Below are 129,702 nucleotides of genomic sequence, written 5' to 3'. Positions count from 1 at the left end.
AGAGTATCTACGGTATATGTATGTATTTGTGTCTTTACCTTCTTCCCCATAGGGACAAAAGAAGCTTACATCATAATTCCTTGTTCCTCTATTTTATCTTCTCAACAACTCTGTAAGGTATGTAAGGCTGAGAGTTTGTAATTGACTCAAGTGCAGCCACTGAGGTTCCATAATAGAGTAGGGATTTGAACCTGGGTCTCCCAGAAACCAGCCACTATATCACCGTGGACTGTGGAAGATCCTACTCAGCAAAGACCATTTGAGCACAGAACTCTTTTGACCTTCATAAGAAGTTTTAAGAAGGCTTTTGGGAGCTGAAGGGTCCTAAAGGGTCCCTTGATTTGTACTGAAGGGCTCTAAAGCAGGGGTCCCCAAACTACGGCCCGGGGGCCAAATGTGGCCCCCTGAAGGCATTTATCCGGCCCGCCAGGCATGGCAGCGATGGCTCCATTCATGTGCAGTGGGGGCTCGAGGGAGAGGAGGAACCGGCCCCAACGGCTGCTGATTGCAATTACATGATGGCATCCCCAAATCTCCATGAATTTTCTGACCCAGAGTTGGAAACCTTACATGTGGCAATGCCTACTCCACCTTCCTCTCAGCTACTCCATGTGTTGCTCTCAGGCTTTCTGTTCCGCCTCACTCCCATTGGCATCAGCCAGGCTGGCGAATCGCTCGCTGGCTGCTAGGGAGGAAAGAACCCAGGAAGATTCCTGATCCTGGGTTAGATGGAATGTTTCATTGGGAAAGTTCTGCTTTTTTTTTTTTACAGGGGAAGGTATTCCACAGCCTCCCCAACAATATTTGGAGCCCACCCTGTACTTGACATACTTTGGTCACTGTTCTAAAAATAGACCATGACAGAAAGGCTGAAAGGTGAAATCAAACATTTTACAATCATTTGTGCATAGGAATTTGTTCATAGTTTTTTTTTAGTCCGGCCCTCCAACAGTCTGAGGGACAGTGAACTGGCCCCGTTTAAAAAGTTTGGGGACCCCTGCTCTAAAGGGTCCTAGCAATACAATATGATTGATTCTATGTTGTCTTATAATGTGTGAAAGCTGGGCTGCTTTTTAGTGCTTTGTTTTATGTGTTGCTTTGGTCATTGCTTGTTGCTCTGTGCAAAGGACAGCAAGAATGGACAGTTGGAACAACTGTATACATATAACAACCTCTATCACACTAGCAATAGCAGTATCTTTGGAGCAATACCCAAAACACACACACACACACACACAAAACCCTCACTTCTCTAAAGCACCTTTTCTCTCTCGCAGTTTTATGCTCCCATTACTGCACAAAGCAGCTGTGTCAATGAGCCCTAGGCCAAATTTTTAATGAGCCATGGAGTATACCTATTATGCAATCATTTTTTTAAAAAATGTTGGTGACTCCCCAGGAGTTTATTCCAGCTCTTCTGCAATCAATGGGAATTTTGCCCTTGCTTTCACTGCATGCTGCATCCCTTAGGTGTCAGCTGCAAGAATGTTACATGCTAATGAAGAACAAAATGAAAGGGGAGCTTGGGTTTCAAAATCTCCCTAGTACAACACCCTGCACTGAGAAAGGAATCACCACACCCAGCCAATCCCCAGCATATTATTAATCCATAGCATAGCTAAATACACTTGGGATAAACTCCTATTACCACCAGCATGGATGACCAAGGCCCCAGTGCCTTGAGGGATGGGAGCACCTTCTGTGAAAGAAGGATACCCCCCCCCCCCAAAAAAAAAAACCCTCAGGGAAGCAGCTGATCTTCTACCCAGGAAGGGAAAGAAACACAGAAACTAGAATCAGTTTCCAATATTTCTTCATTATAATTTGAAAAGCAAGTCCTGGGGAAAAAATGGAATTGCCATTCATGTGTCCCTTTCTTCTCCACACTGCAAAAGGTGTATTACAGAAAGCTAATTTCACTGCATACAAAATTGCTGTCATTGGTGGGAATAGTTATTATGATGTATCTCTGTCAGCACACATGAAGCTGCCTGATAGTGAGTCAGATGACTCAGATCATCCATTTTCCTGATCAGCATTGTATGCTCTGACTAGCAGTTGGTCTCCAGGATATTGCCTAAAGTCCTCCAGTCACATCACCTACTATCAATCTTTTTTGGCTGGAGAGCCAGGATTGAACTTGAGACTTTTGGCATGCAAAGCTGATGCCCTACCAATCTGTAGTCCTCTTATTTAAACTACCTTAGGCCGAGCCAGACTATTGGTCTATCAAGGTCAGAACTGTCTGCTTGGATTAGAATGAGCTTTCTTGGGTCTCAGATGGATTTCTTTCACATTACATATTGGCTGATACTTTCTAAAACTGGAGATGCCAGAGACTGAACTTGAGTTCTTCTTCTGCATGCAAATCAGATGCTCCACCACTAATTCATGAGGAAAAAAGGGATTTACAGCAAAAAGAAAAACAAGAGGAAAGGCATACTCTTGGGCTGATTACACATATTTGATCGCCTTCATGTTCACTGTATGTTCCTTTGGGGTTGGATTCTTGGTTATGCACATGTTTTTTCCTCTTCAGAACTCACCACACACTCAGGTCAGACTCTCCCTGTAGTTTCTGAGATTAGTTAAAGTGTGATGTTTTAGGGAAAAGCAAAGGGAAAGCAAGGGGAATTAACATGCATTTGCCTCCTTTGAATTTCCTTGTTCGTCCCAGCTTTCCTTTTGGCCCATGCAAAAAAATAGCAGTGTCTTCCCTAAACTCTAGACAAACAACAAGCTTGGCTGTGGGATTAACTTTGCAGCAGAAGCAATGCCCATTCTGTAAACGAAAACCATATAGAAAAAAAATCCACTACGAAACACACATTTGCAAGGTAATCCCTGCATGCATAAAAGCTCTTGGCTATTGTAAGAGTAAAATAAAAAGCAACAGTGTTTTTGTCCAGGTGAAGGCAGGTGATTGGTTTAGTACAAGTAAGGATAAGAATTCTACAAGCAGTTCAGACTGAGAAGCCAATCTGAGGCCGCTTCCGCACGGAGGCGGAAGCGGCCGGGTCGGTGTACTCGATGCCGACCTGACGCCGCTGGGACCGTCCGCATGGAGGGTCCCAGAAAGAACCGGGAAGAGCAGCACCGTTGCCCGGTAGACTTACCTGGTCTCCGGCCCTCCGGCGCATCGCCGGGGCCTGGGGACACACCTCCCCTGCCCTGCGCGCCTGCTTCAGTGTCGCAGAGCAGGGGGCATGTCCCCAGGCCCCGGCAACGCGCCGGAGGGCCGGAAACCAGGTAAGTGACGGGAGGGAGTTGGGGGGGGGGGAAGCGCCTGGAAGCCGCTGCTGTTCGCACAGCAGCGGCTCCCAGCCAGTGTTTCCAGGAAAGTGCGCTTCCAAGCTGGCTCTGGAAACGCCGGCTTGGCGCCGGTCGGGCGGTGCGAGGGCGGCGCGGCTGCACAGCAGCTGCGCCCCCTGTGCGAATGGCTCCCTGGGGATGGCGTTTTTGCCGTCCCCAGGGCGCCATACAACGCCCGTGCGGAAAGGGCCTGAATATACTTTAAAACTCTCAACCAAAGGTTTGTGAGACAGTTCATTTAAAACGTACAATTTCACATCAAATAAAAGATATAACAATGCAGGAATTAACCCCCTCCCCCCAAAAAACCACCTCGCAACTGCAGCAGTGAAATAAGCATCACTAGAGAGAATAAAGTATAAAAAATGTTAGGGTGGAGACTCAAGCCAGACATGGCTGTAAATTATTCATGAGATTTAAAAACCAGCATAATAAATCCCTGTTTATGCTTCAGAGTACCAAAATATCTCAACCTAATGTCTTAATTATCAGAGCTTAGGTGGTCAGCAAATCACAACAAGGAGGAAGTTCTGCAGGTGAGGTGCATCTACAGAACAGATGCTCTCTCTAGTGCTCACCTGCCTCACTAGAGATGGTGGACACACACAGATTAGAGCCTCTGGGATAAAGTTTAATGTTTTGACAAGTGGAGACAGGAGAAGGTGGTCAGTCAGATTACCTGCCCCAGGCCATTTAGATCTTTAAAGTTAAGTACCAGAACTTTGAAATGTTCTTTGAATTGGATTGGGAGCCAATGAAATTGATGTAATATACACCCCTTTGGCATAACAATTAATAACCTTGCAACTGGATGTTCTACCAACTGGAGATTCTCTATAGCCTTCAAAGGTACTCCCTCTGAGTGCATTGCAATGATCTAACTGGGATGCAATCTGAGCCTGAATAACTGGGACCACATGGAACCTGTGTGACTGACTCTTTCTGTCACCTGATACCTCTTGTGCTTTGGCTGCAGTACTATCCTCTGCCACTGTATAGTGGTGGCACTGAAGAGCCAAAGAGTTCCTTCAGTGTAAATTGCCCTATTGATGCAAAGAATAATGTGCCTGATGCTGGCTGGCACCTGAATTCCATACGCACCCCATCTGCAGTATTTCCCAGGACTGGCAATGCTTACTTGTGGAGGCCAGGAGGGGAGTATTGCCGCTGCCACAACCCCAGGCCCATTGCTGGCAGCTGTCAGGAGTCCCAGGCTGCTAGGCAGGGCCCCAGGACCAAGATATGGCCAGGTGTTCTTACAACATTCCTTGTAGATGGTATAAATTTGAAACAATATTAATACTTGTGTGGTCCAAATCTAGAAATGAAATGTTAAACATTCCTCCATAGATGAACCACATGCTTTTCAAATGAAATGCTGTGATGACAGAAATAAACCTTTATATTTACAAAGAGTCCATCTTTCTCACTAAGACTTAAGGTGGATTACATAATGTAAGTCAGTGCAAAAGTCAGCTGAATCTCATCAAAAGTGGGGAGTACAATGTGCTTCAAGACCTCAGGCTTCCTATTACCTCCATCTTGTCAAGGTTGTGTTGCAATTTGTTTACTGTCAGCAGTCAAGCAGTGGTTCGATAACTCTACCACATCCCCAGGAAACTTGTACAGAGGGATATAAAGTACATCCACATACTGATGACAGTGGATTCAAAACTATGAATGGTTTCTCATAAGGGCTTTACATAGAATTTGAAAAGCATGGGGGATAAGACTGCACCTTGTGAAACCCCACAGGACAACACCCATACCGATAACAATTTGTCTCCAACAGCAACTTTTTGAGTCCAGGCCATAATGTACTATTTAAAGTATCTCTCCTGATATACTTTGAGTCTGATCCATAAGATATTATTTAAAGTGTATCTCCTGATATCTACCTCTCTCTCTAAAGGTTTCAACAAAACAATGTGGTCCACTGTGTCAAAGACTACAGGTAAATCTACTAGGGGCAGGAAAAAGTCAAGGCCTTTGTCTATATTCAGATGGAGTTGATCAATGGAGTTGATCAATTAAAGTAGCCAGTGCTGTATCTTTCCCTAGCCTAGTGTAAACTCTGAAAAGAGTTCAAGTGTTTCTGTTAGCTTAGTAATGTCTTGACATTTTGAATCAAATAATCATTCAAGTTTTGATACTGGAACAGAACTTACTGATCTTTTGAACAAATTAAACAACAACCAGTTTGATTCTTTGAAATAAAACTTCATTTAGGAAGCTAGAAGCAAAAAAAAAAATGCAGAAACATACAAGGCAGTTAAATAATTCTTGTGGTTTCAGTTAGGAACTGTGGATGTTTCAACTGGTTCCAACAGTTGGTCATCTCTATGGAGTAGGTGAGAGAAGTTAATGTTTCCCATGGGACATATGTTGAAAATTGTGTGAGAGAGTCCATTACAAAGTAGAGAGTAATGGCTCAGAGTAATCATAAGCTTATTATTGTACAAGGCAAATGAAGACATATTGTGAAATCTTGTGGGATTGCATGCCTCACCCTTTCTCCCATTAAAAGTTAATGAGTTATCAAAAAATCTCGCACATTAAGGCTTGTGATAGCATTAAATGGGCAATTATAGCATGAGTATGTAAGAAAAGCAAACATCCTCATGTGGTCTTGTGTGAAAGTTCTGTTTTTCAGTGCTACACAATTCATCAAGGGTTTTAAATGATCTTATAGATGCAATCACATTATTTAATTAATGACCCATGTAAATTTCATTACACCATCTTCAATATGAAAATCTGGAGTGAGGAAAACCTAGTATACATAATATTACAGGCATACTGAAATGTGGCCTGACATCTGGAGATTGTATAAACGTTAGAGTTAGTATGGTTCAAAGGATATCAGATAGCCTGAGTTTGCAATGGATGAGATCTAATTAACCTACCTTATAGTGTCAGAAATCTGTTTTCTTCAGACGTGTCCATGCAAATATACTTCTACTCCGTGTAAGAGCCCCTACTCACAAAATAGCTTCAGAAAACCAATGTAGGAAAACTGTCTCTCTTATACATCCCCTTATTTTTTACCCTTAACTGTACAGCTGCTGTTCCAGATTATAACACTTATTCAAGCTGGAACAAAATCTCCTATTACTGTGAAAGGCTTCTAAAGATACAGTAGCTCTATAAATGCCAGTTCAGAACTATGACCCACAGGGTCATGGGGATCTTTTACTGCATATCAAAGCATTACCACAGGGCCTGAATGCATGGAGCAACAAACAGAGAGACCCAGTGAACTCAAAATTGGAAACCATATACTATACATGGATGAAGGAAAATTATACTAGTATAAAGGTATAAAAATAATCAAATGTAGACATCCACAAAGAATGTGAGCAAGTTATTCCACTCAGAGAGAAGGCGAGTTAAAGAAAAAAGACAAGAGAGGAGGCTATAGAGAAAGCTTCCTGTAGCAGACTTACTAAATCACCATAAAATGTGAAGAAAGAGAGAACATAAAAAGGCCCTGGTGGATTGAGCCAGTGGTTCATCTAATTGAGAATCCTCTTTCACACAGTGGACCAACCAGATACCTTTGAGGGCTAACAAAATATTTGCCTCCCACCCCCCTCCCCCATGTTGCTTCCTGGAATTGGTGTTCAGATTTTACTGCCTCTGGACATACTTCACTTGACATTAGCCCAAAGGCCAAGATGTTTCTCTTCAGACTGTATAAATCTTTTTCCTCTAGACATAGAGGTTCATCTTGGAGAATAGCCACTAATGGACATATCCTAAGGCACTATGTCTAATCCCCTTTTAAAGCCATCGATATTAATAGTCACCACTACATCCCAATGGCAATTCAGTTACTTCTTGAGAGCAGTACAGTCTTTTGTCTGTTCTGAATTTACCCTCAATGAGAATACAACCTAGGGTACCTGAGATCCAGTATAAGAGGTTAGGGCCACAAAAAAATAGATCCAGGTGGCATGGTAGAATGTTACGTGCCAAATGTGTGTAGGTCTTGGACTACCCTCAAGGGACAGGTAGCCCGGGGGGGGGGGGGGGGGAGAGAGAGAGAGAGAGAGAGAGAGAGAGAGAGAGAGAGAGAGAGAGAGAGAGAGAATGAACACTAGCGCAATCACACATACAATTTGAGAAAAAAGTCTTCTGTTAGTTAAAGAAACAGCGGATGCAAAAAGAAAAAAGACTCTATTGAAGGCTTGTAGACCCACATTTTTAGGTCCAGCTGTGACTTGACATAATTAAGAGTTGTATATGGCTATGATACAGGGCATGGTCACAGTGGTGAGGAAGAGTCTCGCTAAAGGTAAAGTTGTTATTACTGGAGACATATGGCTGCTAGTTTCTTGGCAGGCCTTGCTGCATGCTTTCTCTCCTTTGGCTCTTTTCAGAAACACCCTAGATCACAGTGGCTGGGTCAGGGTGCGGTCTTTCTTCCCCTCCAGCCTTTGTCCCCTGCAGGGTGAGGGGATGTCTGGCATCACCTTGATCAGATGCATTGCACATTAGAGAGAAGGCCTTAGTACTAGCATTGGGATGTGGGATAAAAGAGATCCGGTCATTAAATTAATAATGATAAAGCCATAGTAGAAATAGTAGAAACCCAGGTTTCCGCACTCAGCCATGGAAAAGTGCTTGGTGACATCGGGCCTCTAACACACTCCCAGCCTAGCTTGCCTCACAGAGGCCCCTTCTACACATGCAGAATAATGCACATTCAATCCACTTTCACAATTGTTTGAAAGTGAATTTTGCTATTCCGCACAGTGAAATCCAGCTTCAAAGTGCATTGAAAGTGGATTGAAAATGCATTATTCTGCATGTGCGGAAGGGGCCAGAGTCATCGTAAGGATAAAACTAGAGGAGATGAGAATGATGTAAGCCACTTTGGGCCCCATTGAGGAGAAAGGTGGATATAAACAAACAAACAAATAAATAAAAACATGTATGAAAGATGTAGGGAATCTACTAATGGATTAGAGAATCTACTATGGATTAGACGTCTCTCTGAACAAATTAAAAATTATGGTTTTCTTTCATTTCTGTGGCTGCAATCAACAAACCACAGACTGTGATACAGGGCCCTCAAAACTAGGACAAAGAGGCTTAGAGACAGCTTCTACTCCAGAGCTGTGGCTATGCTAAACTCTGCGGCTTCGTATTGATGTGTTTGGGGCTGTGTAGGGATGGGTGGAGGAAGGGAAAGTGAGGATGATGTGTGAGTCTGAAATTGTGTGCATCGAGGAATGCTGCTGTAAATTTCGTTGTGCGTGCACAATGACAGTAAAAATGCTTATAAAAATGCTTATGCTTATGACTGTGAAAATCTCTCTTTGAAATCTGTAGAATCATCCCTAGAGGAACTGATTGTGAGGTACTACCCAAAAGCACCAAATTAAAGTATACCTTTCCTGTAATCAAATACTTTGGAGAGGACATACTCCCTGTTTCTGGATATTTCTGCTCTTCCCAGTAACAGAAATTGCATGGAAACAGAATCCAGCTAAATGACAAATTGACCTTTGGGAGAGGAAAAAGAACAGAAATTTAATCAGCCCAAAACTTTTGTATTTCCCTGAAACAAGTAATTTTTGATACTGACCTACATGTTGCTATACTTGGAGGAATGAGCTAGAATTTCATTTGAGAGGAGAAAAAGTGATCAACCTAATTACCATGAGCCATGTGAACAAGTCCTGGGGATATTTTAGCATTGCTATGAAGATTGATCATAACTTGAAGTTGCCCACTAACGTGGAGACCTTTCAGCGGTCCATGACACGAATGTCTGCTAATTTGGGCCAAGTATATATTTTTGATTGTGTGCAGCATTCTAAACAATGTCATGAAGAATTCCAGAGGCATGATTAATATTCAGAATGCATAATCTCCCAAGGATGGTGCATTCACAGTTTCACTACACAAAGGTATATGTGTTCCCTAGCTAGCTCAGCATTGCAAAACAGATAAAATCAAATTAATCTGCAGGAGGTAATACAGGAAAGCGCTTTCCGAAGGGGCTAGCAGTTTAGTTCTCTCAATCTTCTGATCACTTTTCAGACTTGCAGCTCTACGTAAAAATGAGACAAACTCAATTCTTCACTGAGAAAGACCTAAAAATATACTTTGATTGTTTTTGTTAAAACAATAAAAATATATCAACTTTCTGGTTATATTGGACATTCTGGAAGGCAGAAGTAGTCCACATTTAATATACAGGCCATACATGAAAAGATTGCTTGAATACTGAACTAGAATACAAATTCCATTTTAGAAACTTCAGCAATAACAAAAGTAATTTTTTGTACTGGGAGGTGGGGAGAAAGAGACAAGGCAATAACTTAGAGGGACAATGATTGCACGGGAGCCATTCACTTTTGTGTGACTAACACCACAATCCTAAGTAGAGATGTATCCATGGAGCTCAGTTCAATGGACTTTGAAAGGGATAACTCTTCTTTGGACTAAACTAGAAACTTTCTTGGTATTTGACCCCATAGCAGGCTGAGGTATGCAACCTATATGTTTCAATGCCTGGCCTTGTTTTTTGCATATAAAACAAATGCCTTAGGTATGGAACTATGGAAACTGTTGCTACAAGTTAACAGCTACTGATACAGTTCCATTAATTTGATATAACTACCTGCTTCAGTTCTTCACTAGGAACACGTTTATTGCTATGGCTCAGTATAAGCCAGCTGGCTAAAGAACTGAATAGTTTTTATTGCAGTAATGAAGTATCTGACATTTTCCCCTAGTGCTGTAACATTATAAGGATTCAGTACAGCTCACAGCAATGTCCCATATTGCTCTTCATTTATCCGTTAGGTTCTGTCCTCCTGTTAAAAAATACTGCCATCAACTAAAAATGTTACGAATACATGGACTACAGGTGATGTAAGAGTCATGGGCTTTGTCAATGAAACCTGCACATCGCTGGAAAGTAATAATCCTGTCTAGCAGAGAAAGGGGGCTCCTTTGTCAGCAATGGAGCAAAACAAGAACAACCTGAAAAGAGCAGAAGGCCAGTTATTCATTTGCATAAACCCGGTGTTTGTTCCCTCTCCTACTAGATCGCTGCTGTGTTGTTCCATCCAATTTTATGTTAATATTATGTAGAAAGAAAAAGGAGTGAAGTAGAGGCCAAAATGTCTAGTGTTGTGGAAAATGCTTTCCATAGCCTATTATAAAATGTTTAGTAATGATGATTTTCTCTCCTTTGCTTCTAAAACAGTATTGGCTAAAATGATATTGATATAACAGTTCTTGGGTTAGGAGCTGACCATAGCTTAAAAAGGCTAATTAACTTCTAGGTAAAAGGTAAGGCCATTCCAAAGGTGAGGTACCACCACCCAAAGAGTCATTTTTGGTCAGTATCCATTTTTGATGCAGATCCAGTGTGTTGTACTTGGAATGACATAGTTTATAATGGTTTTCTTACCCATGCAGAGTCATCCTGTGCTTGGAAAACATTTGGATGGAATCCAGAGATATAATCTTAATCCACTACAATTAATCTTCAGTGGGCATGATTAGGCTTCAGAACAAAAGTTTCTTCTGGCAAACTAACAGCTTGCAACATCAGGCAATCTCTCGCCACTGAAGAAGAGAGTAGGGAGAAATAAACAGATGCAAAGAATTCCGTAGAGCTCTAAAGGACACAGCTATTAATGAAGATTAATCTATTTTGTGCACCAGCCAAGAACAGATAATGCTATCTAAGGTCATGTACATCATTTCACGTAAAAGCAGCAAATGCCAAAATGGGGGGAGGGGAGCAATAATTGTTTTAAAATTGTATTTCTGGAATTTTAAAATGCAAACATTCAAACTGCCCCTCCGATTGCCTAGCAGCATAATGTTATTGTATTATCTAGACACATAAATCCAGGATTAAAGAGTTTTCTAGGCTGAACATCCTAGACAAAAGCTGTGTTCAGAGGTCATGTGAAACCATGAACCATGTTCATGGTGGGCTAAATAGTTCGTTCATTTCTGATTCTGTACCTTATAGAATTTCTGGAACCAAGGAGGGAAATGAATGAAGTGTAGGTATTTCACGTAGTGGCTTGGATCCATTAGCTGATTTCCGTGGATGGAAGGGGAGAAATCTTGCTGATTCTTCTAGCAGACCTCCAACTTCCCTTATTAGGATTGCAAACTCTGGGTTGGGAAATTCCTGGAGATTTTTTTGGGGAGGGTGGAGCCTGCAGAAGGCACAGTTTGAGGGAGGGGAGGGATTTCAGCAGGGTATATTACCATGGACTCCACCCTTCAAAGCAGTCATTTTCTTCAGGAGGTCTCCAGGCCCTACCTGGAAATACTACCTTTTTTTAATTTACCTTGTTCCCCAGCAACAATATTTCAGGGAGACTTCTGGGCTGCAGCTGGAGGGCAGAGGTGAGGAAGCTGTGCTTAGCTAATGGAAATCCTTTCTACCTGCAGCAGTTACTTGTGGATGCATGCCACTGTGTACCTCCTAACCCTGGCTGGTTCTGAAATTATAGTGACATGTAATCAAGTGTTCATGCTCTGTTTGTCATTGAGAATGGCATCAGTTGTCATCTATTTCAAGAAAATGAGACTACAAAAATATTTGAAAGGAACAAATGGTCAAAAGATGAAATCATTACAACTGAATGGATTTCCTGCATCTTTCAAAATGCCCCAGAAGAGTTTTAGTTAACTCTTGGAGATAATATACAAGGCATGAAAGATGTAGACCATGTACATTAAGCATTGCAAAAAGGGGATATGCCTGAGATAAATAATTAACCATATAGAAAAACTGAGCAATAAAAAATAGTACAAAGACATGGGATAAAAATGGAGGACAAACAGATTTCATTACTGGATTTCCTCAGTTTATCAGTCAATTCAGTGGACATGGGGAACTGGTTAGTCATAACCTTTACCTTTACTAAACATAATCTTTACTAGACATCTCTGATGGGTAAGATGTTTGTTTTTGGCATTTGGCAGGATGAAACAGAATGGTTTATCTGGTGGCTACATGTACATCATGCTAATTGACAATGGAGAAACAGGCAGCAGTGGCGTAGTGGTTAAGAGCAGGTGTACTTTAATCTGGAGGAACTAGGATTGATTCTCCACTCTGCTGCCTGAGCTGTGGAGGCTTATCTGGGGAATTCAGATTAGCCTATACACTCCAACACATACCAGCTGGGTGACTTGGGCTAGTCACAGTTCTTCTGAGCTCTCTCAGCCCCACCTACCTCACAGGGTGTTTGTTGTGAGGGGAGAAGGGAAAGGAATTTGAAAACCCCTTTGAGTCTCCTATAGGAGAGAAAGGGGGAACTTAAATCCAACTCTTCTTCTTCTTATCGGCATGACATACTTATTTCAGGATTCTGATGCTTTGATTCTACAGATTATGTATTTGTTAACGTTTCTGAATAGTCAGATTTCATTGATGACCCATGTGCAGCAGGCTATATATCAACACCATGGCATCCATTGATGTGGCTCCTGGTGGGCACTTGCTTCTTCCCCAAAACAGAGCACCAGTTCTGGCTTTTTGTCACCTCAGTGCAAGAGGTATTTTAGATGACCCTTGGAGAATCACCTTTGCATCCATTTCAAAATAGTTGCCTCTATGTCAGAAAGACACTTTGAGACCTTCCAGTCTTTTGTAACTATTCTTCAACAGCACACTTTTTTTGTGATTGAAGCAACAATCCATTTTGCAAATGGCTCAAATGGCAGCCATTTTGTGGTGGTGCCCATTATGCTCTTTCAGAAGGTTAGAGACCCCTGCAACAGGCAATTAAGTCTGCATAGCTGCCTTCACATGTTATGTGGGCCCCACCTGGAAACTGGCAAGCCTAGTACTGAATGTTTTCTGGTGTGTTTCTAACTTACTCTAGATTTTCTCATGGCAATCAAAAAGGAGATTTTTCTCCTTTTAATTTTTTCCTTTGATGTTAAAATCCTGACACTTGGTACTCTGACCCTACTTTCATGCCTCTCACTGGTTTCTTTCTTTCAGCAATTCAACAAAATAAAATCCATGAACCTAAAAAACAGGCACAGTTTCAGCCCAGCCCAGCCTACATATTACGTATTATTTCCTTTTCTTCCTACTGTTTGTCCTCATCTTACCCAGTTCAAATCTTTTGCTGTTCTACACTCTTGTTTCAATACCTTGTCCTTGAGTACCAGTTACACATGGATTCTTTTGAATTACCCAGTGTCTGTCTTTAGTCAAAACATTTACTTCAGCACAGCTTTCTTTGTTAACAACAATGCAGTAAAGAAAAGTAACTTTTGTGAAGCATCATCTGGCAAGAGCAAAACTCCAAACGGTTTCAAATATGCCTCTTGTCTGAAGAATGATTGTGTCTTCTGTGACTGAATCATTTTTAAATGATTCTAAGTCTTTTGAGCATTAAATTTTGAAGGGAATTGAAATGTCTTGGAGCACTTAGGTCTGCCTTTTGCCATCCTTGCTTCACACTGCCTTAATTTTCATGTTTGGTCCCTGGGGCTTACATACAGCCAACACCATCACCTGCTGTGATATTTAATGGGCAAGGTACCTGCAGAAACCTTGAACGAATGTGTTTAATAATCCTCATTTCTTTCACATTCCTCACCTGGCACCCAAGAGATCAACAGAAAGGGTGGATTAGGAGATATGAAAATGACATGAACAATACACATTGGCTGAAGGTCAGCATTTTGATTGGCAGAGATAACACTGTAGGTGCCTTCATGAAAACCTAGAGATTGCCCTTTACTCTTCAGTAATGAAGTAGGGGGCCCTTTTCCAATCCACAATGTACAAACATGCTGGCTGGAAAAGGATAGTGGGTACTTTGTTTTTCAGCACTGGGTAATTGGATCCTACTTGCTGAAACATACCTAGTAGAAAAGATATTTGATGAGGGCTACTATGATAGTTCACATTTGTTTATTTGTTTGATAATAAGAATTATAGCTTGATTTTCAGCCAGATTGACTCCCAAAGCATTTTAATTAAAATCCATCAATTGATACAACCTACAGAGCTCTGTGGAGACATAGTTTTACATCTGGAGAGAATAGACTCCTTGTTGACCCTAGAGGCGGCCTTATTTTGTGGCTGGTGAAGAAGACCGAAAGATAGTTCTTGAAGCATGTCACTTCTAGTCCTGTCTCTAAAAATCATATTGATGAGGCTGTTGCAGATATTTCTACTATTCCTTGTTATCTTTTCCAGATGGTGACAGGGGAAGGAATGGGACGTCCGTTGATGAAGATGACATTCTTGACATTCTGTACTGAGCACAAAACTGTGTCTTGGTCATACTAAGCAGTGTAAAACAGTCTAGCGTGTGGCATGTGGGAACAGTGCCTGAAATATCCTTTCTGCACAAATATTATCAAACTAGACCAATTAGATTGTGAAAACTGCCTTCTGTAGGGAGTTTATTGAACTTCTTAGCTTAAAAGAACATCATAAGAAGAGCTATGCATATTTGCCGGGTCCTCTGAAGGAAGAGGGCAGTATCCATTATTGCAGCACTGCCTTTTCCAAAGTGTTATTTTGTTCTGATTGGCTCTTCTGTATTCATTGTCTGCACAAAATGGAAGCAAGGCACTAATTTGCTTGATTCAAAAGAAAAATGTGGTTGTTATCCAAAAGGCAGAGTTGACAAGAATGGGAGAAAAGCACGTGTGACAGTAGAGGACAGAAATGAAAAGAAAGAACTGAATAGAGACAGAAAAACAGCAAAGAAACAGGGTGAATTCTTTGTATCCCTCTTCCCTGCAAAAGATATTGGAGGGATACTTTTACTCAAAATACTTTTTTTTCTGGAACTGCTTTCAAAGAACTAAGGCTGTTTCCGCACGAAGGCGGAAGCGGCCGGGTCGGCGTTTCCGACGCCAACCCGACGATGCTGGGACCGTCCGCACGGACGGTCCTGGAAAGAGCCGGGCAGCCGGCGCCGTGGAGCGCCAGCGCCCGGCTGACCCGGCATGTCCCCAGGCCTCCGGCGCGTCGCCGAGGCCTGGGGACACGCCCCCTGGCCCTGCCCAGGGGGGCGTGTCCCCAGGCCTCGGCAACGCGCCGGAGGCCCGGGGACAAGGTAAGTGCCGGGTGGGGGAGGCGTCTCGAAGCCGCTGCCGTTCGCTCTGCAGCGGCTTCGAGGCGGCGTTTCCCCAACAAGAGCGCTTCCAAGCGCTCTGGGGAAACGCCGGCTTCGCGGCGGCCGGCCGGCGCGAGGGCGGCTCGGCTGCGATGCAGCTGCGCCCCCTGTGCGAATGGCGGCCTGGAGATGGCGTTTTTGCCGTCTCCAGGCCACCATTAAATGCCCGTGCAGAAACGGCCTAAGTTAATTAAGAGACCAGCAATGAAGTTTAGAATTAACTGAAAGCTGAGGACATCTGGGGAAATGGCACTTCATTCCAGCTGAGCCTTTGAGTGCTCCTGACCATTCTTGCTGAAAGGAGCAATTTTTCTGGCAGTAGAGTGAGTTTTTTCTCAGCTCTTATATCTTCAGATACTGGAGACTTAAAATTTGATAAGCTGGAAAGAGTTAGAGAAACTCTGAGAAAACCTAGGATCAGCAAGCATAAGCCATGAACTTCCAGAAGCAGCCTTCTCCTCCCCATTCCTTCTTTTTTCCTTTCTGTTTTTCCAGATTTTTTACTTTGTACTCTGGAATGATTCTGCACAGCACAAACATAATGGGCTGAGGAAGGAAAATACTCAGTTTGGGGGAAGAACTTTGCACAGGTCTCTTTCCCAAAATGTTATATTTATTTCAACCCGAGTTTTACAAAAAATAGCTAAACTAGCAATCTTTTTGAAAAATTCCAGGTTTCAAATGCTTCCTGAGTGCATGTGCAAACTATGGCAGCAGAAAGCATTCAATCCCCCACATCTTCTGTCCACTATTTGAGTGGATTCTCTAGAGAGTCTGCTCAAATGGCAGCTACCATGTACAGATGGGGGGAGATTCTTGGTTGCAGGGTGGGAGATTGTTGGTTGTGGGGGGATCTCTTGCTGCCCACCATTCAAAGGTCCAAGCATGGGGGAGGGAAAATATTTTTCCCCTTTTTTCTTTTCTTGTTGGGGTACTGATTCCTCTATAGGCCTCTATAGCTACACATGCATCCTGTGAAGGAAAAAAAAGCAACTTTATGCGAAGAAGCTGCAGCACTTGCTGCTGCTTTCTGAATGGGTAAGCTTCTCAAGTGCAAGGGGGGAGAGGGGGAAATAGTTTCATTCTTAACAAGTTACACATGTTATGAATGAGCTGTGTGAAATGCACCTATATTTATATTACCCCCCCTTTCCTTCTTTTCTGTAAATGTTGGTGGCGAAATAAAAATTGTTTCATAAAAAAGAATCAACTGAAAGTAAATGCAAATATTTACTCAAGAGCTCATACCTAAAAGTGAAGATACTAACAAATTGTTTATTTTATCTTAAAACTAGGCTTTCAAACTAGTGGATAAGGGGTGAATATTATTCAGTTTAAAAAATTAAAGCATCAGTAGTGCATATTGGACTTGTCTAATTAATTTATGCCCCCCGGTTAATCACACAAAAGTGTTACATCTAATCACATGATTGTTAAACCTCTAGGTAAACAAGCACCATCTAGGAAGAATCAGTGCATTTACAGCAGACATTTTCAGTCTTTCCTGATCTAGATTTTCCCACTTGAAAACCAAGGAACTAAGTAATCATGTAGCCCCATGGTATCCACTGTGCATATGACAGGAAGTCGTGACAAACTTGAGAACCCCGAGTCTGAGCCTTCAGTGCTGATTGACCTCATCTCACCATCTCTTTTTGAAGTCACATGAAAGTCAGGAAATACTGCGCCTATGTGATTACATACAGGACAAGAATGCAACAGTAGGTGCTTGACCCTTACATGTTAGGCATTATTTGTAAATGACAGTAGCTGTCCACTGTGTTGAGAAGTGGCCTGAAATTCAAAATGCCTTTCTATAAAACATTGCAGGAGAAGGGCTGTATCTTTCTTTCCATTTTGTATGGTCTCAAGGGCATCAAAGGCTCAATGCAATAAAAAAGAACAATAAATAATAATCTTCCAGGACTGAGATGTGACAGCAACCACACTTTGAATTACTGTATGCCTTAACATGGTTTGACATGTTAATTAGTTCTGAGTGAACTAATTTTCTTGCAAGGGAAGCAACTTACAATGAAATTGAATATGTCATAGAACTTTCATCACATTCATGTTTCCTAACTAAAGGTCAGTTTCTTTACAGAAAAATCTTCTTAAATGAGATGTATGCTTCCAACAGAACTGAATACAAAGGGGAATTTTACAAAGGGAATATAATGTGAATGTATCCAATCCACGTGGCCATTTGTAATTTGCTCATGTATATTTCTGTATCTTATATTTTTATCTTGCCCTTTCTCCAAGGAGCATGGAACAATATATGTGGCCAGAAGCCCCTCCCTATTTTATTATCAGAAAAACCCTGTGAAGAAAGTGTTTAACTTGGCTTAAGAGCAGCCATTTTTTAAAGGGTTTTGGTTCTCAAAATAAAATGCTGTTCTCTGGCTTCTTCTAGCCTTCTCAAGCTGTAACTGATTAAGCTTGTTAGCTGAAGGTCAGTGAGGCCCAGCTGCAACTACCGTGTTTCCCCGAATATAAGACAGTGTCTTATATTAATTTTTGCTCCCAAAGATGTGCTATGTCTTATTTTCAGGGGATGTCTTATTTTTCCTGTGTTCTGTTCGTCGGGCATGCTTCCAAACAAAAACTTTGCTACGTCTTACTTTCGGGGGATGCCTTATATTTCGCACTTCAGCAAAACCTCTACTATGTCTTATTTTTCGGGGATGTCTTATATTAGGGGAAACAGGGTATTGATCTAATGGCCACATTCCAATGGCCCTTTGAAACCATCTTCACCTGATAATTATAATGAGATAATAGTAACTGTTGCTGCTAATGGGCAAAGTGTGATTAGTTTGTACATGTCACCTGACTCCAAGATCCTTCCTATAATGGTTGTCCAATATTCATACTAACAACCTTTTTCTCCCCCTGCTTGATGATTCTGATGATGCTGTCACACTAGCATGCTTGTATGTTAGGTAACTTTATTTTTGCTTGCTCCTTTTGAAACGGAGACTACACTACTACCATGGACTATCTTAATGTTGTTATTTTATTGTCAGTTTTCATTTTGGATGTTATTGACTTTATTTCAGCTGACCCTATGTTCTTATTGGCTATGCCATTTTGTTTGTTGAGGAGTGATTGCCTCACAATAAACTAAAATATTTTTTTATGAAAAGTATTGGCTCTGAGTGCTTTGTGTTAACCAAATCAGGATCCACACGGTGGCAAGGAGTACCTCCTGCACTACAAACCCTGTACAGCAAATTGAGCTCACCCAAGTAAGCTTTGCAGCAGAGTAGGATTAGAACTCAAGTGTCTCTGGTCTTGCTAAACATGTTGATCTCTACACCACTCTATTTTTTTGGTAGACTTTTTTTTATTAATTTCAATTTATAACGGTGATACATAGACAACACAAAACTATTCCATTACTGACACTTAGACAACACAAAACCATTCCATTACCAACATACAAAACTATTCCATTACCAACATACAATTACTAAAAGAAGAATCAAGAAATACCAGGAGGAAAAGACAGGGAAAGAGAAAAGAAAGAAAAAGAAAGCAAGAAAAGAAACATAAAGGAGAGAGAAATAGGCAGGAAAAGGGAAAAGAAAGAAAGAAAGAAAGAAAAATAAGTGACTTCCCCGACCTAACAATTTTTATTCCCCGATTGCTAAGGTAAGAATTAACCATCAAAATCCTGATTTTTCCGATGTAGCTATTAATTCATAGCTTATCTCAAAGTATCATTGATTCATTCAGTAATTTCTCAGTTAATTGTTCATTATTATTATTTTCCAGGTAAACTATAAAGTCTTTCCAAGTCTTCTGAAATTTCCAAAAGGGTAAGGCTTTAATTCTAGTAGACAGCTTATTGATGTAGAAGTAGTCCGAGATCCGAAGAAACCAGTCTTTTAGTTCTGAAGTTTTATCTGTTCTCCAGACTTTTGCAATCGATATTCTAGCTGCAGTTGAGATATACAAAAATAACTCAATATTAAAATTTGGGATTTTCTTGATTCCTAAGCCTAAAAACAACAATTCTGGTGAGTTCTCAAAATTAATATTTAAAATTTCCAATGATATTTTATGTACTTTCATCCAGAATTTCTTGATTTTGGGGCATCCCCACCACATATGAAAAAGTGAACCTGTGCTGTTATGACATTTCCAACATGAAGAGTTATTATCCGTGTAAATTTTGGCTAATAGCTGTAGTGTGAAGTACCATCTATTTTTAGGAAATTTTCTCTTAATTCCAGACTGGCTGAGAATTTACTCTGGATTTTAAAAGTGTCTTCCCACTCTTGCAGTAATACGATTTTGTTTAAATCTTGAGCCCATTTAATCATGACCACTCTGCTATTTGATTGTGCTTCCCTCAATTATACGATCCCCAGGCGTATGCTCCACCCAGTTCTTTGGCATTCTTTCATCTTTAAGCATCCCAGCTTACATTAGAAACCTAACAGTCCCTCGGTATAGTAGAGCATTTATGCTTGCATGTCTGAACACTGCACCACTGGCAGTCTTATTTGGGACATATCATAATTGGCTTTATTCAGATAGGCTTTCTCAATGTGATTTGAAAAAGGTTAATTCTGTATCACTCATGAATTTGGAATGCCCTCGTTATAATTCTTATTGTGATTTATGGATTGCCTTTATTTTAACAAATTGCTTTTCACCATAACAAAAGATAATATAGTCTTCTACTTGCTAGTGAATAGAGAACCAAGGATCATGCTGGCAGTAGCCAAATTCTCTTCACCATATTTTCCTGAAAGTAATAAAAGCTCAAGAGCTTCAGATCAAAACAGCTTGAAATAAAAGACTGCTTTTTGACTGTGCTTTGTTATTTTCTCAAATGTCTTTATCTAGGTGGCTTATTTACCACATTCAGGTTCAAGACATGTTTTGAAGATGTTTCAAATGGCAAACAAAATAAAACAAAATAGTAGTACCTCCTTCATGGGCAAATGCAACTCTTCCTCTTGTTTATAATTCTATTTTAATTCTATTGTTTTCTACAGGAAGTGTTAATTCTATTTTTCTACAGAAAGTAAAGCTTTGATGTGCTGTAATAATATGTTAATTAAAACATTAGAACACATTAGGCAAGGAGTCGATTTGAACAATGGGGCTCCGGAAAGCACAGGAACTTGTACTGCAGAGACAGATAACATGATGTCAGTGTAACTGAGCTCTAAGTAGAGTCAAAGTTTTCTGACAGAAAGATTATAATCTTCATAAAACTACTGTTCCCAGGATTCACTGAAACTGAGATAGAACAGTATTACCCTGTTTCCCCGAATATAAGACATCCCCTGAAAATAAGACATAGCGCATCTTTGGGAGCAAAAATTAATATAAGACACTGTCTTATTTTCGGGGAAACACGGGCCCCTTCTGAACATGCAGAATAATGCACTTTCAATCCACTTCCACAATTGTTTGCAAGTGGATTTTGCTATTCCGCACAGTAAAATCCAGCTGCAGAGTGCATTGAAAGTGGATTGAAAGTGCGTTATTCTGCATGTGTGGAAGGGGCCACGGTAAGCCAATGTATAACTTAGATATGCCCCCTGGATCATTAGAAAAGGGGCTTTTATAGCAATGTGACAACTACGAATAAAACCATTATTCCTCCTCTGTCTTCTCTGTGCTATTGTTGTGTCAGGCCAGAAAAATAAAATTTGGCCAAGATCACTCTAATTATTAGCTAATATACTTGTAGAGTGACCATTAGTAGAATTCTGTTCATAGTAGCCTGACAGTAGTACTAGCAGAAAGGGTCGCTCTTTACAAAGCCTTAGCTCTATATTATTAAATATATATTGAACCAAAGATCTTTTCTTCTTTCACAAGGAAACAAATTTTAATCGCATCCCAGCAAGCCACCTGGTTCCTTGCTGAATTTTGTAAACAGAGATAACAAACAAGATTTATCACAGTCCCATTGTAAAATGCAAACAGAATGTGGGAAAATAGTTCTTTAGGAATAAGATAAAGATATTTAAGTTAAAAGGCCAGCATATCAAAGACATGGGTTTCCCCTTTCTCTTCTCTCAAAGGACCCTTTCCAGGGGCAATAAATTAGTTCTTTTTGAAACCCAAGTGATTGTATCTCAGAACCATTTTTGTTGTATCTTTACATATCATCTGTTGGTAAAATACAAATCCCAGGGATGTGTTTGATGCTATAAAGACATTCACAAAACTATGTACTAGAAATGCTGTGTGTTAGCAAAGAAATATGATTATTCTTAAATGAATAAGTATTGCCAGTATAATTCTGTCCTGGTTAGGTAAGTATTGTGTTAAATACTAGAGAATAAGAAAATATATATGTTACTTGTCAGCTAACCTTGCGACTTTAGGGTGACAAACATTTGACAAGGAAAGAATCCCCCTTCCAGGAACAATGCCTCTCCCACATCAAGGCCCAAAGATCCTAGGAATCCTAAGATGTGGTGATCGATTATTTTGAATTTCTGGTTTATTGTGTATTTCTGAAGAACACAGATGTATTTTACAACAAGATTGTCCTCTTTTGATGTATTCTGTTTCCCATGAAATTTCCTGTAAAAATAGAAAGTGTGCACCATCTCAGCGCTTCACACAGGAGGAGCCAAACAAGGAAGTAACACAGCTCTCCAATTAAAGCTTACTTGTTTTTTGACCTCTTGCCTCTCTGTTTCATTATTGGCCTGGAACACTGAGATACAGAACTGATATCAAACTGGGACATATCACTATCACACTACACAAAGGCTTACAAAAATAATTAGCCATAGAACCTGTGTGCGGTTTTTCTTGTACTAGGATCTCTGCCCTAAAGAGATGACAAACCAGCTTGTGCTGAGCTGACAGAAAAATTAATACTGGGTGTAGCAATAAAGAGAATACCTAATAGACCAGAAAACCAAAAAAGCGGGGTGGAAAAGCAATTGAGAAATGTTTGAGCATACTCATTGGGGTTGCCACATTGTGTTAACATCTTGGGTGTTCTCTCTTTCCCTCTGGGAAGGGAAGAGACCTGGTATGGAAACACCCTTGTGGGAGTGGCAATGGCTCACAACTATTTGGAAGGCAAGGAGAGAGAAGGGATGACATTTACAGAGAATAATATTGTTGCTGTTTCTGAAGTGGCATCTTGGTCAAATAGGTGCAGGCTTGATGCAAACAGGTAGAAGTGTATTTAGGAAATATCCTGAATTTGGTGGGAAATCTTGGGATTCAATTGTGAATAACTACGCATGCTGTTCAAAGAACTACTCAGCAAATTTAATGCTGGCTGTTTCCCAAATCAGGCCCTTGATCTTTGAACAGTGACATACCGCTAATGGGGACATGGGTGCATGTCCAGTGGTGAGATCCAAAAATTTTAATAACAGGTTCCGATGGTGGTGGGATTCAAACAATGGCGCCGCCGCACACACGCACCTCCAGTCCCTATTGGGCAGGGAGGTTGCTTTAGTAACCCCTTCTCGGCACTCAGAAAAAATTAGAACTGGTTGGATCCCACCTCTGTGCATGCCATTCTGTCACATGGGGGTGCCAGGGGCCCCCGCACCCAGCCTTTCTTGGCAAGGCAACCTGGCAGGCACCCAGCGGCGCTACTCAATGACTGAGTTGGTTGCTGCAGCTGCAGGCTGCCTCCCTCCCCCCCAGGCAGGCTGGGGAGGGCAGAAGCCAGCCTACAGGCCAAGCCACCCACCCACTGAGCACCACCCTCCCTTGCCCTCCCTGCTGGCTCCAGTAAGTGGGGGGCAGGGAGCCATGCTGGGGATGCCACTGGAAACCAGGTGCAGGGAGTAGGGGTGCAGGGAGGCAGTCATACCCCTGAGCACAATTTAGCCCTGGTACACCACTATCTTTGAGGTAAGTTTCTCCTCTTCTTCATTTAAACTTCCCCTACAGAAACACACACACATACTGAAGTGAATCTTCAGCTGTCTCACAAAGTTCATAACATCTCCCTTATGATGATATTTAACAATTTCTAAACACAAGAAATCTGTTAATGGGTCTTTAAACATTAATGAGAAATCATGTCAGCTGCAGAGAGGAAGCTGCCTGTCACATGGTAAATTAATTTTCCTGAAAAATATATGCAAATATCTGTCTTTGCTTTAGCTGCTGTTCCATTCCTATATGTGATGACATTTTGAGATGGAATCACTGTATTGGTATGAAAGCATCTGTCAAAACAGCTTTATTTATGAATTTTAACTAATGGGTAAAGCGTTGAATCTTGTTGAAGCTCACCTTGGGGACCCACATTCATTGTCTGAGCCAAATGTTCATCTTATCCTCAGGCTCAGACAATTTCATGTGATCTGCTTTAGTATAGAATAATGTATGAAGCTGATCATTTAGATAAGCATAGAAAAATATGAACTAAAGACTCTTGGCTTGATATACTTTAGAATTATTTTTTCAAATTGAATAGGCAGATTAAGATCATTACAACATCTCAAAAATCTGAACATTGGCCTTGAAATTTGATGAGTTAAAAGGGCACAAAAATAAAACAAAACTACCGTATATACTCATGTATAAGTCGAATTTTTCAGCACATTTTTAATGCTGAAAAAGCTCCCCTCGACTTATATGCGGGTCATTAAATTTTTTTGTGTTTTTACTTTGCTGGCCAGCAGGGGGCGCAGTTTTTATGCTAGAGGCACCAAAATTTCAGGGTACCCTCAGAAGACTCTCCTGATGATACCAGCCAAGTTTGGTAAAGTTTGGTTCAGGGGGTCCAAAGTTATGGACCCCCAAAGGAGGTGCCCCCCATTCCCCATTGTTTTTTTTTCAATGGGAGCTATTAGGTTAGATGGGGCTACCCTTTTGAGGATCCCATAACTTTGGACCCTTTCTGAACCAAACTTCACCAAACCTGGCTGGTCTCATCAGGAAGAGTCTCCCTTTTATAATACCAGCCAGGTTTGGTGAAGTTTGGGTCAGGGATCCAAAGTTATTGACCCCCAAAGGGAGATGCTCCCATCCCCCATTGTGTACAATGGAAGCTAATAGTAGATTTTTAATTTCTGATAATATCCCTCTTAAAATCTAAGTTGGGTTACATTTGGACATACAGATGATGATGAGGAATCCAGTTTTGAAGGATTTTAACTCTTGTGTTTTAGCTTGGTTGCTGGTTGAGCTAAGGTTTTTGTACTTTTAAAGTTATTGTTGATACCATATTGTTCTTGTTGACCCTCTTTTCCACTTACAGAGCCAGTTTACTGTTTTTCTTTGAAATAAATATTCAAAAACATTTAACCTACTGATGCCTCAATTGATGCTGCAATTCCCACCCTCGACTTATACGCAAGTCAATAAGTTTTCCCAGTTTTTTGTGGTAAAATTAGGTGCCTCGACTTATATGCGGGTCGACTTATACACGAGTATATACGGTAATTATATTTATCCTTGAATAAAAGTCCTATATGTCTTTCTTAACTCTCTTGCTGCATCATAAAGATATAGGATGCCTAATGTAAGATTTCATGCTTAAAATAATTCTTTCAGAGGGCACAGTAAATTTTGTACAAGCCCAAGCATCTAGATGGTTGAGACAAAACCATTCCCAATAAGTTGGGGGTGGCAAAATATGAAAAAAGTCATACTTTAAAAAATTGATTTCTAGAATTTCAGTTTATTGCTTTAATGAATTTTGTGCCTTGTTTTTTTCTTTTTTCAGATAGAGAGTTATATTGCCAAATCATTATCCAGACTTTTCAAAGTATTAAATTCTATTGTTTGAAATTCCTCTTTGAAACGTAACTTGCTTGGTTGAACACAGAACACTCCAATTGACAGTTATGAATTGTATTCATGTTTCTGGTTGAACAGACCCTACAAAAATATATTATGGTTCAACCATGATTCAGCTGTTGTGGTTATGCCTTCAGTTTACACACTGCCTTTGCCTGGTTCCCTTTCCTATCATGTGAATTTCCTGGTTTCTGGAAACCATAGTTTGCTAGATAAATCCTTGACATGCTTTGCTGGGGATGGAACCAGTTGAATGATAGTGGTTTCTGGGAACCATAGTTCAGCACATTTAGACATCATAGCAAACTGTCTTTTCCAGAAACGACAGATCACTTCCGAACCATAATTAGAAAATGTGTTTTGAAATGGGTTTTCTGTTTCATTTAAGAGGCAAACAATGAAATATGAAAACCACACTTCAGCTGTTTCCTATGTCAGAATACGTTATTGTTCCCACAGAAGCAGGAAGCTCAGGAACAAATTGGAGTGCCTAAGGGGTGAAAGGAGTTTGCAGTTCCAATGGACAGCTATGGTCAGATCATGATGCCTGAACCAGTTACCTGTCTGGTTTCATTCTTGGATAAGGCTGTGAGTAAACAATTATTTTTAATATAAAGATTTATTATCAGTTAAGAAAGTGGATGACAGATTAGAAAAGTGAGAGCTACAGCATCTTTGAGTCTCTTTTTCTGCCATTTGTCTGAAAACTTGATGACTGACAATATTTGTGATATAATCTGTATGGGTGGTAAGATTGTTGGAGGTTTTTTAACATTTGCCTTTACATTTGCTGTGGGAAGCAAGAAGTGCTCTAGATTTCCAGTGAAATCATAGGTCTGGGATTGGGACTAGGACACAGTTCAGCGACTGTACCACTTCAAAAGGCAGGTGGAAAGTTACATGACTGAATACTCCTTTACACACACACATTCACAGAAAACTAAAGTATCATAGAAAAGGGTAAAAATTTTATTTTCTCTCATTACATATTGCCATGTTGCAAGTCATAGTTACAAGAACAGAGTAGGCAATACTGACCTTGACAGTTTAGTGTTTCGACTCAATATGAGGCAGTTTCATCTGCTCTCTAATCCTTTAAGAAAAATTTGCAGGGCTTGAACATGGAACCTTCTGTATGCTACACAGGTACTCTACTACTAAGCTATGGCATCTCCCTTTGAGATGATATCTAGACTCTCACTATATTTGCTTACACCATGAACACATCTCTCTAGTTTTCATGATTTTCTTCTTATTTGAGAAGACTAGCTGCCCCATGAGCCTGCCTGAGATAGACTTTTGTAACAGTGGGCATTTTACTATGATAGACCTTGTAGCCTAGATACATCCTTGCCATGCTTTTGTCTACTTACATAAAGCTAAAGGCTCAAGTCCAGTCTGAAGCATACTTGCAGCCAACTATGGATGAAACAGATCTATGGAGAATTCATAATTCCAGAAAGACTGGGAACAGACTGAAGATACCTCAATTAAGCTATAGTTCAGTAAGGTTAGGACAGCCAGACATACATGGAACAGAGTCATATAATTCATAAGTCATTGATGAGAGAAAAAATTAGACAATATGTACATGTAAACCATCAAATCAAAGTGAAAGGTGGAATTAATGGGGCAAAGTTTCTTGAAATTAGTATTTGAATAATGGGATACTATTCCAAAGCAAAAATGCAAACCTTTCACAGCAAGCTTATCATTACAGGAATTCAGTAAATAAATGCATGCATATAAGTTCATAAACACTCCAATACAAAGTTGAAATAACTTTCCTGGTTGTTTAGCAGCCAAAGACTGTTTCTGCACAGAGGTTTCTCTTTCCCTCTTGTCTTTTTGGGGGGGCGGGGGGAAGGGGGAAGCTTCTGCAGAATACCATGCTTTAATCATCTTCGCTTTTAGCATTCTATTTCAATCTGATCTACTAGAGTTGTCAGACACAGCATTAGGATTTCCCCATATGTCTGTCTGTTGAAAATCCAAGAGATGTTCAGCATCATCATTCAGCTATAGCAAACATTCACCTCCAGGATTTTCTAGTGCAGAGAAAAGAAAATTCATGAACTGAGTGATTACGAAAACAGCATGTCCAATAATATGTGAATCCAATCCAATCTATAGAAAATCATATTTAAATAGCAAATATCAAATGCTATCAATGTAATTTGATCGTTAGTATTTGGCAGCTAACTAGATTTATGAGGTTCTATATTTGCCAAAATCAAAACCTTCAATCATTAATCAAGACCTGTCCAATATACTAAATTTCTATTTTCCTGATTGGAACTTAAGTCTATTATAGCTCTTTGAAAGGGTGTGTTACATTCAGAGCACTTATCCAAAGATAACACGTGTCAGTCAAGCCCTTTAATCTTCTTCAGGCTTCAGCAATGGTGATCTTATTAAAGCTGTATTTATCTTGCTAGAATCCAGATTGGCTAAATCTAAATATCCCAAGCCTGTTGCCTTTAAGATTTCTGATGGAGGTAGTCATTAATAGATTCCAATCTAGTTCTGTCCTGTTTTTGTATAGAATGAAACATTTTTTTTAAAAAAATGGATGAACTGAGGCAATTATGAATGTAAGTACATACAGAAATCCAAAATAAAATATTAAATACGAATCTAAAATGTATGTATGTATGTATGTATGTATGTATGTATGTATGTATGTATGTATGTATTCCATTTATACCCCTCCTTACACCGCCCAGGGCAGCTTACATAATGGTGTTGAAAGCCCCGTTAAAACATAAAACTTTAAAAACCACCATAAAAACATCCTTCAAAACAGTCAGTAAAACATCCATTAAACCCCCCCCCTCCCACCCCCAAGTGGTGAATTAGATATCAGTTGTGGGTTTACAAACTACTGCTGTTTGTAACAAGACTGCTGGAATCTGGTTTGGGGGTTCTGCTTTTTTATTAGGAAGGCCACAGAGAGTATTGATGACTTCCCTTCATTTTCACCTCTTCTCAGCTACTCACTCCAGGTTTGTCTACACTGTGTTACTTGACTCTCTAGACTGTTTGACTCTGTTTCCTGGACTTTCCCCTGGCTGACTGTGTTGTGTTTAGACCTGACAGTGAACTGACTGACCTTGTGTCAGGGTGACTCCCCACCTCAGAAGCCTTCTCAGTGCTGGTGCTGCCATAGAAGCACACCCGCCCCACCCCGCCCCACCCCGCCAGAAGACACCATTTCCCAAAATCACAGAAGACACCATTTCCCAAAATCACAGCTCAAGCTTAACAGTAAGTATTCCCAATATTTATGTGGGCTTCATGTTCACTTAGAAAGTGGTGGAACAAAAATAACTGCATGACTTATCTCTTGATTTCCAACTGCTCTGAAAATTCATTGGGAGCTGCTGGGACAATACATTAATCTTGCAGCTGCTATTGGAGATCTGAGTGAAGAAGGCTTGCTTCAGAGCAGTTTCGGTTCTCTGAAGGTTTCTGTCTTTCAGGTGTACTTCAAGAGTTATGTGAAATGCTGCTGATTGACAACAAGGATGATAGTCAGGTGTGTATTTTAGTAATTGTCTGACACCTGCAAACACCACGAATACTGTAGTATATAGACTGTACAATGCCCTCCTTTGGAACAAATGCAAAGACTGACAGAAATAACATGGGTGTTTTGGCAGACAAACCGCATTCCCCCTTTACAGCAGTTTTGCAATTATGATTGTCATTTAAGACATATAGGGAGTTGCCACCAAAAGCTGGGAAAGAACTTGGGTTGCCAGTTTCCAGGTGGTGGATGGAGATCTGCTGGAATGGCAACTGATCTCCAGGGGAAAGATATCTGGAGAGAATGGCCACTTTGGAAGGTAGACTCTTTGACAATATACCCCACTGAAGTCCCTTCCTCCAAACCCCACCCTTCTCCAGGCATTTCCCAACCCAGAGCTGGCAATCCTAGAAAGAACCAATGTCTTCAAAAGTAAAACCCCAAATGCTGGTTTTATTCATTAATCAGCCAAAGTCTGTAGAGTGGCTCCATACAATGAAATGCAAGAGTAGCCAGTGAGTATTTGCCCATATTCAACAACTTACCTCATCCCAAATCTCCATGAAACTCTGAGTAATTTTTGGACCAGTCACTCTCCCTCAGTTTAACACGTTCTTGTGTGTAAGGTTGTCTGTCAATACACGTTAACCAGACTCCAATATTGACAATGCTAGTCTTTATTGAAGGTCTATGCAATGCAATACATCATACTTTTCCATAGCCAGACCTGAGAAATGTGAGAAAGAGATATAACTTGAGCACCTGCCAGCCCCTCTTTGCAGTTGGTGGGAAAAGCAAGGATGGTTAGAATGTTTATGACTATCTAGGTCAGGGGTAGGGAACCTGCGGCTCTCCAGATGTTCAGGAACTACAATTCCCATCAGCCCCTACCAGCATGGCCAATTGGCCATGCTGACAGAGGCTGATGGGAATTGCAGTTCCTGAACATCTGGAGAGCCGCAGGTTCCCTACCTCTGATCTAGGTGATTTACATTATCTGGTTGCTTGGCACTACGGGATTGTGGAATGCGAGGGCTGGATGAGCCTGGGAGAGTCTGAGAAGCGAGGCCAGCTACAGAGAGTCAAAGGGCTACAAACTGAATGATGTCATTTCTGACATGATTTGTCTTTGGTGCCAAACTCCCGACAGGAGGCAGCAATAAACTGTAACCAAATTAGGCATTTAGTGGCTGCAATTGTGAAAGGGATTAGATGGTTAATAGCAGAAGCTGTAAAAGCACTTGGGTGAGAAGTAATTGACCAGGACTCTGTGATGATAAAGTAGAGGAGGGGAGAATAATGTATGCCACCTTGAATTGGTTTGGAGAAAGCAAAAATACAAGAATAAATTAAATAAATAAAGGGGTTTCATAGGTACAGTGTATGACCGTGGTGGCAAACCTTTGGCACTCCAGATGTTATGGACTACAATCCCCATCAGCCCCTATCAGCATGGCCAATTGGCCATGCTGGTAGGGGCTGATGGGAATTGTAGTCCATAACATCTGGAGTGCCAAAGGTTCACCATCACTGGTATATGATAATAAAGCTCAAGATAATTAAGATACGACCCTTGAGATGCCTTCAATACTGCTATGGGAGTATTGGTATGAGCAATATAACCCTCAAAGGGACTGTGTACGCAGATTTAAAGGAGAATCAATATGGAGATTGTCACATTTGAACAGTTCGTTTAACTCTCCAGAGAAAGAATCCCAAGTAGGTTTACAAAGAAGTAAATGTCATTTTATTAGCAGGAAACTGCTATTAGGACTGCAGTCTAGGTAATCCTGAGCAGTTTTAGTGAATGAACAGTCAAGAGTTTGGATCCAGCATTCCCCTATTGCTCAGGAGCAGCATTTCAGACAGGTCAGTGAGTTGCCAAAGAAGAGGGGAAGGCAAGCAAGTTCTGTTCCAAAGCAAGTGCCTTCCCTTAGCAGAAAGCAATGTCTACATCAACCCAATATGGCACATTCTAAAATGTCATTTGAATGTGTGATCTCATTGAATTTCATTCTCATATTGAATTTCCATAGCTTTGAAGACACCTCATTGAACACTAACAAAAAAGGAAAAACAATATGTGCACATAATTGGCAGACAAAACTAACTTTATTCAAGTACTTTAAATACTGAAATAGCAGGCAACAGTGATGCCAGATGAGAAAACGTCCATGGGAAACACTCAGCAAATGGTGGGTAGCACACAGGATCCCTGAAGTGGCAGAAAATGGTGGGTTCAGGCTGTGGAGAAAATGAGCAGCTTCTATACAGAGTCTCGCTTTGGCCCACCCATCCTACCAGAGGAAGGGGAGGAAGATGGAGGGGTGGCATGCAAGGGAAGGAGAGTAAGGGAGGGGAGTGAGTGAGGGGTGGCATGCAAGGGAGGGGGAGGGAGAGGGGCCCCAGCATCTGGACATGGCCCACCCAACCTAGTGGAGGGAGGGGGAAGGGAAGGAGAGGGAGGTGTGCCATGCAAGGGAAGGGGAGTGACTGAGGGGAAGGGAGGATGTGAGGGGTGGCATGCAAGGAAGAGGAGGGAGAGGGAAGGGGAGGGATGGGATGGGGTGGGGTGGCATGCAAGGGAGGGGAGGGAGGAGTGGCATGCAAGTGAAGGGGAGGGAGGGGAGGCATGCAAGTGAAGGGGAGGGAGGGGAGGCATGTGAGGGAGGGGAGTGAGTGAGGGGTGGCATGCAAGTAAAGGGGAGGGAGGGAGAAGGAAGGTGGCATGCAAGGGAGGGGAGGAAGGGAGCTTAAAAATCAGCCACCTTAAAAATCAACTGGGAAAGATAAATAATTTCCTGCTTTTTCCAGAGCAAGAAGGAAATCATTAGTTTAACCCGTTTTGAGCACAAGTGAAACATTTTCAAAATGTTTTGAAGGAGAACTGTGCGGAGTTCCTCCCCAAAATGCCTTTTTCTTATCCTCAAGATGTTTTATTTGTGCTGTGCATAATCAGCTAATCAGTGTGACAAAGATTTAAAAAACTTATATAAAGAGATGCATAACTGAAGCGTAGCATTTGTAGAGGACCTCAAAAGCGGAACCAAATCTGCTTTCCTACCAATGGGACAACAATATCAGGGTCTTATTTATCCAGAATGGAAGTGTTATTTTTTTACCTACCTCTTATATGCAGCATTAACATCTCTCTTTTCTTCAAATATATGAAGCCTAAATAATGATGAGACAGCTGACTGAGCACAGGCTGTGCCTCTCTTATATGACCCATTTCTGCAACAGTGTGAGCTGCAGCAGAGAACACATTGCCTTGTTCAGGTATGCTAAAATACATCTGGTTTTAATTCACACACCTCTACAACTGCAAACAGCTGGGTAAAATGGCCATCTGAATCTAGCAAGGCTGCTGTGGGTGTAGTGCAAATGATGGTTGAGAAGTAGACAAATATACTCTATTAATTTCCTTTTTACCCCACATATTTACCCAACTTACAGCAGCCTCTCATGGGGTTTTCAGAGAAAGAGACAAACAGAGTGGTTTGCCAATGCCCACCGCTATGTAGCAACCCTGGCCTTCCTTGGTGGTCTCTCACCCAAATATTAACCTTGCTAACATCATGTTGTGATATGGTCCCTGCTCAAGGCTCCCATCAGGAGCCTTGCGGTCGCATGCTGGACAAGCTTCAACTTCTGGACTAGTTTCAAGGGCAGGCCAGGGTAAAGCGAGTTACAATAGTCCAATCTGGAGGTGACCATTGCATGAATCACTGTGGCCAGGTCAAAACGGGAGAGGTAAGGGGCCCACTGTCATGCCTGGGGCAGATGGTAAAATGCAGTCTGGGCCATTTTGGTGATCTGGGCCTCCAGGGAAACCCCGGAGTCCAGAATCACCCCCAGGCTGGTAACTGACAAGGTCAAACACAATGCAAGAATTCAAGCAATAGGTGTTGCAGCAAGCTTTGGACAAATTGAATTAAATGCAGGTATGTTTCTACTCCTGCATTATCCATGATCTAGTTTAGGGGTCACTATACTTTTAAAAAAATCAAAGCCACGTTTGAGCAATGAAAACTATCCTGAGCTACTCCCCTACTATTGTTAACAAGTTGTTTTGTCCATAAACTAGGAAGAGCATGAAAAATGAAAAAAGTCAGGTAAAAAACACAAAGAAAAATGCTATGAAATAAAAGCTTTTAAAAAGGCTAAGGCAGGTTTTTTTGTGATCTTTTCCTGGGTCTTGTAGGGGATGCACAAGCTACTTTGTATTGGGAGCTCATGAGCTATCTATTGCAGAATGCTGATCTAGTTGGAGAATGCAACAGGTCACTTAAACTGGTGGTATTATTACTTGAAATGTTGTCTTGAATTGTGTGAAATGCACAAGGCCCAATGAGAAGAGCATTTAGGCCAGGAAAACATCCTGTTGAATGGGACTGTCATCCCTCATCGTATCAATATGCACAGAACAAAACAAACAGATAAAAAACCTATTTTCTTTTCCATCAAGATTTATATATGCCAGAAACTTTAATCAAGATAGTGTTGAAACATTCAGCCAAAGTAGATTTTGTTTCTTCAGTTAACACCTGCATGTACAATGGAACACATTGTTTTAACATAGGCTATGAAACATAGAAGACACAGTTCCCTCCCACCCCTTTAGCCCTTAATGGGATGAGTGTTTAAGAAACAGTAGCAGCTTCCAGGTGTAACACAAGTTGGAGAAGCTGCCTTTCAAATACTGAAAACAATTTTCAGATTAAATACCAGTAAGCCATTAAGAGCTGCTTTTCCTGTTACTCTTTTTGACACTGTTCTTAAGATGCTGTTATGGAAGTAATCACTGCATAAACGATTAAATCATAATTTGATCCTGCATCTGTGCAGGTAAAGATTGGAGCCTACGGGTTGCTATCGTGCCTTCGCATGGAAACGTGTCTTAATTTTTTTAATTACTTCCCACACATGCATAGCTACGCAGGCATGCACAACTCCCACAGCCATGCTGGTCCTACTATACAACCATCTGCACCTGCATAGCAATGCAGATGCAAGTCACAATTTTTTTTTAAAAAAAAAGGAAAATGGAGGCAAATAAAGTGCCTCCTGCCCAGCTGTTCACTCGCAATTGGCTGCAACCTGGGATTTTTGAAAAGACTCACTTGTTTAGCGATTTTTTAAAAAAACTGGTTTGGGGAAAATAACACAGGGCAAACATGTTTTAAGGGTGGGATCTGTGCGAAGCCCCTCCCCAAAATTGGTTTTTTAGCATCCTACACCTGTGTTTATTGGCCAGTGCAGAACAGGTCTCTGTGAGGAGAAAAGCAGGTTGAAAATACCCTAATAGTACAAGCCAACACTGAACTGATAGCGTGGATAGTTTCAATAGTGCCAACAGCCTTTTTGGGTTGGGCATTAGCACTGATTTGATTTGCTTACTTCTGCTGCCCTCAACAAGGAATCAATCCTATTAAAGTTGGCTATGGAGCTGAATTAGGGCAACCCTATCAAAGTTGACTATGAAGCTGTGGAGTGCATGCCATGAGCTGAAAGGAGAAGACGACACAGAAGTATCTGACCCACTGAAGCAGGACTGAACAACAACAGCAGCAGCAAAGGTAAAAATCTTTATTGCATATTGTTTAGTGCAGAATGCTCTAACTGTACTGTCCTAAACAGAGTCACACATTTTTTCACTCATTGAACTGAAGGGACTTAAAAGGGTGTGACTCTATGCAGGATAGCACTGTAAATTACTTTCACAGCTGGTATCTGTAAATCTTTTTTATAGTTTGCTTTCTGTGATTGTGCAGGATTGGCAAGATAGCAACATTTGCCTCTGTGATAAGCTTGTTGGATCTTGCTTTATTGAAGCAGCAATATATGAATATTTACCAGTTTTCGAAAGCACTCTTTTCATGACACATCTATACATTGACACAAGAGCAAGCAATACGTAATCCTTGACATTAGCAACTGTCTCTCATGTGTTTTCCTTGAAGAATGACTAATAAAGGGAAAGTGTAGAATATGATCAAGCTTACATAGAGGAACTTTTCAAATTAAAAGAATAATGTTACAGAAGGAGAAGGTATGAGAAAGAGCCTACTAACTTGCCCACATATTACTTTGACATTATTTCAAACGTATGCATGGTTGCTAAGCAGATATGTTTGTAATAGTATGATCAGTACTATGGACGAGAGAGGCTTCTAATCCTTACTAACCTTCTTAATCAAGGCTGGGCTTGGATGTGGGAAATAGATTTCAATGAAGCTGCTTGAGTGGGCAATCTTGGGCAATCATATCCCAGGATGAAGACAGATGTAATAGAAAGAGGAAGCTCACAGCATGTTCATGGTGCCACAAGTTGGGTTGGCAGCTCCAAGTTGGGAAATTCCTGGAGAGTTTGGAGTAAAGTGTGGGGAAGGCACTGGCACTCAGCAAGGCATAAGGCCATAGATTCTGCCCTCCAATCAGCTATTTTATCCAGGGGAACTGATCTATGTCATGAGGTGGTCAACAGCCTCAAGCATGCCATCGCAAGTCAGCCTGCCAGTGATTTGGATGATGATTCACTTACTCTTTCTTCATCCCTCAGTCCCTTTCTTATTCACTATTAACATAGACAGCTTTGAATCACCCACCAGCTGCGGTTGCCTCTGGGGGTGGGATGGGTGGAGCCAAGGCGACTGCTTCTGCTTAACTGAGGGCGGAAGCGAAGCCCGGGCCATGTTGGGCAAGGGCTGATGTCACCAGGAGGGGAGGGTGGATTGACCCTTTAAAGGGGAAAGCCCTCCTTTGTTCTGGCCATGTGCTTCGGCCAGCCGGCGATTTGCCCACCCACCTCTCCCTGTGTTTATTCTGTTGTTGCATGTTTCTGTCATAGCTGTTCGACGGTGGCACATGGGTAATGATCTGGAAGTGCCGATGGCGGCAAGAGGCAATTGCCCTGCCAAACTGGCAAATGGGGATCACCTCTTGCCAGGAGCGTCCGCCCGGCAGAGCCCTTCAGCGGAGCGAAGTCCAATACAGGGCATCCGCCCATTGGAGCTTCGCTATGAAGCAGACAGGCCAGATCTAGACCCATGCTACGCCTCACGCTTCTGTTTTTGGTTGGCTAATAAAATGGCTATGGCCAAAATGTTTATCCCAGCAAAGAGTCCAGTGTGGTTATTGGAGAGGATTCACCCTCAGAAGGCAACTCCTTTTCTGCTGGAGACTTTCATAGAACTGGATGCTCAAGATAAGATTGTTCTGCTTCCTCCTCAGGAACCCCCAGTTTTAAGATGCATTAATCTTCTCCAGTTGGAGGCAGAAGCAACAGTAAACCAGCAGAAAAGGAGGGGTAAGACTGGAATTTGAACCAACACTGATTAGTTGATACTTTCATCTGACAGTTCAGCTGCATCATAGGGGACAGACTGATTCCACCTGATGGCAGCTGTCTCTACTAGCAATGATCTCCCAGCAGTCTGCATTTAGCATTTGATGAAAGTCATCATGGAGAAATGGGTCAAATTATCACATGACAAGGAGCTGATAATTTCATTTTACCATTGCCTTGTGCATTCCGGAAATTGGGTAGCTGAGAGATTCTGATCATTTCAGATAACCAGCAAACCACATAAAAATAGCTGCTTGATCCTCACTAAAAAACATTTTTTTTAAAGGGAGCATTATAGCTATGTGCAAATTAAACACCTCAAAAGGGGAAAAAAGACCCAAGGTGGCATTTCAGGTTATTACTACTTATTAATTTTTTAAAACACACAACTTTGCACAGCAGCAATAGAAGGACAGAGGGGGGAAAACCACTCCAAGTGGCTTACCTGCAGAGATTCCAGTATGAGTCACATTTAAAGGATAGAAACAATCAGCAGAGTCCCAATAATTGGATCATGTAAGAACTGCATGCAAGCATGCCTTTCATGGCTGATTAATATATTTCAAATGTCAGAACGGATCAGGTCTCAGGAGGATATGGAGGTTTATTCAGTTTCAAGTTCCATTAGTAGAAAGACCTGTTTGGCAGAACCCAAGTGCAGAGAATAGCTGCCATTCCTCATAGGTAAATGCCAGAGCATTCATAGTACATAACACTTTGCTGTAGGACAGTCTGGCATGCTCTCAAGGAAATGGTCTTTTTAAAATTGTGGTCATGATTGCTCAATCACTCTTTCCTTCAAACTGAAGACTACACTCACACACATTGGAAAGGTCACTTGTAGTGAAAGGCACAACAATATAGGACTGTTTGGAATGGGAAGCTGTGTTAGGCTGCAGTAGTAGAACAAAATTAGAGTCCAGTAGTACCTTAAAAACCAATACATTTACTAGGGTATAAGAAGAGAGGATGAGGGGAGAGTGCTGAAGTTAGTTAACAAAGTAGAGTATACTTAACCCCCTAACCACTATTGCCCTGTTCCAATCACCTCTTCAAGAGCATTTCCCTCTGACAGTTTCATGGAGTGGCGTAGTGGTTAAGAGCAGGTGCACTGAAATCTGGAGAACCAGGTTTGATTCCCCACTCTGTCACTTGAGCTGTGGAGGCTTATCTGGCAAACTAGATTAGTCTGTGCACTCCAGCATACACCAGCTGGGTGACCTTGGGCTAGTCACAGCTCTTCGGAGCTCTCTAAGCCCCATGCACCTCACAGGGTGTTTGTTGTGGGGGGGGGGGGGAGAGGGAATTGCAAGCTCCTTTGAGTCTCCTATAGGAGAGAAAGGGGGAATATAAATCCAAACTCCTCTTCCTCCTCTTCTTCAACTGGATGGGTTTTTCAAATCTGTGAATGGGAAAAGTAATTGCTTTATGTGTTCTTGTGAGATTTGGAGCGGCAGTAGGCATAGAAAGGATTAAGTACCCACTACATTTGTTTCTTAACAACTGCTATATCCCTAAGTATGAAACACAATTGAGATACAACTGGCAGCACAATCTAATAGTTACTCCAAAAAAATCCATATGAAAAATCCATATGATTTGAAACACATAGGGTTCCATATGATTTGAAACACATAGGGTTAAGATAAGAAACCTTTTACTTGCATCACTATAAGTGTTACTGATGACAGGTGAACAAAAGGGTTTTCAGCCACAAATTACTTATTGTACTCTGCCACTCTGAAGGCAGAGTTACCAGTAGAGGGAGCTTCTCAACTTCATTTTATAGAATTGAAGGTGACTGAATATGTGACAGAAAGTCTCTCTAAGCTTTGTACAGGACTATGTTTGGCCATAAAAATACTCATGACCCAAACCTACTTCACTTTTCGAGATCCATGCTTCCAGCTTTCTCTTTTCCTGCTGAATTTCAGTTTGTTTAAATTTAAACATGAAACAGTGCCCATAATTGTCCAGTTTCTTTGCTGACACATAACATTTATTTTACATAAATCTTTGAACAGATGATCAGCTTTTATGGGAATGATTTCTCCATGGTAGGACAGGTCCTCTGGAATGACTACCAGGCTGGGTAAGGAAGATGTCTTCATGTTCTGTATTTAGAAAAGCATGTAAAACAGCTTTATTTCAAGCTATAGGTGGGAGTACAGCTGCCTGGTAACTGGAGGGAGTGTCATAGAATCCCCCCCCCCCCAGCCCCAACATACACGCACAAGTGATGAAGGACTCTAGGATTCTTAGCTCCAGTGATTCCTAGAGCTATTCTTTGTCATTCCAGTAGGTACACAAGGATACATTTTTTTAAAATTGGCAGCTCTACTGAAAAATGAATTATTTTGACAAATTTGGTTACATTTTAATGATTATTTTAAATTTGTGCACCATTTTTATTTTGCTAATTAGTTTTTATGTTGTTTTTGTGTGCTTACAATCTGTTGCTGTACTGTTCGAAGTCTGAGTCCAAGGGGATAAGGTGGAATATAAATACCACCTTCCACAGTTACTATTCATAAATCTCTATGAATGGCATTGTGTTATCTTGTCTGAAAGAAGAATTTGGCATATACCATTCTGAGAAGAACATGGAACATAGAGAGCTGCCAGTTCTCCCGCCATGGCAGCCTGGATTGTCCTCTGCCACTCAATAGAAATTCTGAAATTCCTAGCACATTGTATCATGCCTGTTTCACGACTGCAAGTAACATGATAGCACTCTAGGAATTCCCAATTTCTAAAGTTTTTACCACAGAGATTGGAAAATTCCTAGAGTGTCCTGATGTCACCACCAATTTTGAAATTGCAGCACTCTCCAACCCCTCCTGTGCTTTGAGATGGCCAGCCAAGAGCTGGTGATCTTAGCTGTATCTTTCTGCAGCTTCTTTACACAGCCACATGTATTTATAGAGTTTAGATAGTAATAACCAAAATATAGTAATTAACTAGTGCTTAAAATTAAAAGCCTTTTGTGCACCACTGCTTTTATACTCTCCTTATCTTCACAGTTTAGGAGAAATAAACTACCCAATTGTATCCAAAATATTGGTGCAGTACCTATATTAAAAGATGATATTGGATTGGATTCTACCAGCTTTTGTGCAGACTCAAGAGGGAGAAGGAGCTCCTTTTGACTTCCAAAAACTCAATGCTGGGATTGTGGAATACAAAGGAACAAAAAGCTGTATGAGAAATGAGGAGGGGAATCAGGTAGGATCATCCCTCCTTCCTCTTAATCTACAACCCAATAGATATGGTTGGGCAAAATAAAGATTCATTATGTCATTGCTTTGTAATGCTTAATGCTGTAACACAGCAAATTCAAATTGTTCCCCAACTATTGCTGAAACAAATTTGCTCCCAAATATTCTGCTTAGATTCTTGCACGTGACAGTAATATTATCGGCTTGCTTGAATATCTTCCAGATAGCTGACAGTCATATTTGACCCAACATTGAGCTGAAACATAACCCATTATTTTGTTGCCTGTTGTCTGCTTATGACTGCAAAATTACCCTTCCTTTCATCAAATCTTCAATATAAGATTCTACAGAGATGCGCAAAGGTTGCCCATTGGGTCTGAGACATGGGAAGAGACCACATGCTTGTGTTGTCTAGCAATTTAAGGATACTTCCCTGTCTTTCCATGGCTGATTTCACACAGCATATGTATAACGGGTTGCAGTTGGGATAAAGGAACTTGTTTTCCTGTTTACCAATTGACAAGCTTCCCATCCAGGCAGCAATTGGAGCCCATGAAAACAATCCGGGTTGTTGTTGCACCTTCACACAGAGATACTTCTCTTTACAAAAAAAAATTCTGGCAAAACATACATAGCTATACAGGCATACAAAGATGAACTGCCACAGTCATGCCGATCGTCCCAAAATATGACTGGCTGCACCTGCATATCTATGCAGATACAACTGGCAAAATTTAAAAAAAGGAAAAGGCACAGTGAAAGGGAGGCAAATAAAGCACCTCCTACCTGACCATTTGCTCAGGAATGACTTTAACCTGGGATTTTTCAAAAGAATTGCTAGTTTAACAATTTTTAAAAAACCCAGGTTGAGGAAAATAAAATGGGGCAGACTTGTTTCAGAGGTGGGAAGTCCCCCCAAAAAACGAGTTTTATAGCATCCTACACCCATGTTTGTTGGCCTGTGCCAAATGAGCCTATGTTGTGCTGACTTCACAGCAGAATCCTAGAAAAGAAGACACTGGGCAAAGGATGACCTTCGTGGAATGCAGAGCCAGTGATGAGAAAAAAACTTTTCCTTCTGAATTTCTGCTTGTTGAAAAAAATGTCTTGCTGCTAGAAAGCAAATGCAGAAAGCCCTTTCTTAAACTAGAAAGAATAAATCACCATAATTGCAATTATTAGCACATGAAGCTACCTTATAGCAAGGATCTGGTGACCCTAAAAGTGAGACTGATGGTTTCTGGACTTCAGAACATCTTGAATTCCTAGGCTGGAGGGCTGAGGGCATGGTGCAACAGCTTCTGCTTGCAACCACTTCTGCCTGTTACTGCTCCTCTGTATCAGTCCAGGGTTGGGACTGAATTTCTCCCCCTCCTTATTTGAGGAGGTGTCAACAGACAGACCCATAACATACTGTAGTAACCAGAAGCAGAATTAACTAGTGAATAGGACTTGGGAGTCAAGGGCCAAATGAGGACTCCTGTTTCTGACTCCTTCCTGACTATTGGGTCTCTCTTCTTATAGATATCCAAGAATGAAAAGATCAGATGAGAAAAAAGTGGCCGTGAATCACCAAGGCCACAGTTGCTGCCTGGGAAGCATAGGAGGAAACCCTGAGCATCTGCCCTGGTAAAGGCAGATGGGGTGGCCTCCAGCCATTCCCCTAGAGGGCAAGCGCAATGTCACCTGGCCGGAGCCTACAAAAGGCCGGGATGGCCTTTGTGCCAATCATGTGCAACTTGCCCGCCCACCTCTCCCTTATGTTTTTGGATATGTTAATGCATGCTTCCTTGTCATAACCATATAGTGGTTTGGCACATGGGAATTGAACTGAGGGGCTGGAGAAGGGAAGCTAAGGAGCTACCTCTCCCCCTGTTTGTGGTATGGAATACTGTGGCAAGAGGCTGACCGCCCAGCTGAACATCACAGCGAAGCTCCAGTAAGAGGCCCACTGGAGCTCCGTGGCAGCGGCAAGAGCATCTGTTCAGCCACCAGGGGATGGGGAGAAGAACAGCTTGCTCAAGAGGTGCCCTGAGGAGGGACTGCCCAGTGTTCCAAAAGCAGATCAAATCCCATGCTGCACCTCACGCTTCCTATTGCTCAATAAACGTTTGGCTATGGCCAAGTAATTTTACCCCAGCCAGAAGTGTGGTGTGGTTAGTTGAGTCAAGGGGCACCGAGATGGGATGGTCTCGTCCTGATTCCCAAATGGGGAAGTGCACAGTACAGATTCTCAGGTTCGGCAGTTTCCTCTCATTCTAAAACATGAGGTGGTTGGTTGAGGCTAATAGCTCTTTTGAGCCACTCAACAGATGGTAGGTTGAGTGGAAGGCCAACTAGCAAACATCCCTAAGTTTCTACCGTGTAATTTAGATGCTGAAATCCTACCCAAACCAGGTAATCTGTCATGATGGTTCAAATTAAGAAATTCTTTATGGTGCCAGAAATTGATGATTTTACAAATGTGGCATCTTGGCAGACAGCTTGCCTTACTAAAATGCCACATAAAAGCTTTAACACTCTTTAGTACTTCCTTGTGTCTTTTCCTTAATTTCTTCATTTTGCACACTTTCCTCCTCCTTTGGCTTGCTTTCTTCCTTTCATGATCTGCCATCCCTCTACCCTAGCTTCTAATTTCTCCACCCTTTTGCCTTCTTAGTCAACTCTTTCTCCTCCATCCTGGTCAGCAACCTATATAGCAGCAAACCCTTGTTAATATTAGTAAAATTATATCTATCCTACCCTCAACTTTACATGCATGATGACAGAAAGTTAATCTGCTTCAGAGGTAATAAATGAGAAACAGAATTTAGATTAGCTTCCATTGCAGATGGCGTGCGCTGGATATAACCTGGGCCAGGATATTCTGATTTCTTTCATTTTCGGCCTGGAACTCCCACAATTGTCTCCATTCAAAACTCCAGGCTAGCCTAAAATGGCCTAAACCATTCAATTGCTACTTTTTATCTTATTTCACTAGATGGCACTCTAAGTACCATCAATAAAAAAGCAGCATTTTATGTGAACAGAATTAAACTGAACATCTCAGGCGCCTCTATCAATATTTCATTAAGATTTAGAAGGCATCTTTGCCAAAAGTTTATACTCTAATTTACCATATTAAGTCACATGCATGTTCCTGATTAATACAATCTCTGATTTACTCAAAGATCAGGCAGATGAAACTAGAGGTAGTATGCACAGGAAACAAAAGTCAGTATCCTTTGTATCTCTTGAGATACTTCATGAATAGCCACTGCTAGCTCATGTGCTGTGGTTCAAGTACAAACATGCCAGCACACAGTATTAAACTTTGCTCTTCTGACATACATTGTTTGCTTCAAATGTTGGAGAGCCAGCATGATGTAGTGGCTAAAGAATAGCAAACACTAGTCTGGAGAACTGGGTTTGATTCCCCACTCCTCCATAGAAAGCCTGGTGGATGACCTTGGCCTAGTCACAGTGCTCTCAAAAATCTCTTAGCCCTACCTATTTCTCAAAGTGCCTGTTGTAGGGGTGGTGGCAAGCAGTGACATGGGTATATATATTTTTATGGGGTGGGTTCAGGGTGTATGGCCACACCCCCAAGCCCCGCCCCCAGCCTCAGTGCTTGTAAAAGCAGCTCTTCGAGGCCGGGGACGGCAGACTCCCCTGCCTCCCCCCACCAGCTGGGCTCCCAGCCGGCAGTCGGCAGTCCCTTCTGCCCTCCCCTCCAGGCAGAGGCGTAGCTAGGAAAAATGGAGCCTGGTGCAAAATCTGAGTTTTGCGGGGGGGCCCCCATGAGTGGCCACTGTAATGCTGGAATCCACCCTTGAATAGCATAACTTTCAATGGTGTTTAAACTGTGGACCCCAGATTTTCCTTTTAAATCCACCTTAAAGGGAGAATCTGGGCTCCCCAGTCAAACATCGTTGAAAGTGATGCTGTTTTGGGGTGGATTATCCCCCATCCTTAAACAGCATCACTTTCAGTTTTTAAACTGGGGACCTCAGATTCTCCCTTTAAATCCATGCCGAAAGGGGTGGATGTAAAAAGAGAATCTGGGGAAATTTGGGGGGTGCCTGCTGTCAGGGGTGCAATTGTTAAGCTAGCAGCACCAAACTTTCAGGTATCTTTAGGAGATGATACCTGGATTATACCACCCAAGTTTTGTGAAGTTTGATTCAGGGGGTCCAAAGTTATGGACCCTCAAAGGTGTAGCCCCCATCTTCTATTAGCTCCCATTGGAAACAATGAGGAACAGGGGCACCCCCTTTGGGAGTTCATAACTTTGGACCCCCTGAATCAAACCTCACCAAACCTGGGTCTCCCCAAAAAATCCCTGAAATTTTGGTGCTGCTAGCCTAAAATCTACGTCCCCTACTGTAAGGAATTCCATAGAAGCAGAAATAAAAGGCTTTTTGGTGTAAAAGACCGTTTATTCAGACATCCTAGAAAGCTCACGTACACGACGTGGCAGGAATAAAGTCTCCCGCCAGAAGCACAGGTTATAACTCTGTCCATCCCATTCCCCCCCGATTCCTGAATCGGAGCTCATCTCTCTCAAGAGATAAGGTCTCCGGCCAGAGTCTCCACGAGATGCTGGCCCATCACCTCGGTTGGCGGAATGCAGTCATAATGGCGTTGTCCCTAACATCAACAACACCATTGAATCCTTTACACTCTGGCCTCCCCTTTAAGAAAGACTCTCCCCAGGTTTGCAGAAAGCGAAAGGTGCGATGGAAAGCAGAAATGAGGGCGGGCGCTAATATTTTCGGAATGTTCCACATTGATTATACCCAGAGGAATATCCCACCCAAGAGATCAAATACGTGCTGCCATGATATTAAACGAGAGTCCAGGGATGGCGCCAATTCTCAGAATGCTTGTGGCCATCAATTATACGTCATGGGGTCTCTCCGCTGGTCGTACAGGCATCGAAACGGGAGCCTCCTTGAGCAAAACCGGAATGGAAGACAGGATGGATAGATATTTAGAGAATTAGGCAAGTCCAATCGGCAGTGACATCATTAATCACTTTAGTAATCTTAAAAGGTCCCAATTTAATCTTTGCCCAGTTTTGTGTAAATTTATGCACGCCTCTGAGATTTTTGGTAGACAAATACACCCAGGCTTCACATCGTGAAAAGCGGAAATCCGAGCCGTGCTTATCCGCTTGAAGTTTTGGGAGTCTTTAGCCTGCTGTGGGCATGGTTCGACCGCTTTTCCGGTACCCCTCGCCAGAGATGAAATCCACTTCGTTGGAACTCCTTGAGGATCTCAACGCTTCCGCAGGTAGCGGCAAATTTGATATGTAACGAGGGAAGGACTGACCAGACATTACCAATTTCAAGGGGTTTTGGTACTGCTGCGATGCGGAACTCGCGATTATTATAGGCGATTCTGCAAACGGAATTAACCTCGCGACCAATTGTCTTGGTGATAGTTGGTGTAAATAAACGTAAATACTGCTCCAGGGTTCTGTTCGCTCTCCGACTCACCGCCACTTTGAACGTGGGTAGGGCGTATTCGTCGGGCTGCCCCCAACAAGTTTCCAGGAAAGCTTTCCAGAACTTTGAAATGAATTCTGGGGCCCGCTGTCGGAGACCACCTTAACGTGGGCGGAGGTAGACGATAACATGCTGGAATGAACAGACGCTGCCAATGCCTAGGAGCCGGAGGGATGGAAGCACATGGGATGAAATGGGCTTGTTTAGGAAAAATAAGTCCACTCACCACCCACAAGACCGTGTTGCCTTGACTTTCTGGCAATCCAGATTAAAATCCATGGAGGATGACTTCCCAGGGCTGAGGCCACCGGGAGAGGCCTCCAACAGACCATGGGGCTTTTCCCCGAACGGATTTGCTTCCGCAGTCAAACAGAGCAACCTTTGATATATGTCTCAATGTCCTCGGATGATCGCTACCACCAAAATTGACGGGCGTAGCCAAATGCAGGAGTTCTTAAGGAAGCCAAATGTCCAGCCGAAGGGCATCATCATGACAGGCCTCGGGAGACCTCCAAGCTACGGAGGGGAGGCATCGCACTAACAACGTCCTCTGTCACCTAAACACCATTCTCCAGGTGGCTAATTGGGAGTCACCTTCCTCCGCATTGGTGGCTCACAAGCAGCCCCGCACTCGAAGCCTCAGTTCTCAGAGGAAAGGAGAGACCAGGCTGGGAAATGGGTGGAGAAGGAGGAGTGATCGCCTGAGATCGAAAGTGACAGCCAGCCCCAATTGGGAGGGGGGATGAGAATAGTGCTGGATATCCCGGGTAAGGCAGCTCCCACTCTCCTCGGGCATGCGAGCGATCAGCCAGTTTCATTGGTTTTTTTCCGGGAAAAAAATGGACAGTGGAAAGAGAAACGAAAAGAAATCGGGCCCAACGGAGTTGTTTTATGGACATCTTGAGGGGGGTGGAAAGGGCGCTATTCTTGGTGATCCGACCAAATCCTGGTTAAAAGCGTGTTTAGCCTTCCAGCCAGTGGTTTAAGTGGAAAGTGCTACTTTGATGGCCGCGAGTCTCTTTATCCCCCTACAGTCCAGTTGAGCCTCAGCACCGGAGAATCTCTTTTGATAATAAGCACACGAACCAGCCTATCATCTTTTATTTCTGCAACAGGGCTGCAATTCAAGCGCTTTGTCCGAGGCATCCACGCGGAACTACAAAAGGAAGATTCGGGTCAGGCGTTTTTAGGAGGTTCGGGTAGTAAAAAAGCTGATTTGGTAGTTGAAAGGCCGTCTGACATTCTTTTAGACCAGGAAGGGGCCCCGGCTTGGTAGCTCTGCGGGTCTTTACCCTTAGCGCTTAAGAGGGTCTACAGAGTGGGAGAGTCAGTTCAGCCAATTCGTATAAAGTCACGATAGAAATTCAGCAAACCCTAGGAAAGATTGGACTTCATTGGTAGGGCAGAGCCATTGGAGGACCGTTTCCTAATCTTAGCAGGATCCATTTAGCCCCTCGAAGAGATCCTCGTAACCCAAATAGTCGACAAGTAGAGGTTTGGTGGAAACAACATTTAGAAAGTTTGGCAAAGAGGGAGTTGAGTTGGAGCAAGCTGCTTTAATCACTTCCCAACTGGGCGCTTCATGCTCTTCCTATGGTTTCGTAGAATTAAATTTAAAACGATCATTCTAAGTATACCTCACTACTCCCCTTCGGTGTATAATAAATCATGTAGAACTTCTCAAGGATAAGGGCCATAAAGCTCCGGGGCCCCACTTCTAACCTTCAATGGCATTATTAAGCATTCATACTCGTCCAAACTTCGTGTTAAATGCAGCCGGGCGTTCATAGCCTTCCCGCATCCTGACCCTGTAGTAAGCTTCTTAAGTCCAACTTAGTAAAAAACGCTGGCCCCTTTGCTCCATTGCTAATGCAAATTCTAAAAGGTCCTCCCGTGATTAATGCGCAAAGGGTATTTATTTGACAGGGAAACCGATGGATTATCGCCGGTAATCCTCGCGGCAGAGCCTTTAAAGACCCGGCCCTTTTTTTTTAACAAATAAATGGCTACAGGAGCAGCATGTGTGTGTTTCAGAAGCTCACAGCCGTATTTGAACCCACGAAAGCAAGGTTCTTGTCTAAGAAGGCACGGTTCCTCCTCATTGGGACTCCGCGATAGATTCTAATTCCTTGGGCAGTTTGAGCCCTGGCTGTACTAATTTCCATTTTGCAGTCAGTGTCTCCCGGTATGGGGTGGCAATTTGATCGTGATTCTTGTTCTGGAAATACCCTCTGCTAAATCTGGTAAGCCGGGTGAAATGCCGGTAGATTCTGGGAGCAATTGGAGCTGCGTAATCGGCTGACGGCCAGGGGTATGTCATTAGGGAGGTGGGTTTTCCCCAATTCATGTGTGTTCTCCACAGGAGGGCTGTGTGAATTCTAAGATCCGCTCTTTCCAAATGAACTTTGGTTCATGGTAACAACAACCATGGCATGCCCAGGACTATGGAGTGTTTGACACCGCCCAGAATAAAATCAACTAATTTTCTCCCAATGGTCAGCGCATGAGGAGGACCGCCTATGCTTTGAACTGGCCGGGTCCTTCAGCCCCGAAAGAGGGCTGCCATTCATTTTAAATGAACGGTATATTTAGCTTAGGGGACTCGGTCTCAGTCCGTTCCTCCGCCACCTGGGGCCGCGAGAGATAAACAACAATGGGAGCACCTAGAATTACAAGGGCTGAGGCTATAATACGAAGTGTGTTTAGCGGGCTATTGCCAGAATCGCTTTGGACCAGTAATGAGCGCTTTCGCCTTCACTCACCGTGATTCGTTGAGCTCTAACCTATATCCATGGGGCTGAAGAGAGGCAAACAGCTGCTTCTCTTCTGGGCTGCAACCGGCTTCTTGTGACGAAATTCGCTGGGGCGGCCCGGATTTATGGCGTATGGCTTGGCAGATGGGGTGCGCTACGTCGGAGCGCTATTTCTGTTTTTTTTCGGCAGTTGGCAGCTGTAGGATGACCCGGTCCTCCGCAGAGTAAAGACACAATCCCAGATCGCGCTAATGGCGCCCGGAGGTGGTTTCGTAGAGGTTGCTGGGCTTGGCTTATGAAGTCGCGAGCGGTGGTCAGAGCGGGCGGTTTTGGGCGCATGCCCCGCACGAAGCGTAATCCAAACGAGACGCCACTTGAGATCCTAATTCGACATCCAATCAGCACAGTGCTGGGGATCCGAATAAGGAACACCGGGTTAATGCAGTTTGCCACGGCCGCATCGCATCCGGAAGTATTCACATTTCATGCGCCAGGCCACTCATGGAGGGAGTCGAGCAGCCGCCAGCATCGCAAATTCCACGGCAAATTCCCGCAAAGCGAGCGTTGCCTTGCTGAATAGATTTGGATGGTGCTGGATGGCTTCTATTTTCAGCACCTCGATCTTGGAAGCGAGCCTCTTAAGGCTTCTGTTTGAGGAACGCAGGGCACCGCGCCAGTATCCTCCCCTTGCAGATCAAAGAAAGTCACACAAACCAGTCGGGCTGCCGCTTCCATCCAAGACGCGGAACCGGCGTCCCGCATTTTTTTCAAGGCTTCAGACCGGGTACATAACCGCCATTATGCGTCCTCCCATGTGGGCATCGAAGTTGTGGTGTGGATGAAGTAGGGGAGTTTGGAAGCCGTCCCATCAAAACGTGGCAGGTATTGAGGTCTGTAATATCCTCTCTCCATCGCTCCTTTACCGCCGGGCTACGGGCGGCTGCGCAGGGTTGAGGCAGCGCGCAGGGAGGGCCGAATCGGTGGATAGGTGGGGCAATTCAACGCCGCTTCAGGCCTGGTGTTCTGGTGGGAGCAGGTCTTTGGAAGGTGGTGATAATAATGGCTGAGTAGCAGGTCTCCAGCGCAGCTGCCGCCTCTGGCTGCTATTGCACCCAGTGACAGCGTAGGACTCCAACTTTAAAGGCATCGGTCCTGCTGCTTCTTCAGCCTCTTCCAAGGCGCAAGCTAAGTCTCTTCTCTCGCTATGAAGTCAAGGCATCCCAGCGCACGATGCAAAGCTGCTTTCTCTCGCTCCAGGACCTTATCATGGACTGGATAGGATTCTGCATATACGTCGCCAAGCAGCTGGCTTTGGCACGGTCCAATTCGAAGTTGGATTTCTTTTGCTGCTGCTGTTCCCCGGTCTTTGCGGTTTTCACGCTTCTTGCTGCAGCTGCTCCCTGCTCCTTCCCATAGCTGGCGCTCACGGGCCCATATTTCCTGGCATTCAAGAGTCGGGCCCACTTCCCTCATCCCAGCTCTCTTTTGACGGGAGGGGAATAGATCCGGATGGGAAGGCAGGCTTTCTTCGATTCCTCTTCATCAGAATGCAGCATTCTGCGGTCCACCGGGCGCTCCATCGGGCTTCTATGCAGCTGCTGGATCCGGGATCTGGGGGGGTCCGGATCGAAGTTGGCGGTACGGATACCCTCCCAATCCCCGAGTAGTCCCGCTTCAACGGGTGGTCTTAGGATCGGGCCCCAGTGCTATGCCACGGTGGATTCTTGGGAGCATCAACAAAAATACGCAGTCCAGGAATCGCTCACTGACTCCTGTAAGTTGCCAGCATGAAAGGTGGTCAGCCCGCTCTCCTCGCGGACAGGTTGCATCTGAGGCTTGTAATCCACACGGGAACGGCAGATATCCGATCCACAGGCGCCGATCCATAGATAGCCTCCCCAAATCCACTCATGTAAGTCCACATGATCGCTCTTTCCTCGGCCCCTCGCTGGCCCTTAACGAGTAAGGGGAAGACTCGTTGATACGAGGACGGAAGAGCTACTAGCGACCTTCGCTTCTCCGCCGTTCCTCCAATCCATATAAGGGAAAGCTCGAGCTCTCTCTTTGGGGCTACCGACTTCCACAGATTCAGGAATATTCAACCTCTCCATGCCGAGACACCAGAGGTCCGCTGCACTGGGAAGATAGATGAACTAGGATTCCTGCCACAATGTAAGGAATTCCATAGAAGCAGAAATAAAAGGCTTTTTGGTGTAAAAGACCGTTTATTCAGACATCCTGTAGGAAAGCTCACGTGACAACGACGCAGCAGGAATAAAGTCTCCGGCCAGAAGCACAGGTTATACCCCACCATCCCATTCCCTCCCGATTCCCATGGGAACGTGAGTCTCCCTAATCTCTCTCGGTAGGAGATAAGGTCTCCGCCAGAGTCTCCGCCGCAGATGCTGGCCCATCGCCCGGGTTATGGAATGCAGTCAAGGCCAGGCGGCTGTCCCGAACATCAACACCATTGAATCCTTTACACCTACAGGCCAGAAATTGAAAAACACTAAAAATACAAAAAACCCCACAAATGGGGGGCAGAGATTTGGACATGTAATGGGGGGTTTAAACCCGGGAAACCCCCCTCCCTTACCTACGTCCTTGGTGGCAAGTGTAAGCCACTTTGAGACTATGGTTGCCAATCTCCAGATGGGAGCTGGAGATCACCTGGAATTACATCTGATTGCCAGATTAGAGAGATGAGTTCCCTTGGAGCAAATGGCTGCTTTGAAGGGTGGACTCTGTGGCATTACACCTGGCTGAGGTCTCTTTCCTACCCAAACCTCCACCTGCAAGTCTCTAGAAATTTCCCAACCTGGACTTGGCAACCCTAAGGGGAACTGATCTCTGTAGCTGAGACAGCCATTGTGATTCCAGGAAATCTCCATGTCCCACTTTGAGATTGGCAATTTGACAACCCTAGAAGGAGAGAAGGAAGCACAGGGAAAGGGGAAGTTATGGTAGAATGTGCTTTCCTGAGATAAAATTAGGGAGTTCATACTTATCAGTTTTCGCCAGCATGGGCCATTGGCCATGCTGATAGGGGCTGATGGGAATTGTAGTTCCTGAACATCTGGAGAGCCGCAGGTTCCCTACCCCTGGGCTATGGGGATATCAGGAAAGAGAAAGGAAACAGTGGGGGAGGAGGAAATGACTCCTGTTAAGCCCCTGCGGGTTCCCACTTGTATATTCTAATAGCCAAGTTGGTCAAATATGAAGATACTTCAGTTGTGGAACAGCAGTGGCGTAGTGGTTAAGAGCAGGTGCATTCTAATCTGGAGGAACCGGGTTTGATTCCCCGCTCTGCCACTTGAGCTGTAGAGGCTTATCTGGGGAATTCAGATTAGCCTGTACACTCCCACACATGCCAGCTGGGTGACCTTGGGCTGGTCACAGCTTCTCAGAGCTCTCTCAGCCCCACCTACCTCACAGGGTGTTTGTTGTGAGGGGGGGAGGGCAAGGAGATTGTAAGCCCCTTTGAGTTTCCTACAGGACAGAAAGGGGGGATATGCTTGGTGCAGGGTAATCAGCTTCTCAACATCAGGCTGCAAGTCACTAAGAAGAAAAAGAAGCTGGGTGACAGAACTGAAGCCATACTTTCAAGGGCAAAAAATGGCATTTGGGGCAAGCTCTCAGATTGTGCCGCCCCCACCCTGTTGTAAAACGGATGTTATGCCGCTGCTGATACACCCTAGATAGTATTAGTTTGCCATTGCCTGCCATTGCCTGCGTGGGCTGAGTTCTGAGAGAACTGTGACTGGCCCAGCAGGTTTCTTGTGTAGGCATGCTTAGGCAATCACCTGGAGTTCCAGTCTGCCCCAGAGCTGAAGAGATGCCAAGCCTGCCTTTCTGCAGCACTGTGGAATTGGCCACAGTGGGCAGCAAATAGTAAGGCATCCTATTGGCAAATGGGCATACCCCTATAGATGACTCCTGGTTGGGATCAGGATGTAGGTCACCATGGCAAGCACCAATTCCAGTGAAGGTGGTCTAAGTGGGGGCAACTTCCCTGCAGTATTGGGGTAGGGTCAAAGTAACAACCGCCACCCCCCCCCCTTTGGATGGCCCTGATAGCACCCATGTTCACCCTGCTAGCCTGGGCCTTATTAGCCAAAGCCAGTAGTCAGCCAAAGTCAGTAAGGAGGAATTGAAGCTGCTGCCCTCTTTGCAGTTGTCACCTTGGCAACTGCCTGGGATGTGTATGGCTGAAGGCGAGACAGAGATGCACTGTTGCCATGGCTGAAGCCCTTCCAAGAGAGAAATGGGGTGGAAGAACTTTGCCTATGGCAGACAGGCACTCTTCTCTGTCCCATAGCCAGGCATGTTTTCTGGCAGTTGCCAGGATAATGACCATCAAGAGGGTATTCTATTAGAAGAGGAGTCAGAGATAGTATGGCTGATTTTTCAGTCAAAATTCCCCGTGGTAGATCCGGGAGCTTCCTTGCCATGGTGCTTTTTGCCCTGTTTCTGACTCTTCACTGCTCCCTGGTTCTTCCCAGGATTTAAGGGAGGACTAGCACATTATGCCCCAGCTGTTTCTTCACAAGCCCGGTGCTTTTCCATTTGCACCGTGAGCTCTTCCACAATGTCTTCCATGCATGTGCCGACAACCTCTGTTCCCCACATTCTGATTGACTGAATCTCTCCCCGTTCCCCCTGCTCACTTTCACTATTTTAGTTTTCAATGACTCTGAACACAAAACAGGCACCGAGAATCGGTGCCCCAGTGGCAAAGCCACCAGGGGGCCGGGGGGGGCGACACACTGGGTACACCATTTCTAGTCATGTGGGGGCGGAAAAAACCTCCCTCCCCCCGTGGCGCCCCCCCCTGTGGAAGAAGGTCAGTCCTGTGGGAGTATATAAGAAATAAGTTTGTTAGATATTAATTGTGATATGTTATTATACATTATAAGTGATTTGTAGTAAATGAGAATATAAAGGAGCCTAAGCGGCAATTGGATTGCAACGCGATTTGTTTTTCTGGTTATTAGCAATGTTGTATCCCTCTGTTGATTGGTGGGGCAGGCCAGAGCAACGAGATGGGGAAATGGCCCCTGTTCTGCTGCCGTGGAGTTTTTCACAGCAGCGGAAGCCACCGGAGCAACAAAAGGGCACTTCAAGAGAACCTCAAATTTGGCAGTTTTTTAAATTTGTGGAGCAAAGCCAATGCTGTGGGGTGGCGCTTCAGCAACAACATGGTAGACATGCCATAACACCAGGAGCCATGAAGAACTCTCAGCTACACCAAAGTATTCTCCATGCTAACAATGAGGCATTATGACCGTGAAAAATCAGCCTATGAGCTGGAAATGAAAGCGGTACATATCCTCTAACATTCTATCTAACAGCCTGAGGTAGTCTCTCTACATGTCTCAAAGGAGAAGATGGAAACAGCCTTTCGTACTCTTAATTTCTGGGCTACCCATATGCAGTCAACCACGTAGGGGAGGGGTTGCGGCCTTGATATTAAGCAATATCTGGTTTCATTATTCAATAGTAATTAGAAGTAATTGGCTATCATACTGTGGTCACATCATGAGAAGAAAAGACTTGCTAGAAAAGACAATAATGCTAGAAGATTTGAAGGCAATAGGAAAAGACAAAAAACCAACATGAGATGGATTAACTCAATAAAGAAGGCAAAATTATAAACTATAATGTTTACATTTTCTTGAAATTTCATGTCAGATTCAATATCTGAAAATCTGATATCAGATCTCAATCATGTCAAAATAAAGCAGATAGAAAGATGCCCCAGGCTCTTAAACCTCAGTGGAACACAATTTACTGTTTATGAACAGCTGGATGCTGATCTAATCCTTCACTGTATTTTTACCTCTGGCATGGTAATCCCTTACTGCCTATTCCCTTCCCTTATCAGCAGCTCTACTGAGCATCAGTGATGCTCATAGGAAGGCTTTTATATGTGTAATTCCTAGAGCAGCCCCATTCAATCTATCTTGTCCTCTGCTATTTCCATACAGTTGCAGTACAGAATAATATCCTCCACCAAAGTTTTAAGGAAAAAGTATTCCTATTCGGAACTGAAATCAACAGGCTTAGACTGGGGTAACTCTACATAAGATTGCTAACTCCATTAACTGCCTAAAGCATAGAGTGTTTGACCAAATCCCAGAGATGGGCAATCAAAAGGGTCCTTTTGTAACCAGTCTTTGCCTAGAGTGTCAAAAGTGATCTTATTTGGCGTCAGCTGAGAGGTACCGTGTTTTCCCAAAAATAAGCCCATCCCGAAAATAAGCCCTATCATGATTTTTCAGGCTTTTTGGAGGATGCTTAAAATATAAGCCCTCCTCAAAAAATAAGCACTACTGGTAGTTACAGATCACAGTTCCAGACAAATGCCCTGTGCTCCTTGCCAATGAGGATGCAGCTTGTGTCACTCATGACCGGAGAAGCAACAAGTTGCCGAACCCACCTTAATGACTTGTGAAGGCACCGTATTTCCCAGAATATAAGCCCTACCTTGAAAATAAGCCCTAATGCATCTTTTGGTTCAAAAATTAATATAAGACCCTGTCTTATTTTCGGGGAAACACGGTAGATCCATCACTGTCTGTCAAGGAAAGGAGTGCTTCATTGTGCACTATAAAAGGAGAACTGACATGCTGGCAATAATTTTCAACTAAGAAAATGACAGAGAGGGAGGAAGGAGGCAAAGAAGGAATGAACCTGAGGCAGAGGCGTAGAGTGAGAAAATGGCTCCGGGGGCAAAATTGTACCTAGGCGACCCCCCACTCCTCCCCCCTCAGCCCCTCCCCCTTACCTTTTTCTGCCGGCAAAGCAGCTGGCTGAAAAAAAGCTTTTTCAGTCTGCTGCTTTGCCACCTGAAGAAGCAGTCTGGCTGGGGCAGGGGGAGGGGTTGGACCTTGTGTTGCTCTAAGGCCCAGCTAATTCTGGGAAGGAGGAGGGGCATGGCTGGGCCTTAGCGTGACATGCACACATCATGCCGAGGCCCAGCCAAGCCCCTCCCCCTTCCTGGAAGTCTGGGGGTGATTTTTGCGCCCCATGTGACTCCCATGGGGGTGCCCAGGGTGTTTGTCCCTGGATATCCCTGTGGCAGCTACGCCATTGGCCTGAGGCTGTGCTTGCTCCAATAGATACTTACAGATTTTTTAAAAGTAGCACAACTTTAGACTGCAAATTAATGTACTGTGCCAATGCAATACAGCAAGTACCTCTATCATTTGAGTGAGTTGTCAAGGCTAAAGGGGGGGGAGAAAGGGAGGAGGGAAGAGACAGAATGGAGGGAAGGGAGAGAACAAGAGGGGAAACTCTGTGCCCAAAAGCCCACCGCCCCCACTTCTCCCCCTTGCTCCAGCTTCTGCTACCTGCCTGTTTGTCTCTCCTACTAGCTTGGGGGCGCCTGGCCAGACGCAGCAGTGAGCTGGGCTGCTACTGCAGATGGACCTTAGCACATGCTCGAGGAACCAGGCACAGGCTGTAGGCTGGATTCACGTCCCTGATTTGGAGGGTGTGTGTGTGTTGACTACCTAGTTTAATCAGTGATGGGTCCCGGCCAAGAAGGCCTGTAGTTGCCAAAAGCCGTTAGTTACTCATTCACCCTCCCACCCCCTGGCAAAGGAGTGCTGCTTCTGTTCCAAATACAGCAACGACCTTCTTGGTTTGTTCAGCTCCCTCGATGCCTGTCCACTTCCCGAGCAGGTTGTATGTATGTCCTGCTACACCAAGGAGCTGGCTTCTGCCCCTCCGCTCCCAATGTCACTGATCTCCACCACCCCACTGCCAAGGAGCTTTTTAGTTACTGAACAGGGGCAATCTTAGCGATAGGGCATGAACCTACATCTCTTCTTTCCTCCCTTCTGTTAGGGGAGTAGGGTATGGAACGTGCTTTTCTTCTTTATCTCTTTCATTTGGGGGGATGGGAGTGAGAGCCTGTTGTTCTCCTCTGCCTCCCTCTCTCTGTTGGCCAATGGGGGCATGGGTGGTTGGGCCCTCCCTACTATGTAGCCCAGGGCCCCTGAGGGCAGGTCACTTATATAAAGCTGTTTCATGTGTAGTTTGGGCCACTTTAACAGCACATTGAGTGCTACTCTAGTGATTCCCTCCACATTTACTATGATGAGATTATCATTCACAAACATTTTGGAAACAGGAAGGAGAAGTTGCACAATCTCAGTTTCCAGTCCCAATAATATTTTGGTGCTCCAAAATGAGCCCCTCAAAAGTCTGCCTTAAGGGGACTACCACCAAGCAGGGGAACATAAGCAAACTGTGCACAACATACAGCAGGACCTCCTACTACCACACAGTTATAGAGGCACTGGAAAAGTCATTGACAAAATTTCCCCATCCTTAAAGATTTCTTTGCACCAACAATCACAAACTATCCACTCCTCCTCTGCCACAGGCCAAATGTTGTATATGGGAAAAGAGACCTGTCTGTGCAACCCAGAACATCCAAAGTGGGGATGAGGAGAAGCAGGGATAGAAAGTGCTGAGGTTTTTGGCTCTCTTGCCTGTCAAATTTGATGGACTCTTAACTAGTACTTACTCCAAAAATAGGTGGATTATAAAATGTGCCTGTTTAATTAGGATACACCACCCAGTGTTCTACCATTAAGAGAAATATGCTGACACATTTCTATATAGAATATGACACGCACATTATTTTCTACCTCAAGAGGAGTTTGCACATAATTCAGCTTCAGATCCAAACTGGAACACTTTTCACTTTTTCTGATGCTGCTGTGGTGATGATTTTAGGGTTTTAAATGTTTAATATTTTGTATTTCTTGTTTTAATTTATATTTATTGTATATCATTGTATAGTTTTATTGATGTACCCTTCGGGGATTGGGCGGTCTATGAAATATTAACAACAACAACAACAACAACAACAACAATAATAATAATAATAATATCTCCTAACTCTGCTGTAAAATATTGAAAATGCTGTACCAGCTCAGTGCTGCCTGGCTGAATGACACACCTCTGCTTCTGATGGAATGGTGTTTAACAGGTTCACTTAGAAATAGTTCCCATTTTCAATTATCTTTACTCCTAGGAAAGTGTTCTTTGGCATGCACTGGTATAGCACCATCCTAAGCAGTTAGACCCTTCTATGTCCATTGATTTTGATTAACTTAGAAAGGTGTAGCTTTCCTTAGGATATCACTATTTACCGCTGTGCTATAGAGAGTGTCCTAACCTACTGCATCTGTGTATGGTTCTCCAGTTGCACAGTGGCGAATAGGAAGGCGCTCCAAAGGGTGATCACTACTGCACAAAGGATTATCGGCTGCCCTCTTCCCTCCTTGGAAGAAATCTATAATTCCCGAAGCCTAAATAAAGCCCAAAATATTCTGAGGGACCCGTCTCATCCAGCACACTCTCTTTTTGAACTGTTACCATCTGGCAGACGATACAGGGCCCTCAGAACTAGGACAAAGAGGCTTAGAGACAGCTTCTACTCTAGAGCTGTGGCTATGCTAAACTCCACTGCTTCATATTGATGTATTTGGGGCTGTGTAGGGATGGGTGGAGGAAGGGGAAAGTGAGGATGATGTATGAGTCTGAATTTGTGTGCATCGAGAAATGCTGCTGTAAATTTCGTTGTTCGTGCACAATGACAATAAAATGCTTATGCTTATGCTTATGCTTACTATCAGTATGTCTACTGTCTTCAAATTATACAAGGTTAGGTTGTACTGCAAGTTCCATGCACTTGGGGGATATAGCAAAATGTGATACACTAACTTAACTGATTACACAAATTATGTTGTGGGAATAATTTAAAGACCAAATTGTTCAGAGCACACAGGTGTCACAGAGAGGCAATGGGGCCTTGTACTTATGTCACTATTTGGTAACTATTTCAGGGATGCTACTTACTGTGTACCTTGATGGAATTCTTGGAACTTATGGTACACATGTGAGAAAGCCATTCACTTGAGCAGCTAAGTGTATAAGAGGTCTGGTGAAGGCAACATACCAACGGGCTCTAGAACCTCCATGATTAGGTGATATTACATGACTTATACATTGATCAAACAGTCCTGTCTGTTTTGTATCTAGATGCTCATAACTTGGTCTAACAAGAAAGCTTTTCTCAGCTTCCTGAAGAAAAAAAATCTTTTCTCTTTAATAGAAGCTTAATGGGCTGTTATTTACCAGGAGATTTATTTACTGCCTGCCATGAATCAGCTGCCCTTTTCCACATATTAAGATTCTATTAAAGGGACAGGACATCTTTCTCCAGGGCTGCTGGTTACATAATGCCAGAGTAGGGGTTTGAACCCAGGTTTTCCAGATCCTAGTCTGGTATTGCACAGCACTGTTTTACTGAAGCAAGATGGGTTGTGGGGAGCGGGGGGAGGGGAGGATTCCTCTGCTGTTCTGACCTTTGGTTTACTAGTGCAATATACTTCCCAGTGCTTGGTCTGTGTTTCTTGTCTACAAGGTTCGTTTGGTCAATTGCCCATGGCCCTTATCTTGACATCTATGCATTGGAAGGGTGAAGACTGAGAAAGTTCCAGAATGACATTGTTTTCTGGGTTTTCAGCAGGATTGTAGAGCTGCAGTTAGAGTGCCTTAAGACTTAAATTGCCTTGTGCTGGACAGACCAGGTTAGCCCAATCCCATCAGATCTCAGAAGATAAAACAAGCTGGTCCTAGTTTGTAGTTGAATGGAAGACCACCAAAGTTTTTTGCCTGGAAAACACTATGGGATGAGATGGTGTTGTCAAGTTCACGCTGGGAATGTACCACCAAACTGTAGAGTGAGTGTGACCAATGAAATAGCTGGGTTCTTTTTATTGTTTGTACAATGTAAGTGACTTGCCAGAGTATTCAAACTTCCTGCCAAGTCAATATGTAACTGCAGCTTATCTTTGGCTTTTACCGCCTACAAATACTTTTGTAATTCATCCAAAGTAATGTTGGCCACCTTAGGAAGAAAACTCTCGTCCATTTATCTATTCAGAGGTGTGCCCAAAGTGACTCACAAAATAAAAACAAGTTATTAAAAAACCATATACACACATGCCATCCCATCAATTGCTACTATTGGTAGGGGGCTACATCAGAACCTTGGGCTCTATTCATGTTGGTTCGGCACTGTGTGAAAGAAACTGATGCTGGCCTGGATGGAACAGCAATCTGACACAGCAAGACATCTGGCATGTCCTTCTGTATGCATTATAAATCTTTTCCTATAACCAGAGGTGGGATTCAGTCGGTTCGGACTGGTTCAGCAGAATCCTTTCCTAATTATTCCTAATTTAGTTTGCTGAACCGGTTGTTAACTGGTGAATCCCACCACTGCCCGTCCAGGGGGGAGCACTCACTGGGACATGTGACCCTACAATTTTGGCGGGGGCCATTTCCTCCTTTCCCCAGGTGGCCTGGCTGCATGTCTCTGCCAACACTACCCAGCCCCAGAGGCGTAGAGGGGCCAAATGGCACTCAGAGGCAAAAATCCCTCCGGGCGCTCCCCAAGCAGAGCCCTGCTTAATCATGTGTAAGCCCCGCTTACGCGCAAATCAGGCTCCAGCCCCTCTTCCCTGCCCAGCAGCCAGGGTGTGAGTTTCTCTCGCAGCCCTGCTGCTGGGTGGAAGAGGAGCGGAGGGCAACCCCTCTTGACTGCCCAGGAGCTGGGGTCCAAGTTTCTTTTGCAGGCCAGCTGCTGGGTGGGAAGAGGAGCCGAGGGCAGCCCCTCTTCCCAAAGGAGTGCTTGTCCAGTGCAAACTGCCAAAGAGGAGGGAGCCTTCTGCAGCCAGCGGGCGTGCATCTTGCTGCGACTGCTTCTGCCTCCCTCCTCAACCTCCATCAGGCCCTCAATCTCCATCAGCGGTGGCCAGGGCCACAGCTGGTGAAGGTTAAGGGGGATGGAAGCAGTCGCAGCAAGATGCGCACCCTCTGGCTGTGGAGGGCTCCAACTTTCTTGGCAGTTTGCAGCTGGGCAAGCCCTCCTTTGACTTGGAGGAGGAGGGAACGCCAGAGCAGCTTTGCCTTGCCTGCAGTAGGGGATCGGTTGACTGGCGCTGGGCCAGCCAGCAGAAGCTGAGGAAGCAGTGGCGTAACTAGGCAAACTGGAGCCCTAGGCAAAACCTGAGTTTGATGCCCCCCCCCCATGGGCAGCCACCCTCCCCCACCGTGACCAAACAATGATTTTTTCCACCAGGTCGTTTCAAAGTCACCATCACATTATAGAACATGCCCCAACTCACAAATCTGAACACAGCAATGGGCCATGCCACACAGCAGAATTTTTTTTGAAAACATTTTCAAAATGCTTTCAAAATGTTTTATTACTGCTATGAAAACATTTTATGGTGTTATATCCAGTCCCCCCAATTGGGGGAAACAGCATCACTTTCAATGTTATTTAAACTGCGGATCCCCGATTCTCCCTTTAAGGTGGATTTAAAAGGAGAATCTGAGCTCCCTAGTTTAAACAAGTGATGCTGGAATCCACCCCCAAACAGCATCATTTTCAATGGTGTTTAAACTAGGGAGCCCAGATTCTCCTTTTAATCCACCTTAAAGGGAGAATCTGGGGTCCCCAGTTTAAACAACATTGAAAGTGATGCTATTTTGGGGTGGATTCTCCTCCACCCTGAAACAGCATCACTTTCAATGTTTAAACTGGGAACCTCAGATCCTCCCTTTAAATCCATGCCGAAGGGGGTGTATTTAACCACCACCACCACCACCACCACCACCACCACCACCACCTCCACCACCTCCACCACCTCCACCACCTCCTCCTCCTCCTCCTCCTCCTCCTCTTTTATTAGGCATTGAGAGAATAAAAGAAAGAAAACAAGCATTGGCAGGAAGGGGAATCTGGGGAAATTTAGAGGGTGCCTGCTGTCAGGGGTGCAATGATTAAGATAGCAGCACCAAAATTTCAGAGTATCTTCGTGAGACCCTACTGATGATACCACCCAGGTCTGGCGAAGTTTGCTTCAGGGGGTCCAAAGTTATGGACCCTCAAAGATGTAGCCCCATCTCCTATTAGCTCCCATTGGAAACAATAGGGGATGGGGGCACTCCCTTTGGGAGTCCATAACTTTGGACTCCCTAAATCAAACCTCACCAAATCTGGGTGATATCATCGGAGAGTCTCCCGAAACATCCCTGAAATTTTGGTGCTGCTAGCCTAAAAAACGCGTCCCCTGAAGGCCAAAAACAGAAAAACACTGAAAATACAAAAAAAATCCCACAAACGAACCTGCATTTTTGACGCCCGCCACAAGGGGGCACCCTGGGCAACTGCCCACTTTGCCCAATGGGAGGAATGCCACTGCAAGGGAGGCAGCAGCCCAGCGCAGGGAGGAAGGACAGAGGGAGGGTGAAATCAGTGCACCCCTTTTATATGCATATAACAGAAAGAGCTGTGGAAAATATTGTCAAAGGCTTTTACATCTGGTATCAACGGGTTGTGTGGTTTCTGGGCTGTGTGGCTGTGGTTTGGTGCATTAAGCTTCTAACATTTTGTCCCATTTGTGGCTGGCATCTTCACAGACATGTCATGACAATGTCATCTTATCGTGACATGTCTCTAAAGATGCAGGTGAAACATTAGGAGCTAAAACCACCAGATTCAGCCACATAGCCCAGAAACCCTTCAACAGACAGCTGTGGAATGGCTATCAGTTATGGTTGCCAACCTCCAGGTGGAGACTGAAATTTCCCCAGAATTAGAATTAATCTTCAGACTATAGAGATCAGTTCCTCTGCACAAAATGGCAACTCTGAAGATGGGGGGCTATGGCATCACAACCCTGTTTTGCTTCCATCCCTTCCCAAACTATCTTCCCAGGCTCCACCTCCAAATTTCTAGAAATTTTCCAACTTGAAGTTGGCAGGCCTATAAGTCCAGGGATCATGATGAGGTGTCTGCCCAAAAGGGATTCCAAAATGTTTAGTGAAACCCCTGTGCCTTTTTCTCCTTAGTAAAGGCACTGCAGCCTGCACATTGACAATTCATCAGTTCTTTGTAATAGCTTCACAGCCTCCCAAATTTGGGGTCAAACATTCTTAAAAGAGACTCAACCATCCTTCACTGCCCGGCCCACTGCATGCGGGGCTCTCCCGCACGCCGGTCCTCCAGCGCTAGGGGGCGGGCGCGCTCTCCCCGGCAGGCCTGACGGCGGCAGCTGGCTTGCAGCAGCGAGGGTCAAGCAGGTCCTTGGTCGTTTCCTGCTCGGCCGTCGCTCTCTTTTCAAGGGGAGCCGTCAGGGCGCAGGCGCTGTTGGGGAGAGCTGTGGCGGAAACACAGAGCTGGGGCACTCTGAGCCAGCCAAGCCTGCAGGTAAGGTGGCTGGGAGGGGGGCCGGGATTCGCCCTTGCCCCCCGCTCCTCCCGAAAAGCGGCTCTCTGGCCCTGCATCTCCATCCTTTCGTGTGGTGGATTACCTTTTCCTTCGCTTAATTCCTTCTGCAGTACTGTCTCCGCCCCCTTTCTCTCCTTACCGTGACCCCCACCCCTTTTTTGTTACTTGTTTCCGCCTCTGTGTGAGCTTCTTGCTACTTTTTTTTTCTTTAGTTCTATTTCAGGCATCCTGTCTTAGCAAGTCTGCCCATGCTTACTGCCACTAAGTAAGTGCCACAGAGTTCCGTGGGACTTGCTTCTTAAGCAACTGTGGCTGTGGGTTTGCTGCTTTTTTCTTTTTCTTCTGGATGCTACGGAGCTGCGGTTTTCCATAAGAAGCATTACCCTGCCTAGGAAACATCCTATGTGGCAACTGCACGTGTTTTTATCGTTTTCTAGAAATTTCCTAAGTGTAGTTCCCTTTTGCTGTGCTTTGAGGTGACCAGAACTGTATCTAGTATTGCAGCGTTGGGTGCAAAAACCAGTCTTCTTTAGTGGTTAGAGTTTCAGACTAAGGTCTGGGGGACCTGGTTCAAATGCCCACTGTGCCTTAAACACTTGCTGGGTGACCTTGGGCCAGTCACACATTCTCAGCCTAACCTAGCTCACAGGTTCACCTACCTACCTACCTCACTGTGAGGATAAAATGAAGGAAAGGAGAATGGTGTGAACTGCTTTAGGTTTCCACTGGGGAGAAAGGTGGGGTATAAATGAAGTAAATAAGTAAAATAGCATTGAATTTTTTAACCAGTTAATTTTCACTCACTTTCCTAATAACCCATACCTTTGTTTATTGTCATCACAATGTATTTATTCTTACTGAGATATCTACTACAATTCTAAAACCTCTTTCCTTGTTAGTCAGCATTAGTTCAGACCCCATCAATGCATAAAGTTAAAGGGAGGATTAAGCCAAACTGCATCAGTGTACCTTTACTTACAGAGAATCTTATTTGCCCCTTTTCTGTCAATTCATTTAGTTTGTTGAAATTCCTTCTTGGAGTTCTTTGAAACCAGGTGATTCCTTCAAACAGTTCTGAAATTGCTGTAACACATAATCTGACCAGTTCTGCACTTCTTCAAGTGTTGCCCAGCCTCCCTATACAATGTCTTGCCAGTAGTTCAAGTTTTAGGAATGTTTCACCACGAAGAGTACTTTAGATTTCTACATGCACTTATCAGAAGGTACGCTTTTCTAAAAAATCTAGTAATTGGCAAGTATGTGGATTTTAAAGGCAAAATTCTCACACAACAGTTATGTGGAGAAGACTTGTCCAATTAGACCTTTCAGTGAGCCCTGCTGAGAACACAATTTTTTTTCCAACATAATATGTAAAATGGTCCCCAGAGAGTTGAAGAAAAGGAAGTGTGTGGGGTGGGGGTGGTAGATAATAATTGAGTAGCTGACTCAGCAATAGAAGAGACAAGAAAGAAGCATGGTCTAGGAACAGAAGGGCGGGGGACACACAATATTGAGGAAGTGATAAATACAGTAATGGTCACATGTAAAATATCAGACTGTGGCCTTATAGTAATCTAGAATATCAACCTGTGGTTCCATGCTCCCAGATAACAGTGGTTAGAATTCCCAGTACTGTGAACAGACAAAGGGGGAGAGATTCACACTTGTCACTACTTTGATTGTATAACATGTTGGAAAGAGGGAATGACAACATGCTGAGTGGTTTTAGGTATATAGCCAGACAGGGAAAAGCAAAAGGGGTTACAGTCTTTACCCACTATTGTATTCTTCTACTGTACATCAATCTGAAACAGGCACCAATGTCCAGTTCTGTGTTCACAGACACATACGTGTGAACACTATTATCGTATCTTGAAGACTAACTGATTTATTACAGCATAAGCTTTTGCCAGCCAAAGCTGATGAAATGGGCACAAGCTCATGGAATTTGTTAAGACTTTCAGGTGTAAGCAGATGACAGAATAGAAGGAGGAGGGAAATCTACATTGTTGCTGCTCATCAACCTTAATGATTAGGAAATAAAATTTGAGTAAAATGCACTAAGCAGAATTTAATTTTAAAGAGGTTCCAACACATGATCCCACCATTGATTTCTGAAGTGTGAGAAATTTTGATATCAGGTCTGCATTGGTGTTTGAACTCTGTAGATACTCAAGAGATAGACCCTTCTGAGTGCATCACACTGCCCAGAGTAGCGTACCAATATATAATTCCAAATGTCCATTCTAAGGGGTGCCCCTGTTGTCTAAACTGTGCACATAAATCATATTTACACACACACCCATAAGTATTGATTCATGCATTACTGAGCTTCAGTACAAATTGTTCATAACCAACAATGCACCTGAATTACACAAGCGTATAGTTTTCTCCCCTGACTGTTGTTCACAAAATGGAAAGAAGAGAGAACTTGATTACAGAGAACCTTCAGTTGCATATTTGGTTATTGGATTTGTGTGCCCATATTTGACAAACTAGTTTTAAAGATTGTCATACTTCCTCATATTAAATTATGGTTGCAAACAAATAGGTACTAGAAAAGGCCACTATTTGAACAGATCTATTTAGAGTTGGTTCAATCCTTGGAACTGTGAAGGGTCTGTGCATGCATGCATTTTTTGATTGAACACCTAGTTCAGTGGCTTTACAATCATTTTTGTTTTGAAATCAGACTTTTAGCCCTTCAAGCTGATGAAGGACTTAAAAACCTGTGGCCTACATCTTGGTGCAAACTCAGAAACTAGATGAGAGATGGGCAGGCTTTTTGGAAGGGGAGGCCTTATCACCTTTGTGCCTAGTTGAAGAAAAAAATCTTCAACTCTGTTATGCAAAATAAGGAAATTCAGATTTGCTTAACTTGTTCAATTTGCAAATTTTACACATCCTAGAATTTTGTCTGTCTTGGCATAAACCTTTGTCCCCATGATAGAAAAGTGTATAGAAATATTGTGGGTTTCCGTCTTTGCAGAGAATTGTTTTAAATCCAGCTGATACGTTGTTGTTACTGTACAATTTATAGGGGCTATGGGGCCTTGGGTACTTCCTCTTCTGACCTTGGCACCCAGGCTCTTGCAGCCCAAGGCCCTCAGTGCTCTGTAGAATGTATGGCAGCATGGCTAGGGACAAGGATGCACGCTGCGGGAGACAGGCTGGGAGAGAGGGAGGCCTGCTCCACCAACTAGCCTTCTTAGCTGCAAGCTGGCACATTATGTGGCAAAGAGTTGCATGTGACTCATGAGCCACAGTTAAGCCATCCATGCGTTAGAGTCTATATTATAAAAATAAAATACCAAACATCGTAGGCTACATTCATATACCATTGTTACAAGTGACTACTGGGTATTTTTCAATTTTTTAAAAAATATTTTCCCTCTTATTCAAGAAACCAAAATGTTCTTTTGTACTTGGGTTACTTAGAACCAGCTTTGTGTATATCTATGTACTAGAAAAGTGCAGTATTCAAAGTTGAAGACATAAAACAGTATATAAATGTTGAGGCCCGTTGCATTTTCATGCAACTTCATCCTTTTCAGATCTTGAGTGGAATGATCATGCTTTGCAAACTTGCACGGCAGCCATGTATGCGTTTTGCTTATTACTAAATTAAAAATTATTAAGACAGGCTGGTATTGTTATCAGTAGTACACTGCTGTGTGTAATTGTAGCTTGCTGTGTGTAAAAGGTTTTTGTAAAGATTTTTAATGAATAATTTTTCATCACATGCTTAGTAGGTTCTTAGGGGTTTGTTTTGAGCAGACTCAGTTGTACCCCCCCCCCCCGGGCAATTACACTATAAGAGGTATATTTTAATTTCTCACTTTGGTGACTTGGGTAGAAGACCTACATCGGACTATTAAAAAAATGCAGCACGTCTTCAATTAGTAAAGTGATTCATTAAAATACTGCAACACAGTTCTTAGGTGAATAAGTCACATTGAACTGAAGGGGACCGTTTGAATAAATGTGGCTAGGATCAGTTAGGAAAATACATTTATTAGGGCTTGTCAGGCTGCGTATCGGTGAGAGAAATCCTTATCTTGATAGCCTGCATAGCCTGCGCAAGTACTCTTTCTACCTCCGTTTATAGAAACTGAAGTGAATACTCTTTGCTTTCTTCCTCAGGTTTCTATTGCTGGCAGTTTGGGAGGGAGAGGAATCACTGTTCTGTCCAATAGTTTTCTCCACAGTGAAAGGTATCAGCCTAAACAATAAGGGTTCCAATTGCTCTGGCAAGTATTATGAAAAGAGATATTTCATTTTAGTACTTTGATCCAGTGGTCTTCAACCCATGGATGAGGATCTTCAAGTGGCTAAGGAAACATTGCCTGCTAGGTCAGCATCTCCTATAGAGCTATAATTTTTAAAACGTGAAAGATCTGCTGCTAATGCACATGGTGAAGAGCAAGAGCACTAGATCTTCTCTTTATATATAGTGAGAGAATTGGTGTGATCATGGGACAAGGGCAGACAGAAGTCAGACAAGAGATTCCTATTTAGCATAAGCAGATTCAGAGAGACACCCCCCCCCCCAGGAAAAACTCTCCCTTTCTGTCTTTCCCTCACCCATCCCCCTGGTCTGACTACTCCCTTCCACCTCTTTCAAAGGGGACTTCAATGTTCAATACTTGCTCTCTCCCTGTTGGAGGTTATAGTTCTAGCGCCTTCTCTTCCTGTCATGTACTTATGGCTCCATCCTGTTTTTCTGCCTTGGATTAAATCTGGTTTCCGGGGTCTGGTGTGGTTAAAGATCACTGTTCTAATCCATTCAGAGTGAAAGAATATGATGTACATTTTGAAGTCCCACCCTTTCTCCAGGAGCGAAAAGCAGCATACAAAGTTCCTCCCTTAACCATTGTATCCTGACAACACAGCTATGAGGTAGAATTGACCAGGATGTGCATCTCTTGCACACATAACAAGCAGAAAATACATAGGTGGGGGGTGGGGTGGGGTTGTGCTCCAGTAATCAAAATTGTGAGCAATGTACAAACAATGGCTAGCAGTCAGTAGGACTGAATAGCTTAATACTTTATTCGGTCACTAATGTGAACAGAGTCTACAAATGGGGCTGTGAGATAATTAATGCCCCATAAATATATGTCAGCTTCTTGAGTCTTTTCGAAGCTTCTAGTGAACTTAGTGGTACTTTTTCGACAATGTTCACCTTCATCCATACTTGGGTGACATCAGGTGCCCAACATATTCCCAGGCAGTGATCAACTCCCAGAAGGTTCTTACCTATCTCCAGGATCACAGATTCTTCATGAATCTCTTAAAGAATTTCCTTATACCCACGCAAAGGCTCGAACATCTGGGGGTAATCATTGAACTTCAGTCAAAAATGCCCCCAAATAAAGTAACCAAAATTAGGGAACTGGTGCTGAAAACTGGTGCTGGGACTCTAAACTTCAATAGCTGGCAGTTCTACCACCAAAGGAACTTCTGACCTCTTGAAATCTGCTGCAGCAAGATCCAATTTATCATTCAGACCCAGAAAAATGGAGACAAACCGCCTAGCAGTTGAAAGGAACTCACTTCTAGCCGACAGTCTCTTGGTCAGAGTCACACAAACCATTCTGTCCTCCAGGAGAAGCTCCACCAACTGCATATATGATGTCATCTGGAAAGCCTTCATTTCCTAGGTCAGAAGGAAGAAAATGGATCCTATTAATCCAGGGGTGGCATCTCTCCTGAGCTTTCTGCAAGGTGGGCTGGACTCTGGGCTCTGCTCCTCTATCCTGAGGCAACAGGTTGCTGCGTTGCTCACGGTAATTCTTCAGTTGGAAAATTGTCATACCAACAGACATCCATATGTTGTTTGGTTCTGTGAGGGTGCAGGTGGCAGGAAAACCCCCAAATGCATCATTTCCCTACCTGGAGTTTTAAACACTTACAAAAACTCCTTTTGAACCAGTCAGCCAGATTCCCCTCAAATACCTCAGACTGAATACCACGACTCTGGTGGCTGTCACATCCACTTGATGTGTCTCAGAGCTTGCAGCCTTATCTGTTCACCTGCAACCTTCTCTGTTCACCTGGACTTGTGCATCTTCCCTCAAGGACAAAGTTGTCCTGAGACCAAATTGGACCTTTATACATACCCAAGGTGGATACCAAGTTTCACAGAGCACAAGAACTCTGCTTACCCACATTTACACCTAGTCAGAAACATCCCAGGGAAGTTCTTTGGTACATCTTGGATGTCAGAAGGGTCTTAAAAGCCTACATGATCAGGGCTCAGCCATTTTGCAGGTTGGAGTCCATGTTCATCTGCATCCCTCTTCCCAAGCTAGGTAAAGCAGTTTGCAGCAGCACCATTAACCGATGCTTAAAATTGTGTATCATTGAGGCATATTGGGCTCAGAAGTTGGAACCACCTCCAGGCATAACTGCCCACTCATTAAGAGGTGCGGCTGCAAACACTGCATTTTCTAAGAGTGCATCTTGTGCAAGATGTGTTGGAGGCTCATTTAGATGAGGTGGTGCCCGGGTGTGCCTGGTTTCAGCTTGCACCTGGGCCTTTTGGGAAGAAGTATAAAATACGTCAGTCTCCATTTGAGAATATGAAAGTTGGTCTGTCAGTGGCTGTTAGCTCTGTTGACGCTTCCGTGTTAGAGGCAGGTCTTCACTGAATACCAGTATGACAGAATACTCGCTTTCTTGCCCTGCTTATGGGCTTCGGGGGGACATCTGTGGAAAACTCAAATCATATGACCATGTGAATTTCTGGACAGATTATATCTGGAATATTTTTGATCCATAATCCAGGCTCCCCTCCTTTTTTTAGGGGATTCAGATGATATCAGGTCACTTGGTAGAAAACTTACCTCAGAGATTGTACATCACAGGGTACAATGTGAGATACTCTTATTTAAAACTTGGTTAATTTCAGTTCTGTTATCTTTACACTTTCTTGGATTTCTCAAATGTGCATACATACATTTGGTTACTGTACACCTGGTGAATGTGTGAACTAACTCCATAGTGACATAGAAATATAAATGCTCTTCTAATTGTTCTTTGTCCTTTTGACCTAAGTCATTATTTGATGTGCTGTTATCATGTGATGAATATATCTGTGAACCAGTTATAAGTGGTTACAGTGGGTCAGAAGCTGCTTTCCTGAGTAATGGCTACTGCATGGATTCTAGTTATCTAAATTTTCATCTCAATCTCTCTATATTATAGTTAGCATATGCAATAAAATGGTGAGAACAGTTATTCTGAGATTTGTTAAATAAGGACCTGTTTTAATTTGCCTAATTGACTTGGCTACCACTTCCCCATAGCTGACTCCAATTTATTTAAACCATTTATTAGTCACCTTTGCAGTTCTCAAGGCAACTTACAACATAAATAAAAGAACAGTTATAAAACACATAAAAGATGATTAAAAATCTTAATTTGGCCTTCCAAAATAAATATTAAATTACTCTAATTCAGTCCTAAATTGTCTTCAGATTCTTCCTGAAGACTGAAAGTGAGCGGGCCAGGGCCACCACACTTGGACAGTTGTTCCATAATTGTGGAGCTGCCACCAAAAGTCCCTTTCTTGTGTGCCCCCCAAACTACCCTCTTTGATTGATGGGACAGTCAGGAGAACCTCTCCCAATTATCTTAATTCCTGGGTAGGGAAGCACTGGAGAAGGCAATCCTTCTGCTACCTGCTCCCAAGCCATGTTATGTCTTCTACCATGTATTAATTGGTTTTCTATCTGATTATCTACTTCATTTATATTCCTCCTTTCTCTCCAGTTGGAACTCAAAGCCGCTTACATTGTTCTCTCCTCCATTTTATCCTCACAACAGACATGTGGTGTAGGTTAGGCTGAGAATGTATGACTTCCCCAAAGTAACCTAGCAAACTTCCTTGGCAGTGTGGGGATTTGAACCTAGGCATTGAAGTTCCTAGTCTATCACTCTAAACACAAAACCATGCTGACTAAATTTGTCTTGACAATTTTGCAGTACCCTCTCATTTCATATTTTGGTTTTACCACTGTTGTCTGTATCCTGTCTAATTCTTACACAGTTTGTGTTGACTGGACTATCTTCTGAATCCTAGGATTATCTCTCACACATCTAATTATAACCCAGCATTTTCCCTGTTACTTCTCCACGCTATCTCATTCTGCTTCAGTTTTTTCCTTTTAACTTAATGTCTTGCATTACTGTCCAATATCATTCTCTGTCAAACACAGAGACTAGTATACTATTTGACTTAATTCTTATGAACTGTATAATTTAATCAACTCTGAACTGCTTGTAGTGCAGAAAGGAGAGTAATTAGGTAATTAATGGCAGCGGGTAGGAGAAGGGAAGGGGTCCCAGCTTGTTGAATGCTAGAAGGTTGGAATGTATTGTATATCAGCACTAGCTTGCTTAGAGCAGGGATTAGCTGGCATCATTATTTTTAAGTATCCTGACCCTTCTCTTGTCATGATAATGAAGAGACGGGACTGATAAAGGTAGGTGTGGACAGAATTGGTCACATTAAGCGGTTATTAAGTTATTCTGGATGTCTATGATTTAGGAATGTTGAGAGAGAACTTTCCCCAACAGTTCTGGATTGGCTAATGAAAAGGGTATGTTCTGATTTCTCCACCAATGGCTTGGGGCTCTAGAACTCTGGAATTGTTACTACTGGCAGAAATTTTTAAATCGGCAGATGGGAGGTATATGTCTCACAAGTAGCCTTTTTATACAAGGGCGTTGGAGAAAAGGATATAACAACCGCAAATGTTCTAGAGTGAACAGCCTAAAGAAGAGAATATTGGGTATTAGGGTAGGATACCAAGGACAGCTCTTCTCTAGTCAGGCATGGGAGTAAAAGAATTACATGTTGGCAAATAGCATTTTACAGGTTCGTTCTTGTATTGTTACTTCCCACTAGGTTCAGGCAAAGTTGGTTACTAATTCTGATTTGTTTAATTAAAGGATTCATTCTTCTTTAGATCTGTATAGGTTTTCTGTGTACTTCCTTCCAACTGCACCTGCAGTTAAACTTCCCTATCCTCCTATGGGAGAGGCTAAGATTCATGATGTAACTGCTGTGACTTGATTGCTAAATCAATATTTATTATCATGTATTGTATTCATTAATCTTCATATGCCTCTTTCATGCAGCTATAAATAAATATAAAGCTTTGTGGTTATCTGTCTTATTTTGGGTATGCCTTTTTCCAGTCATTCATCAAACACAATTTGTAAATTGTTATTTTATTCCATTTGTTCCTTGATTTTTCTGCAGTTTGTTCCCACCTCATTCTGAGGGTTTAACTTGTGTGTCAAATGGAAAGACTCATCCAGCAAATAATGTGTAGGCTTAACATTTTGACAAGTGAGGCTTCTAGTGTACTATATGGCCCTGAACATGGGTAAGGTTTTTGAAAGTGTAATTTAAAATGTAAAGGCAACAAACAGATGCTTAATTATATCATATACAGGTAAACCTTTTGACTGAAGCTTCCGGTGGAGTCTGTTCTCAGTAACAAACTGAAGTATTGCACTGTAATGTGTGGCAAAGCCTGAGACTGAGGGTGCACAGTGAACCATCATGGAGCTAGAAGGGTGCAGAAGTAAGCCTGGGAGTTGTATGTACTCCTCCCTTTTTCACATAAAATATTCTGAGAAATAGGGGATGCATTCTGTCAGTGCAAATCGTGTGCCTCCTGTTTGCAACAGATAAGGTTGATGGGACATGTGTAAATTCCTGTAAGTTGACCAAAATGGAATGTGTTATAGTGGTAAGCTGAAGGTTCAGTGAGACCAACCCAAGACTTGCTGCCATAACATGCAGTGTTTTTTACACTGGTTTGATGTGTGAATGGGCCTATGAGTGTGTTATGTGTATCTGAGACCCAGTTCACACACAGGCAGCAGGTAAATTTGTCCAATTTTAGTCTGCAAGTGGAAAATTATTCCCTTTATAGAAAGAGTGCCTAACATATAGGAAGCTAGATGCTGGAATTCCAATTTAGCTTAGTATGTGTAGTGATTTTTAAATGTGGCAAAGTGTTCATCTGTGTTATTTTCTACCTGCACTCTGTAGTAGTAGAATCAAGGAACAGTTTTAGGCTCCTATCTGCTATTGATTAAAAGGTGAGCTGAGGACATAAGCATGAGAATGCTGTAGCATCATTATATCCTAGAAGAGGAATAGCGTAAGTGCTTACAACCCAGTGAGCACAAAATATCTAGCCATGACCTCCGCCTTTTGCAGTATTTACCTGATTCTCACTGAGTGACAATCAAAACAACATTTAATGTCCCCTACATAGCTCAGTCTGGATTTATACTCTTACCTCCTTTTTAATAGAGGGATTTGTCAATTTACTGAAAATGTTTTATCAGAATTTGAGATTTCACTGATAACAAGAGAATTAACTCAATTTCCTGATATTTTCATGAGCAAGCCTCTCATGTTCTTCTGACTCACTGAAAACCGTTTAATTGATTAACACAACGTTTGGTTTTTGTTTTTGCTTTGGCTTCTAATCTCTAGCATTATGCATAGGATTAGTATTGCTATTCTACTGAATCGGCATAATTCCATGTTTGTCAAGCTGTACTGTGTTGAATCTAATAGTTTTTTTGTTATTATCACATATTTTGTGGGACTTAAATCAATAATTGTAATCTTATAAAATATGGTTTTCTGTTAATTATAGCTCTGGATTCCCCATCTGGTGGGAGCTTTATCTTACAGTCCAGTATGATGCAACTCTGGTGATATCTATACAAATGCACTAAACAGGTTTTGAAAGTGATGCATGATTTCCGCATTCTAGCTTCGCATACTGGTATGAGAGGAATCCATGTCATCCAAAAGATCCATGTGTTTTCATCTTACAGTTGTTACCAGGATGTTATGAGATGAGAGCCCAGAGAGTCAGTTGTCACGTTATTCTAGCGACTTAAGAATTGGATCACTGTGTTCTGGAAACAAACAGGCCTTGGTATGCATTTTTCATATCTATAACAGCGCTGATGGTTGGTGTTCAGGAGCATATTGGAATTGTACTTGAAGCGTGCTAAGAAATTTTCCATTTAGTGCTGAGTACTGTGATTTGGTCCTAGATTCTGGCGATGTTGGAAGAACACTATAATAGTATTTTCACATCTTCATTGGTTTCCAGAAGGTTGCTGATTAAAAAACAAGTCCGTTCTACACACTAGGTTTAAAGTGGGGAGGGTTTCTGGTCTGGTCAGCTGCACCTTCTTCATACTGTTATCTTCCTTCAACACAAGCTGTAGCAGGAGATTTCCATGTGATAAAATAAAGTGCAGTGTGTAAAAGCAGAAAATAGTTCCTTGCTGACACATCTTGCATTGAGGTGAGGATGGGAGGAGGCATTTTGTGTTTGAGATGAGGAACAGCCATTGGGGCTTTGCATGTGGAAGGTCTCAGCTTCAGTTCCTGGCATGTCCAGGTGATATGGAACAATTGAACAGTACTGACTTTGACAGGCTGATTCAGTGTAAGGCAGCCTCATATGTACTTCATGTATGTTCCTCTAACATGAGGGAACAGTACTGGTGCTGGAATAGAAAGAAAGAGGTCCTTTGCTGGGCTTGCAGCCATCAGCCCATCTTTCTTAGGTGCTTGCAACTTGGATGCCTGCTTGAGCTGTGAACTGATGCTTGTCCCAGACAAACAAGCTAAGTATAATGATGTGGTTGATTTTAAAGTGGTGAGTTGAACTTAGAGCTCATCAGATAGCCCTATGTATTGTGCAGCCTGTCATCTTAGTGTTGTCTCTTCCTTTGTGTTCAGATGGGAGTGGCCTCTTTGTAGTGTGCTCCCGTTCCAGTCCTGAGTTCTGAATGTTGAGATGCATTTCCCAAGGTTGCTTTGTAACCCTTCCTCCCAAAGTTCTTGAAAATCCAAGCCTAGATATCTTTGAAAAAGCAGTATTCAACCAAACATTATGTGGCTGGAAATAAGCTGGGAAGGTTGTTAATGGCAGTCCTCCTATATATTGTTTAAAGCATGTATTGTTTAAAGCATGTACTGCCAATTTAAAGCATGTACTGCCAATTACCCTCTGGTCTGTTGCCTTTGGGAACTGGATAGTCTGGAATTCAGAATGAAGAAAATGTAACTGTCTTCAGATACTCAATTAAAGGCGTGCTCTGTGGTTTTTCCACTCGGAAGGACTTAATATATGTTTCTGCACTTTGGTGCTAGTTTATCTTTTGATGAAAAACATCTGCTCAGAAAAGCCCCAGGAGGAAAATCAGTGATAATTTTTCAGTTCAAAAAAAGTAACTGAAACTGTGTACTAAACCATTTTTAAAACAAGGCGTTGCTCCTCAAAAAAGCAGAATTTGGTCCTTCCATTTCAGAGAGAACTCCTCCACCAAGATCTACCAAACCTTGAGCGTGGGGGTAGGGGTGGGGGTATCTTTGCCAGCTATGTAATATCTTTGTTGAAGACTGCTTTTTCCATTCCTTTCTTCCTATTCCTGTAACTTACAAAGTTTTGGTGCGTCCAAAGAACTTAGGCTCTTTGGCTTTTAGGCTGAGACTTCAGTCAAGCCAGGCAATTAATCCAGGACTTCCCTAAAATGTATTTGTTTTATTTTCCTTGCTTGTTTCATGTGCAGACCCCCCCCTTTTCTTTTTGGTAACCCACTTTGGGTCCTTTTTTGAAGAAAAGTAAAATATAAATAATTCAGTAAATAGCGTGTAGCCTAGGCTAGCCTGATCTTCTTGGATCTCAGAAGTGAAGTAGGCTTGGTTCTGGCAAATATTTGGATGGGAAACCTCCAAAAAATAGCAGGATTCTTTTGCAGAAGAGGGCAATGGCAAACCACCTCTGTTAGTCTCTTACCTTGAAAATAGTACTGAGTTGTGACTTGATGGCACTTTACCCACACACAAATAGTTTGCCACTACATAAATGACCCTTGGGGCTGATGTTGTCTCCTTTCTTTTCTGTGTGTAGTACAGAAGTTTCCAGATTTCCAACAAGCCATTTTTTTGGCTTTATCTTTTGTTACTCTAATTTGAACAAGCGACTAAAGGCTCTTTTTGTGTGGGGGGTGGGGCGATGGCAGTTGTATTTTGATATAAAAAGGTAGTAGTGCAGTTTATTTGGGTATCATGTTTGAAATGTGTGTTGGGTAACCACTTAAGAAAAGGCAAAGTTACATTTATTTTATGCTTTTCTCTCCCATGGGGACCCAAAGTGGCTTACATTGTGTGCATTGTATTCTAACAACTACCCTGCAAGGCAAGTTGGTCTGGGGGTGCGTGATTGGCTCACAGTTACCTAGCAAATTCTGGGGCAGAGTGGGGATCATAACCAGATCGTAATCTGTCTCAAACCACCACACCATGCTGACTCTCAATTTAATCAATTAATAAAAAGGGATAAAAAGAAAATACATTCCTCTCTAATACATTCTTTCTGAGGTATTTGTGATTGATCTTTTGTATTTTACATGCCTGTTTCCTGAATCCTGTTACGGTATGAGTCATGTAATATTTGTGATTCTTAGTCAGTTATTAAAAGGTAAAATTATGAGTGAGTTCCTAAAAATTAAGGAGCTATGTCAAAATTGTATTGTCGAAGGCTTTCACGGCCAGATTCAACTGGTTGTGGTGGGTTTTCTGGGCTGTGTGGCCGTGGTCTGATACGTCTTGTTCCTAACGTTTTGCCTCCATCTGTGGCTGGATTCTTCAGAGGTGTATCTCAGAGAGAAGTGTGTTACACACTGTGTCTAGTGAGAAGGGAAAGTTTAGTGGGGTATATATTGTTCATGTCCCAGTGTGGGGAACGAATCAGTAAGTGTTTGGTGGAACTTGCTACGCAAAAGTTTGGTTAAGAGCATTGTATTGCGGGTGGGGTTATCAGTCCATTTATATTTGTAGGCGCATTTGCATTTCCTACAGCAGCAGCAATATTGGTGAATGCAAATCCTGTGTCTGGGTTGAGTCCATCGTCCATGAATGTTGCTTGCCCTTGGCCTTTGATTCTGGCAACCAGTAGTTAAAAACACCAGAATCATTTGAGTAGCTGTCATTTGAGTAGTTGTAAAACCTACTGTTTATTGGCACATATGTGGGACTGCATAAATATTTAAATTTCAGTTAATTTTAATCAAATGAATAAAATAGAGAAATGTGAAATAAACTGTCTTCAGCGATACATTTAAATCATGCTGAAAGGTAAATTGAATATCTGTATAGGGACTAATGAACTTTTCTAACATTGCCTTTTCCTTTCACTGTGTAATCTAGAATTTCTGGTACTTAAAATGAAGTTTTGTTTTGTAGAAGGGAAAGTACTTTTAAAGAAAGCATTTACTCTAAACTTAGACTACAGGCAGCAAAGCCTGTTGAACCAGCTTTCTATCTTGGAAGACATCTGTATGCACCCAACCTCTTTCGCATTTAAACTGTAATCCTAGAGAGGAGGGGTGAGGTCCTTCCTGATTTCCAGTTGAAGAATGGGGAAATGCTTCTGTTCCCTTTGGAACACATTTGACTTACTGGTAGTCTGTTTACGTAGTTCCTCCTAGAGAGAAAAAATGTTTTGGGCACTGTTTTTTTTTTAATTCTTGTAAAATCTTTGTTTAGTTTGAGGTACTGTGTAAAAGACATATCCAGCTGTCCAGAACCAGGACTTTTTCAGCTCTGACACCTGTCTGGTGGAATTTTCTGTTGAGTGAGACTCAGGCCTTGAGGGACTTAGTTCAGTTCTACAGGACCTGTAAGGCAGAAATGTTCCACCTGGCGTATGGTGGAGGGCAGCAATGGTTGTACATGGCGTGGCTTCTTGGACTCTGTCAGGGAATGATCTCTTGCTGTTTTTCTCTGCGCTGTGCCCTGTTATGCTTTGATATCTGACTGTTGCTGCTTGTTCATCCTTTGCCAAGGGAAAACTGAGGGCACCATCTTTAAAGTATTTTAGATGTATTGCTAACTTTAGCTTTCATAGTTTTACAATGGTTGTATTGTATGCTCTGTTTTATTTAATGATGTAGAATATCATTAGCTGCTCTGAGTCTGGGATGATGATGATGATGATAGTCATAATAATAAGGAAAGAAGTGACATGAGTATGAAACAGAAAGAAGAATCCCATTAGCACTGTTATCTAGCTTAACAGGGGTTATCAATTTATAAAAGGGAATCTCCACCAGCTGCTAAGAGTGTAACAGCACACATATGATTTTAAAATAGCGAGGGGGAATGAACATTCAACTTGGCAGTGCGAGAGGGGGCTAGGAGGGATTTGGCAAGAAGCGATCCGCAGAGTAAATGCAAGAGTCCAAATTGAGTTTTCAAATATTTATATAAATTTGGCTTAAAATACACACATACAGTAAGGCATAAGAACACACACATTCAAGTTCCTAGTATATAGAAAGGTTTGAAAAGTAGGTGGGAGGATAGAGAGGGAATTAGGAATTAGCAGGGTGATACTTTACCAAACGATCTAAGAAGCACACAAAGTAGAAGGCAGGGATTCCATGCCAGCACAGAAACCCAGTAGAAGACGATATCACGTAGATGCTCACTACCTTTAAACCAGACCAAGGGAGGCACAGGCTAGTAATGAGCAAGGTGTTGCAGGTGAACTGAACTTTTATAAGGTAGATCGTTTCTTGGCGGGAAAGGGAACCAATTGCACTAGGTTTCACATCTGTGCTGGGTTTGGGGTGCAGAGCTAGTTAATCAGCTCAATCATTGCTAAGCCCGGGACAATGTGGCCAAATTGCTTTGTTAAGCTAAATGAGGAAATGCTGAAAGGCTTCCATGCAGATTAACTCTTTAGAGTCACTGCCCAAGATATTCAGATTTAGCTGAGACATTTAGACCGGGGTAAGGTGAGTGGTTTAGGAAAGTCATAACAAAGGTAGAGGAGAGTCAGAGGAGCAACCATTGTTGCTGACTTGGTTTCCAGATGAGATAGGGAAATGCAATATCTGATGCTAAAGTGGCTTTCCATATTCTTTGTCTTAACAGTATCTTTGCAAGGTGTGGTAATCAAGCATGCCTTTAAACAGGATGAGACCTCCAGGTTATGCAGGAGTAACTCATTCTCTTAATTAGATCATGCTAAAGCAAACTTCTGACCTTTGGCTTGTGGCCAGGTGAACATGCTGCTACCTACACAGAGAGGTGCTGTGAAAACTTAGCTTCTGCCAATATGATTTTAAAGAGAAATATATTGCAATAATATATGGGGGTCATCAGGGCCATAACAGCACTGTACATGGTGTAAATAGGATCAGGTTATTTGACAGAGGTTAGTGTGCTTTAACCAGGTAAATATCTAAGGAAGTTGTTCAAGAGAATATGGTCATACCTTATTGTAGTTCAGCGGTTTAGAGTATAAAACATAAATACATATAATAATCCAAATAAAATTAGGATTTCACCTGATTTGGTTGTTCAGGTCTAAGCAAAAGCTAAATTCTTATTTACTGGTATATGTCTCCTATCACATGGTGGAAGTAATATTGTTATCATCTCTCTAATATGGAACTAATGCAAGTGATGAGGCTTTTGTTTGAGGATTAGATTAGAGCAAAGCCTGTTGTACAGAATTGGTCCTGGAAAGCAAAAACAACACCTTCAAGTGTGTTCTGGAAGTATAATTGTAACTGGAATGGGGAATTAAATTCAGGCCAGTGTGAAAGTATTCATGAAATCATTCTACACCAGGGAATGATAGCCCATTTGAAATGTTAACTTTTTGTAGCTTTGTAAGTGGTGACTTGTGACATGGTTCCTTTAAGCATCTTTCAAGCATCCTTTAAGCATTCATTTTTAACCATTACTGGCATTCCTGTTAAGACTTTGTTTTTGATATTGTAGATTTGGTTTCAGTGCTTGTTGGAGACTTAATGTCCAGTTTATGTTTGCTTGCCAACTATTGGAGAATTGTACTTTCTGAAAACGTGCTTATATAAGACTGCTTGTATGATTGCTTTAAGTACTAGTGTACTTAAAGCAATATTGGTGCAGCTTCTTTTCTGCATAGCATTTCTGGTGCACCCACCACAACTCATCAATATGGTCACACCATGTGGAGATTGTAGATTAACATGCCCATGGCCCATCATGCACAGTTCTTTGGGTGTTTAGTGTGTCAACAGTTTTCAGTGACTTTGTTTTTCTTAATTTGTTTGAATTTAACATTTTATAAACTTGATTATTTTAATGCTAATCAAATATTTCAGGTCAAGAACCTGGGACATAAAATTAACATGGACTACTTTTAAAATATATTTATGAACTATACAGCAAAAATTACCCTGCTTGAACAGATTACACTCTATTAGGGCCTCAGGTAATTTATCTGGAAAGTCTTCAATCTAATATTTTGCGGGAACCCTGACCACTGGCTTTGTTTCAGCCTTTTTAGTTCATATGCCCTCTATCTGTCAGTCTCAAACAGATGACTCCATGGTTGTATTATCTCAGCTTCTTTGTGATGGGGATCAAAGAAGATGAATCTTGTATTCTTCCTTTTAAAAATGTTCTGTGATATATAACCTCTTCATATAACAAAAGATGTGCATTGTACAAGTGAAATGTAAATATGCCTGAGGGTGCAGTTGTATGTGAGAAAATCAAACACAGACCTCACAGTCTGGTTATTCACATTCTGGCCTAAACTTTCAGACATTTTTATATTTCAATCCTGGCTGGATTTGTGTAATTCACTAAGATCATTTGGCTGCATCACCACTGTTAGCTTGGAGAGTCCTTATATTTATAATGAGATTTGCCAACACAAACCTTCTATTTCCTTATTCTGTTGCAAATGTGTGCTGCTTTTTCTCTCCGCCAGGTAGTTGGTTAGATGCAGTCGTGTTCATAACGAAGGAGGGGTAAACCATGAGAATAGCAGGTAAGAGTAGCAGATGGCCTCTTCATGTGGTGGAACAAGTAATTATTATTTTTTGCAGTAATTGTGGATGATGTTGGTCTTGAAATTCCTCCTCAGTCTGTCCAAGGTGTGTCCTGTATTCCACAGCTTGGTTTAGCTGGAATTCTTTTATTTGGGGAATTTATTTGTCACCTGTTCAAGACAGTCTATCCACATTCCAAGTGTTGGGCCCTTTTCCTGTGTGATATTTTATTGCTTCCTTTTTATACTCTTAAAATTGTGAAGTCTGTTAGGTGGAGTGGTAAAACACAAAACAGCTTTACTTTTAATTTCTTTACATTTTGTTTGTAAGTTGTTTTATAAATGGAGATGGGTAAATATAATTGTAAAAATTGATTGATTCAGAGCCAGTATGGTGTAGTGGTTAAGAGCGGCAGTCTCTAATCTGGAGAATGGAGTTTGATTCCTCACTCTTCCACATGAAGCCTGCTGGGTGACCTTGGGCCAGTCACAATTCTCTCAGAAATCTTTCAGCCCATTGAGGGACAGGCAATGGCAAACCTCCTCCAAACATCTCTTGCCTTGAAACCCCTGTGGGCACACCATAAGTCAGCTGTCACTTGAGAGCAAAATCGCACTCATCATACAAAAATTGATTTCAGTATGTTTGCATTTGTCTTGAATTTAGAGAATATAGTTAAGGATTAGCGGTTAAAGCACTAGCATTTATTAGGCAAGCAGTCAAAATGTGTATAGTATAGGTCTCTGCAAAATTATTTCATTCTAAGCCCATTGTAATCACTTGATTTAGACTGGAATAAATTGTCATAGAATTGCTGTGTTAACTTGAGGAAAGCATCTAAAGCAGAAAATGTGTGACACACAAGGAAATGGTTAAACATCTCTTCCCTGGTTCAGTGTGGGCTCCCTGTGCTGCTTAGAATTACAATCAACCAGCCTCCCACTCTGAATTTCCAAGAGTCTTCTCTTGTTTGGCCCTAGGCATCTGCTTTTTCTTAAATGCTGCCACATTTATTGTGGTGTGACAGGTCTGATGAATTGAGCACCTTGCTTACAAAACCTGTCATCACAGTACATATGTTAGAAGTTAAGGAGCCAAAGGATTGTTTTGGTGGGTTTGCTGCAAGTACTTCATAGGCCCTCTTTTGGCGGCAGTTAAGTTAGTGGTAGCCTTTGCCTGCCTCTTGTATAAATAAGGATAGATGGCAGGCACTCGATTTGCCATGAGTTTCATGTTGGTCAAGTAACAATGTTGGTAGTTTCTATGACATAAACCTGTTTTTACTGAAACTATGCAGATTAGTAGAAGTAGGGTATAAAATTGTATCATACAGTGATGACTGTAAGAAAAAATAAGTTCAGAATAATCTCCTTCATTTCCTACCATTTAAAACATAAATTAGGAGTCTCTAATTTATTGTGTTTTTGAAAATATTTTTGAGGAATGTGGGAGGAATGGATTTGTTTCTTTTGTATACCAAAGATTTTGCATCAGGTGAAAATTGCTTGAGAGGCCACCAATAGTCCTTGAACCAATAATTTCCTGGCATATTAGTTTGAGAACAACCACATCACAGTGTAGCAGAATGTTCACTGGGGCCTTGCACAATTATCAAAATATATCAGAATGCATGTTGAGTTAGCCCCTGTCCTCTTAAGGAAGGATGTGGGGTTTACAACTCAGTTGCTTCACATTCCTCATAAAACCCTCCTGGAACCCTCGTAAACCATTCCTGAAAATGTCTAAAAGAATACACTTTAGCCCTCATGGCATATTTATGAAGGCAAGAGACAACAACAATATTTGAGAACAATTCTATGGCTCATTCCGCACATGCAGAATAATGCACTTTCAAACTGCTTTCAATGCTCTTTGAAGTTGTGCGGAATGGCAAAATCCACTTGCAAACAGTTGTGAAAGTGGTTTGAAAATGCATTATTTTGCATGTGCGGAAGGGGCCTACAATTCACTGTGTTATTCTAAACCTGCATTGCAGAGCTTTTTTACCCTTTAAGCAAATAGTTTTGGCATATCTGTGTTGCAAAGTAATTGTACTGTGTTATTTGGGCTTCACTCGTTTTCTGAAAAATAATTAAAATCATTAGCTACATGTAACCAAAGCAGGCATTCTGGTTGAAGTCTCTTTAGTGTGTGGAGTACTTTATTTTTTAAGAACCAGAAGTATTGCCTATTGCTACCTGGTTTCTGAACTTAAATTTCAGCATTTAAAAAAATTTAGTACTTTCTAAGTTTCCTTAGAGGATTAAAAATAATTTATTGAAAACTAGCACAATGCACATCCAAGCAGGGGAGAACCATTGCTGCTTTTCAATAGCCTTGGTAAGCTTTTTCAGTCTCCTACAAAAGGTGCCTTCAAGTATTAGGTTGGTCTGTGTGAAAAGAGAAAGAGGTGTGCCTTGAAGATACGGAGCCCTAACTCTTGATCCCATCTGTGTTCTGCTCAGGACTGAGGTTGCCAAATTCCAGCAGGAAACAGGTTGTTCTGAAGTTGGTCATACAAGGCAAAAAGTAGGCTTACCTGTGGAGGTGCTTATTTGAATGACTGGGCAAATACTTTTTTTTTCCTTCATAAAACTTGAAACATGAATTGAGAATTGTGTTCTGCTTTTGAATTAGGAGCTGCAAAATTGGTGGTAGCAGTACTGGTGTTTCTGCTGACATTTTATGTCATATCTCAAGTGTTTGATATAAAAATGGACGCCAGCCTAGGAAATCTATTTGGTAAGTGACTATCTTCAGTTGTTCCCAGTTGTAGCCAGAATTATGATATTTATTTGATTTACTCATCTTTATGATTTACAATTACTTGTCTTCTGATTACTATTTTTTTCCATACAAATTGTAAAAACAAATAGGGTCAGTTCAGCTTATTTGTAGCAGATCATTGCAGTCCTACCTTTAGTAAAGTGCAATTTTATTTTGTTTGCAAAGCTAATTTTTGATTGTTTCATAGTTAATTTTAAATAGATATTTAATTACATCTGATTAAACCTATACTGAAATATTTGTAGGACAAAGGGGATTCATTCCTTAATTATCCACTAAGAAAAAACATGTTTTATAATAGGAAAACCTAGCAAATTAGCATATTCATCTAAAACAACTCATTGTGCAACACAAAGCTGCAAAACTATGGCTTCCTTAGGAATCCCACAAGTTTGTTTACTTCAGTGAAATCAGTATTTATGCGTTTTTGTTGAGGTATAGACTTTAATATGTTTTATAAACCTCTATACTTGTTTTATGGAATGTCATGATCATTTTTAACCTTTTAACAAAATGGTCTCTCTTTTAGCAAGATCACCACTGGACCCACCAGTACGCTGTAAGTATCATGGGGCCAGATCTTGTGTTACATATTTAATTTTGTAAATTAAACATGGGCCACCCACTGAATATCCCTCCTCCCCTGTGCTCCAAAGATAAGGGAAAGTTATTCTATCCACTTAAAGGTGACCTGTAAATGGAAACTGCCCTGGTGCTTGTTTTTCAGAACTCCCTCCCAAAGGCCATTCACGTATTGCATAACTTGCATCATTGTAGGTGCCAAATGCAGATGTTTCTGGATTTTTGCTTTTTTTGTTTTTGTTGATTGATACATTTTTCTCCCTCTGTGGCCCTGCTGAACTATACTCATTATAGTTTTGTTCATTATTAATTAAAGTATATATGATGTCTTTCCCACTGACCACAATGACTAAAAACATCAGACAACAAACAGATAACACTCAACAATTAAGAAAAGATAGCTACTTATACACTTACTATCTTCTTCTTTTTGGAAGCCATCAAGTCACATCAGACATATGATGACCCCTTGTGGAATTGTCAAGGCAAGAGACATTCAGAGGTGGTTTGCCATTGCTTGCTTCTGCATCATAATCCTAGTGTTCCTGGACGGTCTCCCATCCAAATACGAGGGTCAAGCCTGCTTAGCTTGTGAGATCTGTCAAGATCATGCTAGCCTGGGTTATCCTGGTCAGGGCTACCACTGTATAATCCAGATGGATCAATTCCAATTTTAAAAGTGCAGCCTTGTTCCTTTGCTGAAAGGATCCTAACAGTGCAATGGGGGGTAGTTGTAACATGGTTGGAGACGGTGCAGCCACACTGCCTTCAAAGAGGCTTGGTTCACCGTGGCTAGCAGCCCCCATAGAGCTGCTTTGTTCAGCTCTGTGGGCTGTGCTTTCCTTTTTGCCCTCCTAAGTCTGCATTGTCAAATGGAGGAGTGACTGAAATGGCTCAGAAAAAGGATTAAAGCCAGTGCAAGTTCCTGCACCGGAAGAGTGCTGGTTCTGTAGTCTGCAGAACTCGAATATCATTCTGCGTGCAGCACCTTTGTGTTGGTGTAAATGCCCCTTCTACCTCTTCAAGTGGCATTTACACTAGCATGTCTCATATCACCTCCTGAGGGGGCTGGGGGCCCCCTTCAGGATTGCACTGTTAAAGATCTGTCAGAAAGGGCATTCCATGAAGCTGGTGTCTCTACCCAGAATGAGAAGGACCACACCATAATCATCCACAGAACTCAGAGGGCTCTTGGCCTGTGGCTTACAACATGAAGCCACATCTGGGGAGGACTGAGAGCTGCATTGTTTGGAGAAGTGATGCTGTTGTGCAGCGTGAGCCATCTTGGCAGGAGACAGCTGTCTGAGTTATGGTCTTGTAAGGGTACATTAACCTGTCTGGAAGCTACAATTGCCAGTCCAGTCCAGAACCTTTATTAGGCACATAATCAAGAAAATGTCAAACATTTCCAGAATACATTAAAAATCACTCATGCCAGTGGTGAAAACAATCCTTCAATGAGCTACAATTGGCTGCAGCATGCTAACCTATACTGGCTCCCAGTTTGCTTCTGCTCCCAATTCTAGGTGAAGTATTAACTTATAATGCCCTGTATGACTTGGGGTCAACCTATCTTAGGGACCACCTACTCCCATATGATCCTGGCCAACCATTAAAGTAATCTTCAGAGGTCTCTCAGAGTTTTGGGTGCCTCCACCATCTGAGGCTAAAAGTGTGGCAACCTGGGAAGGGGCTGCCTTAGTAGTGGCACCAAAACTATGCAGTACCATCCCTGGGGGGAAAATATTTATTCCTTTCTGTCATTGTCTTCTGCCAGCAGGTGAAGACTTTGAAGACTTTTCTATTTTGTCCAGCATTCCCTCACTGATTCTGATTTGACTCTCCATCTGTTTTTGTTTCAGTTTTTAAAAGTGTTTTATATTTATCTGTATGTATTTTTAAATTTGTTGTAATGTATTTATTGTTTGCTTTCTTGGGGACATAAAAAGGTGGCTTACAAACATTTTAAAAATAATATCTGCATTTTTCCCCTTTAACTTTCAAAAGTAAAATAAAAAAACAATCGGGCCTATTTTATATGTACACATTTTGAAAATGGAACTTTATTTCTTGTGTCTCCTCCGGTCCCAAGCTACAAAACCCCCAAGATATAAATGCGGGACTACAAAAGCTTGTCCAGAGAAACACTTTGCTTTCAAAATGGCAAGTGGAGCAGCCAACGTCGTTGGACCTAAAATTTGTGTAGAAGATAATGTGTACGTATGAGCAGTTTCTGTTCTATTAATATTGTTGTCAACACAGTGAGAGAAAATGTGCATTCTTTCTTGCATCTTCTTGGAAGGAATTAAAAATTAATCAGAAATATGTCTTTCACTTACGTAGACTTACAATAGAATGTGCAGTCTTTGTTCTTTTCCCATGTATTGTCACAGGTTTATTGCCATGTAAGTTGCACATTGTAGCTAGCATTACATCTAAAAGCCCAGAAACCAGCTGTCCAAGGGCTCAACCTAAGGGCTTGTCTGTACATTACAAGGGGCAGTAGTTGTGTTGAGAGTCCTGTGATCAGGGAGCCCAAGGAAGGGGCAAACAGCCCCACCCCTACACAGATGTTTCTGCTTGGAAAAACAGAGTGCTTGGAACCACACTGAGTGGTGGAGTGCTTTGTAAAGGTGAGGCCTCCTATGCATGTGTAGCTGTGAGTCACACTGAGAAACCTGTATCCATTGTAATGTATAAATAAGCTCTGAGGCATTTCCCAGGCCTGCAGCTCTGTAATAGTATGGAATCTGGGTCTTGGGGTGCAGTGAGGTTGGCCTTTTTTGGGAGTGGGTAGTGAATAAATCCATTTTTGTGTAGAGTGACACTCTGGCAGCACAAAGGTTCTGGTGTGCTTTTTCAATGTTATCATTTCCTCCTATCATGAGACTGTGTACCCTACCTTTATGTTCAGTATGCCTCCTGTCACCTTAGCTCAAAGAAGATAGATAAGCCCTTACTTAGAGCACATTATAGGCATGCCGTACTGGCACATTTAACTTCACAAGAGATATCAAATAATGGATTAGATTCTGCTGCTGAGCACTGAAAGTAAAGTGACTTTGTAAGATTAGAAGCATAGGAGAGTAGCTTTCTCACTGCAGCTTTGCCTTTTGGGGGTTATTTAACACAGATTACACCCATACCTACCCATTAAAACATTGAAGGATGTGTCTGTAAGATCAGTAAAATGACACCCAGAATTCTTTGGCAACTTCATTCATGGTTAAGCAGTGACCTTTTTTTTGCCTTCTGAGTATAGAAGTCCATAAATTGACTCTAAAATTGTATTGGTAAAGTAACAGTGCAGTCCCAAGCAGAGTTGCAACCTTTGAGGTCACATTCTGTGTCAGGCGTAAGGAGAATATGCATTAATTTTGGGTGCAAACAAATACAGTTTTCAAAAAGTTGTGAGACTGGATTTGTTACTGAGACTAAACATATAGTCTGCTGCTTGTGTGGGCTTCTCTGTGTGGGCTGTGTCCATATGTTGTTTTTATGGCAGATTTGTATCTCATCTCCATTCTCAAGGCGACAGCCCAATGTTATAAAAATGCATTTAATGCACAAAATAATGAAAGTAGAAACCAACAATCAACACAAAATAATGAAAGTAGAAACCAACACATTAAAATCTCAGTAGTGGGTATTACCAACAGCAGCAGCAAAACAGAAAGGGAAGAAGGATAAAAGAATTGAGGCAAACAGACATTAGAAGTAGTGATCACTTCACATCCTACACTTGGTTATTTGAGGATTTACAGTGTGTGATGCACTTTTGAGGGTTACGCCATTCATACATTTTAGTCACTTGCATGTGTGTAAGCATGTGTCTAATTGAGTATAGGGATTTACTAAAATTATAGCATTAAGAATCTTGTTAGATTCTTCAGTTTTTATTCTTTTCTCATCACTGTTACACACAGTGTAACATTCTTTTTGATATGATTAATCACCTAAGAGACAGAACTTCCATATTGGCTGATGTCTGTGTGTTGGATCCAAACATCCACAAATGGAAGAAGCATGCAGAAGTGTATTTTTTCCTGCTGTTGCTTCCCCAATAGCCAATACAGAAAGTCAGGGGACCCTGCAGCAGCTAATTGTAAGGAATTCCATAGAAGCAGAAATAAAAGGCTTTTTGGGTGTAAAAGACCGTTTATTAAGACATCTTAAGCTCCCGTGCAGTGGCAGAATGAAACAGCCAGAAGCACAGGTTATAACTCATCAATCCCATCTACCCGGCTTCCCAGCCAGGAGCCGGAGGTCTCATCTCCCTCATGAGATGGGTCTCCGTGGAGCTAGCCCGTCGCCAGGCTGTGGAGATGTAGTCAGGCCAGACAGCCGACCAGCTCATGCTTCCACTGAATCCTTCCTCTACCTCCCCTTAAGACTCCCACGGGTTTTATTGTGGAAAGAAGTAGCGATGGAAAGCAGAAATGAGAGCTGAGAGCGTCAATATTTTCGAATAGACCCATTGATTCTTGGGAATACCACCACGGACTAAAATATTGTAGCGTTCTTGATTAAAGCGAGGAGTCCAGGATGGCATCCAATTTAAGTAATGCTTGTGGCCATCAATAATTGTCGATTAGAAGTCTCTCCAGTGGTCGTCACCGAACATCCCGGAAGCGGGGAGCCTCCTTGAGTAAACTGGACAGAACAGGATGGATGTTACTAGAGAAATTAGAGCAAGTCCAATCGGGCAGTGACATCATTAATTACTTTGGTAATCTAGAAAAGGTCCAAAATCTTTTGCCCCAATTTTGAAAATTTATACCCGTCTCTAGAGATTCTTGGTAGACAAATACAGGCCCACCTGCATGAAATCCAGTGGTGCTTATCTGCTGAAGCTTTTAGGAGTCCTTGGCCTGCCGCCAAAGCAGTCCTGGACCATTCCACCCTCGGCCAAGAGATGAAATCATTAGAACCAGAGGTGGATGGTAATACTTCCATGTTTGGGGCGGAGGGAAGGAAGCGACCAAGACACCTAATTCAGAAGGGGTCTTTGTACTACTGTGAACAGCATTGTTATAAGTATTCTGCAAGCAGGATCAGCTTCGCACCAATTGTCTTAGAGTAGTAGTGGTGTACTTATTAAATACGCCAGGGTTCTGTTCGTTCTCTCTGACTCCACCCGTCACTTGCCACGTGGTAGAGGCTGACTACCATGGCTGACTAATAACCCTAGAAAAACTTTCAGAACTTTAGAAATGATTAGAGACCCTTGGTGGGAGACCACTTATATGGTAGTGTAGGCGATAAACATGCTGAATGAACAGGCTAACTTAGGCCGGGAGGGATGGAAATTACAAAGGGATGAAATGGGCTTGTTTAGAAAATAGGTCCACCACCACCCACAGACGATGTTGCCATGACTTGGCAAATCTGTAATAAAATCCATGGAGATGACTTCCCAAAGGTAGAATTTTGGAGAGTTTCAATAGGCCATGGGGTTTCCTGGAGCGTTCTTAGCTTCAGCACCAAAACAGAGCAACCTTTGTGTATATGTCTCAATGTCCTTGCATTGCGGCGCCACCAAAAAAATTGACGGTAGGGCCAAATGTAGAGTTTTGAGAAAGCCCAAAATGTGTCCAGCTGGCGGGGCATCATGGAAGGCCGAGGCCTCGAGAACCTGCTTACGGAGAGGAGGCAGTACCAACATTCCCCCATAGCCAAACACCATTCTGCAGCATTAGGAGTCACCTTCCTCCCTTGGGTGGCTGGTTTGGCCCCGCCCTCTCGAGTTCCAGTAGAAGGAGAGACCAGGCTGGGAATGGTGGAGGAGGAGGAGTGAGGCGTCACAGAGATGAGCAGCCAGCCCCAATTGGGAGGGAGAGGAGTAGGTGCGTGGAATGTCCCGTGAGCAGCTCCACCCCTCCAGACGGCATGAGCATCCATGGTTTAGTGTTTCAGGGGAAAAATGTACCGTGAAAGCTTGAAAAAATGGCCCAAGTTGCCAGCGGAACATCTTGAGGGGGGTGGAGAGAGGCGTAGAAGTTCTTGTGATCCGACCAAACTTGAAAGGGTGTTTAGCCGCTGACCAGTGGCGCCAAGTGGAGAGTGCTGCTTTGATGGCCGCCCAGTCTCTTTATCCCCTGAAAGTCCAGTTGAGCTCAGCACGGAGAATTTCTTTGATGGCAACACCGCGGAACCAGCCTACCATCTTTATTTTTTTCTGCAACAGGGCTGCCCCAAAGCGCTGTCCGAGAGCATCCACGTGAACCACAAATGGGAGATCGGATAAGGTGCTTCAGGATAGAGTTCCATTGAAGTAAAGCAGATTTTAAAAGCTGAAAAGGCTGTCTGAAACATTCTTTAGACCAGGAAAGGGGCCCCGGGTTTGGCCAGTCAATGGATCTTACCCTTAGTGCGTAAGAGGGTCTGCTTGAGTGGGAGAGTCAGTTGTGGGTAGAATTTATAAAGTCCATTCAGAAATTAGCAAAACCCAGAAAAGGTGGGCTCTTCGGTTGAGTAGGGCGCGACCACTGGAGGACACCATCGATCTGCTGAGATCCATCTTGAGGCCCTCGAGAGATCGGTAGCAAATAGTCAATGGGGTTTGGTGGAAACAGCATTTGAAAGTTTGGCAAAGAGGAGTTGTTGAGCAAGCGTTTCCAATACTTCTCGACCAGCGCCTCATGCTCCATGGTTCGAATAGATTAAAGCGTCCATCTAAGTGCACACAGCTCCCTTGTACAATGGAAATCATGGAGAACTTAGTTGATAAGGGCCATAAAGCTCCGGGGGGCCCCACTTAACCGAGATAGCATTGGTAAATTATTCAAACTGTCCAAACTTAGGTGTTAAATGCAGTCAGGTGTTCATAGCCTTCAACAATTCTGACTCTATAGTATAAGCTTCTCTCAAGTCCAACTTGAAGTAAAGATCGTCCCTTGCCCAATCGTCTAGAAGGTCCTTGATTAGCGGCAAAGGGTATTTATTGGACAGAGAGACTGCATTGAGTCCCCTCATTAATCGGTCTGGGGCGTAAAGAGCCATCTTTCACACAAAACAGCTGGGAGCAGCATGTGTGTGTTTGGTAGCCAGCCGTATATGAACCAGCGGCGGGGTTCTTGTCTAAGAAGGCAAAGTTCCCTTCTCCTCATTAGGACTCATCGGTAGAATTCTACCTTTGGGCAGCTGCATGCCCTGGCTGCGTTTTTGCAGTCAGTGTCTCTATGGGGTGGCAACTGATGCATTCTTGCTCCTGAAATACTCTGGCCAAATCTTGGTAAGCCCGATTGGAATGTCGGTAGAATCGAGAACCCAGTTAGGCGGGCATGGCCCCAGCTGATGAAGCCAGGGGTGTCCCGGGAGAAGCGAGTTTTCCCCCCAATTCATGTGTTCACCGCAGAGAGGGTCAGTGAATTCTAAGATCCTTTCTTTCCAAATGAATTTTGGTTCATACAACAACAACCATGGCATGCCCAGAACTATGGAGTGTTTGTACTGGCGCCAGAATAAAACTAATTTTCTCCCAATGGTCGGGGCCTTGAGGAGGAGGACCGGTTGCGTTTTGAACTGGGCGGTCCTTAGCTCCCGAGAGGACTACCGTCCATTTGGGTGAATAGTATGGGCTTAGCCAGGGGGACTTGGTCTAGACCCAGTTCCTCCGCCACCTGGGGCGCGATTAAGCAATGGGAGCAGCCAGAATCTACAAGGGCTGAGGCTATAATACGAGTATGCTTAGCGGGGTTGGCCAGAAGCGCTTGGATTGTGATGGAGCTGCCTTCACTCACCGCGTCTGGAAGTCGAACCCATGTCCATGGGGGCTGAAGAGACACAGCTGCTTCCCCACCTCTGGGTAAAAGCCTTCAATAACTGCCTTGAAACTAGCGCCTGTTGGGGGCGGCCCGGATTCTCGCGTGGTGGCTTGGCAGATGGGGTGCGCGCGGCGGAAGCGGTTGGCTTCTGTTTTCGGGCGGTTGGCGGCTAGATGACCTGGTCCTCCGCGAGTAAAGACACAATCCCAGCCGGCGCAGGCTCGGAGGTGGTCTCGGTAAAGAGGCGGCTGGAAGCTTGGCTTGGTGGTGCATGGTAGTGGAAGTAGTGGCGGGTTTTGGAAGTGAAATGACCCCGGCAGCGTATTTAAGCAGGCATGCGGGATCCCAATTCGATCCAATCAGCAATAGATGCGGGGGATCCGAATTAAAAACACCGTTCCGCATAACTTGCCGTCGACAGCATCCGAGAAGTATGCGCATTTCATGCGCTCAGGCCACTCAGGAGGAGAGTCGAGCAGCTTCGCTGCATACGAAATTCACGCAGACAAATTCTGCAAATGGCGGTTGCCTTGCTGGATAGATTTGATGGATGCGGATAGCTTCATTTTCAGCACCCGGATCTTGAAGGCGAGCCCTTAAGGCTTGGAGGAATGCGGGCACCGTGCGAGTATCCTCATCTTGCAGGTTCAAAAGAGTCACAAACCAGTCGGCTGCCGCCCATCCAGGACTGAGCCGGTTTCGCGTATTTTTTGGCGCTCAGACCGTTATAAATCGTCATAGTCCCCATGTGGGCATCGAGTTGCAAGATGAAGTAGGGAAGTTTGGAAGCGGTCCCATCGAAACGGGCAGGTATTGGAGGCCTGTAGTATCCCCTCTCCACGGCCCTTGGCGCCCGCAAGGGCGGTGGTTGCGCAGGTTGAGGCAGCGGTTGCGCAGGGGGGCTGGAATCGGTGGAGGTGGAGGTACCAACGCCGGTGCCGCTGGCGTTCTGGTGGGAGCCGGTCCTTGGAAGGTGGTAGGACCCAGCAGCGTCGCCCCTCTGGCGCCGGCTGTACCAGTGACAGCGTAGACTCCAACTTGGGTTGTCCTGTTCTGCTGCTTCTTCAGTTCCCCTCTCCAAGGCAGCCAACTCTCTCTCCTTGCGAGTCAATGCATCCCGGTCTCTTTGCGGGTTTTTCGCGCTCTTGCTGCAGCTGTTCTCGTTCCTCTTCCCATAGCTGCCGTTCAAGACCCCATGCTTCTTGGGCATCTACGCCCGATCGGCCCACTTCCTCTTCCCAGCTCTCTTTCCGATGGGAGAGGGAATAGATCCGGAAGGAGTGCAGGCTCTCTCCGGACTCCTCTTCCTCTGAAGCATAGACGTCGTGCCCACCGGTGGCTCCACAGGGCATCTCAGATCCAGCTGCTAATCCGGGATCGCGGGGCCACGGTGAATTCTTAGAACATCACCAAAATACGAAAGTCCAGGAATGCGTTCAATGGACTCCCTGCGTTGCCGCATGAAAGGTGGTCAGACCCGTCTCCTCCGTGACAGGCTGCACCTGAGGTTTGTAATCCACATGGAAGCTTGAGGGCAGATATCCGATCCACAGGCGCTTCGATCAGGCAAGCGCCAACGCGACTCATGTAAGTCCACATGATGGCCTCCCTGCGTCCCTCGTGCCAGCGGGTAAAGGAAGACTCATGTCGATGCGAGGAGCGGAAAGGAGTTACCAGCGAGACCCGTTCTCCCGCCGGTTCCTCCAAATCCAGAAGAGCTCGGAGCCCTCTTTGGGGGCTACCGCACCTTCCACAGGAATATTCAACCTCTCCATGCCGAGACACCAGAGGTCCACTGCACTAGGAATATAGATGAACTAGGATTCCTGCCACAATGTAAGGAATTCCATAGAAGCAGAAATAAAAGGCTTTTTGGGTGTAAAAGACCGTTTATTAAGACATCTTAGAAAGCTCACGTACACGAAGTGGCAGGAATGGCATTTCCCGCCAGAAGCACAGGTTATAACTCTATCCATCCCATCCCCCACCCGGCTTCCCATGGGAACGGAGGTCTCATCTCCCTCGCAGAGATAAGGTCTCCGCCGTAGGAGCTGGCCCGTCGCCCGGGCTGTGGAATGTAGTCAAGGCCAGGCAGCCGACCCGCTCATCAACACCACTGAATCCTTTACACTAATGGGGTGGAAGAAGGTAGGACTGGGTTAAGTGGCCCTTCTTCCTAACAAGCAGACCACATGGCAAACACAGCCCACGGTTCCCTTTTTATTGTAAGGGATGCTTGGTGCCCCTGTGTTTAGGATCAATTGGAAGCCCAGTGGCTTTGTACCAATAGAAGCCTTTCAGAATTAAAATCTGGGAAGCAAGCAAACTGCTTCTTCCCTGGAGTATCTTTCAGATTTGTAATGTGTGGTAAGCAGAGAATTTTGATGAGATTCTTTGCTTTTTATACCCAACAATTGTCCTTGATGAGGTCGTGTTTCTCTGCTTGACTTTTCCTTCCTGTTATCTAATTGAAAGATCTGAAGTCTAATTTACTTCCTTAGCAGAAAGAGTTGGTACAAGCTTGAGGTGATAGAATGGGGTATACTACTTCAGATTTGTAAAGGGAGATGTCATGTTTTTTAATGCTCCCTCATGTAATGTTCCCTTTTTCTTTACGTGTGTGATGGACTGTAGGCTGTCATGCCCCTGAAGGGAAAATCAGCCACTCAGATGAGCCCATAGGAATTCTGCTCCAGCATCCAGTCACCTTTGAGGAGGGAAATGAGAAAACAGGGGAAGAGGGAGTTGAGTTCTGTCTCACGGAGACAGTAGTGACAGCTCAGATCCAGGTCTGATTCTGGAGAAAGGCCAGGATGGGCGGCGGAGGTGGATTTCTGTGTATGAGAGTAAATCCAACCTACTGGCTAGTCAATAAAAGTCTTTGTGCCTGAAAACATTGTAGAAAAGTCTTAAGTACTTTCTGAAGTCATAAGCAGTTTAAATTTTTGTGTCTCAGCCAAGTGTCTGCTTTGTTTACCTGGAGATCTGTACTCTTAGTTTGCTCCTTTAAAACCAACCTGTAAATAAATAAATCTTCTTAGTTGTTTATATATTGATCCAACCTCAGTGACCTCAGTAATCTCCTTCTGCACCACAAAACTTGCCTCCCAGTGGCAAAAGGCTTGTCACATATACTAGGCCAAAATACTCCTTTTACCCAAGCGGTTAATGAAAGTGTTTTAGCTGGTAAATATTTTATGATTGTTTCTGGCCTGGATATCAATTTATCTTCCTCATTTTAGGCTGCTCAATGTGAATTTTGTGATGAGATGCCATGGCTTGTTTTAAAGTATTTTTTATTGTGTAACTATTCATAGAACTATTATCCAGTGTTTTTTATTGTGCAACTATTCATAGAACTATTATCCAGAGCAAACAACACATCCATTCACAAATTAAACCAACTGAAGGAAGAGAGTTTACCCCCAATCCTTTCTTAGCTGTTCATTTCTAGCAACAAGGATTTTTTAAAAGATGCAGCCAATTGTTGCCAATTTTTGTCATCTAAAATATTCTTAATATTTGAATTGCTGTTAGTTTAATTGGTAATAAGAATTCCCCATCTTCAAGAACCATTCTGATTTCCCAAGCAATGCCAGTTGTTTCCAATAATGTGTAAATGTGTAGCAGTACTTCTCTAAGATCAGTACTTCTCTAAGATCTAATGTGTAGCAGTACTTCTCTAAGATCAGGAGTGTGAGCATCCTGGCAGCATTGGCACCTGGCTGTTGTGTTGCCATGTGGTCCCCCACTGCTGGGGTAAGTGCCCACCCCCTGGCATAAATGCCACCACATTGAGTGCATCTACACCAATGCTGGGGTCATGCTGCAACCTGAGCCCGTTACGCGCATCCTCTATTCAGGACAGTACAATCAGTCTATATATTTAAACCACGTAAGATATATTTGAACCATTTAAACCATGTAAGATAAGACAGTGTGTCTTATCACCTGTTCTGCGCCATTTCATTTCTTTACTTCTCGGGATTTCCAAGGATCCTTTACTTCTTAGATATACCATAACTGCTCTTATAATCCCCACCTTTTTTTCCCCTGAGCCTCTGCCACCACCTTTGTTTGAGCTGTAGTTCAAGGATTGAGGGAGGGGACCAAATAAAGTAGAAAATCCATGCTGCTACTTATTCACAATAGGAGTTTTTCTTTAACAGTTACTTCAGTTGAAAGTTCTAGGAGCCAAAGCTTCATCACCTGGATCTATCAGAATGACATTTGCATTTACGTGCCAAGTGAACAGGTAGTTCAAAGGTTTCAGGTTCTTGCATGCTTTGCAGTTCACAGGATTAGATTACATTAGCATAGCTTTCAAAGGCGTGTGTATGATAGGGATTAATATCAAAAACATTCTTTTCTTTAAATGTGACACTCAAGTGTAGCATGGGAGTTTTCAGAATGATCTTTTGTGATGAGGCTCATTACAGCAAATGTACTACCCTTTTTTGTTAGTGTTTATTTTGTGTCCATCGTGACTCCATTCTGAAAACATGATAGCCTACTGTTATAATATTGTTATAATACTGTTATAAATATTGTTCAATTAATTGAATATAGTCTGGAGGTTGCTTACTAACTTTGAGTGTGTAATTACAATGAAACAATTCTAATGTTAACTCTAGGCCATATTGGAATGAAAATTTCAACATAATAATATGATCATCTTCCTCAAATACTTGGTTTCACATTTCTCAGAATGTAGCGTTCCAGTTTTGACACTGTCCTTTTCTTCTGTGACCATTGACCAAAATTTGGACAAGAATCTTAAACTGGTGTGTTGCTGTCCCCTAGTGGCCAGTGAACGTCATTATTCTAGCAAAAACCTCTGACTAGAGAGAACAGATAAACATGTTTCCTTCAAAGCTGCCCTTCTTGAAAACATCTGGTAGTTTCAAGGGGCAGATGCTGTTGAACAAAGTTGCAAGGCAATAGTGAGCTTGTTCAGAGAGCTGCTGTTTGTCTCCATGTGCCGTGCACATGAAAGCTTATACCAAGAATAAAACTTTGTTGGTCTTGAAGGTACTACTGGACTCAAACTTTTTCCTGTTCCTTCAGGCCAACGTGGCTACCCATCTGAGTCTAGTTTTGCTACACAAATAATCCTGAGTTTCTGAAAGCCAGTCTCACTCAGTAGCACGCTAGATAGTGGGTAAGGACTTGTGTAGACTCAAGTTACAGAAAAAATTATTTATACAACACACAAACTCATGATATTGCAAGATCTAAGCACACTAAGGAAAATAAACAGACAGGTGCTAACTAAAGTATGTACAATCTAGGTTGCGTCTGATTCTGGTAGTTGTAGGATGCTGCACCCTGGTGCATCTGCGACCCTCTTTAGCATCATTTCTCTCTGCCTCCCGCTGTGACAAAACAGCCATTCCAAGTAGTTCCCAGCAAGGATTCCCGCCACCTGAGGTTGAACTAACAAGGAGCCCGGAAACAAAAAAACAGCTCCCCTTTTCAGACCCCATCCCCACATGTCCTCTGGCGTCTTCAGCCAATCCGGGTGCTAAGCCTTGGGGCTCCAACCCACCAAATCTGGAGCTTTCAATCAAGATGATCAGGCATTTTATCCCTCCCATTTGTTAGACTAAAACATCCATCACCTGATTTTTGGTCCACGTTAACAATACTCCAGACTAAAATGAGTTTTAAGAGAAGCATTAGACTTTAAAGGGAGTGTTGCCATTCAGAGGCATGAGTGACTGAATTTGTCACTTTTGTGTCCAAAGGAAATTTTGCATGGAGGCCATGTGCAGAATGGCTTGTACTCCTCCCCTTCCCCCCCCCCCCCCCCGCCTTCCTGTGAACATCCGCTCAGATTTTGCAAGGAGCAGCTGTCAGCCATTAGCACAAATCTGTCTTGCTGCTTTCTGTGATGCCAAGATTATTTTCTGGTAATGGTGTTGTTTGTGTGAGAGAGATTTTATTAAACATTGATAGTTAAAATGTCCTGTTTGAGTTAGGCTGTCCTAAAACTGCATCCCAAATAGTCTGTTTGTGGGAGACTTCAAACTTTGTACCATGAGAGCAACTGGAGCATCCCCACTGCAGCCTGAGATTTCTTGTTGGTTCGAACAGACAATGATGGGGCTCAGTTTTGGCTTTGTCACGGGGTCAGAGTCCACATCTGACTCTTGGAAACGAATTTATTTGGCTGTCACAGGCTTCCAAGTGGCGATTCATAGGAGCACTTTTGAAGAGAGTTGGTGTTTTTAGGAACTGCTGCATGTTCAGTTGTCACTTAGCGAATAAGGAGAGCAAAGAAAGAGATGCTAGAGAATTTTGTGGATGAGGAGACTGTGTCCTCCATTTAAAAAAAGAATAAACTTCCTGTAATTCTTTGTTTTGTTTCAGGCTGATGAGTGGCGTTAAAAACAATGTTGGAAGAGGCATCAACATAGCTTTAGTAAACGGTAAGTGACTTTGAATTTTAGAAATATTATCATCTTAAGTACAAATGAACATTTGTCCAGAGATGTGGAAATAAACATTGAATGTGAGGAGAGTTATAGGACAAGGCAAGTTCATGTTTGGATTACCTGAACTTAATATACTTTGTAGAACAAAATTGAAGTAGCACCTTAAAGACCAACAACATTTTCCAGGGGTATTAGCTTTCATGAGTCAAAGCTCGCTTTGTCAGATACGAATAGAATGAAGATCTAGCAGCCCTCATATCCAGGTCAGAAGGTGGATGAGCCTACCCACCTTAAATTTGTATAGCTGTTCATTCTAATTTTTTTCCTGAAAAAATGACCATGCTATCCTTGTTCATCGAACTGAATATAGACAAAACATCTTGTGCCCCTAGTTGTCTTTATTTTACTTACAGCCCAAACCAGAGGCTGTGGTGGTCAGAAGAGGTGTTGCCGCCATACCACCATCTCCAGAGGGCTTCCAGGTAGCACGGGGAGGCAGTGAAGATCAAGAAAACCCCGGCTGCCTGAAAGCCTTCCATAGTCCAAAACAGACTTACTCTATCCAAGGGCTACACCAGGGGAGTTCCTTTGCTAAAAGCCTGGTGGAAGCCGACTAAAGTCAGCTGCACCCAAAGGAACATCCCTAGCCCACCCCCAGCCATGCCAGTGTCCAACTTCAGGCCAGTGTGGCTTTGCAGGCATCAGGTTATTCCAGGCAGGATGGGCAAACATGCCAGCACAGCTGCACACCTGCTCCAAGAGCTGATTCCTCTCCCATCCCAGATTGGGCTCCCTCTTGCATAATGTGAGCTGTCTTGTCGTGTCTTTTCTGTCTGTCTTTCTGTATTTTCTGTCTGTCTTATAAAATATCAGTTACATTCTAAAGAGCTTCTCTATCTATGATCATATTGCTTGATGGACCGCAGAGGGAGGGAACAGCAAGAATGATCCATGGTAGTTCTTACATCGAACCCAGTCACAAGCTTTTACCTGGTGTTTGAAGGGTGTGAGCGTAGCCTGAGAAAAAGGCTTGGGCTGTGAGCCGATATCCTTTCACCCCTGAATGGCAACTGGTGCAAGGGGTCACATTATGTAGCACAGGCAAGGCTGTTAGTGGTGTCCACACAATCACATCCTGTTTCCTATGTCTGGTGTAATTTTTGAACAAGTTATTGATTGAAATGACTTCAGTCATCCCTTTTCCCTTTTCTAGGCAAAACAGGTGAAGGGATGGACACAAAATTCTTTGACATGTGGGGTGGAGGTAAGTAGAGAAATACATTATTCCTACTTAAAAGTCATCATTACACAATAAGAAATAAGCAGTTGTTGTTCTGTTTTCATTCTTTGGTTAGTAGGGCATAATGCTGTCCATCGCTGATTTACATGCATTTGGTTTGAAACCTGATTTGAATGAAATACTTGGAATTCACCAGTTAACCCATGTTGGCATTCACCTTTTGAACACAAATTTCTCTGCTGCCCTATGAAACATATTTTGACAACACACATCCACAGAAAATGTTGACTGTATAATGAGTACATTTTAATTTACAACAGGCAGTGTTAATAGTGCATTAAGTGGGTTTGACTCCTGGGACATCTACCAGTTTCTCCATTGAGCAAGATGACATCTGGGTGATTCTTCAACCACCAATCAGGGAGGCAGGAAAAACTTGATTGACTTCCAGCTTCTTGGCTGTTGGTCTCCGCCCCTTTGCTCTCCAGTTTTCTTCCTGTCTCAGGGACGAGCAGACTTCGTTAGACACTGTCTTGCCTTTTCTATCCTTACTTGCTAACCTTCGCTGCCTGCTAATTAAAGAGAGGACTATAGCCCTTTGGGCCATAGCGTTAACAAGTTGTCTTTTTTTCGGCGTCCTTGCCAGCTGCTGCCTTTTGTTCCCTTGAGAACAGAGGCAGATAAGGGGGGTGAATTGCTGCCGCAATGCTGCACAAGGGAAAGGTCTTCCTGTCCTCAGAAGAGGATGCACAGATCGACCTCAGTTCTTCCCCGGTGAGGGAAGGTATGTCCCATGACTGGGCGACCCTCTCCCCCGAACCAGAGACTCACTATGAAGCACATTCTGGCAATGAGGCTTTAGATGTGGAAATTGTGGTGGCGCCTAAAATGGCGGCTATGGGCAGGCGTGCTTCAGAAGCCTAGTGCGCTCTGGAACCCTTCTCCAGGTCAACGCTGGCCTGGAATCAGCTCCCAATGTTCACCAAGGATCTGCAGAGCCCCAGTAGGTGGGCGATAATCTCTCCTCATTTAAAGCTGAAATTTTAAAGTTTATTAAGGAATCTTATTCTGCTGAGTGGGCAACCATGACATGTTCAGAGACCATCTTGGGGACATTGGGGTGCCAACTCCCTCCCTGGATAATCTGGGTAAGGCTCCCACCTCTCCTCCCAAGGATAATAAATGGACCCACACTCCTTGGAAAACCAAGGCAGTGCTTAAGAAGCCCAGGACGAGTCCTGATTATACACCCCTGGAATCCTCAGTCTCCGATTCGATACATGGAGAAGTAGAGCCACCTTCTTTGGGAGAGAAGTTAATAAACCTAATAGTACTTTTCAGGGAACAGGGAGTTCATCTATACCTCTATCTAAACAACATACTCATAAGATCAGACTCCCCAGGTCAGGCTCAGAGAGATTGTATTCTAACTATCCAAACATTGGAGAGGCATGGCTTCATAGTCAATGTCAAAAAGAGCTCCCTAGAGCCAGCCCAGACATTGGAACATCTAGGATTCATTATAGACACAGGGACATGCAAATTGTCTATTCCCCTAGAGAAGTATTACTAAGTACCAAGACCAAGTCAATCCTGGCCAACCCCAGATGCTCTCTCCTGTCCTTAGCCAGCCTGATAGGCATCATGGTGGCCTACTCAGAGGTACTCCATTGGGGCCGGTTTCATTCCAGAATCCTTCAGAAATTTCTTGGTCCTTATCAGTTCCAGATTGCCAACAAGACTCATCGAATGCTCACTGTCCCCCGTGCAGTTTGCTCCAGTCTGCTGTGGAGGGCCAAACCAGCCAACTTGTCCCAAGGCAAGCACTTCTGGACCAGCTCCACCAGGCTGATGTTCACCGATGCTAGCCTCTTGGGCTGGGGCACGACATTGGAGGACAATCACACCCAGGCCCTATGGTCTGCAGAAGAGACCAGGATGCCAATCAACTTACTGGAGTTGAGAGCCATCCGCTTGGTGCTACTACACTTTCAGACCCTGTTAGAAGGATACTTCACGCCCTAACCAGACCACTGTTTGAACCACTCATTGACATCTTGCTGAAACATCTAAGAATGAAGACCGTCTTCCTTGTGGCTGTGACTTTGGCAAGAAGGGTCTCGACGCTGGCAACATTGTCAATCAAACCCTTCTTGTGCATTTTTCATAAGGATAAGGTGGTGCTACACACCATCTAACGTTCATACCCAAAGTGAACTTCAAGTTTCACAGACAATAGGAAATTTATCCTCCTGCCTTCTGCCCAAATCCAAAGCATCCCAAAGAGGTCTATTGGCATAGGCTGGACATTAAGAGATCTCTTCAAGCCTTCCTCATAAGGACACATGAGTTTAGGAGATCTGAGTCACTCTTCATTTCAGTAGCCAACCACAATAGAGGGACTAAGCTATCCCCCCAAATTGTCAGTAAATGCCTCAGAGAGTGTATAGCCCAGGGGTAGGGAACCTGTGGCTCTCCAGATGTTCAGGAACTACAATTCCCATCAGCCTCTGTCAGCATGGCCAATTGGCCATGCTGGTAGGGGCTGATGGGAATTGTAGTTCCTGAACATCTGGAGAGCCGCAGGTTCCCTACCCCTGGTATAGCCCAAGGTCTCACTGTCCTGACCGGCTTAACAGCACACTCAGTACACAACGTGTCCACCAATGTGGCCTTTAATAAAAATGCATCGGTGGAAGAGATCTGCAAGGCTGCAACATGGTCTTCTCTGTCCACCTTCATTAAGCATTACAGGCTAAATGTCTTCAGTGCGGCTGATGCTGCTTAGAGACCTAGAACATATTGGAGAGGACTACGATCCCACCCTATAGGAGGTGACACTGCTGTGGAACATCACCTAGATGTCCTCTCGTTCACTGGAGAATGACCATTGACTTACCTGTGAATAGTTATTCTCCATTGAGCGACAGAGGACATCTGCCCCCCCACCCCCACCCTGGGTCAGTCATTATTTCCTCTCATAAGGCAAGGCAGCACTTTGTAAGTATGTTAAGCTTCTTGGTCTGAAGTTATTATCGTTTGTTTCTTCTGTGTGTGTTGGGATGTTCTCAAATTTCACATAGTTTGATTCTTTATTCATTACATGTTTTCTGTATCATCCTTCTCTAAAGTTTCAAATTAGGGAAGGAGTTGGTCTGATACAGTGGTATATTTTGAGATACTGCAAAGCAGAGACCCTGAACTGGAGAGCAAAGGGGCAGAGACCAACCGCCAAGAAGCTGGAAATCAATCAAGGATTTCCTGCTTCCCTGAATGGTGGATGAAGAATCACCCAGATGTCCTCTGTCGCTCAATGGAGAATAACCCTTCACGGGTAAGCCAGTGGTCGATCCTCTACAAAAGGACAGGAGATTCACAGCAGGTATGCTGCTGGTCCTTTACAGACCACATGATGTGGAAAATTTCCTTAAGGTACAAAACTGGACAACTACTATAATATACTATTGAATATTAGTTGTCTCTTACTTAGGCCCCTTCCACACACGCAAAATAAGGCATTTTCAAACCACTTTCACAACTGTTTGCAAGTGGATTTTGCCATTCCGCACACCTTCAAAGAGCGCTGAAAGCAGTTTGAAAGTGCATTATTCTGCTTGTGCGGAATGAGCCATAGTAATGCTCCTGTATTTCAGGCATGAAATAACTGTAAAATATGAACTGCCATAAATTAAATATCATTATCAAGGCTGGCAAGAAACTAAGGTGGCTCCAACCATTCTCCAAGTAACCTTTCTCCAGCCTAAGGAGACTTTCTCCAACTTAAATTATTCTTCTATCAGAAGAGACACTTAAGAAGGAGGAAGTTTCCTTAGATTGGTAGAAGGCTCCAAACTTGGACCGGCAGGAAAGGTTCGACATAAATATTTCAATAAATAAAAAACTATTACATTTTGCTCAGTGGACTAGTAAAATAAAGGTTGGGCCCATCCTGATATTTGAGGATCAAAAGTGCATTTTGAGGACAATTTTTGGAAATAGAATCATTACAGGTCAAATCCTTAAAACTTGGCTGTTACACCTCATGTAAAGTACTTCTATGAAGTTTCTTGTTATGATGTTAAATGGTGGTATGTTAGAGAATGTTGTACTATAATAACACACGCTTCTGTGTTGTTTAGATGTAGGCCCACTTATTGAATATTTGAAGACTATTCTAGACGGAACTATTGTCTTAATGGCAACCTATGATGACGGCGCCACTAAGTAAGTCTTTAGAAAACACTAATGATTTTACTCCAAAATCTTTCATAATGCTTTTTTGTATTCAGAATGTTTCTTGGTGCTTGAGGAGATGAGAACAGGGTAATGCATCCACAAAGGACAATCCTGTGTAGGTCCAAGTTTCCCTAAATGAAAAGTGCAAATAAGTGGAAGCTTTCTAAGCCTCTCCCCTCCCCCAAGTCTCTTGTTTCTCAGTTCTTCTTCATTCAGGGGTACAGTATATTCCCTTCTGGTTCTACAGTAGCCCTGTTGGTAAGTTACAGTTAATACATACATCCTGTACGTATTCTCTGGCTATATATGCATACATCTGTTTGTAAGAAAGGTCCAATGACCATTCATTTTACGAATAAAATCAGGAACCAATACCTAGATAAATGCGCACTTTCAATCACATGTTGAGCTGTACATGCAGTGAACATAACATGGGAATTACTCAGTGCATATGTGAAGAATAAGGTTACTCTGTAAATGGATTGCATTTGCATTCCGTGTAACTTGTGAACAGAATAGATGTCACCATACCGGTCTCCTCTGCTCAACCAATAATGGTTATTTTGGATGCGGCAGGACACATTGTTTTGGAGGCGGTAGGACACTATTTTATGCTAGGATGTGATATACTTTATACTTCTGTGGCGTGCAAGGGACATCTACCCCTCAGGAAGGGGAAAACATGCTAAATAGACTGGCAAAGGCTGAAGTTAGGGAAGGAACCAGTGACTGATTTTATTTCAATCAGCAATAAAGGCTATAAATAAAACATTATTCAAGAGAGTCAAAGGTTGAATGATTGGGATCTGAGATGTCCTTTAATATTGTCCCAGTTTGAGGGATAAAGAGAGTGAGGGGATAGAACTGAATTAAACTTTCCTAGTTTCATAGAGAAGGGTTAATAACTGCATAATATTTAGCAATATTTATAGATACAGTTTACTGAATGTACAAGCATATATAATATATCAATAGCATAGAATAGCAGCTGCCTCTTGAGTGCTCTGGTTTAGCAGAACTTTGAGCTTGTTTATCAAGGTTAGGAGTTTCTTCAGACTAGTTAAATGAGAAGCTTTGTTTTCCATAGTTTATCTGAATGTTTACTACAAGGCCTTTACTTAGGAAAGAGCTTTGAACTTTGTCCAATGCTGGAGAAGGAAACAAAAAAAGTGGAGCAGGGAAAAATTTAGAACAAAGATAATGGGGTGAATATGATAAAATTTGGTTGCCTCTTTTTTGTTTCTGCAAGTTTTTTTGTTCTCCTAAAGAACTGTCATGGGACATGCCAGTTTTGCGGCCTGTACAGTTTGCTCAAACAATACCAGAACTTGAAGGGCATCTGAAGCAGAATGTTTATTTGAATAATTCTATATAGTGAACTCTTGTTCAAGGCTTAATGAAGAGGCACGGAAGCTGATATCTGAACTGGGAAGCACGTCTATCACGAACCTTGGCTTTAGAGACAATTGGGTCTTCTGTGGTGGAAAAGGAATCAAGACAAAAAGTCCATTTGAACAGGTTTGTTTTCAGGATAACATTTGGAGCTGTGTTTTATACCTGAGCTAATAGCATACTATACCTGGTCCCATAATCCAACAAAGAACAGGCATTTTGCATTCACATTGCTCAGTGTAGGAAGGAAATAGATTTGGGGACAGGTGATGGAACATTCCAGTTGCTGTGTTTTTATTTGCTGGGTTTCAGCTGTATTGTTTATCAGGTTCAGAAAATTAAGCCCTGGCTATATTACTACTTTTCAAGTGTGCTACCATGCTGCACCAATATAACTTGATTACTTTACCGCTACTGCTGTAAAAATCTGTGTGGACTTAAATCTGCATCTTAATTTCCTTTTCATGTAAAGTGCACACATAAAGAAAATAATTTGAGTTTTTAATGCCATTCCTTTAACCACTTCCCAAATACTCCACCTTCATATCTCTATCACGTCAGGTAAAGTGTGAATGCTTGGTTCTTAAACACGTAAGACATGAATACACAGCTTTGAGTCTGACATGAAAAAAAGGAAAAATAGGTATGTTTTTAAAATAAAATAAATGTGGTTTTGGGGAAGCCTTGGTGTTTGTCCTAATGGCACAGTGCCAAACTATTCTGAGCCAAGGGGCAATGCAGAAGGAGCTATATATATTTTAGAAATATATTAGTCCTTCCTGGCAGCAACCCATGGGCAACTTGCTACCACATGACTTCCATAATTCACTTAGGCCTGTCTGCTCCCTCTGTCTGTCTGCCCCCTCCTGTTCAACAGTAGCCAACACATGAAAACCACTGTGGGATAGTGGTTATTCTAACTATATCTGGTTCAGATCCCTACTCTGCCATGGAAGCTCATTGGATGACTATCCCACACTAGGCCAACACAGTCAGTGCTGGGAATTGTCAGTATGGGGATCGCCCTGAGGGTGAAAGACTCCTGAATAAGGACCTCTACTCCCCTTCCCCAATCTCCCAGTCCTTAGTCTGAGACGGATGGAGGACTGAAAAACATGGGTGAGTAAGCTTTCAAAGCAACCATTTTGCCTTCCCACACCCAGGTCTCATTCAGCACATGGTAGTTCCACCTCATGTGCTGCACAATATCCTGTCTTATTGTTGATGGACCTGGCACTGCACAACACCAGCGTTGGAGAAGGGTGTATATTCCTAGCTCACCTCCATTGTTTCTCAGAATGGGATGGAGGTTAGGATGGTCCATGTTTGACCATATCTCAGGTCCCTTCTCTTTACATACTTTCTCCCACCACTGTATCTTCCACACCCCATCACCATTGGAATCCCCGAGCCAATCCTGACCTCCCCTGGATAAATACATAACTCCAGCCCATGTTGGAAATGATTAGTTACGCTTTACATGGAATCAATTTCCCAGACTAAATCCGATCCTATTCCACTGCTTCCTCTCCGAGCATGGCACAGTCTAGAGTCTTCCCAGTTATGTTTGAACCGTTCTCCCTGAATGAGTGAGAGAAGCTAATCCTTTCATAAACATTCAAAAAAGGAGCAAACCCTTACCGTTTCATTGAACTTTTAGTGGAGATTTTCTTATACAACTGAACTTTTTTAGTATATTTGTGTAGATTTAATATATGAACTGTGTGTTTTTTGAACAAGGTGTTTGAAGGGATGCATTTTCTCAATACTATCGACTGTTTTATTGATACTTACGATCCCTGGAAAAGTGGCAACAGAAATATCATAAATATATTTTACTTTATTTGTTTATAATTCACTTGTACCCAACCTTTCTCCCCACTGAAGAAGAGAAGAAGAAGAAGAAGAGTTTAGATTTATATCCCCCCTTTCTCTCCTGCAGGAGACTCAAAGGGGCTTACAATCTCCTTGCCCTTCCCCCCTCACAACAAACACCCTGTGAGGTAGGTGGGGCTGAGAGAGCTCCGAGAAGCTGTGACTAGCCCAAGGTCACCCAGCCGGCGTGTGTGGGAGTGTACAGGCTAATCTGAATTCCCCAGATAAACCTCCACAGCTCAGGTGGCAGAGCTGGGAATCAAACCCAGTTCCTCCAGATTAGATACACGAGCTCTTAACCTCCTACGCCACTGCTGCTTAACCTCCTACGCCACTGGGGACAAAAAGTTACTTAATTGGTCTCTCTTCCTACATTTCATCCTTACAGTAAGCTTGTGAAGTAGGTTAGGCTGAGTGTGTGTTTGCCTGGCTCATGGACACCCAGCAGTGGTGTACCTAGGCAAACTGGAGCCCTGAGCAAAACCCGAGTTTGATGCCCCCCCCCCCCCATGGGCAGCCATCCTCTCCCACTGTGACCAACAATGATTTTTTCCACCAGGTCGTTTCAAAGTCACCATCACATTATAGAACATGCCCCAACTCACAAATCTGAACACAGCAATGGGCCATGCCACACAGCAGAATTTTTTTTAAAAAAACATTTTCAAAATGCTTTCAAAATGTTTTATTACTGCTATGAAAACATTTTATGGTGTTGTGTCCAGTCCCCCCAATTGGGGGAAACAGCATCACTTTCAATGTTATTTAAACTGCGGACCCCAGATTCTCCCTTTAAGGTAGATTTAAAAGGAGAATCTGGGCTCCCTATTTTAAACAAATGATGCTGGAATCCACCCCCAAACAGCATTATTTTCAATGGTGTTTAAACTAGGGAGCCCAGATTCTCCTTTTAATCCACCTTAAAGGGAGAATATGGGGTCTCCAGTTTAAACAACATTGAAAGTGATGCTGTTTTGGGGTGGATTCTCTCCCACTCTGAAACAGCATCACTTTCAATGTTTAAACTGGGGACCTCAGATTGTCCCTTTAAATCCATACCGAAGGGGGTGGATTTAATAATAATAATAATAATAATCTTTATTAGGCATGGAGAGAATAAAAGAAAGAAAGCAAGCATTGGCAGGAAGGGGGTGGATTTAAAAGGAGAATCTGGGGAAATTTAGGGGATGGCTGCTATCAGGGGTGCAATTATTAAGATATTAAGATGATGATACCACCCAGGTTTGGTGAAGTTTGGTTCAGGGGGTCCAAAGTTATGGACCCTCAAAAGTATAGCCCCTATCTCCTATTAGCTCCCATTGGAAACAATGGGGATGGGGGCACTCCCTTTGGGAGTCTATAACTTTGGACTCCCTAAACCAAACCTCACCAAACCTGGGTGATATCATCAGGAGAGTCTTCCAAAAAATCCCTGAAATCCTGGTGCTGCTAGCCTAAAAACTGCGCCCTCTGCAGCCCCAAAACGGAAAAACACTGAAAATACAAAAAATCCCACAAACGAACCTGCATTTTTGGCGCCCGCCAGAAGGGGGTGCCTTGGGCAACTGCCCACTTTACCCAATGGGAGGAACGCCTCTGACACCCAGCAAGCTTCCCTGTGAGAGAGGGGATTTGAGCTAGACTCCAAGATCCTAGTATGACACTGCACTGTTTCTCTAGGAATAAATAATATGCAATAAAAATGATGAGGGAATCTACCATTAGACTCATTTAAAACTTGAAGTGAGATGAACTTCAGGACAGAAACTTGAACTTCAGGACAGAAATGCCACAACTAGTTTCCTGGTATAAGCTTTTCCTATAGTTAGGAAGCCTATCCTGATACTGTAGCTAAATTTGTTGAATTTGTGCAGGCTTCAGTGAGCTTTATTTACTCTTCAGTTTTGAGGAAAAAAACCCCACTATGATACATTGTCTGTACATAGATGCAAGCACTAGAACCAGGATGATTTATGCCTACAGAAAGCTACCCCGGTAGTGACGCTTTTCAAGTGACTGTTTTCATGTGGAGTATTTATTTACTGATTTGATTTTCTGCCCTGCCCTTTCTCTACCAAAGTCAAGCTCAGGGCCACACGTGCCCTTCCCAACTGGAATAGAAATGCTGCTACATTGTTTTATAGACTAACACTTAGATTGCTCATCAAGAATGGTTGTGATTGCATTGAGGCTAACAGCTTTATTTTAACTGTAAAATTTGTTTACAGCATATTAAAAACAACAAAGATTCGAACAAATATGAAGGATGGCCAGAGGTTGTAGAGATGGAAGGGTGCATCCCGCAGAAGCAAGACTAACGGAATCGTACAAATGGCACCTACAAACCAGAATATATATGTGTGTGTGTGGGAGCGGGGAGGATGCACTTTCTGCTGCTGTTGGGTTTTGGAGAGAGAATACTGTCTATGTGCCGAATCCTTCCATGATTGTACCTTGCAGAAGTGCTGTAGAAATGACCAGGAGTTGCACAAGAACATGGTGAAGGACTCCCATTCATCTAAAAGGAACTTGGGTAGGAAAAGGTCCCAGTGGATTGTGCCCTCTGTAAATACTTTCCAAGCATGTTCTTACCTTAGAGTGTGCATGAAGCATTGAGAGTCTGAATATCTGACTTATTTATTGTTAAAACAGAGAACTTTGGGTTTTTGTAAATAGACCCCCAGCAGATGAAACAGTTGTTTCTAATGCATTCCCCTCTAAAAGCACAATGTTCAGGTTACTTTGTGGAATGTATTTTTTAGAACTCCTGGTGTGGGCAGTCATTGTACCCAATAAATAGCTGAATCAATCCTGAACTATGCTGTACTTTTCTCAGACAACACAATTGCTTTGAATGCATATCTTCAGTGGGATATGTAGATTTTTTTTAAAGCAGAAAGAGTGTCTTTTATTCTCTGACGCCTGGAGAGCCACATTCTCTTCTAGAATTGGTTCAGACAGTCTTCTGTGATTTGGCTCCAGATCTCAAAATGTGAAGGTTGAATATTGGATACAGAAATGTTAGAAGCTTCAAGAAGCACAATTAGATTTTTTTTAATGAAAAACTTTGTACCTGCAACTGCTGCTAAACCATCTATTTTGTCTGGTTAGCAATGCAAACATCTAGTAGAGCAGCATAATATAGTTATGTCTGACAGCTAGATTTTTTTAAAGGTCTGTGATCTGCCAAATACCAAAACTGATTTAGATACTGTTAGAGTCAGGGAGGTGACGGCTGTATTGTCCAGGAAGGAAATGATAGCATGTTTAACAAATAAGCAAATTAAATCAGCATGCATCATTCAGTTTGAACAGCTTCGCTACTACTGTTCTATAAAGTGAAGAATTGGAGGGAAATGGCATGGTGTGTAACAATCTCCCATAATGATGAGCATGGAGGGAAATCATATGGTGTGTAACACTCACTCTTCCATAATGGTGAACAGGTTGCTAAAACAATCTGTTTTAACAGGAGGTTTTTTAGGACCTATTTGCACTAAATATTTCTACAGATATCCATACACATATTTGATATCTGCACAGCTACATTCCCTTGTACTTGGTAGTCCTTGCATACATGTCCTCCAAATTATTTTTATGGGCTTGTGATCCCATAGCACCACTAGAGTGGTGTCTAGCAGAAATTCTGTGTGTAACTGAGTCCCTTCCACACCATCAGAACCAACACTATGTTTCATGTTACCCACAAATGTCACATGGAGGATGTAGGAAGTAAAATTTCCCCCATTCCCCATCTTCAGAAAGTAGGTTGTATCTCCTGAAACTTTAAAATTGTGAGAAGCCTCCAATGCTATTTGCTCCTAGAGCTGAAGGGAAATCCAGGGTCTTGGCCACTTTGGGTCTGTCTTTATCCTTTTTTCTCTTGAATACAAAACTATATATTCATGAAGTAGGACTATGAGAAACTTGCACATACACCTGCAGAGATGGTGTTAGAGACATGTTCATAGGGATCGATAGTAAATTAATTTTGCAGGAACATAATATTATATTGGTTTTAAATAGTAATGATTGTATAACTTTTTTTTAACAGAGCAAAGAGTCTGATGGTTCAATGTGTTTGCTGCAGGGGATCAAGTTATAGTTCGGCCTGTTCTTGCTATCCAGACTATATTGTATTGCATGGCATGGATAGCCAATGTTCCCCCTCCCACAAGAGCTTATGTTAGTAACAGGAACTGACAGTTGTTTTTGGATTATATAAAAATTGTTTGCACTAAAGTTGCTAAAGTAATACTGAGAATAATGAAGAAATATCCACTACCCTATGTCAAGAGTCTGAGCTGCTTTACTATTTTAACTTGTTAGTGTCATTCCCCACCCACCCCCCAGCTATTGTAAAACAGCAATAAATAGACATTATTCTGTCAACCAATTATTTGTAAAATATACCATGCAGATTTTTAGTTCTTGTTCAGATGAAATCAAATCGCATTTCCATGTATATATTTTTCATCAAATAAAGTTTTTAAAAATCTAAAAAAACTTTTACTTTACTCTTCACATAAATATCCATGAAATCATGATGTGTTTCAGTTCCCTCATTCTTCTGGAATACATGAAAAGGATTGTTGGCATGCTGTGAGAACTGGGCTGTCCATTTTACCAGTAAGCATAACAATCTTGTGTGTATCTAACTGGAGTGAATAGGCCAGTCCAAGCCTAAACTAACAAAATGTACTAAAGCAGCCAGTGGCACTATGATCAGTTTTGCAGAGAGGATTGCGGCAAAGCACAGCAAGATTAAATTTGAGGGACTTAAGTAGCATTTTCTCAGATAGAGAGTATTATGACATTCTTTTAAATTGTTCCATTGTTTGTAGCAAGGGTTTGAATAATTTGTTATCGGGAAGGGGTTTGTTTGAACAGTGATATCATTGTGCTTCATTCCTTACATTCCACAAATGTTATATTGTTAGTTCAGAAAGTAGGGTTTGTTGCTTTTGGAGGAAACCTAGTTGCTGCTTTGGACAGAAGGCCAAACGTTGACATTAAAGGTGAATCCACATTTATTTACGTGCCTGTCCAGATCTTCATGTGAGGTTTCTGTAGTGGGATATTGTCAAGTGATCATCTAGTGAAAGCTTTAGAGGGACAGATGTAGACTCGGTTGACAGTTCTTAATATAGTTGGTGCTGCTTTCTAGTGTGTGCAAACAAGGCTGAATATAGGCATGCTGTATGTGTGGGTAGATAAGAACTCTATCCTACCTGTTCACAGAACATCCCTCAAGGTTCCTTGATACATGTACCCCTGAAATAAATGATGGAAGCTGAGTTCAGAAGACGCCGACCAGGACTTGTAACAATGCAACCAAATTATCACTTTACTGTGTCCCTAGAATATAAACTTACCCAGATATTTGCAAAAGACTGATGAAATATTGTGGGGAAAGGATCCTATAGCACAATATAAAACAATCCTGTGATGTATTTCCCATATACAGTCTCTGTATTCCCTCTGAACATAGGACTTTTAGCTCATGAAAAGCCTTCCGGGCCAGACAACTAGTAAATCTGAGAATGTGGGAGGGTTGTAGTGGTAGACTTACATTGAACACAGTGAAATGTAGAGCTTCCAAGCTAACTCTGTTGTTTGTTCTAGCAAGCAGCAGCTTGATGCATTCATAATAGACCTCATTTGCCTTCAAGGCAAAGACACTCAATGCAAGTGAAGGGGTCAGGCTTTGAAGGCAAGTGGGGTCTGTTACATGTGCTGGGTTGTTTCATCCATGGAAGTGACTGGGCAAGTCCCTTGAAGCAACTTGACTCATCAAATCTTCTGTCCTTAAAGCACAACTCTCTTAGCAGTTTCAGTAATGGTCTTGATCATACTGGCTGAAAGAATCCTCTCTGCAAGTCCTGTCAGCTATTAAAAAGACTGGCTAAAAACGCTGCCCTCCCAGTGAGGAAGATTAACATGCACACATTTAAAAAAGTATTCTAGACACATTTGCTTATATAAGGACATGAAAGATCAATATAATCTTATTAGTCGGGGCACTTAACAGATGTGCCTTTCAAACACTGAAGGTGAGGGGCACAACTTAAATATTTATAAAACAAGTTTTGGGTCTTTATGCTTACAACATAGCTGCTTTTCTTCAGAGCTTCAAAAGCTTTTATTTTTTTAAAAATTGCAATGAATTCTATCTTTTTTAAAGATGTAAAATATTAATCAACAATTTAAAAAATATTTAAGGTTGCAATTCAGTTCAACTTTACTTAGAAGTAAACTCTAGTGAACACAATGGGATTTACTTCTGAGTAAATATACAAGAGGTTGGACTGTAGAAATCCAAACTTCTTCATATATAATTCCTGACTGAAATCAAAGGACATGATCAATCTGTACCTACAGTGAACTTTTGCCTTAGTAGAAACTAACACACACAAAAACCTAGCCACATGCTGTATCTTGAGTTTCAAAAACTTGTGATGCACCATTCCCCCTGTACATGCACAGTACAAAACAGTTAGTGTATACAAAATCGGGCTCTTTCAACTGCACCCAAATTGCTCCACCCAGTAAGGATTATTAGGGTCCAATAACAGGCACTTAATTCCAAACTAAAAATTAACTTACGGTGATGACCTTTACTGGAAAGGGTAGAAGGAAGTGTCTCTACTGGTTGTGTGAAAACCTGTTTTTCAGTTATAAACCACAACCAGTATACTTGGAGTGAAGATGTAGGTAGGGCAGATTAAGGACTACCTCTCTATGTGATGTATCTTGGTTCCACCCCTCAAGAGTGCTAAAATGTTTCAAAGTTGCCTGACAGAAACTTCTAGCATTGCATACTATCACAAGAGGTGAGCAAGATAAAGATCATGTTCCTGGCAAAGCTTGTAGCCTGTCTTCTTCTCATGACCTTGTTAAAATGAAGCCCAATGCAAAGTATTCCATCCTAGAGAATGATGCCACTCTTCTTCCACAGGCAGTAACAGAAAGAAATAGTTTTCGATCGAAACAGGAATTTTGGATTTTGCTGATCTTTTGACTATGAAGCTCTGAACATTTTTCCAGATGCTTTCTTACCTCTGTTCAGCCAGTCTCTAACTACAAAGTTTTGGAAGAAAGGAGGGCTGATCTGTTATAATGCTTAGAATGCTGCAGTAGCACTGAAGGGAACCTTGTTCAAATCCCTGTTCTGCTGTCATTTTCTGGACCAGCTCTCGTCTTCCAACCAACCTCCTTCACATGGAAGTTGCAAGGACACACTGAGCTCCTTGGTGGTCTAAAAAAAAAGGTACTAAACAGGGCACTGGAAAACAACAAATATATAAATAGGGCACTGGAAAACAACAAATGTAAATCTTCATCCTGCAAGAGAAAAAATGAGCATGTTTGGGGTGGTTTCCATGCAGCATAATCCCACAGATGTGATCCATCTTTCCCTTTCTCCTTAATGACATTTTTGAGAATACTTCAGTAGAAGCAAGTGAAAAAAACACATCTATGCTGCAAGTAAGTTCCGGTCTCCCAACCAAACCTTTCTTCCATGTTGGGATCCTGCTTAGCTGAGCATGGTCCTATTGCTAAGCATCTCAGGCTTGGTCCCCAGTTCAGCCTGCCAAGCAATTAGTTATATCAGTAGTGTTTTGTTTCTCTGATTCTTCCAGAACCCAAGAACCAAGCCTGTGAAGCCACAGTCTTCACTTGGTGGGACTGCAGGATTTTCAGGTAGGGCCAAACTTCTCCAGCCAAGTTGGAGATGATGGTGAAACATCATGGCTGGGGGCTTAGCCAAGGAAAGTTCCATCACTTGGCCAAAGCAGTTGCATTAAGTTACTTCTTGTCCCCTTTAAGCATATTGTCAAGCTCAGTCATAAAAACTGAAGGTGGTGGCAATAGTGTTACGCCTGAGAACAAGTTTTTGTTCTTAAAATATTCATATCACAACATTTTAAAAAAATAGGTAGGACTAGTGTGCATACTGATCCCAAGCTGACAGCAGTAGCATTGTTTAGGCTCTCGATGTTAGTTATTCCTTTCTTGACTGCTGTGTGTATTTATTGCAGATAAAAGCATCACTGAATCCACTGGCATGAATGATCACTATTACTTAATACGCACACCAACCAAACATCAAGTCACTCATCTGTGGCATCCAGTTATGCAAAAACTTTAATGGAGGCAGGTCTCCGCTGCTTTTTTCCTGTTACTTTTGAGCAAGGGTGCTACTTATTCCAAGTTGCTCTTTCAATAAGATCCCAAAACTTTCAGACAGTTTTAAGCCTAGCAGAACCCTAAGAATGCTACTCAGTAGGGCTTCCCATCCCTTTGGTTTCAGAGGTAGATGGTTTTTCATTTGCAAGTGTGAACATCAGTCATGCTCTCACATTTTCTGCAGCGCACATAACAGCACCAAACAAATTTGCAATCACATCTCTCCACATGTCTGACTACGTGAGTGTTATATCCACGACCACAGCACAGGAGGTTGCAGCCATATGGTCCCTCTGAAGTTCGGTTACATTCCCTTCCCTGAGTCCCAGGGACACCCAGTTTGCGGTCTTCAACACAGTAGTTTGGGGACTTGTGGACATACAGAAGATCTTCTTTATGGATGGGTATGTTGCGCTGGCTTTTTTCTTTCCTGCGTAGCTTTTTTTTCAGTCTGTTGGAAATCTGGATGCTGTTTTCATACTTATCTTTTAAAAAACTGCCAACCTTGTCAAAGGTGGACATGGTTTTCCAGCATGTTTCTAGGGCACAGGACCCAGAGACTCCGTGACAACGGCAGCCCACTGTCATTAGTTTTGCTACAGCCTGGAGCAAAAAAAGGAAGAAAAAGAATAACCAAACAACCCAAAACTTTTTGTTTTCTAAGGGTTAATTCTTGAGTATGTTAAATAGATACCAATAACTTGGCTCGTTTCATAGCTTCACCAATGTGACTGTTACAGAATTCACCATTGTGACTGTTATTACCAAATATATTCAGCTTTTTATAATTTGCCAAAACATTCCATTATCTACAGAAAACAAAATGAAAGAATTAAACGAGTGAATAAAATGTGTGATTCACTGCCAGAAGATGTAGTGATTGTCACAGGCATAGACGGCTTTAAAGATGGATTAGACAAATTTATGGAGGCCAAGTTTTCAGCAGCTACTAGCCATGGTGACTAAATGGAACCTCCATGATCAGAGGTAACAAACCTCTAACTATCAGTGCCAGGAGGCAACATCAAGGGAATATCATCCTTTATGCCCTTTTGATGGCCCTAAAGTAACTGTTTGGCCATGTGCAAAACAGGATGCTGGACTGGGCTGATTCAGCAGAGCTCTTCTTTCATTCTTAACATTGCAGTCCCAGCAATCCAGCGAATATTATTAGGTGGCAGGTTTCCAGTCCTATATATATATTTTTACTGGATTGTATTTTAATTACATCAGTGCAAATATTGTGGATTATTAAAATTCTTGGCAGGAACCATGCTACTTTGATGCCTGGCATGTGTTGGCTCTCTACACATATTAACTTCTTGTAGTTCTCATTGGCCAAACCCAACTCTGGAGTCAGGCTCAGACCAATTAGAGATATTTTATGTAGTCACTTGTGTAATAAGAGATCTTAACAGACTCACATTACTGGGAGAAACAGATAAATGGGCCAAGATATTATTCAGTCGTGAATAATATAACTAATATGAACAGTCCCCTGGAAGATGAGCATAAATAGTATCAGTCCCAGTGCTTTGTAGGCAAAGAGAAGGAAACATACTGTAATGCAAACATCCAGGTCAGTCAGGCGTTTGAACCAAGCTATAGGCAGGGGAACCATTCATGTTTCAGTACAAAGGGTTAGAGCAGGGGTAGGGAACCTGCGGCTCTCCAGATGTTCAGGAACTACAATTCCCATCAGCCTCTATCAGCATGGCCAATTGGCCCTGCTGGTAGGGGCTGATGGGAATTGTAGTTCCTGAACATCTGGAGAGCCGCAGGTTCCCTACCCCTGGGTTAGAGCTATGCAATTTACTTGTGTCTCAAACAGTGGCCAACCTTTCTAGAACTGGGACACACTTTTAACCCTGGGTGGTAGCCTTAGATCCAATGAGCTGCAAGCTCCTTGCAGTAACATAGCAACAGTGGTGGGTGCCACTGATCTGGTCACATGGGGGGTGCAAATTCGGGCCCCCGTGTGACCAGGAAGACAGCAAGGCAGCAAGAATTCCTGCTGCCTTGCCATCTTCTGGCACCCTCAGCCCTGCCCATGTAGTCATTGACATGGGTGGGGCCAAGGAAGCTAGAGGACCCCCCAAGACTTGCCCCCCTCCCAGCTGCCAGCTTCCCCCAAGCCCCACCCCCTCCTGGCTGCCGGCTCCAAGCCAGCAGCTGGCAGTCCCTTCTGCCCTCCCTTCTGGGTGTGGCCTCAACCCCAAGCTTAAAAGCAAAGACCCCAGCATAGAGCCTTCCAGTTGCTTCTGTCCTCCCCAGAGGGGCATGCAGAAGGGATGCCGGCTTGGAGCCGGCAGCCAGGAAGGGGCAGGGCTCGGGGATGGGCCTGGGGGTAGGCACCGCCCCAGGTGTAGCGGGGGGGGCACCCGGAGAAGGATGTCTCTGGGCACCATTTCCCCCCAGCACGCCTCTGCGTAACAAGAAGAGAGACTCTAGCTATACAATCTCACCAGTATCAAGACCAGGACTGTGGTGACAGGAAGCACAAGCCAAACACAAGGTGGTGTATCATAGTAAGGGACAAGCCAAGGGTCTGAGCCATGAAGAAATCCACTCCACTGCTGAATTCTTTGCCTATGTGCAAAGAGAGGCAGGAGAGGTAAGACACCCTTGATTTACAGACTGACATAATGCTAGCAGCAGTCTTTCCAAAAAAAGAAAAGAAAAATAGGGAGGTGCTACAGGAGCTTGCAATCCATCAGGTGGGGCTTCACAACCTGAGGGTCTCTGGAGATGTTAAAGGCCATTGCTCTAATGTACTCCATGTAAAAAAGGCACCCCAATGCACACAAACTGTGTATGTACACAGGGAATTTTACAAAAGTAGAATGTGATCTATGTATGGGCTTTCAAAGCTTATTTGGGGTAAAGGAAATGCCTAATGATTAATGCACGACTTGCTGTGTAGGGAATTTCAACACATGATCACATGTGAAAGCTACAGGGAATTTCTATGCATGATCACATGGGAAAAGGCAGAGGGACTATTCTCTCTTCCCAATCCAAAGGGCATTGGTGGAAGAAGAAAGCAGCATCAGGCGAAGGCATCAGTCTACACCTTGCTTGCTGGCCCTCCAAGGCAAGTGGTTGGCTGCTTTGTGAAAGTTGATAATGGACTAAAGGGACCACTGGTCTGATCCAGCAGGGCTCTTCTCATGTAAGAAGGAAACAATGTAACCATTACCCGTCTTCCAGCTTCATTATTATGCAGATTCATTGCAATCAATCCATTTCCATCTTTTCCAGTGATATTTCTTACAGGGCCATCTAAGAACTTTCTGCTCATCCAGATACCATACCGGATGTCATCAGAGCAGCCACCCCACTGCCAGCCTTCACTGGGTGAACCACCATTCTGCAGACTGGTATCGCAGGAGCATTCGGTCATATTTCCTGCACTGCATGAGTGTGTCACGGAATACACTAGCCCAGCTGCAGTCACTGCATAGATAAATGCTGTTTCTTTGGTACCTACAAAAGAATGCAAGAGATCAACAGCACACATTCATGGCCAATTGAAACATCAACAAGGATGGTTCACAGCTGTCAACATGGAACATAAAACCAAGTGGTCGAAGCAGAAATTTAGCCATACTCCAATGAAAATTTGTTCTACATTAGTCCAGTCAAAATGAAGGGAACAACTTAATTGCAACTCTCATGTTCCATTGGTTTCAATGGTACTCAAGGGAACCATTTTTCTCTGGTGGAGGCCAACCTATTGAGATTGCAGAGCTTGGAAAATGCAGCATTCTTAACATTGCTTTCTTATTACAAGCAAAAATTATGGGTAGAGAGATACTGGTGACAATAGTTCATCAGTGGAATCGTTTGCCTAGGGAGGTGGTAAGCGTCTTCTCTCTGGCAGTCTTCAAGTAGCAGCTGGATTAACATTTATTAGGGATGTCCATCTAGGCTGATCCTGCATTGAGGGGATTAGAATAGATGGCCTGTATGCCCCTTTCAACTCTATGATTCTATTCATTTGTAAATCTGTCTTTCCATAATAACTACATCATTTAAAAAGCAGATGGACCAGTTTCTGAAACATCTTCGTGGGCAAATAGATGGAAGTACTTTTAATAGAATCAGACTGAACCCTCTTTTCCATTCTGGCAGAGTCAATAGTTCTGGCAGAGTCAATAGTTTCCTAGCATGGCTATATGAAGCTCTCCATATGGGAATGTTAAAGACTGAACCTGGAACTTTATCAATACAAGTCCTGCATTTGTCCATAGAATTGCAACTTTAAGAACATAAGAACATAAGAACAAGCCAGCTGGATCAGACCAAAGTCCATCTAGTCCAGCTCTCTGCTACTCGCAGTGGCCCACCAGGTGCCTTGGGGAGCTCACATGTAGGATGTGAACGCAATGGCCTTCTGCGGCTGTTGCTCCCGATCACCTGGTCTGTTAAGGCATTTGCAATCTCAGATCAAAGAGGATCAAGATTGGTAGCCATAAATCGACTTCTCCTCCATAGAAATCTGTCCAAGCCCCTTTTAAAGCTATCCAGGTTGAGTGGCCAAAATCACCACCTCCTGTGGCAGCATATTCCAAACCACCAATCACTGCGTTAGCGTGAAGAGAAGAGTGTTTCCTTTTATTAGTCCTAATTCTTCCCCAGCATTTTCAATGAATGCCCCCTGGTTCTAGTATTGTGAGAAAGAGAGAAAAATTTCTCTCTGTCAAGCATTTTCTACCCCATGCATAATTTTATAGGAGCTTCAATCCAGTATTATCCCCCTTAGCCACCTCACTCTCCAAACTAAAAGGAGTCCCAAGCGCTGCAGCCCTCTCTCCTCATAGGGAGAGGGTGCTCCAGTCCACCTCAATCATCCTTGTTTGCCCTTCTCTGCACTTTTTTCTATCTCTTCAATATCCTTCTTTTTTGAGATCGCGACCAGGAGACTGGACACAGATTACTCCAAGTCGCGGTCAGCACCACTGCTTTATATAAAGGGAGCATGACAATCTTTGCAGTTTTATTCTCCAGATTCCTTTCCTAATGATCCCACAGCATAGAGTTTGCCTTTTTCACAGCTGCCATGCATTGAGTTGACATTCCCATGGAGACTATCAACTAAGGCAGCGCTAAATCCCTTTCCTGGTCTGTGACTGATAGCACTTGACCCCTGTAGCGTGTATGTGAAGTTTTGGATTTTTTTTGCCCACTGTGTGCATCACTTTACATTTTGCTACATTGAGACTTGCATTTCGCCATGTTTTTCTGTGAGCCCACTCCTGCCCTAATTTATCAAAGGTCCGGCTTGGAGCTCTTAGCCCAATCCTTTGTGGTTCTCACCACCCCCCTACATAATTTGGTATCATCTCTGCAGAGAGCTTGGCCACCATGCTACCCACCCCTACTTCCAGGTCATTTATGAATGGGTTAAAGAGCACTGGATCCCAAAAGCGGATCCTTGGGGGGACACCACTCACGACATCTCTCCATTGTGAGAACTTCCCATTTTACACCCACTCTTTGTTTCCCTGTTTCTCAACCAGTTTTTTTTAATCCACTAGGAGGGACTTCCCCTCTTATTCCTTCATTGCTGAGTTTTTTCTCTCAACAGTCTCTGTGGTGAGGGAACTTTGTCAAAAGCCTTTTGGAAATCCAAAGTAGACCCAATAATGTCCACCCGGTTCACCCCTGTCCCACATGCCTGTTTACACCCCTCCAAAAAGGAGACTCCTAGTAAAGTTTGTAAAGACCCAGGATTTTGCCTCTGCAAAAGCCATGCTGACTCTTTCTCAGCAGGTCTTGCTTTTCTACATGTTTTATAATTTTATCTTTAATGATAGATTCTACTAATTTACCAGGAACAGATGTCAAACTGACTGGCCTGTAATTTCCCGGGTCCCCCCTAGATCCTTTCTTAAAGATTGGTGTGACATTGGCCATCTTCCAGTCTTCAGGGATGGAGCCTGATTCCAGGGATAAGTTGCATATTATTCCAGGGATTCCAGGGATAAGTTGCATAACTTTCTACTCACAATTTAGCCAGACCTTTCTTTTTTAATATTTAGCACACTTTTTCAAATTTCATTAAATCAATTCTAAGACTGCTTTTCTGCACAGTACAAGCCAATTATGATGAGTGCAAAATTCCATGGTCATGTTTGTTCGCACATGGCAAAGATTCGTGCCAGAAATCTAGACTTCAATCTCTACCATTACTTTGTGAAAGGAAGTATATAGTGGGTCACACCCAGAGGTGGGATCCAGCAGGTTCTCACAGGTTCCCGAGAGTAGGTTACTAATTATTTGTGTGTGCCGAGAGTGGGTTACTAATTGGTGATTTTGCCATGTGATTTTTGCCTTAGTTATGCCTCTCCTCTCAGCAGTAGCGCGCAGAACTTGAAGCAGTCTAGCAGGAGTTGCACCAGCGTGCGTGGCAGCCTGAGCCTGTGTGCATTCGTTTCCCGCCCAAGGACCGGCGCAGTGGCTGCATCCTTGCCACAGCCCCGCCCAGGAATGCCCCGCCCCTGGAATGCCCAGCCACGCCCCCGTCGTGCTTCGCCCAGCCCCATTGGCGCTACGCCACAGTTTGAATCCCACCACCATGGGAACCTGTTACTAAAATTTTTGGATCCCACCACTGGTCACACCAGTAAAAAACTGGAATAAATTCTCCAGAAACTTACACCTTTGCTTTGCAATGATGCCACAGACAAATGCTCACCCTGTTACCTGCCCTATCAATGTTCAAAGCAGTAATTTCAGATTGTGCTAAACAAAGAGATAAGTGTGTTGAAGCCTTTTCAAATGGGTAGTCTTAAAGCCCTTGACTTTGGCTGTCATTCCTGCCAAGGACCAGCACAGTAGAGACTCCTTCTAGATCTAGTGATGGATAGTTTGACTCAAACTACACCCTGCATGGAGTTCTGTGGCATTTGTTTTCATCCTCTGCATTTTGAAATTTTTCAACCAGTATCAATCTGGGCACACTGAATCAGAGCTGACAAACTGTTCAACCTCTTCTCTTTTGCATCCATTGTGGGGGAAGATATCCACCCCATCCATGGGTGAAAATGTAGCTTGGGGAGGGTGACTTTGAGCTGAAAAAGAATCTAGGAACCTTTCTCTACCCACCCTGCCTCCTCCACAAGCTAATTTTGCTTTTTTTAAAAACCCAAAATTGCAGTAGAAAATATCAAAGGATTCCAAGGAATATGTAAGTCTAAATCTTTGTCCACACAGAATTCTCTTTCCCCAACTTGACAATTTTTTGCTGCTATATTTAAGGCATTTTTAAGAGGGATGTTATTAGGGGGAACCTGCAGCTGCCAAATGCAGCTATCAGAATTCCTGTCTGAATTCCATAAGCTGCACATTATTGTTGGAATTCCACCTCCAACTAGAGAAACTGTGGAACTCAAGAATGACTTTTTGACCAGAGGACATACCGCTGCTCAGTTCATAACCAAAGACAGAGAAGGAAGGAGCCACAGAGATGGACGAAGGGCTCAACTCCATAGAGGAGGTATCTGGAGAGAGTAAGCAGTTCCACCGTTCATGTCTGAACTGTCTCTGGCATTCTTGGATTCCTAGGCGTGCTCCTTCACGGATGCTGGGCAGAAGATAGGGCTTTTTCTTGCATAGATCCTTTTGGCGACCATTGAGTGGCAGGTTAGCACAACCAAGTTTCTCTGGTACTCCGAAGGAGGCAATGCCCAGCCACCTGCAGAAGCAGTCCTGAGGTAAGTACCAGACACTTTGACTCTTGCACACAACCAAATCCACAACAGATAGCAATAACAGATAAGAAACACACCATGGGACAAACCAAGCGAGAAGTTTAAAAGGGAAGACAGATACAAGAAGAACCTTACAGAGAACTTCAAACAATAGCCTCAAATATTCATATTGTAGGGACAGGCCAATAAACAGCACACATTCTGGATGTTTTTACAATCCATACAATCCAGCTTCCAGGCCTCTTTCACACATGCTGAATAATGCACTTTCAGTCCACTTTCACTGCACATTACAACTGGATTGAACTGTGTGTAATGCGAAAATCCACTTGCAAACTATTGCTGAAGCTTAAAATGGATTAAAAGTGCACCATTCAGTAAGGATGAAAGCACCCACATCTCTGTTGTGTCACAGTATAGGAGACTTTCATGCCCATAATGGATGTGGAAGAGGGAATCAAATGGCACCAAAAGACGCAAGATCAGTGCTGCTCTTGCTTGATGGGTGTCAGAGAAGCTCTGATCCTGGTAGTCCATTTGGATCAGCACTATCAGCAAACAGTTTGGCACCATTCCCATGTGGGTTGCAGATGCCTGGTTCATTGAGTCCAACTCCTACAAAGCATTTTCATCAGGAAACACCTATAGGTAGCAGAAGATGGTTTTTGTTTTTTAAATCAATCTGTACATTGAGGTCCATGAAGCCCTTCCTTTGTATACTAGAAATTCAAAAACCATTCTTGAGATCACTTGTGGAAATTCAGAGTGTTGTATTACTGCAAAAAATACCCCCTTGGAGAGACAAAGCTGGCCAGACATATATCACCATCAGCAAAGTAGCCTGTTCAGACATAACATTTGGTGCTTATGGAATGACGATTTAAAATATTTTATTGATTAAAACCAGACATAATAAACAATGAAATTTGTCTTTTAATTGAAGTATAATAACTCCAGGGATTATCCTCTAGGCAGAATTTTAGGTGCCTGTTGAATCTTCCTTGTAAAATTATCCCTAGGAATAATGTCCACTGAACTATTTAAAAACACATACCAAATATTAGGCAAGAATCCAGGCCATTGGAGACTATACTTTTATTCCTCTTGGTATTCTTTTGCAATGTGAGGGGAACAGATTTTTCCTTACATTTGCAGTTCCTATAATTTTTACATATGTTCACAACTATATTGTTTAGTTTAACTGGAACATTTAATCTGGGATTACATTTGGAATCCGTGTCTAAAGTCTCATCAGACACTCTATGTGCCTTTGAGTTTCTCACTATTTGTATGTATGAATTATTAACGTAAAACAGAAAGTGGAAAAGAGCAACTGTTACATTGACTGTAAATTATAGCCAGTGGCTTTAGTTCTTTCTGCACAACATTAACAAGTATCTTTGAACCTCTGTCCTGATACACACATATCTGCATAAAGCTGCCATATATCAACTCAGACCATCTGTCTATCAAGGTCAGTATTATCTGTTCTTACAATCACTCCTTGGAGTTTCAAGGAAAGGTCTTTCCCACTACCTACTATCTGTTCCCTTTAAGTAGAGATGCCAAGAACTGAACTGCTCTGACCACAGTCCTGATACTTACAATTTGTGAATTCTGTCAATAAGACATCAAAAACATTGTTTAAATAACAGTTTTAAACTGTTATAGTTTCGAGTAGGGGGAGGGGGAATTCTGCTTGTGAGTCTGTTATTTGAAATTTAACGCAAATCCTAAAGTGACAATGTACAACAACAACCACCACCATAGCGGGGTTGTGGAGGCTGAAGCATTCTAGAAGTTTTTAAGAATTGTTTGAACTGCCTTTGAGGATCTTCTGCTCTATTTATGGTAAATGTTTGAATATTACTAATTAAGCAAACAGGCACTTGTAATATAAATGTGCATTCTGGACAATGCAGAATGGAGCTATTCAAACTACTGAAGCAAGACCTGCTTAACCCCCCCCCCCCCGTGAAAATATTTTTCATTTCTAAAATGGCAGGAGGTTTTATGCCTAGAGTTGTCAACTTCCAGCTAGGGGCTGGAGATCTCTGAGAGTTACCAATGATCTCCAGACGACAAATACCACTTTTCCTGGAGAAACGGCTGCTTTGCAGGTGGGCTCTTCCACATGATACCCTACCGAGGTTCCTCCCCCATCAAACCCCACCCTCTATTGGCTTCACTCCCAAATCTCCAGAAATGTCCGGACCCGGAGTTGGCAACCCTTTGTGCGCTTGAGCATGAGCATGCCACACAGCATCACCTGGCGCAGGTTCTCCCAAAACCTTAGAAACCAACAAAGCCGAGAGATTAAAAATGAAAACCGAAAATTTGAACACGCAAGTGGAACTCAAAACCGCAGCTCCCCTGCTACTCACATCCAGTTCCCGCCGTTGGCTCCGCAGGGGCAGAGCTCTAGCAGCAGCGCTGCCCAAAGCACGCACAGGCTGGGCAGTCCAAAGGGCGCTTCTTTCTGCATAGCCGGCGCATGGAGGTCCCTTGACAGTCGAGCTCTCCCCGGCTCAGTCCTGGATCCGCGATCCCCCGGGAACTCCTTCGGAAGCCGCCTGCTGCGCTGCTTTGGCGCGCAATTGCCACCTGCCCCGAAGAGACCCGCGCGCGACGCTTAAGGGTCCTTTACGCGAACCCTCGCTTTTTCCAACTTCTACTTCTTCGGCCACTTTTCCAGCCTCTTCATTGGCCGAGGGCAGCTAATGAATATTAATTTTTTCTTCTGAGCCATGGTATGTCCCGTGGGGCGGGGCTTCGAAGGTGCGCCAAGGCTTGCCTGCCAGTCGGAGCTCGCGCTTTCAGTGGTAAAGGCAGGCTCGTTTAGTCTTAAAGAGACTGTTTTAGTGGTTGTTTTGAAGACCCGGGGGAGTTTTGTCCTATTCCTGTGAAGCAAAGAAATCAGGCTGCTTCGGGTCGGGAGGTTTGTGTCTGTGCAAAACAAACATGAAAGACACTTTGCAGGAAGGTGTGATAGTGCTTGGTGAAACCCGACAAGCTCTGTTTACACTTTCTATTTTATTTTGCATTCTCCTCATGCCATGAGAGATTAAAGGGAAGGGGGCGGGAGGGGTAACGATCTGCTTAAAGGTTTACTTCTTAGAAAAGGATTCCATGTCGATATTTATACTCGTTTTTCACTAAATTTGGAGAGGAAAAATAGAACATTTTAAAGCAAGTATGGTTGGTAGATATACTTAGAGAGGTGGTCATTAATTCAAGGTTAGTAGCCTCTTTAGAAAAAAAACCCTTAAAGCCTGGCAAACAAGTGTTTGGGATTTGATTGTTTAAGTAAGTTTTAGCAGCTGAGTGGGTAATGCTCAGTCCTTTTGAATGCTGTTTCACAATGGTAACATCTATAGTTTTAGAACAAGATTTTTGGGGCATTTGTGAACATATTTATGAGAGGTATTTTATCAGGAAGCCTGGTGTTTTCATTCCTCTGTAGTTCTACTATATTGTTTTAGTTGTCAGCCCCCATAAGTACCCTTCCGGAAAAGTTATATTGAAATTGTTAAAACGAACAAACAAATAATCTGTCAAAAGATCTTAGTCAGACTCTCTCTGGCTAAAGGCAAGGTAGTGAGTTACAGCAACATATCAAGAATAGTTTCTTTAGTGCTCTGGTGGCGGACCTATGGCACGCGTGCCAGAGGCGGCACTCAGAGCCCTCTCTGTGGGCACGCATGCACGCACACACAGAGTTCATCATGTGGGGAAGCGGAAAATCATCCCCCCCCCCACACACACACATCTAGGCTGGGCTGGGCTGCTGGGCACAACGTGCGTGCACCGCGGCAACCAGGAAGGCCTCAGCAGGCGAGCCTGGTACTTGTGCTCCATTCAAAATGTTGCACGGTTGCTTTAAAGCAAAGCCACCAACTACCACCAAACTTACTCCCAAGTAATGTGTACCTCAGAGCCAACCGATTTTTTCTAAACTAAAACCTAAGTATTAAGGTTAAATTGCCATGTTGGCACTTTGCGATAAATAAGTGGTTTTTGGTTGCAGTTGGGCACTTGGTCTCAAAAAGGTTCGCCATTGCTGCTTTAGTGGGTGATGGAAAGAATTGAGATTGTTTTGCATGTAGAGTTTAGTTGCTTGAGTCAGAAAGTAGGGGGGGGGGTTGCAAGAAAGTAATCTAAGGCTTTTTAGTATGTATTATAAATTAATACTCACTCCTCTCCCAAACTGCTTTCCAGTGAATTTTGGGGTACTTCACACAAGAATAGTCTTTCAAATCAGATATCCATTCACTGTAGAAAAAATCATGAGCACTAAATGTTCATAGGCTGGAGAGCTTCCATTGGCTGAAACTCCTCCTTACAGCTACATTAGACAGTTATACGCCCACTGGATATGTATGCATTGTTGTCCTCAAGTGATAACCGTATGATGTCATTTTTGGACAGGCAGTGTCCCTCACAATCACATCACATCAAGCTACCTTATATTGAATCAGACTGTTGGTCCATCTCAATGAGTATTGTTTACTCAGAACCCCAGCAACTCTCCAGCATCTTTGTTAGGGGTCTTTCCTATCACCTGATCCTTTTCCTTGGAGATGCTTGTGATTGAACTTCAAATAATCTGCATACCAAGCCGATGCTCTACTGTGAACCATGGCCTCGTGGCCCCTCTTGCTGGGAAATCTCTGAAGGGGGCTCAATCTGACTCACAAGTGAAGTTTAACTCCACCCAGACCGGGTAACATTTCAACTCCTGATCTGGTCAGGCTCAGTTTACCTCAGGGCTACAGACAGATTAGAGCTCTTCAACTCATGCCCGGGACAGAGGAAATAAACTCTCAGCCTGGATCTAATTCTGATAGCCAAGGAATGGCCAAAAAATTCTTCCCTTCAACCTCCTCCTTGTGTCAGTGCAAAAGCTTCATACAGATCTCAAACCACTATGCTGAAATGGTTCTAAACAAATTACAAAAACACCAATGGTTAGTCTAAAGGGGGGGTTAGTCTAAAGGGGGGGGGGTGAAGGGGGAGAATTCATGAGTGAAAAGAGAAACTTTTGAGAGATGGGTACACATTTTCCCCTCTACTTTCTTTTGTACCTCTGTGCTTCAGGTCATACACAATGTAATTTATTTTTTTCCAGGTCTTATCTCTTGATCTCACTGAGCCAGTTACAAGTTTATCTGTTGCCCTAGGCATTTGTATTTCCTTGATGATTATTTTGATGAAAGAGTGGTGTAAATCTTACAGTAGGAAGATGGAAATTGTATCTCCTTTTCACGGAAGATCTAACATTCTGTTGGCAATTGCATGTTTCTTATTTTGCATCATAGAGAAGGGCACCTTTAACTGGCTATTAGCCAATGTAGCTTATTAACCAGTTTACAACCTATCCATGGACCCTATAGTATACAAAGGAAGCATGTAAAAGGAGTCTCTGAGCAGGTATAAGCTATTTGACATTCTGTTTGAAAGAAAAATTTTGAAAGAAAAAAATCATGATTGTGTGTTGGCTCACATGTCAGTGACTGATTTATTCATTGGAAGTTAGACTGTCAGTCACAAGTGTCAAAGTTCAGACTGTTCCTTGTTCCATTCTATTAGGGTATGGTATGTCTAGAGCAGGGCCAGGACACATCAGAGTTTTGCCCCAGCACCTGTTTTCAATTTTAGAGCTCAATCAATGAATATATGAAGCCATAATAAGGATGAGAGCCTTTGACAGTGTGGCAGAGGGTAATCTGCTTTTTTATCTTTGTTAATTGCAGATTGTAAGGCTCCCCTACCTCTTGTGTTGAGAAAAATCATTGCCACTTGTTTTGTCATCATGTAGTTGTTACCCAAAGTGGTGGGAAGTCTCTTCCTTTTAGAGTGGGGAACTAGTGAGAGCAGACTCTTGGCTTAGTAGAAGGTCAGACAAACTTGCCTATTTATACAAAAATCAGCTTTTGCAAGAAACTCACAGGAGAACAAATATAGTTTAACAATTTTTATTAAGGGATAATGGGGGTACAGAAGCACACAATAAAAATCAAAGCAGCAGAAAATGAACACTGTCCTAGGATATAAATTTGTGAGGGGATATATCTGGAATAGATGAGGAAATTGGGGAATAAAGGTTATACCTTTGGGATCGTCTTTCCCCATGTCCTGACTAGGCCTCTGCGATCTTCAGAAACAAACCTACTGGGGATCCCCAGCCCCGCTATGGTGTGGCTGGCCTCCACCTGGGCCAGGGCCTTTTCCACCCTGGCCCCTGCTTGGTGGAAAACTCTTCCTCCAACTATTAGGGCCCTGTGGGACCTTGAGCAGTTCTGCAAGGCCTGTAAAACAGAGTTGTACCACTGGGCCTTTGGGGGGGGACAGTTGTTGATTGCCACCTATTCTCCCACCTACCCACGCTTTCCTCCCTAATACCACCTTTGGCCGCCCATGTGCTGCGCTATCACTCCTCTAGTTTGAGTCCCAAGTTGTCATATTCCCCCTTCACACAATAAATAACTTGATTGGTTTTATTGAAGACATGTCAGGAATATAGAAAGAGAGTTCTGGCAAAAACCATGCCAAACTCTTGATAATTTGAGTGTAAGATCCCCACCCCCACATGAGAAGCAGACAGTTCGCATTGTCCGGCCTGGAGTCTCTTCCCAGCCGCAGAACTCCAAGGCCACAGCTAGTTCCTGGTGCCGAGCTTCCAAAAAGTCACCTATATCCCATGAGTCCAATGGAAGACTCCACCCTCTGGGAGTTCTTCGACAAGAATCTAGCTTGGAAATTCATCCGATCTACTACTAGTAACTATGCAGCACCAGTATTGTTTGTAAAAAAAAAAGGATGGTTACCTTCGGTTGTGGTTTGTTCTTAGTCTTGCAGCTCTTCTGATGTCTGTAGTAGAGTAACCATTAGCATGTAGAGCCCAGTTTACGTGATTCAGTTCATCTTGAAGTAGGTGGGATTCACAGATTTGTTTTGTACAATCTAGCGGAGTTTTTATTGTGCTCCTTTTTTGTCCTGGGTGATGATTGGAGTTTTTATGTAGATATCTATCAGTCTGTGTAGGTTTTCTGTAGACTGTGTGGCCCAATTGCTGGTTGGGTTTTTCGAATGACTAAGACATCTAGAAATTGTAGTTTTTTTCTCATTTTCTTTTTCCATAGTAAATTGGGTGTTTGAGTGGATATTGTTAATATGGTCCAGAAACTTGTTTAGTTCCTCTTGTCTGTGGCTCCAAATTGTGAACATGTCATCCACAGCACGGAACCATGCAGTGGGCTGTTTTGGTTCTGTTTCCAGAGCTTGTTTTTCCAAGTGTTCCTTGTAAAAATGTGCTATTACAGGGCTAAGAGGGCTACCCCTTCTCTCTGTTCATAGAATTAATTATCCCATTGGAAGTAGCTTGTAGTGAGACAATGTTGAATCAGAGCTGTGATGTCCTTAGGGAAAATCCGGTTAATTAATGTGATGGTGTCTGCTATTAGGGCCTTTGTGAATAGGGAGACCCCATCAAAGCTGATCAGTTTGTCATTGGGGTTAAGTTTTAGATTGCTGATTTTTTTTATATGAAATGGGCTGAGTCCTTCATGTAGTGTGTGGTGAGTTCAATATGGATTTGAATCATTTTGTGGGTGACACGTTCAAGCTTTCCTTCAAGATTCATGAAAAGATTATTCCATTGAGATTGTGATTTGGATTGAAATGTATGGTGATATTGTGTAGAAACAAACC

At 42.9% G+C, this 129,702-nt stretch overlaps 2 protein-coding genes across 3 annotated transcripts; one reads left to right on the top strand and one right to left on the bottom strand.

Annotated features, from left to right (window-relative positions):
• Positions 1-61,706: 61,706 nt before the first annotated feature.
• Positions 61,707-108,611, top strand: FAM3C (FAM3 metabolism regulating signaling molecule C). Of its 2 annotated transcripts, none has more exons than XM_048499761.1 (10): positions 61,707-61,856; positions 79,712-79,771; positions 82,410-82,514; positions 83,089-83,118; positions 85,234-85,357; positions 97,280-97,338; positions 98,558-98,608; positions 102,724-102,808; positions 104,212-104,338; positions 108,316-108,611. In XM_048499761.1, exons 2-10 carry the CDS (start codon positions 79,759-79,761, stop codon positions 108,403-108,405), a joined length of 684 nt encoding a protein of 227 aa, XP_048355718.1. In that variant the 5' UTR covers positions 61,707-61,856; positions 79,712-79,758; the 3' UTR covers positions 108,406-108,611. The 2 variants fall into 2 exon arrangements, with proteins under 2 accessions (XP_048355718.1, XP_048355719.1); XM_048499762.1 differs by lacking the exon at positions 61,707-61,856 and adding an exon at positions 71,457-71,476.
• A 1,962-nt stretch (positions 108,612-110,573) lies between these two features.
• Positions 110,574-124,681, bottom strand: WNT16 (Wnt family member 16). Its single transcript, XM_048499759.1, has 4 exons — positions 124,377-124,681; positions 121,702-121,976; positions 117,477-117,763; positions 110,574-114,880 (listed from the first exon to the last, which is right to left on the bottom strand). Exons 1-4 carry the CDS (start codon positions 124,475-124,477, stop codon positions 114,416-114,418), a joined length of 1,128 nt encoding a protein of 375 aa, XP_048355716.1. The 5' UTR covers positions 124,478-124,681; the 3' UTR covers positions 110,574-114,415.
• Between the last annotated feature and the right edge of the window lie 5,021 nt (positions 124,682-129,702).

This window comes from Sphaerodactylus townsendi, linkage group LG06, assembly GCF_021028975.2.
Source record: "Sphaerodactylus townsendi isolate TG3544 linkage group LG06, MPM_Stown_v2.3, whole genome shotgun sequence".
NCBI lineage: Eukaryota > Metazoa > Chordata > Lepidosauria > Squamata > Sphaerodactylidae > Sphaerodactylus > Sphaerodactylus townsendi.
This window is presented reverse-complemented; position numbering and strand designations above follow the sequence as displayed.

Excerpts from the sequence above, each read along its gene's own strand:
- FAM3C (XM_048499761.1), top strand. Across the intron at positions 83,119-85,233 it reads ACTGGACCCACCAGTACGCT|CTACAAAACCCCCAAGATAT; the intron begins GTAAGTATCATG and ends TCCGGTCCCAAG. Across the intron at positions 97,339-98,557 it reads CAACATAGCTTTAGTAAACG|GCAAAACAGGTGAAGGGATG; the intron begins GTAAGTGACTTT and ends TCCCTTTTCTAG.
- WNT16 (XM_048499759.1), bottom strand. The coding sequence starts at position 124,477 with ATGCAGAAAGAAGCGCCCTTTGGACTGCCCAGCCTGTGCGTGCTTTGG. Across the intron at positions 121,977-124,376 it reads GCCAACGGCGGGAACTGGAT|GTGGCTGGGCATTGCCTCCT; the intron begins GTGAGTAGCAGG and ends CTGCTTCTGCAG. Across the intron at positions 114,881-117,476 it reads ATAATGAAGCTGGAAGACGG|GCTGTAGCAAAACTAATGAC; the intron begins GTAATGGTTACA and ends TTTTTGCTCCAG.